The sequence below is a fragment of the Leucopleurus acutus genome (genome assembly GCF_964270905.1).
Source record: "Leucopleurus acutus genome assembly, chromosome: 9".
Classification (NCBI taxonomy): Eukaryota; Metazoa; Chordata; class Mammalia; order Artiodactyla; family Delphinidae; genus Leucopleurus; species Leucopleurus acutus.
Genome location: NC_139144.1, coordinates 3376809 through 3520987, shown reverse-complemented (window position 1 = coordinate 3520987; position 144179 = coordinate 3376809). Strand labels below are relative to the sequence as shown.

Below are 144179 nucleotides of genomic sequence, written 5' to 3'. Positions count from 1 at the left end.
AATAGAGTTCCAGATAACACTTCGTAATTAAATTTCAATCCATCTGTGGAGTTTTGTCTCATTCTTTTACCTATAGACTATGCCTACTTCAATTCTACAACGGTAGATTTCTAGAGTTGAGATAGAAACCATATGGCTTCAAAACCTAAAATATTTATTTTCTGGCCCTTTATGAAAAATGTTTGCTGAGCTATTATAAAGAAATACATAGAAAATCTAATCATTATTACTTTATTGTATTTTAGTTTCTTCACTCGGAATTTTCCAGTAGACCATAACTGTAACAACACACAAGCCTCTTCTGTTTTTCTCTATACGAAATATTATACCACATTTCATTTTCTTTCTTCAGAATCAAATGCTTAATTTCTTTGTTACAACCATTCCTCTGCTTTTCCTATCCAGTTATACACATCAGAAACCTGGGCTCCTTTTGGGTACATTCTCCTCCTACACACTGCAGCCAATCTATTATTTATAAATTTCTTAGACAAATAATGTTGAGTTACACTATGTCTTGGTAACTAAGAATAATACTGTGTAAAATTCTAATTCCCTACACCAGATATTTTTAAGTATGTAAAACAGTTATTATATTAAACAATCTGTAATTGGTACGCCAGTATATTCCTCACATAATCTGAGATTTGCATATTCTAGTTCCTTCCAATTCTTCACCTTTATCTTGTGTACTTTCTTGCCTCTTCAAGCGCAGTATATTTCTTCAAGCTTCTCTAGTGCAGAAACCTCTTTCAGACACTTAGACATCATTGAAAAATGTTTCTTCTCCCTGAAAAGCCCACTCTTCTCAACAACGCACTCAAACTTCGGTAAAAACATTAGTCCCTCTCAAAGGATTTTTTTTGTTAATTTTTATTTCATTTATTTTATGTTTTTTTACACTTTTATTGGAGTATAATTGCTTTACAATGTTGTGTTAGTTTCTGGTGTATAACAAAGTGAATCAGCTATATGTATACATATATCCCCATATCCCCTCCCTCTTGCACCTCCCTCCCAACCTCCCTATCCCAGCCCTCTATGTGGTTACAAAGCACCGAGCTGATCTCCCTGTGCTATGCAGCTGCTTCCCACTAGCTATCTAGTTTACATTTGGTAGTGTATATATGTCAAGGCCACTCTTTCACCTAATCCCAGCTTAACCTCCCCCCACCATGTCCTCAAGTCCATTCTCTATGTCTGCGTATTTATTCCTGTCCTGATCCTAGGTTCATCAGAGCCAGTTTTTTTTCTGATTCATATATATGTGTTAGCATATGGTACTTGTTTTTCTATTTTTGACTTACTTCACTCTGTATGACACACTCTAGTTGATCCATCTCACTACAAATAACTCAATTTCATTTCTTTTTAAGGCTGAGTAATATTCCATTGTATATATGTGCCACATCTTCTTTATCCATTCATCTGTCGATGGACACTTAGGTTGCTGCCATGTCCTGGCTTTTGTAAATGGTGCTGCAATGAACACTGTGGTACATCTCTTTTTCTAAATTATGGGTTTTCAGGGTATATGCCTAGTAGTGGGATTGCTGGGTCATATGATAGTTCTATTTTTAGTTTTTTAAAGAACCTCCATACTGTTCTCCATAGTGGCTGTATCAGTTCACATTCCCACCAACAGTGCAAAAGGGTTCCCTTTTCTCTACAGCCTCTCCAGGATTTGTTTGTAGATTTTTTGATGATGGCTATCGTGACGAGTGTGAGGTGATATCTCATTGTGGTTTTGATTTACATTTCTATGATGAGTAGTGATGTTGAGCATCCTTTCATGTGTTTGTTGGCAATCTGTATATCTTCTTTGGAGAAATGTCTATTTAGGTCTTCTACCCATTTTTGGATTGGGTTGTTTATTTTTCTGACATAGAGCTGCATGAGCTGATTGCACATTTTGGAGATTAATCCTTTGTCAGTTGCTTCATTTGCAAATATTTTCTCCCATTCTGAGGGTTGTCTTTCCATCTTGTTTATGGCATCCTTTGCTGTGCAAAAGCTCTTAAGTTTCATTTGGGTCCCATTTGTTTTTATTGCTATTTCTCTAGGAGGTGGGTCCAAAAGGATCTTGCTGTGATTTATGTCACACAGTATTCTGCCTATGTTTTCCTCTAAGAGTTTTACAGTGTCTGGAATTACATTTAGGTATTTAATCCACTTTGAGTTTATTTTTGTGTATGGTGTTAAGAAGTGTTCTAATTTCATTCTTTTACATGTAGCTGTCCAGTTTTCCCAGCACCACTTATTGAAGAGGCTGTCTTTCCTCCATTGTCTATTCTTGACTCCTTTATCAAAAATAAGATGACCATAAGTGAATGGGTTTACCTCTGGGCTTTCTATCCTGTTCCATTGATCTATATTTCTGTTTTTGTGCCAGTATCATAATGTCTTGATTACTATAGCTTTGTAGTATAGTCTGAAGTCAGGGAGCCTGATTCCTCCAGCTCTGTTTTTCTTTCTCAACATTACTTTTGCTATCCAGGGTTTTTGTGTTTCCATATAAATTGTAAAATTTTTGTTTCTACTTCTGTAAAAAATGCCATTGGTAGCTTCATAGGGATTGCATTGAATCTGTAGATTATTTTGGGTAGTATAGTCATTTTCACAATGTTGCTTCTTCCAATCCAAGAACACGGTATATCTCTCCATGTGTTTGTATCATCTTTAATTTCTTTCATTACTGTCTTACAGTTTTCTGCAAACAGGTCTTTTGTCTCCTTAGGTAGGCTTATTCCTAGGTATTTTTTTGTTGTTGTTGCAATGGTAAATGGGAGTGTTTCCTTAATTTCTCTTTCAGATTTTTCATCATTAGTGTATAGGAATGCAAGAGATTTCTTTGCATTAATTTTGTATCTGCTACTTTACCAAATTCATTGATTAGCTCTAGTAGTTTTCTGGTGGCATCTTTAGGATTCTCTATGTATAGTATCATGTCATCTGCAAACAGTGACAGCTTTACTTCTTCTTTTCCAATTTGGATTCCTTTTATTTCTTTTTCTTTTCTGATGGCTGTAGCTAAAACTTCCAAAACTATGTTGAATAACAGTGGTGAAAGTGGGCAACCTTGTCTTGTTCCTGATCTTAGAGGAAATAGTTTCAGTTTTTCACCATTGAGAATGATGTTGGCTGTGGGTTTGTCATATACGGTCTTTATTATGTTGAGGTAGGTTGCCTCTATGGTCACTCTCTGGAAAGTTTTTATCATAAATGGGTGTTGAATTTTGTCAAAAGCTTTTTCTGCATCTATTGAGATTATCATATGGCTTTTATGCTTCAATTTGTTAATATGATGCATCACATTGAGTGATTTGCATATATTGAAGAATCCTTTCATTCCTGGGATAAACCTCACTTGATCATGCTGCATGACCCTTTTAATGTGCTGTTGGGTTCTGTTTGCTAGAAGTTTGTTGAGTATTTTTGCATCTATGTTCATCAGTGATATTGGCATGTAGTTTTGTTTTTTTGTGACATCTTTTCTCGTTTTGGTAGCAGGCTGATGGTGGCCTCGTAGAACGAGTTTGGGAGTGTTCCTCCCTCTGCTCTATTTTGGAAATGTTTGAGAGGGATATGTGTTAGCTCTTCTCTAAATGTTTGATAGATTCACCTGTGAAGCCATCTGGTCCTGGGCTTTTGTTTGTTGGAGGATTTTTAATCACAGTTTCAATTTCAGAGCTTGTGATTGGTCTGTTCATATTTTCTATATCTTCCTGGTTCAGTCTTGGAAGGTTGTACTTTTCTAAGAATTTTGTCCATTTCTTCCAGGTTGTCCATTTTATTGGCATAGAGTTGCTTGTAGTAGTCTCTCATGATCCTTTGTATTTCTGCAGTGTCAGTTGTTATTTTTCTTTTTTCCTTTCTAATTCTGTAGAATTGAGTCTTCTCCCTTTTTTCCTGATGAGTCTGGCTAATAGTTTTTTTTTTAACAAAATTTTTTTTAAACAATTTTGTTTATCTTCTCAAAGAACCAGCTTCTAGTTTTATTGATCTTTGCTATTGTTTCCTTCATTTCCTTTTCATTTCTTTCTTATCTGACCTTTATGATTTATTTCCTTCTGCTAATTTTGCATGTTTTTTTTTCCTCTTTCTCTAATTGCTTTAGGTGTAAGGTTAGGTTGTTTGGATTTTTCTTGTTTCTTAAGGTAGGATTGTATTGTTATAAACTTCCCTCTTAGAATTGATTGTTGCATCCCATAGGTTTTCGGCCATCATGTTTTCATTGTCATTTGTCTCTAGGTATTTTTTTATTTCCTCTTTGATTTCTTCAGTGACTTCTTGGTTATTTAGTAGCATATAATTTAGCTTCCATGCACTTGTATTTTTACAGATTTTTTCCTGTAATTGATATCTAGTCTCATAGTGTTGTGATAAGGAAAGATACCTGATACAATTTCAATTTTCTTAAATTTACCAAGGCTTGATTTGTGACCCAAGATATGATCTATCCTGGAGAATGTTTCATGTGCACTTCAGAGGAAAGTGTATTCTGTTGTTTTTGGTTGGAATGTCTTATAAATATCAATTAAGTGTATCTGGTCTAATTTGTTATTTAAAGCTTGTGTTTCCTTATTTATTTTCATTTTGGATGATCTGTCCATTGGTGAAAGTGGGGTGTTAAAGTCCCCTACTATTCCTGTGTTACTGTTGATTTCCCATTTTATGGCTGTTACCATTTGCCTTATGTATTGAGGTGCTCCTATGTTAGGTGCATAAATATTTACAGTTGTTATATCATCTTCTTGGATTGATCCCTTGATAGTCTTTATTTTAAAGTCTATTTTATCTGATTTGAGAAATGTCACTTCAGCTTTGTTTTGATTTCTGTTTGCATGGTGTATCTTTTTCCATCCCCTCACTTTCAGTCTGTATGTGTCCCTAGGTCTGAAGTGGGTCTCTTATAGACAGCACATATATTGGTCTTGTTTTTGTATCCATTCAGACAGTCTGTGTCTTTTGGTTGGAGCATTTAATCCATTTACATTTAAGGTAATTATTGATATGTATGTTCCTATTACCATTTTCTTAATTGTTTTGGGTTTGTTACTGTAGGTCTTTTCCTTTTCTTGTGTTTCCTGCCTAGAGAAGTTCCTTTAGCATTTGTTGTAAAGCTGGTTTGGTAATGTTGAGTTTTCTTAACTTTTGCTTGTCTGTAAATCTTTTAATTTCTCTGTTGAATCTGAATGAGATCCTTGCTGGGTAGAGGAATTTTGGTTGTAGGTTTTTCCCTTACATCACTTTAGATATGTCCTGTCACTCCCTTCTGCCTTGCAGTGTTTCTGCTGGAAGATCAGCTATTAACCTTATGGGCATTCCCTTGTATGTTATTTCTTGTTTTTCCCTTGCTGATTTTAATATTTTTTCTTTGTATTTAATTTTTGATTAATATGTGTCTTGACATGTTTCTCCTTGAATTTATCCTGTATGGGACTCTTTGTGCTTCCTGGACTTGATTATTTCCTTTCACATGTCAGGGAAGTTTTCAACTGTAATCTCGTCATATATTTTCTCAGATGCTTTCTTTTTCTCTCCTTCTTCTGGGACCAATGTAATTTGAATGTTGGTGTGTTTAATGTTGTCCCAGAGGTCTCTAAGACTGTCCTCAATTATTTTCATTCTTTTCTCTTTATTCTCCTCTGTGGCAGTTATTTTCACCATTCTATGTTCCAGGTCACTTATCCATTCTTCTGCCTCAGTTATTCTGCTACTGATTCCTTGTAGAGAATTTTAAATTTCATTTCTTTTGTTGTTCATCATCGTTTGTTTGCTCTTTAGTTCTTCTAGGTCCTTGTTAAACGTTACTTGTATTTTCTCCATTCTATTTCAGAGATTTTGGGTCTTTACTATCATTACTCTGAATACTTTTTCAGGTAGACTATTTCCCTTTCATTTGTTTGGTCTGGTGGGTTTTTACCTTGCTCCTTCATCTGCTACATATTTCTCTGTCTTCTCGTTTTGTTTCAGTTACTCTGTTTGGGGTCTCCTTTGTGCAGGCTGCAGTTTCATCATTCCTGCTATTTTTGTGTTTATCTCCAGTGGGTGAGGGTGGTTCAGTGGCTGTGTAGGCTTCCTGGTGGAGGGGACTGGAGCCTGTGTTCTGGTGGATGGGGCTGGATCTTGTCCTTCTGGTGGGCAGAGTTCCATCTGGTGGTGTGTTTTGTGGTGTCAGTGAACTTAGTATGACTTTAGGCAGCCTCTCTCTTAATGAGTGGGGTTGTGTTCCTGTCTTGCTAGTTGTTTGGCATGGGGCATACAGCACTGGAGCTTGCTGGCCATTGGGTGGAGTTAGGTCTTAGTGTTGAGATGGAGATCTCTGGGAGAGCTCTTGCCAATTAATACTACATGGGGCTGGGAGGTCTCTAGTTGTCCAATGTCCTGGACTCGGCTGTCCCTCCTCAGAAGCCCAGGCGCAACACCTGGCTGTATCACCAAGACCCTGCCATCCACATGCCTTGAAAGAAAAGGAAGAAAAAAAACAGATAGAACCCCAAAACAAATGGTCAAAGCAAAACTAAACAGATAAAATCAAACAAAGAAACATACAGACACACACACTCATTAAAAGAAAAGACAAAAAAGCAAACAAAAAAAACAAAAATAACAGAAAAATGAACAGACAGAACCCTAGGTTAAATGGTAAAAGTAAACCTAGACAGACAAAATCACACAAAGAAACATACACACACACACACACACACACACACACACTCATTAAAAGAAAAAAAAGGAAGAGAGCAACCAAACTCATAAACAAATCCACCAATGATAACAAGCACTAAAAATTAAACTAAGTTAAGCATAAAACCAAAAACAAATCAGATGCAGAAAGCAAACCCCAAATCTACAGTTGCTCCGAAAGTCCACCACCTCAATTTTGGGAACATTCATTGTCTATTCAGGTATTCCACAGATGCAGGGTTTATCAGGTCGACTGCAGGGATTTAATCCACTGCTCCTGAGGATGCACGGAGAAATTTCCCTTTCTAACCACTGCTCGCACAGCTCCTGGGGTTCAGCTTTGGTTTTGGCCCTGCCTCTGTGTTTAGGCCACCCTCAGGTATCTGTTCCCCGCCCAGACAGGAAAGGATTAAAGCAGTGGCTTATTAGGGCTCTCTTGATCACTCAGGTCGGAGAGGAGGAAAGGTATGATAGTCATAATTGGAATGCAGGGTGAGCCTGCAGGGGGAGAATCTGGCGTGACATTGCAACAGCCTGAGGCGTGCCTTGTGTTCTCCTGGAGAAGTTGTCCCTGGATCATGGGACACTGGCAGTGGCAGGCTACACAGGCTCCTGGGGGAGTGTAGTAGTGTCCTGTGCTTGCACACAGGATTTTTGGTGGCAGTGGCGACAGCATTAGTGGTCCGTGCCTGACTCTGGGGTTGCACACAGGATTTTTGGTGGCAGTAGCAGCAGCATTAGTGGTCCGTGCCTGACTCTGGGGTCTGAGATGATAGCTGCAGCTCATGCCCATCTCTGGAGCTTGCTTAGGTTGTGCTCTGCTGTCTGTGGGCACACAGAGCAGGAAGCGCCTCTCCTCGCGCATCCCGAAACAATGGTTTCTGGCCTATTAGGCAGGTCCAGACTTTTTCCTGGACTCCCTCCCGGCTAGCTGTGGTGCACTAACCCCTTCACACTGTCTTCACTCCGCCAACCCCAGTCCTCTCCCTGGGATCTGACCCCCGATCCTCAGCTCCCAGTCCCCAGCCCCCCGGCGGGTGAGCAAAGCGTCTCAGGCTGGTGAGTGCTGGTCAGCACCGAGCCTCTTTGCAGGAATCTCTCCGCGTTGCCCTCTGCACCCATTGCTGCACTCTCCTCCGTAGCTCTGAAACTTCCCACACACACACCCTGCCCCCGTCTCCGCCAGTGAAGTGGCTTCCTAGTGTGTGGAAACTTTTCCTCCTTCACAGCTCCCTCCCAGAGGTGCAGGTTCCATTGCTATTCTTTTGTCTCTGGTTTTTCTTTGTTCTTTGCCCTCTCCAGGTACATGGGGATTTTCTTGCCTTTTGGGAAGTCTGAGGTCTTCTGCCAGCGTTCAGTAGGTGTTCTGTAGGAGTTGTTCCACATGTGGAAGTACTTTTGATGTATTTGTGGGGAGGAAGGTGATCTCCACGTGTTACTCCTCTGCAATCTTGAAGGTCTCTCTCAGATTTTTTCTTAATGGAAAACACGTTTGTTCTTTCACTCTTAGTCTCATAAAATACTATACATTTTTTGGATTGTATTCATCACAGAAAAATATGTTATTGTGAGATTTTATTTCGCATCTTTCTCCTCAGTACTTTGTAAGCTCCATGATAACAAGAATCAAATTTCCTAATGAATACCTAGTACTAAATTTGAAATACATAAGCATCTTGCTAAGATAGGAATTCAAAAATAATTCTATTGAATAATATTGATTTTGTATAAACATATTTATAGAGGCATTACTTACAAAAGCAAAGGACAATAAAAAATGTAGGTATAAAAACTGGGGAAAGATGGAGTAAATTAAAGTTTATACCTAGGATTGAATTCCAGGCATTCATTACACATAGTGTTTCAGAAGAAATATTTAACAGCATTAGTATTCTCAAGCATGAGAAAACATTATACTGTTTTGATTATCATTCTCCTCTGGGCACACAACCTTCCCTATTGACAAAACTAAAATGAAATAGAATATTCTTATCATGAGCTGTCCAGACACTGAAATAAATACCCAGTGTAATTTTTTGCTCTTCAAGGAAACCTGAAGTCACATGGCTCAGTACCTGAATAGTCCAGAAATGAAGTACAGACATATATAGACCATCCAGTTTTACAGGGGGTTATCATAAAAGAGGACAGAATGGAGTAAAAAGCACTTAGTTTTCTGTAAAACTAGGCCACAGAGATGCTTGACGTATGGAATTGCTGTGGATACCCCAGGAAAACTGTCCTATATAGAATCTCTTCACAAGCACCCTCTGGGTTTTCCAGAGGGAATAGATGGGGAATATGATTATATTATTTAGAATGCTTTTGGATTAATTAATAGGAATTCTATATAAACTTGCTAAAACAATGAGATCATCTATTGTCTCATAAAACTGGAAGCTGGAGCAGATTTCTAAGCTCACTGAATACATGACTTAATGAGGTCATCAGAGTCATTGGTTTTACCTGTCTTTTATCTCTTTTGTCCTCAGATTAGCTTTATGCTAAGACTGGTTGCCCTCAGGGTTACAAGGTGACTGCCAGTAGCAATCAGTTTTAGAGGCTTATTCCTGTTCTTAGGTTCTTGACTGAAGAGCAAAGAACTTTCCCAGAAGCCCTTAGCTGACTTCCCAATTCTTTTAATTCTCAGTAAATTCCATGTATATTTTCCAACCAATCACTGATAGGTGTAAAGATAAATATTGTGATTGGTTTAGACTAAACAGTGCCCACTCAGTGTCTACTAAGTTATATAAAGCTTCATAGAATGAACTGGATATTTGGGGAAAATGAATTCAGTTTCTAGTAGGGAAATGAAGGGGGAATATGGAATGTAAATGGATAAGCAACAATTAAAATCCAATATTACAAGCTCTTTGGCTATCCAAGAACTTATTCCACATACATATTTTCATTCCACACATTCTACAATACATTTAAAAAAAATTCGTGCCCACTTGAAATATGTCTTAATTCCTTCCCAAAGGGAGAAAATCCAAAGTCAATTACTGCATTTATTCTGAAGTACAAGATCTCTGGGTAGTATTCAGTCCTCTGACATGGCTCCCAATGGTCCAGTGATAAGGTGATTTATCTTCCTTAACTGTACACAAAGTGGTAAAAAGCATGATAATTACAATAAAAAACTCCCTTTTGTAAAGGTAGACAACGGGAAAATATGCAGTTGTCTATAATATACTTTACTTGTTGGACAGGGATACAAAAACTTCCTGTTCTGTCAGTGAAGTGATTTTCATAGCTTGTGAATCAGAGAGCTTTTATTCTCCTCTCTCAGAGTATAGCCATGTCTGTTGTCTCTGTGACCTTAGAGTGGACAGTGTAAAATTTCTTTTCTGGGTCTGCACCACTTTAGCAACGTACTTTCTGTAGGTGAAAATTCTTGGGACTAGTGTTTACTTTAGAAGGTTTAGCAATCATATACTCTAACCAGGCTTGGGGTCACTTTGGTATACATTTCTTTTAAAACTAGTTATACAGTCTACTTGTTTTCAATTAACTGCATGAATACTAATACACAATCAGCAATTATTTGGGCCTATGAATCTGGAAGTTTCTGGTTTATGATAACAAGCTCTGTGCTCTGTCTGTGCCATGAGACCTTAATGTAACACTTTCCTTTCCTCTTGGTCTCAGTTACCAGGTGATTTAACCAACTGCCTCTGGCACGAATATCGCTGCTTTAGACAGCTGTATCTTCACAAAAATCAGACTGTTCCCTTCATCAGTCACACAATGCTTTACAGGAGGTGCTTGGAAGAGGTTTGGGGGGGACAAGTGTTTTGTTCTAATCTTATTTTCTCTCAAATTCCCAAACGTTTAGAGTATCGTTCTTACAAGCCTTAGCTTTTCTAAATTATCCAGGTCCCTGATTACTAAACTTCCAAATGTTTTGATTATAATCCATAAGTGAAGATGACCTCTCTTAGCAGAGACATATTTTTCTCGCTCAGATTTCATATGAGTCACTTGCAGACAAAAGTTTTCTCATATTTAAGGTGTTATGTAATGCCAAAGAAAAGATTCAACCTAGTTCAATCTCATAAATATTTCCTACTAGGATTCAGGATGACTCAGCCATCATCAAAAGTTGATACATCTCAATATAAGATAGGCAATAGTTAAACAGAACTTTTCTGTACAATAACTAGTATTTTCAGATTCCTGTGACAGAAAAATATTATCCTTATTGCCTTGTATCAATTTTACTCAATTCCATATTTTAGAATGTTATTTTCAGATTTCCATTTCTAACACAAATATTTTATTCATTTAGGATGCTGACTCAAGGAACTCTGATTCAAACAGCTTAAATATGATTGCTATGATTAAGCTGATACAGAAGAAGTCTAGGAGAAAGACAATCTTCAGAATTTATCAATTTAGGAGCTCATTAGTATTATAAAGGCTCAAGTTTTACTATCTCTCAGCTCTCCTGGCCACAGTATTGATGCCACCCTAAAATTGGTTCTGTACATACTTGTAGAATTACTGCCAAGAATGATCATGATTACCTGCATTTTCCTTCACATCAGTGATAGAAGAAGAAATGTTTCTGGAAATCATTGCTAATTACAGAGAAATGATTTTTCCAAAAGCAAATTTCTTTATGATTCTCTGTGATCTGAATTTCACTGCATTTCTATTCCTGAAAAAAAAAAAGATCACTGACAAGTAGAATGACAGCTTAACCAGAATGTTTGATGAATGGCATGTTATTGGTTTCCAATGTGTCTTCCACAGCCTATGGATATCCAAGCTGCCTGTGGGAAGGTTGATATCTAATCAAAATCAGAGTTGTATGTAAAAGGAAGCAATGCTATGGCTTAAGCAAACAACCATATCTACTGTGAGGACACTAGGAAATTACTGGATTTCTTGATAAAAAAAATGTATTAAGGCTTAGGACATGAAGATTGATAGAACTGATGGAAATATAAAAGCAGCTACCCCATAGGTAAGTACAGTCATCATAAGGACTCCATATATAGTTTTTCATGATTACAAGACATTCGGGAAATTCAACTAACTTTAGATGTATTTTCTTTGGAGAACTATGTTGTATTTCTTCCTACATTGTTTTACTATATTATTAACAGATATTGTTCCCAAGAACACACATTAATAGCTCTACTACATACAAATCTCATATTCTTAGAGTCTGTTTCCAAGGGAATTCTATCTGCTACAGAATCTGATTGGGCCAATTAGATATTATCGAATTATCCAATACATGGTGTTTCTAGTAGGATGAGTTTCTGATGATGAATAAACTCCTGGTCTTCCTTATGCCTGTCTGTACATGGTGGATTTTACCAAGGTGCTAAAAAGAAAAAAAAATTGATATTAAGAATATAAACATACCTTTTACAAAATATATAAATAAGTATATTAGAGTAGGTCTTAAAAAGAATACCAGTCCACAGTATTACTAGAGAGAGGATAAAATAACATAAAAGTTAATAAATTGCTGAGATTGTAAGACGATAAGGCAGGCAATTAAGTTCTCCCACCAAAGAAATAAAACACAAAACAATAAAAATAACAAAAGATGGCTTGTAATCAGAGAAGTGATTTTAGTCAAAGAAATCTGAGACTGTCTTAGAGGCAAATTCAATATCAGTTTAGGAAAAACTGACTAAATCATAGACTTTTGCTAAGTTGGGGATGAATCTTACACCTGTATATTAAGTGCAGAGTCTCACTGGGGGCTAAAACAGGAGGGTACAAAAATGTGCCTATCACTAATGGAAGGCTGTAAGAAATCATATTTTTATGCTGTGGCTGGGGGTTAATAATAATATGCCCTGAATGTTTGCAATTACAGATCTCACTTGGGTCTGAAGTTCAAATTAGAAGTAGATCTCTAATCATAAAAATCATATATTGATAAATTGAAGCTAAGCTCAAGATAGTTTCCCAGGTTAATAGTGTTCCTTGGAACCCAGAAGAAGCACATTTAAACCTATTTTAGAGGAAATTATTCTCTACTTAAGCCCTCAGAATTTCAACAAACTAAATTGAAAAAAAAATGACCTCAATATCAAATATGAACTATAGATGAAATGAAGTCAAACATAAATAAAAGTCAGCTAAAAAAAAGAACTGATATACATACCATGTCTTTCAATAAATCCAGTGATTTTTGAAAATTCAGTTCTAAATGTAAAGAAATTATATAAAATATTTTATAAAATAAAGACAAAATCAAGAAAAAGTCTATATCTATTTGCAAAATATCCAATGCAGTTCTTAAGAAAGAAAAATGTTAAAATTAAAATCACAATAAATACATTAAACGTAAGATTTAATTTAGCTAAATAGACAATTATTATTATTTATTTATGACATACCCAATTTAACAGGACATAGAAAGTCTGCAGCATAAGTGACAGAAAGAATCTAAGGGGAGAATACTGATCAAAAAGAAATGGATTTAGTTATAATAATATCAGAAAAAGAAGTCAAAAATACTATCAGGGATTAAAAGATATTTACTATGATAAAATGTATGAATCATTAAGAAGACCTAGTAACTCCAGCTTCTCAAGCTTCTATAAATATAGCAACTCAGTCTACACAAGGGAAAATTGAAAATCCACAAACTGGGAAATGTTCTCACACTTCTTTCACTTAATGCTATGTCAAAAAATATTTATAGATATAGATAGGTAGATGACAGATAGATGAATGAATGGATGTGTGTGTGTGTGTGTGTGTGTGTGTGTGTGCACGTGCACATGCATATGTGTATCTTATAAGAGTCTTGAATCAGCAACTGAATTATTGAATCTGACACTGACCTGGAGTAACATTCAGACACTTCAAAAACATCTAGATAAGTGGTCTGAGGTATCAATAACATCTATTAAACAGAAATGATACCCTCTCAAGTTGTTGGCATGAGAGATATGGAGGTCAGGTGATAAACTGAGTTCTGACCCAAGCCCAACTCACAGTGTGCTCACTGGTTCATAATGAAATTTGTGGATATTTATCCCGTTCCTGATATATAAGTGGGGAAAACACAGTTAGTGATAGAACATCCCTTGTCTTGCTTTTCAAATTTGTGTAGGAAAGCCAAACGAAACTAAACTGAACTTGTCTCCCATTCCAACAAGCTTGAAATCAACAGCAATACTGCATTTCTGGAATTATTGAAGAGATGTGTATTACTGTCAAAGATATGAAAAATATAGTAGTTGTGATTCCTAGATATCCCCATTTAATTTTCTTACATGGCTTTAGCACAACAGTGATGGATCATGGCACATAAACATGGACTCCTGTATATTTAACAGGTGGTAGCCTGATTTTGAATTGAAACTGCTATGTCTACATGTGATACCCTGACTAGAAAAGCTTATCATAGACATTATCATTGGAGATTTAGGTGTGCATCTATTGGTTTGGAAAACAATAAATAAGTAAATTTTCAATCTCCATTAAGTGTGTGTGTGTCTATGTGTGTGTGTTTATATGGTAAGGACCAAGGATGATAGTTCCACCTTCATGGTTTTATATAAGTATTATGTCAACTCTCTTGCTTTCTATATAATACTGTATATAGGGCATTTATGATCTCAATAATCCATAGAAGATACCAGTAATTTGCTATATTGATTACATCAGAGCGCTCATTTAACCCCTTTGGGTCCCCACGGGAGTGGAGGAAGACTGGACAGAGAGGGAGAAGGGGCCATTGAAGGTACAGTATTTACTATGGGATTTAACTCCTCAAAGGCCTCCCAGTAGCTTCAGATCTTCTCAAGAATCCTTCATGTCCTGCTGGTTTGCAGCGAGTGGCTCACAGCTTCAAGGCCTCCTCTGCCAGCTGGAGAACTATTTCAAACATCCTGCCTCTATTTTGTACTGTAGCGATGCAGACAGCAAACCTGACCCCATTTTCAGGTTCTAAAGAGAAATTCTAAGTACCTGAAAGACTGAGGATCATGGTGGTTTTTATTTAAGATGTGGAGATAGAGAGCACATACATGGACTTGGGCCTGCAGCAGCACCAAATTGCACCAAGAGTTCCCTTTATTTTCTCTCGCATCTCTGTTTCTCATTTTCTCTCTGCTGGATTAGCCACGGGGACTCCAAGTTCTTCATTGTGTGGTCCTGGTACCAAGATTCTCCTGGGAATTATAAAGCTATTCACCTTCTACATCGAGCACTTCTTATTTTTTCCCCAGCAGCAGAAGTCATCCTTAAGAGGGGTCAGGGTGCTAGCTCTTAAATATATTTTAGGCATCCCTTTGTACATTAAATTCTCTTTCTTGGAGACTGCTCCTGACATGGGGTTCACCGTGCTCCCAGCTGGCCTCCTGAAGTTCTGCCCTGCCTTCCCCACCAGGTACAGTTCAGGAGCTGCCTACCTCAGGGTGATAGGTTCTCTTCTAGTTGCTTTATTCCTTTCCGTTTTACATTTAGAGAGTATAATTGGAATACATAAACTTCTCTGTGACCAGAGCTTTATTTGCAACCCACAGGTTTTGTTATGGCATATTTTCATTATCATTCAATTAATAAAATTCTAATTCCCATTGCGACTTTATCTTTGACCTACATAATGATCAGAAGTATGTTTTTAATATCTAACTATTTGGTAACATATTGGTTGTATAGTTTTAAATTTCTTGCTTATTCGGAGTCTTGTTTTATAATCAGAATGTAGTCAATTTTATAAATGTGCCATGCGCACCTAAAAATTTCTGCGTAATATATATATTCCATCATTGTTGGTTCAGTGTTTTATGTAAATTTAGGCCAAAGTTTTTAATGATGGTATTCAGATCTCCTATAATCTGCTGATTTGTTGCTGTGGTTCTATGTTACTGATCTAGGTAATTCAGATTTTTCTATTTCTACTTAGATTTTTGGAATTTCCCTTCATATATTGCATTGAAGTTTAGATTTATAATATATTCCTTGTAAAGTAACAGTGGGTTTTATTATCCTGCCTTATCGCCAGTGATACTTTTTGCTTTCAAATCTATGTTAACGTTAAAAAATCTTCTTCAATTTTGCTTACTGTTGTTATGACATAATTTTTGAATCCTTTCATTTTCAATCTGACTCTTGTCTCTTGTAGGTGGCATAGAATTAGGTTTTTTGTTTGTTTCAATAATCCTTGTCCTTTAATTTGAGTATTTACAGTTAATGTATTTTCTTATAGACCGTTTACTCCTTGTTTACTATTTGTCCCACCTTGTTATGTTCCTTTTGCTCTTCTTTCTTCCTTTGAGATTTCTTCAAATTCCATTTTCCCTTGTATTAGCTTGTTATTTTTGCGTAAGTAGCAGTTACACATGTACCATGACTTATTAGCTCTTTTACTGCTTCTCAAGCAATGCTGAGATCTTAAATTTCTTTTACTACTTTTTCCTCTTCCATTTGTTTTAATGCATTCTAATTTTTGATATATTTTATTATTACTCTTTTGTGCTGTTAGATTTTATTTAGGTTTATCCACTAATTTCCTTTCTGTTATACATAATTCTTTATAAAGTCCTTATTTTCATCTGTGATAATCTTCCTTCTGCCTGCAGGTCTCCCTTTATAATTTAATTCAGTCAGTTCTGATGAGAAAATATTTTCTAAATTTTGTTTGTCTGCAAATTTCTTTATTTCATCTTTCCTTCCAAACAACATTTTCTCTGCCTCTAGAATTCCCAATGGGAAGTTCTTTTCTTTAGCACTTAAAAATGTTATTCCATTATTTTCTAGTATCCATTCAGTTTCACTGAGAAGTAAGCTGTAATCTTAATCCTATTGTTCCTTTGAAAGTAATCTCTCTCTTTTTCGTCTGGCTGCTTCTAAGATGTCATGTTTTTCTTTGCCATTCATGAATTGTACTGTGGTGATCTTAGGTGTGGTTTTCTTTGTATTTGTTCTTGTTGCGTTTTTTTAGTGCTTATTGAATTTATGGCTCCATATATTCTTTTTAGTTTTAGAGAACTCTCAGCTGTTAACATTTCTGAAATATTGTTTTCACCCCAATCTCGGTCTCCTTTTTTCTTTGGACTCCAGTTTACACATATGATAAAAATGTTTACTGCGGTCCATATGTCTCAAATGCGCTTTTGTGTCCTTTTTATTCTTTTCATTTCCCGTGCTTTAGTCTTAATATTGTTACTACTCTATCTTCCAGTTCACTTACCTCTCTTTACCTGTGTCCAATCCACTACCGAGTTTTAAATTTCGTATAATTTTTAATTCTATCAGTTCAACTTCAATCAGTTTATAGTTTCTAGTTGTCAAGTTAAATTCTTCACCTTGTCATCTATTTTCTTGAACTTGATAATATTTACCAAAATATGTATGAAATTTAATGTTTAGGTCATCTATGATTCTGATTCTGTTTTGTTTTTTATTTTAATTCTCCTTTTCTTGGTAGTCTTGGTTGTTCTTCAGTGAATACCAGATTTGGGATATGACAAGTTGTAGAGAATCTGAATGACATTACAGTTGCCCTTTGAACAACCTGGGTTTGAACTGCACAGATCCACTTATACATGGATTTTTTTTTTCAATAAGTAATACAGTACTACATGATCTGTGGTTGGTTGAATCCTCAGATTCAGAACCACAGATAAGAAGGGCCGACCATAAAGTTATATGTGGATTTTTGATTGCACAGGGAGTCACCGTCTCTAACCCCTACATTGTTCCAGGGTCAACTGTATTTTCTTGAGGAGAGAATTTCCTATTCTTAGGTAGGGAGCAGAGGGGAAGATCACCTCAGTCACTGGACCAACTGCATACTCACTTTCCTAATTTTTAAGATGGACACACGAAAAAAAGTTCCACCTGTATATGCCACCTAACTCAAGCTTTTGGTAAGGATCATATGAAGTAATATGTGAGTGTCCTCTAAAAATTATAGGACTTTAAAACATTACTTTGTAAATCTATCTTACTTTTTTTAATATGAAACCTTTTAGGAATACCACAGTATGGCTGAAACATATTGGAGTTTAGGTTCTGAAATTTAGGATTCACATTTTATTGGACTTACCATGAGCCTTTCTTATAATTGATGCCAATAATGAAATAAATAAGGGAAACTACTGTAATCATGCAAAGTAATTTTAAGTTGCTAATAGAAACAAAATTATTGTGTTATTCTATGTCAGAAATGCTGATTATAATATAAGCAATTAAACAGTGTTGTATTAATAGAGGATAATTGCATTCAGTAAATAGAACCCTTCTCATATTAAAAGGTAGAGTATGATTGTTTTGGGGGGCATTGAACCGTGAGAATTTCCATCAAATTTATTTTAAATGGAGCAAAAACTTGCCTGAAAAAGTCCTTATATATGAGTGCATAAAAATAATATAGTTTCAATTTCAAAACACAATTTTTTTAATTTGGGTTATTTTATTTCTAAGAAACCCTTATTCAAGTTTCAGTCACTATATTTCTATATAAAAATCACAAGTGACATGTGTTGCTTCTGCCTAGATAATTTAACAGAGGGAGTGCCTTTAACTCTCTCTCTCTATCTCTCTGCTCCCCCACCCCCTGCATCTGCCAGCTGGATGTCATTTCCTAAAAAACAAAAAAATCAGCAGCTATATGTTGAGGATGATCCGGTATCTACCATCCCCACTGACTTGCTTTGGACTCTTATGTGACCCAGGAGAAAATCTATTTTGGGGTTAAGCCACTGAGAGGTGGGGGTGACTTATTAAAGCTATTGGTATACCCTAATCCTTAAACACCTTATCTTCATTTAATCAACAAATATTTACTGAGCATCCACTAGGTGACAGGTACCCAGGGGAAAGGAGAGGACAAAACAGACAAGATTCTGCATTTACAGGGCATAGCTTGTGTGGAAGATACAAACATATATTTATGTAATCGAAATAATTTTAGATTATGACTCAACCCATGAAATAAGTAAACCAGGTTATAGAGTAGCTTGGTATCCTTTGCCTGAGCAAATGCATTGTTTAGCTACAAGGGGACTTTGAACATAGCATATAAGTGATAGGTCTAGTAAAATAAGTATTTATTGAATTGAAATTATTTAATCTCTTCTGGATGAGCCACCATTCCATTTGTAGCAAATCACAGCTGTCAGACGTTTTCTATCCTTCTCTTTTCACCCTGTATCTCCATTCTAGAAGTGATCAGTGAGCATCTTTCTGAAGTCTTGCAGAGATGTAGAACGGAGCAGCAGGTGAAATATTAATTTCAGGATATGGGATATGGGAACTGGCTACAAAGATATCAAAGATTGGTCATTTTTCCCATACTTCCCTAGTTCCACAAATATACTTGTTTACTGTCCCAGAGCTTAGTTAAAAGGGAGAAAAGGAAAGCAGGAATATATACTTTAATTTTGTAGTTACAGACGGAGGAAAACTAAACATGGCTCTAATTGTGATGTGGGAAAATTTGCCTTTTTTTTAACCACAAATTTTTTGTTTATTTTTATTTATTTATCTTTTTACCACTTACACCCTGTTGTTTTGTGGACTTTCATATGAAATGTTTGAGACAAAAAATATTTTAATTGGAGATAGGAATAATTTTGTTTCCCTCGTTCTGGATGGATAGTGACATAAAAAATTATCTTGTATTTGGACAATTACTTTTATAAAGCCAGTGACTGTTATCATATGACTGGCATTTAGGTAGAGATTTCATTTTAAGTGCTCTCTTGTGGAAAGAAGAAACACATTATTGCACTGCAGGTTAGAGTTGGTGCTTCTTCATTTAGAAAGCTATTTTACTAGATTCTCCTTTGGACTAGTTAGCTGAGAACCAAGTCTTTGGCTTTGCTGACAGCAAATAATAGACTCTACAAGGATTGTTTTTAAATCATTTTTTATCTGACAGAAGTGTCATGTTAACATTGTCAACTGAAAAAAATGCGCAGCCTAAAAGTTGAGAATTATGTTTTATTTGGTGGACAAAATTGAGGACTTAAGCTGGGGACACAGCATCTCAGATAGCTCTGAGAGACCGCTCAGAAGAGGTAAGGGAGAAGCCAGGATATACAGGACTTTGCAACAAAGACCAGGCAGTTTGAATGTGAAAAGATTACTGTTAATTAAAGAAAACCAGGTATCTCAAGTTAAGGAATTTAGTGCTTTTCTGTGTATGGGAACATGCAAACGTCAGGGCTCATTGAGATTATTCCTTTGATATGCATCTCAGCTATCTGGGGCCAGTCCCGTGCTTTCTCATCCTGAGTGTCCTCAGGATGCACCTTCAGGGGGTGGCTGTAGCAGTTGACTGTTAGATGGCAGGCATCCTGTTTCTATCCCGAGTTCCCTCAGGGCTCACCCTCAGGCTGCTGTAATGTAATGGCTTGAGGTTGCAACATCCTTTGTTTACTGATATGGAAGGCAACATTTTTTTCATTGATAACATTAAGTTCAAGAAGTTGTTTTTGTTTAAATCAGTTTATATCCTTATAGTATTGAGATGAATATCGCAGTCCCCCAAATAAAGGATATCAACTCTCTTGGCAAATGTATTCTGTTTTTCTGGTAGTATATGGTTATTTATTCATGAATATTTGATAGTTTAAATATATTTTGAATGCTCATTAAATATTCATATATTATGCATTCATTGTGTGAAAAATTTAATACATGTTAAAATGAATACAACTTTCAATTGAAATAAACTACCTGCAGGTCTCATCCAGAAGCTTTGGTTTTATAGATTGCCCATGTAAGAGGAAAAATCTCAGATTGCTTGTGGATTCGTGAATGTCATAAATTTCACTGGGAAGAACTGTTCAAGTGCTTCTGCCTGTGGAGTTAATGGCTGGCCTACTCCTCAGCTCCTGCAGTGCCAACCCCTATAGCCCCGAGCCTACTGTGTTCACAGAGTGGGTCTTTACTGAATGTGTAAGTAGACCCTGAGCAGTCACTGTGGGCAGCCTTGTGATACAAAGCCTCTTTCTCAGATTCAACAAAAGATGCTGCTGTGAGGAAACGTGTTAAGAGGTAGGGGAACATGAAGTGTGATAGTATAGTAAAGTTCATTGAATGGTGGTCATGGGGATTTTCTTATTTTATTATTTGCCTATTCTTGTATAGTAACAGAACTCCTTATTTTCTTTTGGGAACCACTCTTCCATCTCTCAATCAGGTGGTTTCTGCATGCTTGACACCCACAGTCCCCACCCCCCATGGCTCACAGGTGGTCATGTGACTCAGACCTGGCCAATCAGAGTACCACACACTGTCCATAGTGCTTAATCCTCGGTGTTTAATACATGCAAAACCATTGAAAACCTAGAGAATTCGTTTTAATTTTTATTTCTTCTGGAATTATTAGGAAATATGTTGAATCTTTTTGCTGCAATCACTAGCTGTAAGAATCACTTGAATCTAAGAGTCATTGGGGAACACCTTTATTACCACAAGGATTTCGAGTATCTGAAAGGGTGAAGATAACAAAGAGGAAAACGGATTTAAGAAAGACAGAGATGGAGTTGTGAGACATAGTTGGAATCCATAGATTCAGAGTGCCTGACATTTCTCCTGTTCTCTATTATTTCCATTTAGTGTGTGAGCTCCTTTGAGTTTTCAGCATTACCTGCAACTGAAAGCCTCACTCACACAAGAATGTTTTGTTGCCTCATCTTGAAACAGGATTGGAAGTGGAGCAGTGTTTTCTGTTCAGTTTTAGATGGGTTTTTTTTCACTATTTTTTTACTATTTCAAAGTAGTTTCAAATTTACAAAATTTGCAATAATAAAAATAGTGTGAAGAAAAACCATTGTTTACACAGACTACCCAGCTTTACCTGTCTTAACACTCTAGCCAATTTGCTTTGCCATCTATTCTTTATCTCCCTCTCTCTCTCCTCCTGTTTTTCTCCATCTTTCTCTCTCTAACATATATATTATAACATGTTATAACATATATATGTCTTTGTGTATATATATATATACACACACACACATATACATGACATACACACACCACATACATACACACATATATGTATATATGTGTATCTATATAAACACACAGGGTATATATGTAAGTAATTATATATATACATATATACATATGCACATAATATTTTGAGCTATTTTAGGGTAAGTTACACATGTATAATAGTTTGACCCTTTATCCCTAAATATGTCAGTGTGTGTTTCCTAAGAATAGGGTTATCCTCTTACATTTTCACATCATAGTACAGTTATCAACTTTATAAATTTACATGAATATAATCCTTTAATCTACAGTGCATCTTTCAATTTTGTCAGTTTCTTAATAATGTCTTTATAGAATAACCCCGACCAACTACTCCAGGAGACAGTCAACTGGGTCTGTGACGAAGCTCCAGTTAAAACTCTAGAAACCAAAGCTTAGGTGAGCTTTCCTGAATGCAAATTCTTCATGTCTATTAGCACACGTCATTGATGAGAGGAATTAACACTGTCCATGACTTCACCAGGAAAGGACAGCTGGATGATCCATGTTTGGAGACCTTCTTAAAGTCTACCAATTGCATTTTTTCCTTTGTCTGATTTTAATTGGTATTCTTTCATTGTAATAGGCTATAGCCATGAGTATAATAGCTTTCAGTGATATTTGTCAGTTTTTCTAGAAAATTATCGAACTTGCGGGTGGTCTTGGGGATCTCTGAACTTGTAATTTGTGTCAAAAGTGAGGGTGATTAGGGAAATGCCCAGATTCTTTAGATGGTGTCAGAAGAAAGGGTGGTATTGTGGACAGTTCTCTAGCATCACAGTATTACATTGACCTGCCCCCGCCCCCTGCCCCAGCTATCAGAAGTGCCCTGTGGTACCTCAGACACCTGGAAAAGGTCACCAAACTTCAGTTTGCTTACACTGAAATTGCCTTTACTGGGTGGGTTCTGTAATTTAATCTCAAACAAAAGATTGCTCTCAAAACACAAGCCTATTTCTTTTGTTCTGAGGGTATTTTAATTGTTGTCTCCAAAAGATGTGAGGACATGTACCATATGACCTGCTCTACTAGATAGCCTAATGACAGTTTTGGGAGAAAGCTTTCTGGGTGCAGCTCTTATTACCTCATTGCTGACTTTATGAGTTAGTGGGAGGTAAGGAAGAGCAATTGGATAGGATAAGACATGCTGGGTTTAAACCAATTTCTACCCCCCAAAACACCTTTGGAGACTTTTCATACTATAATATAGCAGGTGCTTGAGAAATAGTTAATATTTTTCCATAGTGAATCTTGCTAGTGAGGGAGGGAAATACTACTAAAAGGAATAGCAGTCTAAAAATTGATTCAAACAAATGTGCCATTAGAAGCATGCAGTTAAAGTAGTGAGTAAAGATGTGATGCTTTATTTCTTACAATTCTTTCTATGAACATCCATACTTTAGGACCATAAAAAGGATCAATGGATGTTCTTTCTTTTTTATTAAATTTGTAAGTCATTGGAAAATATACAAGTCCACACTTCTTTGCTCATATCCCGTTCATCTGTGAGAGAGGGTGAAAATAATGGCTCAAAATGTTTCCCATCTTTGTCAGAGTCCTATATCCTATTGATTGCTTGTTTCCAACAAATGGTGTTGAGCCATAAACTCTAAAGCCCTCCATGCCCCATCTCCTTAACATTCTCCTCATAACAACCAGAATCAGGTCCATTCTATCTGCTTTTGTGATTTTAATCATTAGTTTGTAACTTTAATACCATCCATTTTGCTATCAACACGGTATGTAAGGGTTTTTTTGGATGAAGAAAAATGAACCTTTTGCATTTTAAAATTGCATTTAATAATTTAGAACCACCATGGGTTTCTGTTCTTAGAAACTACAACCAGATCTCATATCGGCAGATTTGATTATTGAAAGCACAGAGTAAAGTTGCATTATAATGTATAAAAATGTTGATGAAGAGCAATGGAGTGCTGTGTGGTACAGCTTTGATTTACAGATCAACTAGGGTGGCCAGTTATTGATCATTACCTGTGAATTATTGATACCCTGAGATCAGTGAAATGGTTTCTTTTCAGCTTGTCTCAGTTTACACTTCCTTCAAAGAATGCAGGTTTTGTTTGTAGGACTGTCTTTGTTTGACTTCCCTGAAACCTAATGGTTCACAGTACTTGTTAGAAGAGGATTCTATTTCATCTTGATATTTTAGGTAAATAAAAGTGTCTCCTTGGAAGGGAAGTCTTTCCGTTCAGTGTAGTAGTATTACCCCTTTGTATCAGATTCTTGTAGGGTCCTGGTTCTTTTAATATGAATTTGCCTTAATCATGTAACTACCTTTCCCACTTTTCTTGACCAAGTGACATTAGAGGTATTCTTTTCTTTTCTTCCTTCCTTCCTTCCTCCCTCCCTCCCTCCCTCTCTCCCTCCCTCCTTTCTTTCTTTCTTTCTCTTTCTTTCTTTCTTTCTTTCTTTCTTTCTTTCTTTCTTTCTTTCTTCCTCCCTCCCTTCCTTCCTCCTTCCCTCCCTCCCTTCCTCCCACCCTTCCTTCCTTTTCCTGTCTTTCTGTCTTTCTTTCTATCTTCTTTCTAATGTGAAAAAGTTGTCAAGTGACAATTAAAACCATCATTATTTCACCCCAAATCAGAACCTTGAAACCACTTTTGAGTATACACTCCCCTTTACTCTTCTTGTGCAATTAGTTATCAAGCTGTATTGATAGTTTTCCTTGATATCTCATCAGTCTTTTCCCCCTTATTCTAATTGTTGCTACCATAATTAAGCACTTGCAATAATCAGCTATTTTCACTATCTGGAGTCCTGGCTGATGTTCTCCACTTATAAATTTCAAAGGTTCAGCCCCTGAAGTTGAATGTAAAATACTACAATCAGATTTTGATCTGATTTTTAGAGGAAATCTATGATTAGAAAAAAGTTAAAGATTCCTTCTGTAAATCATCTTCTGGCACATTGCTTTAAATTTTTAACATTATTCTATACAAGTCTGTATGGATGTTCAGAGTGGACAGCTCATCTGTGCAATAGGATGTTTTATTCTAGATCAAAGAACAATTACCACTGTTAGTATGTGAGATATTTTAATGGTTATATTTAAACAGTTTCTTTTCTTTAAAGTTTTTGTTGTCTATTCAAAATCATCAGTGAACTCAAATGCCAATCAACAGGGGCTTGGTTGAATCAATAATGCTGTATCTGCAAAGTAGAATACTATGTAACTATTAAAAGAGATAAATCTACCTGGCTTAACATAGAAAAATCCCCAAGATGGATTGTCAAATAAGAAAGCAAGCTATGAGGGATTTTAGAGTAGATACACAATTTAGTTGAGAAAATAAGTATGTGTTTACATAGGTACATCTGTATGTACAGACAAAGTTTGGAAGGCTATACCCTATTTTATTAAAACAGCTACCTCTTAGAAATAAATAGATTTTTAAAAATTTATACATTTAATTACTGATTGCAATTTTCATTAGGAGCTTGTATCACTTTTATATGCAAAGTTGAAAGAAAAAAATGACATATACCATGAGCGTTTGTAACTATATAAGCAAGTCTAAAGTTAATATTCAAAGCTCCTCATAATTTAGCCTCTGCTGATATTTCCACCATTACTGTTCACTTTGTTAGGATCAGTTGCAGTTTGCTTCTGGTTTACTAACTCTGTTTTGGCCAAAGTGATCTCCCTTTTCCCGAATATGCCTCATGTGAATGTCTCTGAACACCTTCATTCACCGGGATGAATCCTGGCCTCCTTTACATGTTAGCATGTGTTCTTGCATCATGTTTTCACATACCTAACACTCCTGCCTACCGATACCAAGAGCAGAATTGTCTGAATGACAGGGATTGTGTACCACTGCCATTGTTTTCTCCAGATCCCTGCGCAACCTGTAATTTACATAATTTATTTAGATTGCCCCATATTTTCTTTTTTTTTCACATGTTTATTGGAGTATAAATGCTTTACAATGTTGTATTAGTTTCTGCTGTACAACAAAGTGAATCAGCTATATGTATACATATATCCCCATATCCCCTCCCTCTTGAGCCTCCCTCCCACCCTCCCTATCCCACCCCTCTAGGTCGTCACAAAGCACCAAGCTGACCTCCTTATGCTATGCAGCAGCTTCCTGCTAGCCATCCATTTTACGTTTGGTAGTGTATATATGTCAGTGCTACTCTTTCACTTCATCCCAGCATCGCCTGCCTCCTCCCCTGTGCCCTCAAATCCGTTTTCTATGTCTACATCTTTATTCCTGCCCTGCCACTAGGTTCATTAGTATGGCTTTTTAAAATTCCATATATATGTGTTAGCGTACGGTATTTGTTTTTCTCTTTCTGACTTGCTTCACTCTGCATGACAGATTCTAGGTCCATCCACCTCACTACAAATAACTCAATTTCATTCCTTTTTATGGTGGAGTAATATGCCATGTATATATATATGCGCCACATCTTCTTTATCCATTCATCTGTTGATGGACACTTAGGCTGCTTCCATATCCTCACTATTGTTAATAGAGTTGCAATGAACATTTTGGTACATGACTCTTTTTGAATTATGGTTTTCTCAGGGTATATACCCAGTAGTGGGATTGCTGGGTCATATGGTAGTTCTATTTTTAGGTTTTTAAGGAACCTCCATACTGTTCTCCGTAGTGGCTGTATCAATTTACATTCCCACCAACAGTACAAGAGGATTCCCTTTTCTGCACACCCTCTCCAGCATTTATTGTTTGTAGATTTTTTGACGATGGCCATTCTGACCAGTGTGATGTGATACCTCCTTGTGGTTTTGATTTGCATTTCTCTAATGATTAGTGATTTGCATTTCTCTAATGATTAGTGATGTTGAGCATCCTTTCATGTGTTTGTTGGCAATCTGTATATCTTCTTTGGAGAAATGTCTATTTAGGTCTTCTGCTTATTTTTGGATTGGGTTGCTTGTTTTTTTGATATTGAGTTGCTTGAGTTGTTTGTATGTTTTGGAGATTAATCCTTTGTCAGTTGCTTCATTTGCAAATATTTTCTCCCATTCTGAGGGTTGTCTTTTCGTCTTGTTTATGTTTTCCTTTGCTGTGCAAAAGCTTTGAAGTTTCATTAGGTCCCATTGGTTTATTTTTGTTTTTATTTCCATTTCTCTAGGAGGTGGGTCAAAAGGGATCTTGCTGTGATTTATGTCATAGACTGTTCTGCCTATGTTTTCCTCTAAGAGTTTGATGGTGTCTGGCCTTACATTTAGGTCTTTAATCCATTTTGAGTTTTTTTTTTTTTTTTTAACATCTTTATTGGGGTATAATTGCTTTACAATGGTGTGTTAGTTTCTGCTTTATAACAAAGTGAATCAGTCATACATAAACATATGTTCCCATATGTCTTCCCTGTTGCGTCTCCCTCCCTCCCACCCTCCCTATCCCACCCCTCCAGGCTGTCACAAAGCACCGAGTCAATATCCCTGTGCCATGCGGCTGCTTCCCACTAGCTATCTACCTTACTACGTTTGTTAGTGTGTATATGCCCATGACTCTCTCTCGCCCTGTCACAGCTCACCCTTCCCCCTCCCCATAACCTCAAGTCCGTTCTCTAGGAGGTCTGCGTCTTTATTCCTGCTTTACCCCTAGGTTCTTCATGACATTTTTTTTCTTAAATTCCATATATATGTGTTAGCATACGGTATTTGTCTTTTTCTTTCTGACTTACTTCACTCTGTATGACAGACTCTAGGTCTATCCACCTCATTACAAATAGCTCAATTTCGTTTCTTTTTATGGCTGAGTAATATTCCATTGTATATATGTGCCACATCTTCTTTATCCATTCATCCGATGACGGGCACTTAGGTTGTTTCCATCTCCGGGCTATTGTAAATAGAGCTGCAATGAACATTTTGGTACATGACTCTTTTTGAATTTTGGTTTTCTCAGGGTATATGCCCAGTAGTGGGATTGCTGGGTCATATGGTAGTTCTATTTGTAGTTTTTTAAGGAACCTCCATACTGTTCTCCATAGTGGCTGAACCAATTCACATTCCCACCAGCAGTGCAAGAGTGTTCCCTTTTCTCCACACCCTCTCCAGCATTTATTGTTTCTAGATTTTTTGATGATGGCCATTCTGACTGGTGTGAGATGATATCTCATTGTAGTTTTGATTTGCATTTCTCTAATGATTAATGATGTTGAGCATTCTTTCATGTGTTTGTTGGCAGTCTGTATATCTTCTTTGGAGAAATGTCTATTTAGGTCTTCTGCCCATTTTTGGATTGGGTGGTTTGTTTTCTTGTTATTGAGCTGCATGAGCTGCTTGTAAATTTTGGAGATTAATCCTTTGTCGGTTGCTTCATTTGCAAATATTTTCTCCCATTCTGAGGGTTGTCTTTTGGTCCTGTTTATGTTTTCCTTTGCTGTGCAAAAGCTTTTAAGTTTCATTAGGTCCCATTGGTTTATTTTTGTTTTTATTTCCATTTCTCTAGGAGGTGGGTCAAAAGGGATCTTGCTGTGATTTATGTCATAGACTGTTCTGCCTATGTTTTCCTCTAAGAGTTTGATGGTGTCTGGCCTTACATTTAGGTCTTTAATCCATTTTGAGTTTATTTTTGTATATGGTTTTAGGGAGTGTTCTAATTTCATTCATTTACATGTAGGTTGTTTATTTGAGATGTTTCTTCTTTCTTAAGGTAGGATTGTATTGATAGAAACTTCCCTCTTAGAACTGATTTTGCTGTATCCCATAGGTTTTTGTGTCATCATGTTTTCATTGTCATTTGTTTCTAGGTATTTTTTAATTTCCTCTTTGATTTCTTCAGTGATATCTTGGTTATTTAGTAGTGTACTGTTTAGCGTCCATGTGTCTGTATTTTTTGCACATTTTTTCCTGCAATTGATATTTAGTCTCATAGTGTTGTGGTTGGAAAAGATACTTGATACAATTTGAATGTTCTTAAATTTACCAAGGCTCGATTTGTGACCCAGGATGTGATCTATCCTGGAGAATGTTCCATGAGCACTTGAGAAGAATGTGTTTATTCTCGTTTTTGAATGGAATGTCCTATAAATATCAATTAAGTCCATCTTGTTTAATGTATCATTTAAAGCTTGTGGTTCTGTATTTATTTTCATTTTGGATGATCTGTCCATTGGTGAAAGTGGAGTGTTAAAGTCCCCTACTATGATTGTGTTACTGTCGATTTCCCCTTTTATGGCTGTTAGTATTTGCTTTATGTATTGAGGTGCTCCTTTGTTGGGTGCATAAATATTTACAATTGTTATATATTTTACTTGGGTTGATCCCTTGATCATTATGTAGTGTCCTTCTTTGTCTCTTGTCTTTGTTTTAAAGTCTCTTTTGTCTGATATGAGAATTGCTACTCCAGCTTTCTTTTGATTTCCATTTTCATGGAATATCTTTTTCCATTCCCTCACTTTCAGTCTGTATGTGTCCCTAGGTCTGAAGTGGGTCTCTTGTAGACAGCATAAATATGGGTCTTGTTTTTGTATTCATTCAGCCAGTCTGTGTCTTTTGGTTGGAGCATTTAATCCATTTACCTTTATGGTAATTATTGATATGTGTGTTCCTATTCCCATTTTCTTAATTGTTTTGGGTTTATTATTGTAGGTCTTTTCCTTCTCTTGTGTTTCCTGCCTAGAGAAGTTCCTTTATCATTTGTTGTAAAGCTGGTTTGGTGGTGCTAAATTCTCTTAGCTTTTGCTTGTCTGTAAAGGTTTTAATTTCTCTGTTAAATCTGAATGAGATCCTTGCTGGGTAGAGTAATCTCTGTTGTAGGTTTTTCTCCTTCATCACTTTAAATATGTCCTGCCACTCCCTTCTGGCTTACAGAGTTTCTTCTGAAAGATCATCTGTTAATCTTATGGGGATTCCCTTCTGTGTTATTTGTTGTTTTTCCCTTGCAGCTTTTAATATTTTTTCCTTGTATTTAATTTTTGATAGTTTGTTTAATATGTGTCTTGGCATGTTTCTCCTTGGATTTATCCTGTATGGAGCTTTCTGTGCTTCCTGGACTTGATTATTTCCTTTCCCATATTAGGGAAGTTTTCAACTATAATATCTTCAAATATTTTCTCTGTCCCTTTCTTTTTCTCTTCTTCTTCTGGGACTGCTATAATTCGAATGTTGGTGTTTTCATGTTGACCCAGAGGTCTCTGAGACTGTGCTCAGTTCTTTTCATTCGTTTTTTCTTTATTTTTCTCTCCAGTAGTTATTTCCACCATTTTATCTTCCAGGTCAATTATCTGTTCTTCTTCCTCAGTTATTCTGCTACTGATTCCTTCTAGAGTATTTTATTTTCATTTACTGTGTTGTTCATCATTGTTTGTTTTGCTCTTTAGTTCTTCTAGGTCCTTGTTAAATGTTTCTTGTATTTTCTCCATTCTATTTCCAAGATTTTGGCTCATCTTTACTATCATTACTCTGAATTCTTTTTCAGGTAGACTTCATTTGTTTCTTCATTTGTTAGGTCTGGTGGGTTTTTACCTTGCTGCATCATCTGCTGTGTTTTTACCTTGCTCCATCATCTGCATGATACTGTGTATAGTATCATGTCATCAGCAAACAGTGACAGTTTTACTTCCTCTTTCCAACTTGTATTACTTTTATTTCTTTCTCTTCTCTGATTGCTGTGCCTAGGACTTCCAATACTATGTTGAATAATAGTGGTGAGAGAGGACATCCTTGTCTTGTTCCTGATCTTAGAGGAAATGCTTTCAGTTTTTCACCACTGAGAAAGATGTTTGCTGTGGGTTTGTCATATATGGCTTTTGTTATGTTGAGGTAGGTTCCTTCTATGCTCACTTTCTGGAGAGCTTTTATCATGAATAGGTGTTGAATTTTGTCAGAAGATTTTTCTGCATCTTTTGAGATGATCATATGGTTTTTATTCTTTAATTTGTTGATATGGTGTATCACATTGATTCTTTTGCATATATTGAAGAATGCTTGCATCCCTGGGATAAGTCCCACTTGATCATGGTGTATGATCCTTTTAATGTGTTTTTGGATTCTGTTTGCTAGTATTTTGTTAAGGATTTTTGCATCTATTTTCATTGGTCATATTGATCTATAATTTTCTTTTTTGTGTGATATCTTTATCTGGTTTTGGTATCAGGGTAATGCTGGCCTTGTGGAATGAGTTTGATATTATTTCTCCGTCCACAATTTTTTGGAAGAGTTTTAAAAGATAGGTTTTAACTCTTCTCTAAATGTTTGTTAGAATTTGCCTGTGAAGCCGTCTGGTCCTGGACTTTCGTTTGTTGGAAGGTTTTTAATTATAGTTTCAATTTCATTACCTATGATTGGTCTGTTTATATTTTCTAATTTTTCCTGGTTCAATCTTGGAAGGTTGTAATTTTTCAAGAATTTGTTCATTTCTTCCAGGTTGTCCATTTTATAGGCATATAGTTGCTTGTAGTAGTCTCTTTTGATCTTTTGTATTTCTGCGGTGTTGGTTGTTATCTCTCCTTTTTCCTTTCTAGTTTTATTGATTTGAGTCCTCTCCCTTTTTTTCTTGATGAGTCTGGCTAAAGGATTATCAATTTTTTTAATCTCCTCAAAGAACCAACTTTTAATTTTATTGATCTTTGCTATTGTTTTTGTCATTTGTATTTCATTTATCTCTGCTCTCATCTTTATGATTTCTTTCCTTCTACTAACTTTGGGTTTTCTTTGTTCTTCTTTTTCTAATTGCTTTAGGTTTAAGGTTAGATTGTTTATTTGAGATTTTTCTTGTTTCTTGAGGTGAGCTTGAATTGCTATGAATATCCCTCTTAGAGCTGCTTTTTCTGTCCTATAGGTTTTGGTTCTGTCCTATAGGTTCTATCCTATAGGTTTTCTGTCCTATAGGTGTTTTCATTGTCATTTGTTTTAAGGTATTTTTTAAAATTGCTCTTTGATTTCTTTAGTGATCTGTTGGTTATTTAGCAGCGCACTGTTTAGCTTCCATATATTTGTGTTTTTTACTGTTGTTTTTTTTTTCCTGTAATTGATTTCTAATCTCATAGCGTTGTGATTGGAAAATATGCTTGATATGATTTCAGTTTTCCTGAATTTTCCAAGACTTGACTTGTGACCCAAGGTGTGATCTGTTCTGGAGAACAGTCCATGTGCAATCAAGAAGAAAGTATATTCTTCTACTTTCGGGTGGAATGTCCTAAAAATATCAGTTAAGTCTCTCTGGTCTCTTGTGTTATTTAAAAGCTTGTGTTTCCTTATTTATTTTCTGTCTGTATGATCTGTCTGTTGGTGTAAGTGGGGTGTTAAAGTCCCCCACTATTATTGTGTTACTGTATTTTCCCTGTTTTTTGGCTGTCAGCATTTGCCTTATGTATTGAGGTGCTCCTATGTTGGGTACATAAGTATTTATAATTGTTATGTTTTCTTCTTGGATTGATCCCGTCATCATTATATAGTGTCCTTCCTTATGTCTTGTAACAGTCTTTATTTCAAAGTCTATTTTTTTCTAATATGAGTATTGCTATTCCATCTTTCTTGTGATTTTCATTTGCATGGAATATCCTTTTCCATCCCCTCACTTTCAGTCTGTATGTGTCCCTACGTCCAATATGGGTTTCTTGTAGACAGCATATATAAGGATCTTGTTTTTGTATCCATTCAGCCAGTGTGTGTCTTTTGTTTGTGGCATTTAATCCATTTACATTCAAGGTGGTTATTGATATGTATGTTACTATTACGATTTTCTTAATTTGGGTTTGTTTTTGTGGGTGTTTTTCTTCTCTTGTGTCTCCCACTTAGAGAAGTTCCTTTAGCATTTGTTATAAAGCTGGTTTGCTGGTGCTGAATTCTTGTAGCTTTTGCTTGTCTGTAAAGATTTTGATTTCTTTGGGCTTCCCTGGTGGCACAGCGGTTGAGAGTCCGCCTGCCGATGCAGGGGACACGGGTTCGTGCCCCGGTCCGGGAAGAAGCCACATGCCGCAGAGCGGCTGGGCCTGTGAGCCATGGCCGCTGAGCCTGCGTGTCCGGAGCCTGTGCTCCGCGTTGGGAGAGGCCACAACAGTGAGAAGCCCGCATACTGCCAAAAAAAAAAAAAAAGCTATGAAAACAAAACCTATGGATGGAAACCTACATGAAAGATGGAAGAGTATAATAATGGCCAGAGTACATTATTCTGGCAGAAGCAACAGCCCTTAAGGAGGACAACTTTATAAATTACAAATTGGATTTAAATAGGGAATTGCAAGTGGGGACATTATATTCTGCAGAAGATGATGGACAGGAGAGAACAAAGAAAATAAAACTGAGATTGTTAACAAAATACAATGCTAAGCATATAAGTTAGGACTGATTCCTTAACTTTCATTTTTATTAATGACTGGGTGAGTATAGATTACTGACTACACAGAACCAAGCCTGGGAACACATTTTATATTTATGATCTTTGTGCCTAAAACTAGATTCTCCTGCAATTTAATATGACACTAGGACAATGACTGGCCAAGTTTTAGATTAATCACTCTTACACAAAGATTTTTCATTCATATAATCTCAAACAAATACTGCGTTATCAATTAAGTTCCAGATCCTATGCACTCTGGCTGAAGATATAAATATCTTGCAAGCCCAGCGTCACTTTCCTCTTTCTCTGGTAACAAATCACACTTTCTATTATGACAATGGCCCCAGTTATCGGCCCAGGAATAAACACTTGACTCAGGAAGAGCCAATTAAAGCCCTCCTTTAGAGTTGATCAAGAGCTTTAAGGTTAGAGTATTTCAATCTTATGAAATTTTTGTAAAACAAAATTATTTCAAAATCTACTAATTATTCTTTAAGTTCTAGAAACTGCATTCTGTGACCAAGAGGACAATTTATTTGCTGTCGTTTCTGCTCTGCCCACTTTATGTTTCTGTTATTGTGAGATAAAGGCAGTGGGGAATGGCAAACCAATTCTGATTCATTCAACACGTGAGTGCTTCTTAGGTACAAAACACCATTCTGAACATTGTCCGAGGTAAAAAGATAAATAATACCTAGCCCCTTATAATACCTAGCCCCTTACCCTCAAGGATCTTCCAGCTTAGCAAGGGAAATAAAACATGCACACAGATGACTGCAACAAAAAGAAGATAATGATTGCTGCCAGATGTTTGGCAAGAATGAGTAGAGCAAAGAGAGAACACAGAATAAGGCAACATTCAACAGTCAGCCAAGAACTATTTGTTGAGCAATTGCAAGCTGTGACCTGGAAATGGAAGAGGAGAACATAGATCTTCACATGGGCAGGTGAAAACTCAAGTGTTATTACTTGTAACACAGCTCTTCAAATATATTTTTTGGCACCAAGTGCCTACTAAATAGCCTTAAATTAAAAACTAAATAAGGATACAGTCTCTATCAAATATGGCCTGAGGTACTGATGCCTAAATACTAGGATCACAGTATTTGTGTTCCCAAGGATGCCTTTCTATTGCTTTGCTTCTTTCCCCCTTTCCAAATTAGCTAATGCTGCCTTAACAGGATATCTATTTCACTTGTTCCAGCCTTTTTGACCCAATGTATTGAATAGTAGAATAGGTGAGTTACAAGAGGATATTTTGACTTCAAACAACAGAAATAAAATACTTTATAATTGAAAAAAAAGAGGCAATCTTTCAGGCACATGTGGATCCAGGAGTTCACATGTTTTAACCAGGTCCCTTTCTCTCTTCCCCACCCCTTCTTCTCTCTGCCTTTTCTCCTCTCTGGTATCTCTCATTATGGGATTCAAATATTTCCCTGTTTATGTGGGAGCTTCTGGCACAGCTGCGGGCTTATGCGCTTGCAGCTCCAGGGCTGGCTGGAAGGGGCGGGCGCATCACAGCATAAGGTTGCACAAGGTGTGCTCTTATATAGCAGGGCATCACATCTATGAGTGATTGATGATCACATTGTATACAGGGGTGGCTTCGCGTAGTTTTTACATCACTTTTCTTGAAGATGGCAGTAAAATGGTATGTTTTTACAAAATCAAATAGTGTAACATTGTCCAAAAGATATACATAAAGCATTTAGAGGAAGGAGGCTCCTTTTTCTTTCAACTCCGGCACGGATTGTCTATTGGACAGTGGTAACCCTATGTCATCAACCTCGTTACTCCAGCAAAAGTCCAGGGATTAGCCCTGCATAACTCTTGTTAGCCTCTATTCCCTTCCTTGAACACTGTAGCCAGAAGGTTTTTTTCCTCCTCAAACCTTAAGTATTGAAACCTGGAGGAGGGGCATGTCTGAAAAGAAAATGATGGACTGGACTCTCCCTAGAAGGAAGATAAATGGGTGGTCAACAAGAAAAAAAAAAATCCTCTGTACCAGGAAATGTTTGAAGTGTTGTTTGGGTATCAAAAAACGGGTGCCCTACACATAAAGCAACAAAGGATATTGGTCTAAAAAGAACACCATGGCCAAAGGTGCATGGCCTATTTCAACAGAGGATTTGAAAGTTAAAAGTTAACCTGTAAAACATTCAATTCAATGTCATCATTTTACAGATGGGCAAAGTAAAACTCAGGCACAGGAACAGAAGTGCCAAGGTCAGACAGGTGGTTGGTGGAAGAGACAACCAACTTCCCAACTTCTGACTTTTTAGGTGTGTGTGTGTGTGTGTGTTGTTTTGTTTATGTGCAAGGACATTTTTCTTTAGTACACTAACATTACAACAGAAAGTATAGTCTTGTTTTGGTTTCCTCTGCGCCCTCAATTCTGTATAAGACAGTTTCGCTGCACTCCAACAGAAAGGCTCAGCAAGAGTAGAGACCACCATAAGCAGTACACGTGGGCACCAAGGGCAGATACATTGCCCTTCCTTGTGTAGGAACTAGGGCCACTTGTTGCTTTAATGGACCAAGTTTGGGCTGGACCTGCAGGAGGGGACACCTTTGGTAAACAGCTTCCTAACTGCACTACAACCTGCTCTGGCATCCTGATTCCACTCCCCAAACCCCCCAAATCTTCAGCCAGAAAAAAAAAAAAAAAAAAAGAATGGATCACTGGATCGATGAGGAGATTTCTGTCTGCTCCTCCTACTGTCACCTCTTTCTTGCTATTTCCTGCCCGAGGAAACCTGACATCAGCCCAAAAGCATCTCTGGAAATGGGTAGGAGGGAGCCTGTCAGCGCCAGAGAAGAAAGTGCGCTCTGCAGAGTTCTCAGTTGTTCCATCTCTCGCGATGAAAGGAAGAAAAGGAGCGAATCCGCCACAGATTTACTGGAGACCAGGGTTACTTCATCCGGCTCCGGCCACAGTAACCCCTGAAGACCAAAGATGCATTTCCATTCCCAGCATTTCTTGTTGGCGTCTTTCCCTACAGGCTAGCCCAGTGCCTGGCCCCGGAGAAGTCTCTGCGTAAAGGTTCTTTAGGTCATAAATCAGGCTCCTGTGTGTATGTGTGTTTTTCTTAGGAAAAACTGGCACAGACGAATTAGCAGTAGAGACTGGGGTCTCCCTACTACCCTTCACGCTTGGCGGCATCACCTTCGACTACCTCGCATTCTCCGGGCGCTGACAGCCCCGGCTCCGGACCGCAGGGTTGGAAGCAGTCAGCCCCAGCTAGAACCGCCCTGTCCGGGGCTGATGCCACCCTGTGCCTAGAATGTGCGTGTGGGTGCAGGCGGGCGAGAGAGCGGCTTCTACAGTGAGACCGAAGCAGGAGCTCAGCCTTCGCCTGCGACCTGCAATCCCGATTCCCTGGGGACCTCGAAACTCCCAATCGGAGGTACTCCCCCCCCGCCGCAGCCGCCCACCCATTCCCTCCCCCCTTACCTCAGCACGCAGCCCCTCCCTGCGTGATGATACAAAACCGTGGGGAGGGTGGGCGCTGGGAAGGGTGGGGAGAGCCTGAGAGCGAGCGAGGGTGGGAGGGAGTGGGCGGAGGAGGAGAGGGAGCCGAACGCGCATTTAATGCGATAGCCATCCTCGCTCTCTCCCCAGTGCTGTTGGAGAGCTCGAGCTGCTAGCCACCGAGCGCGAGCTCGAGCGCGGCGCGCTGGCCGGGGAACCCGAGAGCGCACGGCGCCCCAAGCTGGCAGGCGCCGCGGGAGCCCCCACCCTCGCCGGCTGCCCTTCCCCGGGCGCCCCTACCCTCCTCGCCCGCAGGAGACCCTGGGCTTCCCCGGAGGAGCTCACCCCAAGGGGCCAGGACTCCGGCGAGCCCGCCACCGTCCCCTCGAGTGCCGCCGCCACCACCGCAGCCGCGGGAGCAGCATGGTCCAGCTGGGGAAGCTGCTCCGCGCCCTGACTTTGATGAAGTTTCCCTGCTGCGTGCTGGAGGGGCTTCTGTGCGCGCTGGCGGTGGCGGCGCGCGGCGCGCGGCCAGGAGATGTACGCCCCGTACTCCATTCGGATCAAGGGGGACGTCACCCTCGGGGAGCTGTTCCCGGTGCAAGCGAAGGGTCCCAGCGGAGTGCCCTGCGGCGACATCAAGAGGGAGAACGGGATCCACAGGCTGGAAGCGATACTCTACGCCCTGGACCAGATCAACAGCGATCCCAACCTGCTGCCCAACGTGACGCTGGGAGCGCGGATCCTGGACACTTATTCCAGGGACACTTATGCGCTCGAGCAGTCGCTCACTTTCGTCCAGGCGCTCATCCAGAAGGACACCTCCGAAGTGCGCTGCACCAACGGCGAGCCTCCGGTTTTCGTCAAGCCCGAGAAAGTAGGTTGGAGTGATTGGGGCTTCGGGGAGTTCGGTCTCCATCATGGTAGCCAACATCCTGAGGCTTTTCCAGGTAGGGGGGCGCTCCCTCCGGAGCAGAGCGCGCCGTAGCTCCCCGCGCTCTTTATCCTGAAGGCTGGCTTGGACTCCAGGGGTGCGGGGTCTGGTCAGCCTTCGCTCATTTCCACCCTGGAGATCCTGCCGAATCCCTCCCACCTCACCCGAGGAGGTACTTTCCCTGCTTGATTCATTTCCCTTCCATCTCTCCCCTGTCCGCGCTCCACTCCATCCGGCTTGACATTCTGGATTTATGGCCCCATTGACAAGAAACAGTCTCCGAAAAACAAGACGATGATTTAAATGGGTTTGCATTAGAGTGAAATATGGTTCCAAAACAGGCTTGTAAAAGTGCCGGGCTCCTGTGAGAGCCACTTAGGCGCAAGGAATATGAAAGATGAGAAGACGCCTAGAAACTAGGCATTTCTCAACTCTCCAGCTTCCCTGCCCCAAGCCGCCCGACAAGCTGCAGCTCCCTTGGAAACTTTCGAGAAGAGCTTAGGGAGGCAGTTCTTAAACCGAAGGCTAGGTCTTCACCTACATTTGGACGTGAATTGCCCATTTCGCTTGGGTTGGATTTCCCGACCTGTAACCTGTCTCTGCGAGGGCATGGGGCGGAAGGCGTGGGGACTGTCCTCAAGCGGGGAGAAGCCACACGCAGACGTGCCCCCAGGTGATTTGCTCTGGGCAGTTGTTTGCACCGTCTAAACTGCCTTTGCGATCCGGCCACTGGCAGGAGCCGGGCGATCAGCTTTCTACTCCTGCCAGCTCAGAGCCCGGAGGTGAGCTCATGCTAACTGCGAAACACAGTCGCTTTTTCTGCACCCACCCGGTGCCCATCCTTTCCCACGACCTCCCTAACGCAGCCCCCAGCCCCAGTCCTGGGTTTTGAGGACGATTCTCAGAGCCAGACAAGAAGGCGCCTGGAGGGAGGCAGTAGGGTGCGCTGAGCAAGGCCGGGCGGTCCTCTAGCTCCGGGCGCAGGCGGGCAACGGCGGAAGATGCGAGGACGGCGGATCGGGCCCGCTGAACGGTGGGCGGTGCTGCAGTGCTCTCTCACCGCCTGCTCCCGCAGCCTCGGCCCCACGGCTCCTGTGCCGCCCTGGGTATAGATGGATGGCTTCTGGATGAAGAAACTGAGTTTCAGGGTCTGCGTGACTATGGGTTCTCTTGTTTCTCTGTCTTTCTTCCTGTGTGTCTCTCTCGTTGTGTCTCTCTCTCCCTGCTGTTTGTTTTTTTTTTTTTGGTCTCTCTGTTTTTATGTTCTCCCTTTCAATTTCTGCCTCTCTTTTCCTTCTCTACCCCTGTATCCAAGTTTTTTGTTCATCTCTGTCTTGAAGTGATCCTTTCCTAATGCACAGCTCTCTCCCTGCCTGGTAGGACCCAAGCTCAGTTAGTCCCTTCTCCAGATGTTCTGGCTGACCCTTATGCTCCCTGTAGCTAAAAAGTTGGCTCCCTCTCAAGTGCCTTTCCTGAAGCATGTTGGGTTTCTGGAGGGGACTCCTTGTGAGATTCAAGCTGTCACTACATCAGCACCCAGGGGTATGAAGTTTGTGTTTGTGCCAGAAGGAGGAGTGCCTGTCTAAGGCTGCAGCCTGGTATGGCCCCTCTGAGCCTCTGAGCATCCCTAGCACCTGTTGAGTATGCCACCTCTAGATGTTTGCAAGGCCAAAAGTGCTTCTGGGCAGCCTTCACTTTGAGGTAATGCTTTCAGGAAGAGCCTGGGTTGTTGTAAGCAAAACCCAGAAGCACTTCCTTTACCTCTGAGCTTAAACTAGAGAACCTGAGGAGGCAGCGCTGCAGGGAGGATGAGGCCAGAGGTCACCTGAGAACCACAGGGGCAACTCACAGTATTTTTACTGGAGCTCTGGGGGTTGAAGGCACATTTGCTGTTTGACATTTTAAAAATTATTTTGGTGCCTTCACTTGGAGCTTGGGCAGTACTGCAGATGGGCCTGCCTGTTGAAAAAAGAGTGAAATCTTAAAGTCAAGAGAGAGCTTGCAGACTAGGCTGAAGGATTGTGTTTGCTGAAAAAGATTCCAGGGGGAGCTGATTCCTTCTCTGGTGTGTGGATCTGAGGCACTTGCAAGAAAAGAGAACGCTTGCCTTATGCTTAGTTCCCCCGTTCCCTGGGCTGGGAAGGAAAGGAACTGAATGCCAGCATTAGCAGTGTGCGTTGGGACCAAAACCATTCAGAAAAAACACTGTCATTTTCCTCTAATTTGCAAATTGCAGCTATTCATGTTGGATTGAACAGCTGAGGGAAAAGAGCCCCCAGTTTTCACCTGCATTTATTGAGAAGAGGCTGGTAGTAGGAGGGATGCACCAACTTGTAGCTTGTGCTGCAAGCTGGATATAAGCTTGGTGTGAGCATCCTGGTTAACCACTGCCCATGTTCAAATATACAGAGATAGATTCCAACAATCTCTTCCAGTATCCTTATTTTTGCATGCGATCTTAGAAGCTCCTGGCATGTAAGTCCAGTCCCCAGTTTCCCAGCCTCTGTAAACCTGCAAAATGAATAGAGAGAATAGTGGAACACAGACCTATTGTTCAAAGACACAGTCACTTTAGGGAAAGAGGAAAAGAACGGGTAGGTGAATCTTCTCTGGGATTGCAGGGTTCAGCTCAATGAAGACTGTCCTGTATAAAAGAAACTCCTCTAAATGGTTGAATTCTTAGCTCTCCGGAGATTTGAGTTTTCTTTTCCCCAGTCCCTGTGGGTTGCTGTGGGGAATGTGCCAAACCTATCATTTGAGATAAAAATTTATGGTGAGGTAAGCTTCTAGGCTGGGGGAAGGAAGACTTAGTGACTGAAATGGGGGATGCTAAGCACTGGGGGGCAAGAAGGAACAAGGAGATAGTAATGGATGTAACAAATGCTGCAGCTGCCAGCAAAGCCTGGATTGAAGTTCCTTCCTGAAAATGAGGACCCGGGCAAGAATGACCACTCAGATGTAAACAGTGTCTCTGACGGGGAATTCTCACCTGCCTGCCGGTGGGCCAGAGCTGAGCAAGTCCTTTCTCTCCTCTGCATGCACACTGAGTTGGTTAGTAAGTGACATGTCAGAGGACAGGAATCCTATTCAGTGGATCTTTCAAATCCAGGAGTTTGAGGCTAATGAAATTAGTGTGTGGCCAGGGCTCTGCCAACTAGAATTAAGTCACTGCAGCCACCCTGCAATGCATTTTCAGCCTGAAGGGAGCATCAGGGAGGAATTTCGGGAGATTTTTTTCTGAGCCTGTACAAAATAATACTCTCCTAATGCTAAGAAAGATTAAATGTAAATTAATATTGACTACGAGTAACATATTTAAAAAATAATCGCCGAGTGGGGGATGGCTTAAAGTGGAGAGATTATATAATATGGTGTCCAAAGAATAAATCTCCTCTGACCACTGTTTCATGGGCTATAAGTAAGATATATTACAATGGAAAGTAATGGGAACGTTTTTATTCAAGGCTTCTCTGCTATTGACTTGAGAGCAAACACTCTGAGAGTAGAAATTACTCTTGCTATGTGCTGACTCTGAATGAACAATATTTCATGTGCAGTGACATGCTCTAAGCTATAGACTTGGAATTGAATGGCATCTGTTTCAATTGTTTCGTTCTCTCAAGAGCAACTAGATAGAAAAAAGTGGTCAATTTGACCCTTGTGGGAGCGTGTTGCAAATCTAAACCTGTGTCCCTCATACCATAAATTAAATACATTTGTAAATTTGTAAGTGTTTTCCTTCTGTTCATTGATGCTTGAGTATAATCTCAAACTTTGGGAGCAACATTTTATACATAAGTACTTGGTTTTCTTCCTTTTTTCTTTCTCTTTCTCCTCTCTCTCTCTCTCTGTTTCTATTTCTCTCTCTTTCTCCATCTTATGTAACTGGATAGAACTGGGCACCTAGGATGATGTGGTGTTACTATAGTGGGATTTTTTTTTTTTTTTTAAAAAAAACAACTCTAACTTACCCTTTTAAAAATTTAATAAATACAGGTGTCAGTGCCATTTGGAATAGTCTCTATAACAATTTCTGTCTCCACATTTACTGTGTTTCAGCAAATTTACCTAACAGATGGTGAGTGGGCAATTTTTAAAGGGGCATTTTTTAAAAGAGCGGAGAGGGAAGGAATAGAGACAGGCACATTCTACATTTGAAGTTACCTCCACGTGTATTTTATGTATGTATACCCATACAATTAAGAAGTCTTTGGATGTTTTATCTTCAAGAATAATTCAGATAATGGATTACTTGAATTATCATAAACATTTAGGGTTTAACAGATTTGTTACATATAGACGTTGTATCACGGATTTAAAAGACCATAGCCAGCGGGCAGCGGCGGGCGGAGCGACCGAGGGGCGGCGCGGGCTGGGCGGCGGGTGCGGGGGTCCGTGCTTCCTCGCGGTGGAGGGCTGGGGTTCGCCGGAGACGCCGGGTTGCTCCGCGTTGCCAGGTTACCGAGCGCGTGCCCCGCGCCCGCTCTTCCGCCCGGGCCGCCCTCGGCGCCGCCTGAGCCGCGGTGCGGGCTGCGCGGGGCGCCGGTTCCGCGTAAGCCTGGGTCGGGCGCTGCGTGCGGGACTCTCGTCGCGCGTGGACAGGGAGCGAGCGTGCGGGGGACGTAGGGCGCCGACCTGAGGCTCCCCGGCGCTCCGGCTCCGCTCAGGGCGCCCGCTCAGGGGCCTCCGGCGCGAGGGCCCCTTTGTGGTCAAGATGGCGGCGCCCAGGCGGGCCTTGCCGAGGTGAGCTGGAGCCGGGCCCGGAGAGGGGCGAGTCTGCCACGCCCAGGACTTGGACCCCGGGCTGGTCTCCCGTCTCCCGGGGAGCGGCGGGTGAGTGGGCGCGGCCGCGCGTAGGTCCCTCTCGTGGGGTGGTTAGCTCTCTGTGCGTCCGCGGACTTCTGTCGTCTGATAGATCTGGGGTGGCCCAGGCTGGAGGCGAGGGTGCTTGATTGTGGAAACCTGAGGGGTTTAAGGACTCTCTTGGGATCGTTTCAGACCCCAGCAAGAAGCTGAGCAAGTTTCCTCCTGACTCTCTTCCCGGCTAAGTTTTCTCCCTTCTCTGAAGGTGCCAGGTTTTCTGAATCACCTTGTTACCCGGGGGGATACAGTTGGTGGTTCTGACCGTGGAACGTAGGACCCGGCGCGGGGAAGCCTGAGCTGGTTCTAGTTACTTTGTTTGCAAAGCACTTGTCTTGTCTTTGGAATCTTTGTGTATGTAACCAACGTTGGGAAGAGCCAGCGTTTTCTTCTCCAAAACACTGCGAGGGGTAACTTTATACGTAAGAAACAAGTGGGCGTTCACATCCATCTCTTTTCCAGCCACTGAGTTTTGGTTGTGTTTCCTTTTTTTAAGTTTGTCTCGTTCTGAAGTGATAACAACAACAACAACAAAAGACCATAGCCAATTACACAAAGTATACTTTAGTCTCAGTCCTGCCATTAATTAGCTTAAGTCATTTAATTTTTCTAGGCCTCATTTTTCTCATGTGATGTTTTTTCATTGAAAAAGTATAGTTTCTAGAAGTCTCTAATCTCTGTGTCATAGTTCAGCTTGGAGAAAACCTGTTCTTATCCAAACTCCATGACATTGTATTTCCAGCTCCAACTTTGGACTTTGAGTGAGTTGGGGGCAACTTTGTAAGGATATTTTCACACAGCTTTTTTAGTTAATATCAGTCTAGCTGACTTGTCATACTCAGACTTTCTCCCATATTCTTTTACCAGTGTGTTCCTTAGTCATATATATAAAGACTGTTGTGGGAAAAATGACCTCCTGGGTCAGCTTACTGCTGATCCTATTCAGTGGAGTGAGAATTTCCATGGCACTGATTAAAACAAATCCTGAATTGCATGGACTTAAGATAGCAGAGAGGGGCTTCCCTGGTGGTGCAGTGGTTGAGAGTCCGCCTGCCGATGCAGGGGACACGGCTTCGTGACCCGATCCGGGAAGATCCCACATGCTGCGGAGTGGCTGGGCCTGTGAGCCATGGCTGCTGAGCCTGCGCGTCCGGTGCCTGTGCTCCGCAACGGGAGAGGCCGCAACAGTGAGAGGCCCGCGTACCGCAAAGAAAAAAAAAAAAAAAAAGATAGCAGAGAGGCTAAGAGGTTTGAAGTTAGACATCCCCAAGTGTGAATTCTACTGTGACCCTCTTCTAGCTCTAGAACCTTGAGGAAGTTGCTTAAACTTTCTGAGCTTCACTACTAGTTTCCTCATCTGTATCTTTTTCAGGACTATTTATCAAGCATCTTCCTGTTCTCTATGCTTGGACGTATCAATGAATAAATTAGACAAGAGCCTTTGCCTGCGTGCTCCTTCTTGCATGCTTTCTCCCTCCTTACATACTCGTGTGGATACGGATGTTATAAATAAATTCTATGCTTTGTCACAGGTTGATGGGCGCTACGGGATAAGGAAAAGGATGTGAAGCTCACTGAAGAGGCTTGGGTTGGGAGTGCTGGAGGAGTGTACAGGTAGGTTCTGATTTTAAATAGGGTAGTCAGGGTGGATTTTATAAGTTGACATTTGAGCAAAGACTTGAAGTGAGGGAGTTGTCAGAATGTATGAGGGGGAGACCACTCCCTGGGAGCAAGAATAACCAGTCCCAACACTCTAAGGCAGAAATATGCCGGGCAGCTTGGAGGAATATCAAGGAGGCCACCCTGGCTGACTTAGTCAGTGGGGAGGAAGAGACAGCAGGACGGCTGTAGGTCGGAGATGTGATGGGATGGATTGGGTAAGTCCTGGGAGGCCATCACATGCATTGTGTCTTTTACTCTAAATGTAGGCAGCCAGGGGCAGGATTTCAGCCGAGGTGTGGCATGAACTGTCTCTTGTTTGAAAAGCATAACTCTATCTGTGGTCTTGAGGATGTGGGGAGAGAGTGGAGTCAGGGAGAATCTCGGGAGGTGACTACAGGATCCTCGAGGTCTATGTTGGTGTCCTGCACCAGGCTGCTAGCGGCTGGTAATTCTCAGAAGTGGCACATTGGGAAGGTTGTGACAGCATTTCATGGTAGATTGAATGCAAGAATGGAAAGGAAGAGGGGGTCAAGGGTGAATTCGAGATTTAGGGCCTGGGGAACTGGAAAGGTGTGGTTACTGTCACCTAAGATGGAAAAAGTTTGGGGTAGAGCATGTTTGGGGGATGAAAGACCAGTTTTGGAGGTATAAGATTTGAGATGTTTTCGTGACGTCCAAGTAGAGATGCTGAGTACACAGTTGGATACACAAGTCTGCAGTTCTGAAGAAAGATCTAAACTAGAGATACACTTTAATACAATGGAGATATTAAGAATAATTACATGGAAGCGCTATTTTAAAGATAAAATGAAGTAATGCAATTAGCCCTCTGTCTTCTCAAAACATTTAATAACTGTTAGCTAAAATAATTACCTGAAACAAAAAAATACCTATAGTTTCTTTTGTTGTTTGCAGTAAAAGTGAATAAAACGTCACAATTATTTTAATAGTATTTGTGACACAGTAGTTTTAGTTAAGACACCATGACTAAAAACATTTACAATAAACCTTTCGATCTCCTACTTTTCACTCTGATAGGGTACTTGGAACCATATTTTGTAAGGTTTAAGTTAGTTGTTATAGGGTACCTCTTTAATTAGAAGTAATTCTGAACTGTCTAGTTCCATGCAGTTTTATATACATATATGTATAATTATTATTTTATGATTTATCAAACTCAGTTGAAAATTTGCATCACTGATATACATTAGAATTTAAGCATTTACCCAGGTATTCAAGGAAAAAAATGTACTTGTCTTGTAATTTCCATAGGGGTACTTACTTTCACATCTTCCCTTCACTTTGCAATTGAAAACATGGCAGGGGAAATATTATCTTACTGGTCTTTGAGTTCCCCTTAGCTATCTGCAAGTCCTTAAACAGCCTTTGTGGCTTAACCAAAATTCTCTTCCATCTTCATTCCACTAACAGATATTGGTCTAAGCATGTACTTATACTAAAAAATGCATGACCACGTTGTCTCTACACATCTATAATATTATGTTAACACTATCATTATGTAAGCTATACTTTAATTGTAATTATAACAGATTTTATGTCAACACACATCCATTTCTAGTGTTCATCTGATGTTCAAGGGGAGAGCAGCATATCGTAAATTTTATCAAAATATAACATCTGAAGAATAGAACAGAGGGTAATTGTGTAATTCTGTATTCACTCTAATTAAGTTCAGTGGAGTTGGCATAATAGAATTAAGATGAAAAAAAAAAGACATTGAGGGACCATGGCTCCCTCTCCTAACACACCCTTTTCGTATCCGAGAGCAGATACTCGGCACCTTTCTGTACAGAAATGGAGACAGGAAGAGGCCAGAGGATGAATGACAGGCACGAATGAGGTGGAACTTGAAGAGCAACATGGAAATGAAATACTTCTTTTGTATTTGGTAGGTGGGGAAAATGTACCAGTGTGTATGCCTACTGGGACCACGTTTTCCAGAACAGTTAAGCCCAGTGTCAACTATGCTGTCCCACCTTCCTCGTAAGTAAGTAGGAACATACTGTTACTTGAATCTTTGCTTCCTGTTTCTTGATACCTGGTTGAGAAGATTATCACAGGAACTGCATCTTGTTAGCAAATACACTGTTTTGAAATGATTGACACTCACTGAAGAGTGGCAACTCCAAGCTTGCTCTCTCTTGATCTTGGACTATTTAAGTCTGGAGTGTAGGAGTGGGTTATGGGGAAAGACCATTGGAATTCTTATGTCTTCAGCATAATGGTTATAGCATAGTGGTTAGGAGTGTAGGTGCTGGTTCAAATCTCTGCTTTCCACTTGCTAACCATATGAGCTTGGGCAATTTACCTGATTACCTGAACCTCAATACTCCTGCCTATAAAATGATGTTAATAATATTTCATCCTCATAGACTTGTTTTCAATGTTAAAATGAAGTCACTTACACCAAGCACTTAATACAATGCCTAGAGCATAGTAAAGTCTATTATTATTACTATTACTACTACTACTACTACTATTATTATTACTATCACGATGCCAGGTGCTATTTTTCCTACTCCTTATTCCATTATCTTCTGCCCTGTCCCCCCATTTCTGTCTTGTTTCTGTACAAGGGTAGGTTTGTCACAGAGCATTTTCTTTCCCTAGTGTCTGACTCTTAGTCATCAAGGTGACTGGTCCACAACCCGGCATTCATTGCTACTCATTGAAGCAACCCATTTTGAGAAGGGGAGTTGGATATTGATGCCAAGTTGGGTCAAGGAGAGAGAATTTTCTCTCTTCTGCACTCAGAGAGCTAAGTGAAATATTCAGGCCTCAGAAGGAGAATCAGGCAAAGGGCAACATGCTTAATTTCATACCTTAGTGATTAAGAACAAGTCAGACAGGCTGGATTTGAACTCATTTCCGTCATGTAGTGACAACGGGATCTTAGGTGCTTTTGTAACCCCTCTGAGGCTCAGTCAACATCTGAAAGAGACGAATAACATTATTAGGACCTAGCGTATAGCCTCGTTGTAATAAGTGAGTAAATCCTTTTAAAGCGTTCAGCACGTTGTTTGGCATATAAACACTTAATAAAATTTAGCTTCTTTGACTACTACCGCTGCTAATATTATTAAGTAGCTGAGCAAATCTGAGGCCCATTTTTTTCTTAGGTTGCACATAGTCGTTTGGACAACCAGCTCACATTGATCAACCGTTGCTTATATATAAACCCCCATGAACGCAAAGGTGCTTTAACTCTCTCCCAGTCAGAGCCTGTTCTGGGGGCAGAAGCAACACCGGCACTACCCCTGTCATCTTTGCCTTTATTGTCACTACACTCGCCTGCCGTACTGAGCACTTTCTGTGTGCCAGGCACCAAATTTAGCCCTGCGTATGCACTATATCATGTAGTTCTCACACTCAGGTGGGAGACATTATCATCATCCCCAATTTTCAGATAAAGACGCTGAGGTGTTGGAAAGGTAAGAAACTTGACCCACAGCAAGAGATGGAGCCGGAGTATTCAAACCCTTCTCTCTGACCTCAAGAACCCTTAAATATTAGCCTACTACTACATCCTGGTAAGAAAATCTGCTTCCAGCCACTCTGGTGAGAGTAGAAATGATTCTCAATCCCCACATTCGTCTATTGCCCATGCCATCCTAGCCTCAGGACCAGGGGGGAAAGGAAGTGATCTCTTCAAAGAGCAGCCAAAGGGAGCCTTCTCCCTTCTGCCTTTTCATAATCAACTAACCAATATTTTACTTCTGTCTTAAGAGTCCCCACATGTTCCTTTTGGTGCTTAGCTTGGCGTTTTAGAATTCTGACATTCTGTACATGACTCATCCACTGTATTTCATGTTAATTTATTGAGGTCAAGTATAGGGTCTTACTCATCCTGAAGTCCAGTTATCCCCTGTCGCATCTAACTCTGTTCTTGTCTTCTTGTAGGACATCTGCAGATATTTATTTGAATTTCGTTGAATTGTTCTCATCAATAGTACATTAAAAGTTATACAGAAAGGGCTTTCTTATAAGGAAAACCATCTAAATAGATTTCTAGCTGTTTACTTTTTATAGCACTATTATAGAGATTATAGATCTCCAGGTAATATTTTTTAGATTGAGTTCTTCATATCGTCTTATTTTTACATATAATGATAAATCTGAATTTTCTCTATCAAAGCTCCGAGACTTCACTGGCTTGTAACTTAGCTTGTTGATTATGTGTTGTTGACTTTTCCATTTACAATGATATTTGATCCTGGTAAGGATGGGGCCGGGTGGGAAGGTACATCTTAGGGCCATAAATTGGTTTTGTAGAGAACTAACATAAAGCTCTAAAGTCTCATCATATTTCTGCAGAACTCATGAATCATTTTATTATAATTCCATTCATTCAGGGAGTATAAAACCATTTTCAAATTGTTATTCCTAATTTGTTCATCTTCTCTTCCTTAGTCTTAGTGAGAAGAGAGCAGGCTGAGTGGAAGAAAGTCATTACGACCACTGGGGCCACTAGGGTAGGCATCAGTCCCAGAGTTTTGTTTTCATCTCTCCGCTATTAATATTGGCTAATGTCTTGAGTGCTTACTTGGTGCAAATTACTTAGCCGACCATGGCAAATGGATTGTGTCATTTCATCCCCTGATAGTCATACAATTAATGTATGTATTATTATGATATCCCATAATGCATACATGGAACAGAGCCTCAGAAGTAGTTATTTGCTCATGAAAATATGGTAGATGTGGAATTTGGACTCAGGTCTGATAGACTCCTAAATCACTCCTAGTGATTTCTACCACTAAATTAAAGTTGTATACCTCTGGAGAGTAGATAGTTTCTAAAATTTCCTCAGCTGTAACGTTTTATAATTAAATTTTTGTCTGATTGCAAGCTTAACAATTAAGATGGGTAGGAAGGCATGCCAGCCTGTTGAATGGAATTTCCCTGAAATAAGCCTGTTTTATGACACCAGTTCACTCATTCATTCACTCAGCATGTATTGAATGTTTGCTCTGTGCAAAGGCATTTTAGGCATCACAGTGGAGTGAGCGCCCCTTCCATAGACTCTCCTGCAGCACTCAGAGAAGTCTTGGACTGGTTTTCCTGTTATGGAATGGGGCTTGGTGATAGAAGCCTGGTTTGTCCTCCACTGATAAAACTAAGACATACTCATATGAGTTTATAGGCATCTTGAAGCCGTGGGATAGTAACACACATGAATCTTACCATTTTTGCCTGGGATTAATGATATAAAGGCTTTGGATTTGGGTATGGAAAATGGGTGCAATTATGGGCGTGTTGGTTCTACATATATATGGACATCACGTGTCATCAGCCTGCAGCTACCTGCCATTCCTCACTACTCCTTTTCACAAACCAAACAAGTACCTTCTTACCTCTCCTGTGGATAAGCTCTTGACAGTGGCACTAGGGCCTCCCTCAATAAGTACATCATTGGCTAAACCAGTGGTTTCTCAGATATGCTCATTGAACAACCCTTAAGGTGGATTGACATTCCACTGCCTAGAATAGAATATGGTGTTCTTTAGAAATCGGGGGGAAAAAATAGGCCACCAGATGTACTTTCTTTAATTTAAATTGTTTATATATATATATATATATATATATATATATGAACAATTGTTATATATGTGTATGTGTATTTGTTCATATATATGAATGATTTAAAATTGAATATATATGTACATATATTTGTATATAAATATATATAAATATACACACATATATGTATATAAATATACACACACATATATATATGTATATTTAAATTTTGGCTTCTGTTAGCAAGTAGTAAATTAAATTATTAGCAGATCCATACTGCAGGGAAATAACCAATCAGATTTCATTCAATAGCTTGCTTTTTTGTAGATTTATGGTTGTGATTTTATATCTGCAGGTATGTTTGCTGAAGAAAATATTTCTACCACTTTTCACAAAATTAAATTCATTTAATACCAATGCAGCATGTCTCAAATGTCTTAATACAGTTTTAATCTTGAATTGCATCAGAAGTATGAAATTAGAAACATACCCCAAAATCATTTGAAGATATAATTACTTTCATTTCCCTTATACTTTTGAGACTTTTGAAAAATAAGTATTTAGTTGTACTTATCTGTTTCTGTCTCTCTAAGGATAGCAAACACTGAAACACAATTCTTTTTAAAAGTCAATATTAAAAATATATTGTCCAAGATGATCAAAACTAAGGAAGTGGCAAAGAAATTCAAAAATTTAAACTTTCAAAGGGTGCTTTTTTTGTGAATGTGTAGTACTTGTTCTTCTGAAGGAATTAATCTTTTTTAAAATTTAATTAACTTATTTTTTATTGACGTATACTTGGTTTACAGCATTGTGTTAATTACTGCTGTACAGCACAGTGACTCTGTTATACATAGGTATATACATTCTTTTTCATATTCTTTTCCATTATGGTTTATCACAGGATATTGAATATAGTTCCCTGTGCTATATAGTAGGACCTTGTTGTTTAGCCAATCTATATATACCAGTTTGCATCTGCTAATCCCAAACTCCCAGTTCATCCCTCTCCCACCTGCTTTCCCCTTGGCAGCCACCAGTCTATTCTCTATGTCTCTGATTCTGTTTCTGTTTCATAGATAGGTTCATTTGTGTCATATTTTAGATTCCACATATAAATGGTATCATGGTATTTGTCTTTCTCTTTCTGACTTACTTTGCTTAGTATGATAATCTCTAGCTGCATCCATGTTGCTGCTGCAAATGGCATTATTTCATTCTTTTTTTTATGGCTGAGTAGTATTTCATTGTATATATGTACCACATCGTCTTTATCCATTCATCTGTTGATGGACATTTAGGTTGTTTCCATGTCTTGGCTATTGTGAATATTGCTGCTGTGAAGATCAGGGTGAATGTGTCTTTTTGAATTATAGTTTGGTCTGGATATACGCCCAGGAGTGGGATTGCTGGATCATATGGTAGGTCTATTTTTAGTTTTCTGAGGAACCTCCATACTGTTTTCCACAGTGGCTGCACCAACTTACATTCCCACCAACAGTGTTGTAGGAGGGTTCCCTTTTCTCCATACCCTCTCCAGCATATGTTATTTGTAGACTTTTTAATGATGGCCATTCTGACTGGTGTGAGGTGGTACCTCATGGTAGTTTTGATTTGCATTTCTTTAATAATTGGCAGTGTTGAGCATCTTTTCATGTGCCTATTGGCCATCTGTATTTCTTCTTTGGAGAAATGTTTCTTTAAGTCTTCTGCCTATTTTTTGATTGGGTTGTTTGCTTTTATTGTCTTCAAGTCGTATGAGCTGTTTGTATATTTTGGAAATTAAGCCCTTGCTGGTCACATCATTTGCAAATATTTTCTCCCATTCTGTAGGTTGTCTTTTCATTTTCATTTGTTTCCTTTGCTGTGTAAAAGCTTGTAAGTTTGATTCGGTCCCCTTTGTTTATTTTCATTTTTATTTCTATTGTCTTGGGAGACTGACCTAAGAAAACATTGGTATGATTTATGTCAGAGAATATTTTGCCTGTGTTCTCTTCTAGAAGTTTTATGGTGTCATGTCTTATGTTTAAGTCTTTAAGACATTTTGAGTTTATTTTCGTGTATGGTGAAAGGATGTGTTCTAACTTCACTGGTTTATATAAGGCTGTCCAACGTTACCAACACCACTTGCAGAAGAGACTGTCTCGTTCCCATTATATATTCTTGCCTCCTTTGTCAAAGATTAATTGTCAAAGATTAACTGAGGTGTGTGGGTTTATTTCTGGGCTCTGTATTCTGTTCCATTGATCCATATGTCTGTTTTTGTGCCAATACCACGCTGTTTTGATTACTGTGACTTTGGAGTACTGTCTGAGTCTGGGGTGGCCATGCCTCCAACGTTGTTCTTTTTCTTCAGGATTGCTTTGGCAATTCTGGGTCTTTTATGGTTCTGTATGAATTTTAGGATTATTTGTTCTAATTGTGTGAAAAATGTCATGGGTAATTTGATAGGGATCACATTAAATCTGTAGATTGCTTTGGGTAGTATGAGCATTTTAACAATATTAATTCCTCCAACCCAAGAACATGAGATGTCTTTCCATTTCTTTGAATCATCTTCACTTTCCTTTATTAATGTTTTACAGTTCTCAGCATATAAGTCTTTTGCCTTCTTGGTGAGGTTTATTCCTAAGTATTTTATTTTTGGGGTTGTGATTTTAAAAGGCATTGTTTTTTTACATTCCCTTTCCGATATTTCATTGTTGGTATAAAGAAATGCAGCCAATTTCTGTATGTTAATCTTGTATTCTGCTACCTTGCTGAATTCGTTTATCAGTTGTAGTAGTTTTCATGTAGAGTCTTTAGGGTTTTCTATATGTAGTATCATATCATCTGCATATAATGACAATTTTACCTCTTCCTGAAGGAATTAATCTTGAAGTTCTACTAAGACGTTTGGGATACCTGTTTTAATGAGCCACTACTTCCTGCCTGAGATTGCACTATGCACCAGAGATTCTAGAATTAGCATAATAAAACTAATAATGCAAACAACAACAACAAATCTTCACAAACCTTCCTTGCAAGGAAGTAAAGTCCACTGGAAAAGCAGACAAGTGAAACACACATTCAAAATGGCAGTGATTCTCAAACATTTATGTGCTGAAAAATCATGACAAGCATGATAACCAGGGCAATTACTAGACCCCTTCTCCAGCTGGTCAGGTGTAAGGTCCTGTAACTCTATTTTTGGTGAATGCCTCCAGGAGAGTCTGAGACAGATGTTCTCAGTTGTCGTCGACCTTTAGTGTGCATCAGATTTACCTGAGAATATCGTTAAAACACAGATTGCTGGGCTCCAGTGCCAGAGTTCTAACCAGTTCCCAGGTGTGGCTGATATTGCTGGCCCAGGGACCACATTTTGAGAACCACCTTTCAAAACTCTGCAGTATGCGATTGTGTGTGTTGTGAATGAGACGGGCCCAGAGAACCAAAGGAGGGCAAAGAGACTCTGCCCTAAATTAGCCAGAGGTAACAATAGCAGCTAGAATTGATTGACCCAAGAAAAAATTATAAGAACTTTACCTGCATTTGCTCATTTAATCCTTTCAGTAAGGTACATAGGTGCTACTTAAGTGTTCCTCTTTTACAGGGGTGTCCAGAGAAGGTAACTACTTTGCCCATGTCCTAAACTGGTAAGTAACAGATTAAGAATTCAAGTCTAGGAAGTCTGATTCCAGAGCCCACACCTCTACCCTTTCTGCATGTAGAGAGGAGTAAAGGGTTGTCAGTGAAGCCTTCCTGGGGCCCCTGGCCTCTGAGTGTAGATAAAAGGATGAGTGGGGCTTCCCTGGTGGCGCAGTGGTTGAGAGTCCACCTGCCGATGCAGGGGACACGGGTTCGTGCCCCGGTCCGGGAAGATCCCACATGCCGCGGAGCGGCTGCGCCCGTGAGCCATGGCCGCTGAGCCTGCACGTCTGGAGCCCGTGCTCCACAACGGGAGAGGCCGCAACAGTGAGAGGCCTGCGTGCCGCAGCAGTGAGAGGCCCGCATACCACAAAAAAAAACAAAAACAAAAGGATGAGTGGACATAAAGATCATTATTTGTGTGTGGTGGGGGTAGGGGAGGAAGTATCAGGGCTTCCAGAAGAGCCCACCCTCCCCATACATCTGCTATAAGCAAGTCTGATGATCAGGAGTCCGGAACATGAGTATGACTATGGGATACGGAGAAGGGTTCTAGAACCCTGAGGTTAGAGTTCTGGATCAGTTAGTAGGTGACAGAAAGTGAATGAGTGATTTACCTTACTTTCCACGGGTAGCAGGAAGTTTGGAGTTAGTCCCTCTAGCGTTAGTCCAGCAGCTGAAGGGCATCACCAGGGGACTGCGTTGCTTAGCTCTTCCAGCTTCCACATCTCTAGCACGTCCACATAGCTTCAAAGTGACCCCAGAATCTCCAATAGTGTTCCAGCAATTTGGGCAGGAAGAAAGAAAAGGGAAAAAAAAAAAGAAATTAAGTAAGAAAAAAAAGGCAGTGTGTAAATCAGAGAGCAAATTTTTTACCACAGATGGTCAGCAGACTTGCACTTAGATCTCATCAGCTCGGATTTTAAACTGGCCACCTTAGCCTTAAGGACAATGGGGTCTCCTAAACCAGGGCTCTGATAGTAAGGAATAAGGAGAGAGTGGTACTGATTAGCAGTGCCTGCTGTCCCAAACAAATATTATCCCCAAACTATTTTTTTATCCTATATTTTACTTTAAAGAATGAAGGGGAAACATTATGTATCTGTAAATAGCCTTTTAGAAAGGGTACAATTATATAGTTATACAACCCCCTGGAGGGCTCCTTTCTTCTAAAATCTCTTTAAAAACTGTTCAAGGTTAAGGACATTTTTATCTTAATTTAGTAACTTGCAGTGGATTATCTTGGAATGACATCTCTCTCTGCAGATGTTCTGTCAGGCTTTAGAAAATTCTAGAAGTGGACAGAGAAGTGTTATGGTACATGTATTTGCAATATGCACGTCTTTGAAATGAAATCCATTTAGGGACCAAAAGGCATTTCATGTCTTTGCTATACATTTTCACATATTTGCCTTTCCAGAATTCCTTTGAGCAAATCTGTTAGATGTAACCCATCCGTTTCTCCCATCTGAATTCTTTATTACTAAACATTCTTCAGTATGCTCTCACTCCCCTCTGTCAAAGGCGTTTCTCTGGGTCCTCACCCTTCTCATCTCATATGTGAATGTGTATCTTAAACTGGAGCAACAGTCTGCTATGACTTCTCCATAACTTGAAGAACCCGTCTTTGTGGGAAAAAAAGTAGACTTACTAACTTAAAATGCGCACAGTGTTTCTGAGAATTAAAAACTAAGATAAAAACATAAGCAATGGAAAAAACTTACAGTTGATCCTTTTCAAATACTTTATTTTACAGAGAAGGCAACTGAGGTTTAAAGAAAAAAATGCATTAGTTAAACACTAAATAATAAACCTTAAACCTCAGTGGAGCAACACATGGACGGTTCATTTCTCACTCACTCAAGACTGTAGTATGGACTTTGGTGGTCTGAGGGTCAGTTTTCTGCTCAGTTATTCAGGGACCCACCACCTTCATCCAGTGGCTCTACGTTTGTCCTAAAAAGGAAAGGAGAGAGGAAGCTGCAAGCTACAATTATCAACTCGTTATCCTTCAGACATAAACTCTTCAGGTCACCTCTGGTCACATTCTTTGGAATAGAACCATACCCAGATGCAAGCGGAGATGGAGAATGTTGTTCCTATCTTGGTCCTAGTGAGGCCTCTACAGGCTGGAGGAGCTAATTAAAGTGTAGTCAACAGCTCGTTGTTTCTGCCACAATGAGTGATTAGCCTAAGACTGTGGATTAATTATGTGTGTGTGTCACATATACATATAATACACACAAACATATATATGTGTGTGTATATATACATTTTTTAGCAAGAGTTGACACATGGGGCTTCTGCCGTATCAAAAGAGTACAAAATGCCTCTTGTTGCTTTTTCTTAATTGAAGTTGACTACTACTATCTATTTCCCTTCATTTTGCTACCTCCCCCCCCGCCTTTCAGTATTATATGAAAATTCTGAAAGAAATAATTTCAAAGTTTCCAGTGCTTTTTTTTTTTTCCAGTGCTTTTAAAGGTAATAGAATACTCAGACCTTAACAATTTTCCTGTGTGAAACTTTTGCCAGACTAAAATAGTTAACTTATGAAAAGAGAAAATAAGCTGATTTTTTTTTTTTTACACAAATACCCTGAGCCAGGGTGGAAAATAAATGGAAAATTGGAGGAATTTAGATCCTTTTGTTGTAAATTTAAATATTTTTAATTGTAAAAATAATACAGGCTCATTGCAGAAACTCCAAAATTGAAAGGATTTAAAGAAAAAAGGAAAAATAACTCAAAATCCCATTTCTGATAAATCATCTCTGTAACATTTTTGAGGGTATCTTTTGAAACTTTTTTGTGACGGGGTGCATATAAATACAATGCAAGTATAAAATACCTTTAATTATTATACCAAACTACAATACAGTTCTATAAGGTTTTTATTTAGTAATATAAGTATGATTACTCATCACCTAATAAAAATCTGCAGCATCATTTTTAATGGTTAACAGCATTCTATTATTTATTTAACCAGTCCCTACTGTTCAACATTTAGATTATTCCTGTTTTGCTTTGCTAAACAATGAGACAAGCATCCTTGTTCATATGTCTTTGAGCATTTGTTTATTTCCTTAGAGTGGACTTCTAGAACTTGAATGGCTGGTTGTCAGTTCTGGTACATACTGACATGTTGTCTTCCAGAAAGGTTACCGTGCTTTTTATTTCTACCAAGAATTTAATATCCAGTGTGGTTTCTTACACACACTCATCAGTACCAGTATTATCAATATCAATACCAGTAGTATCAAGTTTTTTAAAACTTTGTCATTCTAGTCAGTAAAATATGACACCTGAATTATTTTATTTGTATTTCTTTGATTAATAATAGCAAGGTTGAACATATTTTCATATCTTTATTGGCTGTTAATACTTTTTAGTTTGTGATTTTATGACATCCATTTTTCATCGATGTATAAACAACCTTTTATATATCAATGTGTTTATTTTGTTTGTTGTAAATGCAATTTTTTCTCTTCATTTATTAATTTTTATTTTGTGTGTGTTGAACTTTTTTAATACTGTCAAGTCTATTCAAAAACCCTTTAATGAACACAACAAATGTGGAAAATCAGTCATTCTCCTGCATTTTGTAATCAATTTATTTCCTTTTGGGAAGTATGGAAATGTAAGTTCTTATTTCATCTTATGGTTGGAAAGAATCTATTCCCTTGGAAAGGGATTATAGTCTCCACGATGCAGTAATGGGAGATTTTATAGGGTAGGCAGGGTCTACAGAAGAAAAAACCCTAAATCACACTCCATTGGTGGTTGCCTTATTTATAAAAACGGCATTTGAGGTTGTGTGACTGCCATCAGGTAAGCAAAATTAATTTTTAGCATGAAATACTCCTATCAGCAAGAACAGCCTAGGATAGGCTAGCAGTAAGAAGTGAGGGGTTATGGGATTGGGGCATAGCCTCTGTTTCCTCCAATGCAGCTGGAAATTTAAACTCTGGGGCTCCTGCTTGATCCAATCAGACCAGCTAGTATGTGTTGCCAGGTAGGGTGAATAGACTCAGAAGTACAAGAGCTCATCCTTGGTCCCCTCTGGAAATGAGCAGAGAATACTGTGTGAAGCAGAGGTGATCAGTCCATGGTCTGGAGACTTGGATCTCCTCACATAGCCCTTAAAGTCAGGGTGAGACAAAATGCCAATACAAATTATATTGATGACAGTATCAATGAGGTGACATTGAGTCCTTTGACCCAACGTGTGTCTGCAGTGTGCCATCCATTAGTAAATGGGCAAAGCCATTTGACAGATCTATCTGATACAATGAATGAATGTGACACTCATATTTTGAAAAACTGAAACTGTATCCATTTGTCAAGAACAGTGGCTACTTGTTCTGCTTTATTCCCCCTGGTAGAACTAGATAACATTGCAGACAGTAAGACGTTCCGGCATTTCACCCTGGAGTAGCCCCAAAACTGAAGAAGCTGTCTTATCAGTAGTTAGCTCCTTGTCACCAAGAATATTAAAGTAGATTTGTATGATTAGCAAATTAAAGAGACTATAGTGCCTACCACTACTGTAGTCACTAAGGCACCCAAGTTATTCTAAAGAAATCCTAATAATACATTAGGACCGTTTTGAATATTTTTATTTGATTAGCCATAATCTTCTAGTTATAACATCCATCACCATCTTGACCACTGAAACTTGGCCTTCTTTTCTTACAGCCTAGCCCTGTGGTCTTGGGCTAATCACTGACCTGCTTAGATACAATTTTCTTCTCTATGAAATAGAAACAATATTATATGCTTTGAAGGACTGCAGGAAGATGAGCTGTAATGTTTATCAAGTGCCTAGTCAGTAGCCTGGCCCATAATAAATACTTGGCTAATTGTAGATTTTTAGTTTTATTTCCAAACATTGCTCTTTACTTTTGGAACTCTAAAATTTGTTTTGAGAGTGGAGGACTTGTTGTTTGGATTCTTCTAACACTCTCTGTATATTCTGTACTTCTATCCCTAGATCATTTATATTAATGGAATAAATGATCTTTGGTCTGGTGATTCCAAGGTGACGAGGAGCTAAGTGGAGGTTCAGTATACACCTGGAAGTATGGATTTTCATGCCCAGTGCAAATGTGGGAAAGGCATTATTCCCACATTATAAAGGGGGTAAAGACCTCCAACTTGAGGAGACTCTGGGTTGAGAGATGAGAGATTTATAGGTACTGTGTTTATCCTACAGGGTACCACAGGGGCTTTTATGTTGTGTAGCAAGAATTTGCACCTTATACCCTTGTAGTTAGAAGTAAAGCATACCACATAACTAATATCTAGTAAGCATTAGAGTTAGAATAAATACCATTTATTTAACGTTTCCTTTGTGTTAAGCATTTTACAGTTACAACATATGGATGGATACTATATTGTAATGGTTAAGAGTGTAGTTTTTTGAGCTAGATAATCCTGGATTGGAATCTCGTCTTTATTACCTCTTTTTTTTGTTTTATTGAGGTATAATTGACAAAATTGTAAGATAGTCAAAGAGTATATCATGATGATTTGATATACATATGCGTTGCAAAGGGATCCTTCCCATCACGTTAATTAATACATCTAACAGTTCATGACACCTTTTTCCTTTTTTTCTTTTTGTGGTGAGAACACTTAAGTTCTGTTCTCTCAGAAAATGTTAGTTATACAATACAGTATTATTGACTGTAGTAACTATGTTATACAGTAGATCCTCAGACCTTATTCATCCTGCAGCTGAAAGTTTGTACCCTTTTACCAATCTTCCCCTCTTTTCCCCACCCACACCCCAGCCCCTGGCAACCAGTTTTCTACTCTCTCTTTCTATGAGTGTGGCTTTTTTTCTTTTTAGATTCCATATATAAATGATATCATTCATATTTATCTTGTCTGGCTTATTTCATCAGCATAATGCACTCCTGTTTCATCTATATTGTCACAAATGAAAGGATCTCCTTCATTTTTTAAGGCTGAATAATATTCCATTACCTCTTAAATGAGTGACTTTTGGTACATTGTTTATACTTTCTAAGCCTCAGGGTTTCTTTTCTTCTGTAAAAAAAAAAATATATATATATATATATACTAACAGGTTATTTTCTGATATGTGGAATGTTTGTTGAATCAACAAATAATTAGTTGAGATCATAAATGTGACACTTAGCACTGTATTAACATTTATTAATACTCTCCCTGTTAATTTCTACAATAAATTGTATAATAAGTAACAATAATAATAGTACTACTAGTAGTTTTAGAAAATGCATAGGATGTGCCAGGCATCATATACTGTACTACCCTCCTTCATGTGTACCACAAGTTACATGTGGATATCATCTTCCACGTTGTTTCCTTTAAAGAAAATTGAAGCTCAGCAAGATTGAGTAGCTTGCTCCAGGTATGAACTCAGGTCTGAATCACTCCACATATAGGTTCTTAATTACTCCATGTCTTTAATTCCACATCTGTATTTGTTTGTTGTTGTTGTTTTTAACTTTTCAAGCATCTGATCTGAAATTCCTTTCTCTTTGGGGAATTTTCCACTTTGTGGGTCTTGATGAGAAACAGAGCCTTCCTCTCGTTATACAAGCTGAACATGTCAGATACACTGTTTACTCACATGCTCAGTCTCCCTTACAGATGGAAAACAGTCGGGCGATCTCGGGTTGGCCAACTGCACTCCTCTCTTGGATTTTGAATTACAAATAAATGATGTAAAGAAGCAAGGCCAGCAGTGCTGGGTCAACCTCCTGTTTCCTGTTCCTGCTTGGTAGCAAGGCCAGCTAGGACTTATAACATCACTTTGGCCTGATCCTATAATTGCAATAGCATAGCCTTGGCTTTCGGTTGTTTAGTCTGCTTCTAGTTACTGAGACCTAACCATAAACTACCAAAAGTTTCCTTTTCTGCTCAAATTAGCCGTATATGGTTCCTGATGATTACAAATAAGACCTTACCTGATATACAATGGTGACCTACTTATCCAGGCAGATGTAACATCGTCCTGGCAGGGACAGAGGGCAGGCAAGTTCCTTGAACAGCTGAACAAGAAGGAAAAGACCTAAGAAGGAAGAATTGAAGCCAGTTCTGCTTGTGTTATAATTCTACCCGCAGCTGCCTCTGTTTCACAGACCACATGCTAAGGACCATGTCCCTTCCCCTGTAACAGACGAGCAAAGTAGACCCAGGCCTTCCAACCCAGAGACCAGCTGAGCTGTACCGTGGACAATCTAGGATGTGAAAGACTTCACTCAATGTCTTTGTCACTTGACACGTTGTTCCTCTCTTTGGGAAGTAGCTTCTTTGTGTGACAAGAATATGCTAAACCAACACTTAAGTGGACAGAGGTGAAAGATGCCAAAATTAGCTACAGAAAAAAAGGCTAAAGACTTGTATTTTCTGTTATTTGAAGGTGTTAAGACCCCACATAGAATATGAGTCCTTTAAAGGAAAGTTGTGAATGGCCCAGGGAATGTTGAATTTCCATGTGGCAATATGTTCTTGATCGGTCATGATGATGATGATGGTAGCATCAGTAGCATTTATCAGTGTTTCCTGGGTGAGAGGCACTTTATCCTAATGACCTTTTATCCCCATGACGACCCTGTGAAGTAGGAAATACTGTTTCAGCATCTTCAGGGTTTTTCTTTCTTTCTTTTTTTTAATCAGGAATTTATCCTAGATCACAGTTGGGTGGTAGAACGACCAGAACTGGACACTAGCCTTTCCTGAATTCTCAGAGTGTGATCTTAGCAGTTGTATTGCCTGATGCAGAGCCATGTAAATGTTGCCAAAGCAATGAAACGTGTACCTATTTCTAACAGATTCTAACTCAAGCTCTGGGGTTAAGTGCAGAGCAGTTGAGTGTGATTGTCTTTACAGACAGTAGATAACTTAAGAGAAGTTGTTTAAAAGTATATTTGCATATTGCACTACACTGTCATATCTGTGATTGGTTAGCTATTGAGTAACTAACACAAATCCCAATCCCATCTCTAATCTCATTCGTCTCTTGTATGATATTTGACCTAATTGAGGCAGTTTTTTTTTGTTCTTTCCCACAAACACACATCGAACATCCAAAACGTGCTTACCATTTGTGAGCATATTCTCTTAGTTATTTAGGAGTTGAGTAAGAGTGAGAGGGAAGGGCTTCCCTGGTGGCGCAGTGGTTGAGTGTTCTGCCTGCCGATGCAGGGGACGCGGGTTCGTGCCCCGGTCCGGGAGGATCCCACATGCCGCGGAGCGGCTGGGCCTGTGAGCCATGGCTGCTGAGCTTGCGCGTCCGGAGCCTGTGCTCCGCAACGGGAGAGGCCACAACAGTGAGAGGCCCGCGTACCGCAAAAAAAGAAAAAAAATAAAGAGTGAGAGAGAAAAAGACACATAAATATGAAATACGGTCATCATTTTTTTAATATCCTTTATGTTGTTAATCCCTCTTAGCATTTACTGCCGTTCACTCATTTGTATTATTTGGGGTATAGCAGTTTATTCACACAGCATTTTTACATATGGCTTATCATTTGTATTCTATTTTAATAACACTAATAATTATAGACTATTGACAAACTCATCAGACCCTACATATTCATTTCAAAATCATGAAAATAAGGTGGAAAATGAGGTGTAAAGTGGAAAATCTATGTGTATGTTTTCATTGGTGGAATGAGCAGCTACCTGAATATCACTCCTTTAGCTTTTCCTTCAAATGGTGCACTTTTTCCTCCATGCATAGGAGTCACTTCCATTAGGTAAACAGTAGTCTTGAGGGCAAACCTCAGAAGTAGAAACAGGAGAACTTTTCAATTATGGTAAAATCAAACATATTTTTCTTCAGTAGTGAAAAAAAAATTCTTCATGAGAAGTTCAACCACCGTGAGTTCCATGGTGAAAAACTTTCCACTTATAGATGCAACTTCCCCCAGAATTCTGAGAAATGTCGGTAGTAGAGAGGGGTGTTGCATACACCTGTTTCATTTCCCTCTGACTTTTCCTTCTCCTTTCTCTATTGACATTAAAATCTATAGTGAAAGCACATAGTAAGCAGTCTAGGACGATTGATATGACATTTGATCTAAATCTCCAAAGTCTATTTTAGATGGGGATGCTATGAGAGTCATAGGAGGGGAAAAAAATCTAGAATTATTCTTATGTGAGCAAATGTACTAAAATAACAAAAGCAAATCTTATTTCTAGCTAATGAAATAGCATTCCTTATATGATGTCATATTATGGCAGAAAAGAAATATATGCGTCTATTTTCTTCTATATTAAAACTGCTAAGGAGTGGGGACCGATGAACTAAATCAATTGTTTTGGGTTCAAGTTGTAGTTTTTAGTAGCCATGCTTAGCAAGTTTTCAGAAGCAAATGTAGTTCGTTTACTATCACCACTAAATGTGCAATTGTGTAGATTTGTGGAAAAAATCATTTAAAATGATTTGTGTAAATTTATCTATTCATATTATTATTCTCCCCAATCAAAATCTACTATATACTATGTTTTTCTTCTATAGCTTAAAAGGGGAATGTATGTTGAAACTTATTCAAATATTTATTAGGTGTCTACTAAGTGCCAGGCACTCTACTAGGCAGTAGACATGTTGTATTAGAGGTGGAAAATGTTCTTGACCTCCAGAACTGATACTCTTGTAAGAGAAATACTGGGTCAAACTAAGTCAACAGTTTCTTTGGCTACAGAGCTTTTTACGAGTCTTGTGAATTGTGAGTCTCTGATAAGGAGATGTAGTGGACAACAGATCCCAAATTTACTTGAAATCTTTTCCTTCATGGACTGTCTCATAGGATTTATGATCCACTGAACACACCTTGAGAGACACTAGTATTCTGCAGTGGTTAGTTGTTTTCTATTAAACAAATATATACTGAATCCATGATATTATTATCTGGATTTTTGGAGGATACAATGATGTACATGGCCACTGTGATGATAAGGGGGTCCAGTTTAGTTAAGAAGAGAAACCACAGGAGTTATAACTTAATGTAACAAAGAAATACACACACATATACATATATTTATATGTAAATTACTATTTATATAGTATACAATGTCTTCTGAAGAAGATAGAGTTGTTTGTAACTTGGGATCTCACAGGAGGTTTCACAGAGAAGGTAGACCCTGAGCTGGGCAGAATTTCAGTAAGTTAATTTGGTTCTGACCGTACGATAAAATCAGGTATTTGCACTGGTCAATCTGACCTTGATGGAACAGCATTCCATTTGCAGGGAATAGTGTGATCAAACATGCAGTGGTGGAGACTGCCATCAGATTGTAATATTCCAGTACCTGGAAAGTGTTGAAACATCTGCTTTCTCCACGGTCTAGAAAAGTGAATCTCAAGTGAAATGCAAGTATAATGGAGGCCAGTGCTCTTTGCTTTGTACACTGCTTTGATTCTACAACATGCAACAATGTAGTGATCTGTTTCAGATTGTCATTATTCGAGAGGGTTCTTAGTAACAGGAGTGGAAAAGGAAGACCTCTCTTCCTGTGTTTCTGCCCTATGCTCTTAAGCCAGAAAAGGTACCAACATCACTGACCTGACCTTGTCTCAGGTATCTATCAGGATCTACTAGAATCATTCTAGTGAAAGGTAACTAGACGTCCAAAGGACTTAAAAGGGACACTATAACCTTTGTATACTTTATATACCTGGTGAAACAAAAATGTCACCTGGGTGGTCCCCTTCCCTAGAAATACCAGTATGTTTTTCCAGTGCATGGCAGAACTTTGCAGGTAAAACTGGGATAAAGGTGAAGAACAGTCTTAAAATTCTAGTCCTTGAACAGCACCTAACACACAACAGGTTTTCAATAATCTTAGCAACAGTATTCACAAATAATGACCATCAGCGTAACTGCTCTTTCGTGCCAAAATACATTACCATATTACTTTTTTTCCTTCAGCTTTACAACTTGGGTTCTATTATTGTTTCCATTTTACAGATTAGGAAAGTGAGGCTCAGAGATGCTAAGTCACTTGGGCAAGGTCACAGAGCTTGTAGGAGATAAACCTGCACCCTTACTGTTGGATCCTACAAACCAGACCATAATTTAAGTCCTTCAAACTATACCTCAGAACATTTGAGTAAATTAATGAATAAATCCTCCTAGTCAGACTGACCAGATCATTATATTAGGTTCAGCTGTAAGTGGAGGAAAGTCATAATCATAGTTGGACAGTTAATACAGTAATTTACTTGCTTTGAATTTTCTAAATGATGTTTAGCTGGTAGTTTCATGATGATAACCATCGAATAAAAACAGGCATATTTTTGGTGTGTGGAATAAGATCTCATATTGAGTGAAATACATATTGATTCCTAGACCTATATGATGTGAGTAACAGATGACATTGAGATGCCATCTAGAAGTACTCCTGTGCAGTTCATCATGTCAACCCAGCTAATAATTTTAGAATGTTCAGAGTGAATAATATATGCAGCCATAAAGCATATTTCTAATCAATGCAAATAATGTTTTTCCTATGCTAAACCCAGAGTTAAGTTATAACACGCATCATAAGATTAATGGGCCATTTTTTCTTCATCACTTTGCTAAATTACTTAGTCTGGAAACCATTCAGAAGGTTGCGAATTGGGGCTGAGCAGTAGTAGTGAGACTGTGCCTCTGATGATGAAACTATTTCCACCCCGACCCCTACCGCTCCCTTCTTGGGAAAGAAGGCAACATTTCTCCTAGAAAAAGTTACAGGTTCATAAGCTGGCTTGTATAATACGTTTGGAGGAATAGTGTGTCTTTTAAGCAGAGCCTATCTCGGCATATAAAATAATTTTTACCTACCATTTAATGAAATTAACACTCACTTTGAGGCTAGGTCTTTTGCCATTTGACTCCTGGATCACGTCTATGGATATATTTTTTCTTGAGACGAAGTGTGAACCCAATATAGTATCCATCATTCAGTCTATCTAGCTGATGTACATCATCTGAAGCACAAGCTCCCTGAGGCCAGGCACTTTATCTGCTCTATCAGTGTAGCCCTGATGCCTAGTGTCTAGCTTTTGGAGATTCTTAATAAACATTTGTACTGAATAAGGTATGTATATGGTGAGCAAAAGTTGGCTTCCCATTTTACCGTCAAGAGTACCCCACTCATGTTCTGTGAACACTGGATAGCAGAATCTTACTATGTTATTTTTCTGTTCCCTTTGCAAGTTTCCTGAAAGGGCATTCCTGTCCTTAGAATGTCCATCTCCTCCCATCTTCCTGGAGAATAACTCTTCTTTCTTAAATACTTAGCCCCATTATTGACTCTTTAAGATTGAATGTATTACCTCCTTACAAACAGAAAAATGCAGTGTTTTTTTTTTTTTTTTGGACATTTATCACCAGAAAATTATTCTAACACCTGAAATTCTGGACCTAAAATGCCTGGACTAGTGGTTCTCAAAGTCTGGTACCCAGACCAGCACATCAGCTGCACGTAGGAATTTTTAGAAATGAAAGTCTTGGGCCCTTCTCCAGACCTACAGACTCGGACACTCTGGGGGTGGGGCCCACTACCTGTTTCAGCAAGCTCTCTTGGTGATGCTGATGCATACTCAAGTTGGAGACCCACTGCTTAGACCTAGAACTTAAGGTTTAGGCTTTGGACAGATCTGAGTCCTAAACACTACTGAGACACTGGAGTGACCACGAGCAAGTTACTTCTGGGAACCTCTTAGCATCTGTGTGCCTTGCTTAGCTAATAGTGATTTTAATTAATTAGAATAATGCACACGGTGTACTCAAGAGAGTAACCAAAGCATACTTTATGTTCCATAAATTCTAGCTGTTTACCATTATCATCAATCAGAGCTTACTGACACGTCCTGAAGACATTCTTCTAATAAGTGTAATAATGTGGTTTGTAAAATTAACAGCTTAGAAGAGCATATTACGAAGTTCATCAGACAGGGTCTCAGCAGGAAATCAGGGGTACATCAATAAGGATAAATTGAGCCCAATGTAGAGAATCAAGAGATAGTGTAGTGCCCTGGGTTCAGTAAAAGTGTGGCTACTTTATAGGAGATGAAAGAGAAAGGAAGACTTGCTGGAGAGAGAGTCCTCCCCAAAGATGCTGTGACGCCCCACAGAGAAACACTATACGTTAGTTGGGGGATGCAGCCAACTCCCAGCAATTTGGCAAGAATTAATACCCTAACTTCACTCCCCTCCTTCATTCCCTACAGTCTTCTATTGGTACTCTTCATTGGTGAGCCAAACAGAAGCTAGAGCGAGGACACTTACTAAGCTAGGCCATGCAAGCCATCCATATAGAGTTGGGTGGAGAAAGGATGTGGAAGGGCAAATAGGACATATTTCCCGCAGGTGGTGAGCGAGCTGTAAAATCACTCACCCTTCTAACATCATTGCCATTGCAGGAGCACGGAGGAGCAAGTGGTTAGTTCTGACTTGGCAGATCCAGGAGACTGCAGGACAGAACTGGTATATGAGTTGGGCTTTAAAGGTAGATTTGAATTTTAATGGAGAGTATGGAGTAAGAAATGGTGAAGAACCAAGGGAAAGGGAGATTCATTGCAAATGGAGAAAAGAAAAGTGGCATAAAGACAAGGAAAGTCAAGACTTATGGAAGAAATAGCAAATACTCTGCGTGTGACTGGAGCAGAGAATGGGTAGACGAAGGCTGGAAGTTAAGATGAAGTCATCCTTGAATAACATTAAAGTTTCCTCCTTTAACCTCAATTTCCACCTTCTACTCGCTTCATTAACATTGGAAAATTAAAAGTGAATTTGAGTGGGCTGGTGACAATGGCAGTATGAAGCAAAAAGAAGAGAATAAGAGTAAAAAATTTAGTAGTACCTTGGTGAAGCTGGGTAAATGATGGGTGGTGGTGTCACATCAAAGCATGGGCAAGTGATTGTGACAAATACAGGCTTATTTCTTGACTATATGACTTCAGTTAAGGTACTTAAGCCCTCTAGGCTGCAGTCTCCCAACCTGTAAAATGGGGATAAAACCTCGCTTCCTCCAAGGTTTCTGTGAGGATCTAATGAGCAATGGAAGTAAGAGTTGAGTCCAGTAATCAGTTTTTAATACATATAAACTAATGTGAGGATAAGGGTAGGAATACTTGCTATCATTTATTGAATACTTATTATGTGTCCAATATTGTGCTAGTCTATTTACATATCTTTTCTCACTTAGCTTTCTTTTCTCTTATCTGCCTTTCTATAGGCAAGAGATAACTGATGGCTCGGTTATGAGGAAACCCAGTTGTGAGGAAAATGTCAGAGGGAAAATGTACCAGAAAGTTAATTCCTAATGGATCTGTCAGCCTTAAACAGAGCATGTCTGTGCTAAAATGTGTAAAATATCTGTGCTAAAACTACTTAATTGGACAAGTTTTGATAAAGTATTAACTTAATGAATAGGCATAAACAGCTTGGAGCTTTTTGGAGGGTATGTGGTAATATTAGTATTGGTGTGATGACTTTTGAAAGTTCTATGGCGTATAGAAGTCAAAAAGAAGACCCAGAAAGGGGGAAAACTCTCTCTGAAAGTTATTGGGGAAGTCTGGCTAGTAAGACTCCAAAAGGGAGAATCAGTAAGAGGCCAGGTTATTCATAGGCCTTCTAAGAATGTGTCCATGAGAAATATTTACAATGATTGGATGCCGGAATAAAGGAGAACACTGGCTCCATAAATGGTAACTTATTTTATACAAACAGGCTAATGATAAAAATAATGAAAGTCTGATGGATTTTTGAGAGTTTCACTGACCAAACTGAGACAAAAGTGCATAAGAGCTAGATGCTCATAGTTTTAATCAGTTCACTTTGGAGTCAAGTAAAGATAGCACCTGAAATGGTAAGGGACGTTTATGCAAGGTCACAAAGATTTTTGGTGGTGCATTTGGGATATAAACCCATTTCCATAAGAATTCTTTCAGAAGTCAAATGTTTGCTTGTCCAAAATAGCAGGAACTTACTTCCAGGAAAAGTTCCTAAGAAAAAATGATTTGAGTAATGAAGCACACTGATGTAACAGTTAATTTAAGAACCCAGAAATAGAGGTAAAGAGTAAAGCAGTTATGGGTTAAGAGTCTGCATAAATTCCCCTGGAAGGGGGATATGGTCAGAGATGGCAATTTGAAAACAGTGAGTCACCAAAAGTAAAAGTTTAAATTACAAGCTGCTTTGGGGGTCTTCAAGAGAGATTTTATAGATTGAACAACAGCAGCAGCAACGATAAGATATAACGCTGTCATGTAGACTGCAGCCTGAAAAGAAAGCATTGCAGAGAAGCCACATCATCCTGAATTTATATTTCCGTGCATTTGAACAGATTGGAGAGCAGTAAAGCTGTTTCAAGAGCGAGTGATTTAAGTCAGCCAGCTTGTGAATAATACGAGATATTTTTGCATTTACATTAACTTATGTCCATAAATAACGAACTTTAACAATGAACAAAATCCATAATCCTGATAATGCTAAGAAAACTGGAAAGATACCTTTACCTTGAAAAGACAGGATAAAGAAGACAGCATAGAAATTTAGGGAGATTGCAGTTTTGGAAAAATCATATTAACATTTATTAGCTGCTACAGCTTTGAAATGTGATGACTTAAAGAAAGTAGACTGTTGATTTCTAAAAGGTAATGTGTTGGCTGAAAGAGAAGAGAATCTTGTTGAGACCTAAAGTGTTCTTTTAAGGATATATTTCAATGTCATTTCAAAAAATAAACACATTTCCCATAACAAAACAGTGAGGTTAATGGAGTAATGCACGTGAAAGCTTTTTGGCCCAAAGGAGTTCCATCCTTTGGAACAAAGTTTTATTGTTAAACACACCATGACCCAGGCCTGTGAGTGCCAGCACAGTGGCTGTTTTTACAAGATCTGGTACAATATTCACAGTAGTTCTGACCTTAGCACTAGGCAAGGATCATTCTTTTTGTATCTTCCTGATTGCTTCCTCTACAGAAATGGGATAATCCCTCCTCTTCTAAACTGGAAAGTAGTTTCTTCCCTCAATAAAACTAGTTTCTTCTCCAGGTTGAGCTTTTCCAACTCTCAGAGGTCTAAAATGAATGATATGAAACATACTATATTTGCATCTATTTTTATTTAAGAGTTATCTAAGGAGATTTATCTAATTAAATAGGAATTTCCTAACAGATGCCAAAATAAACAATCAACAAGTTTTCTTTAAAGATCATATATATTATATAACAAATCCACCTAAGAGTTAAAATATAAGTAGGTATACAATTTAACTATTTGAAGATAATTTTTCTTCTTACCACTGAAGCAATAAGCAGGTAGTAGTACAATTTGGGGAAAACAATATTTCTGGCTTTTGTTTGTTTTATTTTAATTTGTGATAATCATGAGATCTTTTGTGAAGCCTTTGGGTATATAGTAAAATTAATGGGTTTTTAACTTTGTATTGACTCGTATTTTTGTAGGTTTTAAATTTTTCTTCTGGCTTCAATTTATACTATCTCCTTTTACTTCTTCATTTAGAAATGACGTATTTTTCTCAGGATTGCAATCTCAGTGCAGTCCTCTACTTTTCTATTTGTTGGACGTTCTCTTAGACATCTACATTTTTGTCTAGTTAGTACATTTCTAGTTTTTTATACAATTGATAAGAACTCTTTAATCTTATGAATTCTTTATATTTTCTCTTTGGAGACAAGATTTATAGGGATTTCCTTGGGCTTAAACTAGAAAGAAAAAAGAATTTGCATATGAAATGTTGAGGGCTTTGTTACAAAGTGGGTTAACATTATATGTATGTTTGAAATAAACTACTTCAACCAGAGTACCTAGCTGTTAACCTCCAGATTAATATCTATCATAAAATATGTGCATGCTTCCAACACATGGCATTGCCTCCTATTACTGCATGTCCAGGAGAAATTGTTTTGTCTTGTAGCAAAAGGCATTAGCTCTTTGCACATTTTTTTTTTTTTAATGACAGCTATCCAAAAATCAAGCTGAACCCTTGTATGTGAGGGCAGAAAAGGACAATTTTTAGACGGGTCTAATATCCAGTTGTACCTTTCAGTCACTTAGAGAGAAGGCTTAGACCCCTGAAGCCCAAAGTCACAGGTTTTTTAGGATTATGGTGGTATATACCTCCAGTTTATAGAAAAAAAATGTGTTGTAGAAAATCCAAGTTAAATTAGGACTAAAATCCAAGTTAAATCTAGAACTAAAGTTTTACTGCCCCAAATACTTGTAAACTCTAGGTTACTGCTCTGTTGTCCATTTCATCAGTTGCAGAATATTCAAGTTAGTCTTTCAGTGCTAACAAGAACATAAAAATGCATTATGTCTAAAAGCAGAACATGATTGCCAAGCCAGATCTGCGCATTACCTGAGAGTTTGGGGGGCCACCTAAGCGGCATCTACTTGTCTGCTACTGACCTTCAGTTAGACTTGCTCAAGAATTGTTACAATGTAATAACATACACCATTATGTACTCTTGAATTTATTGAAAACACACAGCAAATGTGCACACACACATACATACACACCAGCACACCAGCACGCACCTACTCTAGAGCCTAGCATTTTAAGAGTCAGAACTTTTTATTTGCTTCTGGATTAAGATGGACCCTGTATTTCCTCAGCATGCTAATTAGAAACTCTATAAACAATTCAAAACCAGCTTCTTAAAATTCTGTTTTACAAAAATTGATGTTAAATATTGTCCTCAGAGAGTTCTACTCTGACTTTTCAAATTGTTTTTTTCTCCCTTCATGGGATAAACAGTTAGGGTTTCTTTTTGTTTGTTTTTTAATCTCTCATTGTAAAAAATTCTATCTTAAAAGCTGATTTATTATTTCTTCCTTTGCATGGATGACATGGGAACAAAGATGATATTTCATCAGTCTTGTTTTTATTTAAGTTGAAAGGTTATATATTTCTACTATCTACTGCAATAATGCTAAATATTTTTATAGTGCTTGTAAATCTTATGACATTATTTTTTTAGTTTGTATTTAAGGCATTTACTCAAAAGGGACCATATGCCTCAGTTCATGTCACTCTATCATCAGTGTGTATGGTCACTCTATTTTCTAATACTTTTAAGATTGGTTTTGGCCCCGATGTTCCTCTGCCAGATTTATTTCCTTTATTTTCCCCTATATAGCACCATTTGGGCCATTTAATATGTAATTTCCCAACTCACCTTTCATAGTTATTTTAAACATATGTATATATTTGAAATACCGAATTGTTTTGTATTTTCTAACTTTTGCAAAAGTAGTATCGACTAAAAATCATATCCTATTCTTTTATTTTTTTCTACACAAAATTATTGTTTTAAAATTTGTCTATGTTGCTTCATAGAAATTATTGCTTCTGGCCACTGTCTAATATTCCACCATATGTTAATACCATGTTTTGCTTATCCATTACCCTGGTGATACATACTTAGGCTATTTTCAACACTTTATGTCCACCATAAAGCATTAATACACTCTTTCCACATGTCCCCTTGAGTAACAGTGCAGAGTAACAGTGCAGCCGTGGAATGGCTGAGGTAGAAGTCATATATATGCCTTATTTCACAGATTCCTCCCCAGAATAGCTGTACCATTTTCCCCTCACCAGCAATACTTGGAATTTTTCTCTTGCCATATCCTTTGTCACCACATGCTGTTAATCTGCATTTTTAAAAAGTAATCAATTTATTTATTTTTGGCTGCATTGGGTCTTCGTTGCTACACTCAGGCTCTCTCTAGTTGCAGCGAGAGGGGTCTACTCTTCGTTGCGGTGCGCAGGCTTCTCATTGCAGTGGCTTCTCGTTGCGGAGCACAGGCTCTAGGCGCGCAGGCTCAGTAGTTGTGGCTCCCAGGCTCTAGAGAGCAGGCTCAGTAGTTGTGGTGCGCAGGCGTAGTTGCTCCACAGCATAATTTGCATTTTAACTTCTGGAAATTTGGCATGTGTGGATTCATATGAAGTAAGGTGTTTTAATTCTGCATTGCTCTGATTCTAGAAAAGTTAGGTCTTCATATACTTTCTTGCTATTCATGTTTTCCATTCTATGAATTGCCTATCATGACCTTTGCTCATTTTTCTATTGAGTATTCAGTGTCTTTAGAGATGTAGAAGTTTTTGTATTCAGATTTTGAGTCCTTTATTGGGTTTTAGATAATGTATATGTCTTCTACCCATCAACTGTTTTTCAGTCTGACTTTGGTATCCTTTATTGTACATAAAGTTCTAATTTTTTATTAAAGTACAATTGATTTACAATATTATGTTAATTTCAGGTGTACAACAATGGTGTTTCAATATTTTTATAGATTATGCTCCATTGAAAGTTGTTATAAAATATTGGCTGTATTCCCCATGCCCTACAATATATCCTTGTATCTCATTTATTTTATACATAGTTGTCTGCACTTCCTAATTCCCAGTCTGTATCTTGCCCCTCTCGCTTCCCTCTCCCCACTGGTAACCACTAGATTGTTTTCTATATCTGTGAATCTGTTTCTGTTTTGTTGTATTCATTCATTTGTCTTATTTTTTAGATTCTACTTATAAGTGATATCATTACAGTATTTGTCTGACTTATTTCACTAAGCATAATACCCTCCAGGTCCATCTATGTTGTTGCAAATGGCACAATTTAATCATTTTTTATGGCTGAGCAGTGTTCCATTGTGTATATATGGCACGTATTCTTTATTCATTCATCTGTTGATGGACACTTAGGTTGCTTCCATATCTTGGCTATTGTAAACAATGCTGTTATAAACACTGGATGTGGGTGCATGCATCTTTTCAAATCAGTGTTTCTGTTTTCTTCAGATATATACCCAGGAGTGGAATTACTGGATTATATGGTTGTTCTGTTTTGTTTTTGTTTTTATTAACATCTTTATTGGAGTATAGTTGCTTTACAATGGTGTGTTAGTTTCTGCTTTATAACAAAGTGAGTGAGCTATACATATACATATGTCCCCATATCTTCTTCCTCTTGTGTCTCCCTCCCACCCTCCCTATCCCACCCCTCTAGTGGCTACATCAGTTAACATTCCCACCAACAGCGTACCAGGGTTCCCTTTTCTCCACATCCTCGCCAAGGCTTGTTCGTTTTGTTCTTTTTTATGATAGCCATTCTGACATGTGTGAGGTGATCTCTCATTGTGGTTTTGATTTGCATTTCCCTGATGGCTAGTGATGTTGAGCATCTTTTCATGTGCCTGTTGGCCATCTGTATGTTTTCTTTGGAAAAATGTCTATTCAGCTCTTCTGCCCATTTTTTTAAATCCGATTTTTTATATTAATAAATTTATAATTTTAATATAGTTAAATTCATCACTTTTGCTTCATACAATGTATGCTTCTTTATTTTTCAAAGATCTATTTCATCTCTTACCCTGAAATCACAAATATATTACCTTGCAATTTCTTTTATTCTCTCTAGATTTTATTTTTCACATTTAGATATTAAAACTGTTGTATTTTAGTTTTGTACATTAGGTGGAATTATATAACATAATGGTTAATAGAATGATTTCTGTGGGGTTTAAGTTCCAGCTCCACCATGTACTTCTTAGGCTAGTCATTTTATCTCTCATACCTCAGTTTTTCCACCTGTGAAGAGAGGATAATAGTTTATGCCTTGTGGATTTTTTTGTGAAGATTAGGTGAGCTATATAGGACTGGGTACAACATAAGTGATATCACTAGGTTAAGATCCAGCCTCATATCTCTTTTTAAAATGAGACTGTTTCCCCAAAAGCTGTAATTCAGCTTCCTCCATTGGACTATGATTCCATCTCTTTCATGTGCCAACTTCCTATCTGTATATAGCTCTATTTCTAGGCCACCTGTTTGATTTGTTTTCTTGTTTGCCGTTTCTTCCAAGGGCATCACACAGTTCTTATCTATCATGACTTCCCAATATATCTTAATGTATAGGGCACATTCTCCATTTTGAGCTTATTTTTCAAAACTACCTTAGCTGTATGGAGAACTTTATTCTTCCAGATACTTTTTATTTTATTTTATTTTAATTTTTTTATAGGAGATAGAGCAATCTCTTTTTTTTTCTTTTTTTTTTTCTTTTTTTGGGCTGCATTAGGTCTTCATTGCTGCGTGCGAGCTTTGTCTAGTTGCAGCGAGGGGTGGGGCAGGAGGCTACTTTTTGTTGTGGTGCACAGGCTTCTCATTGCAGTGGCTTCCCTTATTGCGGAGCACAGGCTCCAGGCTCGTGGGCTTCAGTAGTTGTGGTTCGTGGGCTCTAGAGTGCAGGCTTAGCAGTTGTGGTGCACCAGCTTAGTTGCTCCGTGGCATGTGGGATCTTCCTGGACCAGGGATTGAACCCATGTTCCCTCCATTGGCAGGCGGATTCTCAACCACTACACCACCAGGGAAGTCCCCCAGATACATTTTAGAATCACTTTTTTATGCTGTCCCTCAAAAAAAAAAAAAAAAAAAAGCTTGGCCTTTTATTACAGTTGCATTTAATTTTATGGATTAATATAAGGACATTTATATTTTTATAGCAAGTCATCTCATCCGTACCTGTGATATATATGTCTTTTACTCATGTGTCCTCTAATAAAGTTTTCATTATGAAGGTTTTCTGCATAATTTATTAGGTGAAACCCCATACTTTCTATAGGTTTTGTTACTATGGTAAATTCATCTTGTATTGTATCTAGATATTGATGCTATGGAGGAACACAATTGATTTTGGTGTATTAATTTTTTTCCAGCCCCTATGTTGAGCTCTTTTCTTAGATTTAATAGCTTATTGATTTTCCTGTGTTTCCAATGAAATACATAATCAAAACAATCTATAAATATGACATTTTTATCTATATTCTTCTAAACCTTCTCTCTCTATTTCTCTCAATACACAGCTCCAAAAAGGTTAGTTCCAATAGACCAGTAATGTTAGAAATCTTTATCTCAATTCTCTCCTTAAAGGAAATGCTAATTTTTTAAAAAAATTAGTAGTATAATAATTTTTGTTAGTGTATACATGTGCCATGTATTTTTGGTATATAGCCTTTATCAAGGAAAGATAGTTATTATTTGGATCTAGTTTTATAAAATTTACCCTACCCAATAGATTTTGAACCTCATGGGATGCTTTTTATCTCCTCTATCTAAAAAGAATGATGATATGATTTTCTCCTTTTTTTTAACTAATACAGTGAATCACATGAATTGATTGGCTGATACTGAACCAACCTTGCATTCTCAAGGATAAACCCTCTTGACCAAATCGTATTAGAGTATAGATTAGCTTTTGCTGTATTACAAACCACCTCACAACTTAGTGGCTTAGGGAGATCAGCACGGTGCTTTGTGACCACCTAGAGGGGTGGGATAGGGAGGGTGGGAGGGAGGGAGACACAAGAGGGAAGAGATATGGGAACATATGTATATGTATAACTGATTCACTTTGTTATAAAGCAGAAACTAACACACCATTGTAAAGAAATTATACTCCAATAAAGATATAAAAAACAAAACAACAACAACAAAAAACTTACTGGCTTAAAATAGCAATTACTTGGCCATTTGGGACTGGATTCATCTGGGTAGTGTTTACTTTTGGTTTTATCTGGACTCCTTCGTGCAGTTTTAGTCAACTGATGGATCAGCTGAGTGAGAGCTGGTCTGAGACAGCCTCACTCACAGGTTCGGTGGTTGGCATGGACAGTGGGAGCACCTGGTCCACTTGTCTTCAGAACCTAGTGGGCTAGTCCTCAGCAACTGAGCCATCAAGCTCTTTTGCTATTGTCTCATCATGTGGGTTGAGTATGCCAAAGCCCAGTCCCGCTGAAGTGGTGACTTAGGAATGAGGGTGTCAGAAGGGGATTGTGCCATAATTTTTGAAACATCCTATCACAATGTTTTTAATATACCTTAAAATTCCGTGGAATAATAGTGTATTTAGGTTTTTGACTTATATTTTTAAAATTTGATTGTAATTTTTTTTATATTGCCCCTGTTTGGTATAATATTCTTCTTGCACCTCTAGCCCCATTATTCTAGCTTGGGGTACTTAAAATGTATTGAAGGGGATAGAACTGAGTATTGCATCTTAAATAAAATAGTCTTGGACAGGTGGTTCCCACTTATCACTGAGGTTGTTCAAAAGGCTGCATTCTCACAGTGGACCATTGAACCCTTATGCACACCAAGCATTACATCTCACTTACACCTTACTAGCATTCTTGTGCTGGTTCCTTGATTTTAATTTAAAAAGTAATAAGTACTTGAAAAAATACAAAGTAAGAAGCAAAAACCCTCCATCACCCTAGTCTCTTTCCCTCACACGGGAAGCAACTATAAAGTTAAGATGTCAATTTAAAAATATTTACAAGATGAAAATGATTCTTAAAAGTCCTTGGGGGCATTTAATCATTGAAGGGTATGCTGAAGAAGGTAAGTAACAGTTTGACCTCCAATCCAGAGACTATTGGCAATAAGCGTAAACAGTGCTCTAACAACATGGCCTAATAGAACTATAGAACTAAAGAAAAAGCTAGGATTAGGATTATTGGGTCCAAATTCACATTGTTCATAATGAAGAACCTTAAAAATCATGAAATATTGACTGATCTCTAATTCTAAGTCATTCCAGAATGCTATTTTCTATGTCAAAGAGTGGAGTTTGAGAGAGAAATAAGAAGGAATAAAGTCCAATTTGGTTTTAAAGAATCATGGAGAAATGAAGATTATTTCTTTCATAATTTCCCTGTAGATAGAGCTCTTCTATGAGTGACTGTTTCACTAAAGCAGGGAAATACACGGTGTTATCCAGAAAATCATATCAGTTTACTTCAAGTCAGTCCTCTTCTGGGCAAACACATCTTTAACTTCATTTGTATTATATAGTATTTTAAATTATGAATTGTTCTGTCTTCTCAGGTCAGTTTCTTCTAGCCACGTGGGTTTGTTCTCTATTTATTCCTTCCTTCTTCCCTCTCTTCCTTCTTCTCTCCTGTACTCCCTTTTTTATTAGTGAATTGGAAAGACGATTTCCTTATATATGCTAAACTATGCAATAGCAAAACCCCAAAATATAACTAATATTTTATGAAGAAGACAATAACGAAAAAAATTATAGTGGAAAAATCTTAGGAAACTGGAAGGAATTTGGGGGTCTTTCTGTCTCGAAGTAGATTTGGAATGTGCATTTCAGGTTCTTTTTTATAATGCAGGGTTGCTAGTTGAGCCTTTATTTTGTTTCCAGAAAAACAATCAGCTTACATATTTTTTTTAAACAAGGTTTTCTTCACCTTTGGAAATTAGTAATGATTAAAAAGAATATTATACAGTTAAGTGATGTCTAATTTTTTTCCTCATGAGTTCACCGTACTTCAGGTTATAGCCCTGATCTGTTTAATCCTCCAACAATCCTGAGAGGGAGCAAAGGGGCAGATGTTCTTTCCTCATTTCACAGATGAGAAAACTGAGGTTCAAAGATTCAAAGTGAGGTTAAGTGCTTCTGCCAAGGTCATTCTCTGAGGTGAAGCTGGAGCCAGGAATAGCACCTCATCCTCTTGTTTTCTCTCATGTGATTCTCCATCCGCTGACCCACTCTGACTATAAAAACGCACTGTACCAGGCCTCACACAGTCCCTGAAACGTCCTTTTAGTAGGACACTATGGTAGTGACAAGATTGAACAGATATAAAGAATGCTTTAAAAAAGGACCTGTCTTTTTTGTTGACTCCATCCCATAAAATTCCACAGCCACACTGCATGAGAAACATGAGACATCCATTAAGATCATGTTCCCATTAGTTCCCAAAATCTAGCTAGAACTAGATTTGGCAGAAATTGAAGACACATCTTGTGGCCTGACTGCTGAAAATGAGTGTCTCGGGAGTCAGAGAGGCATTGCTGCTCAACGAAGTCAAGAATGCCCTTTGCTAATTGTTTCTCCTCCATTTCTGAGGGAATTTAAATTCATGATCGGCACCATATATTATACTTCAATACTATTCATCATCCATCTTGTACGTATTTGCAGGAAAGAATGTTGCCCAAGTCATTATATCCCGCCATGATTCACAGTCGTATGACCTTAGGTGGCAGCTCAGCAGGAGCTTACCGGTGCCTTAAGTCATCCCTGTTGTGGACATACAAGAGCATGACCTCTGACTTCCCAAGCTGTCTCTTCATGAAATGAAAATGGAACTGAGAGTTTAGGGGAAAGTTTTGAAAGTGTCTGGCTCTTGTAGTCATCTAATGAGGTCCTCATTTCTAGCTGCTAAGCATGCCCTTTAATTGGTGGTCACTCGAAAATCAATGATAATATAACTGTCCAACTCTTTGGAGCTATTTTTCTCTCTGCTTTCTATCCTGCAAGTACACGATAAAAAGCAACCACCCATTCAGCCATTATCTTGTGTCACTTACTATTCAGAGATCAGTCTTCCTTTATGTGCTCCTTCAGGAAAGACCTGGGTTGTACTTTTCACTTGCCTTTCAGGCAGAGAGTAGAGTCCTTGGCACAGATTAAGTCCTCAAAAATGTTAGATGGGTGGATGGGTGGGCAGTGGATTGCAGCACATGAGCAACTACAGTAGCATTGTGATACATGACAAGGAAATGACCTCAGTTGGGGAAATAAATGCCTAGCACATATGCCACGACTTTCCCCTTCCATCTTCATTACAGTCCTTACTAATCTATTACGACATTTTTCCCCATTGGATCTAGACATGACCTCAGGATCCTTGTAGAATATAAACAGTCCTGTGCAATGTAAACCTTGTATAATGTAAACAATGCTTTACTGTTTGATTTGAGTTGGGACACAAGAAGAATCCTATTTTCCGTCCATAACATAGACGTTGGGAATAATAACTAATGCTCATGTAAACATATAGATTCATAGGATAGAAAAAATAATTTTTAAGAAATGACCTAGTACAGACTCAGGGGGAAAATATATGTTAACTTGATTATAGAAATTTGGTTCAGCCACTCAGCTTCAACCTTCAAAAATCATGTCACTTTTTATTTTAAATCAACATATGAATCCAAGGTATAGCAAAATAAACCATTAACCTTGCAGAACAGGGCCCTTCTAGATACGATCTCATTAGGACCTGATCCTCCATGGTTGTATCTACACAGAGGGGTAATGCCAGTCCCCTACTGGGAAGTTGAATTGGAGGAAGAGATAGACATAGAGGTACTATGGATAATTCTAGACTGACATGGTCATCAAGAAGTCCTATGAAAAATAATTTCTGGTGAGTATAGAGTAAATCAGCAATGAGAAATGGAGAGGATTGGAATTAAGTAGACTCATCACTAGTCCGTGGTTATTACCAGTGTACCAGTTTAGCAATGAATTACTCAAGGTAATTGATGCTAGGTAGTATAACAAACACTCCTGAAAGCCAAGTGTCTTAACTTAATATGTTTATTTCTCTTGTCAGAGACCCGTGTGAATTAGGTGGTTCATTCTTAGCAGATTGCTTTCAAGTAGTGAATCAGGAACCCATGCCCCCTCCACCTTGAGGTGGTGTCTTAAATGCATGACTACCTAAACTACAGCAGAAGGGAACATGGGCAATCATGCATAATATCTCCTGACCAGGCCTGAAAGTGGTAGACCCATACCCTTTCAACAAGAATGCAAAAACTTGACCTCTGCCTGGCTCCAAGGGAGGTTAGAAAAGGTCATTGTTCTGTGTGTCCAGGAAGAGGAGAATGAAATGCATCTCACTGTCTCATCCATAGCTGAAGGCAGGTAATCTGTGACAGAGAGCAATGTTTGCCGATGGTGATACATGAAGATTGAGGAAGATTGATTTCTCAGTCATTGAGGAGTACTGTTCCATCTAACTGAGTTCGGAATGGTAATAAAGTCATCCACTGAAAACTTACCAATCTAGTTTGTGTGCAAGGTATTATGAATTATAGTCTTACCATTAATTTAGCAGACCCACAAATATTTACATCTACCAAGCACCGTGCTGGCAACTGCAGCTTACCAGTACTTCTTTCCTGGGCCCTGGATAATTTCCAGTAGTTGGTATCAGGATCTAAGCTATCCACTTGATGTGGACACTAGTCCCCTTGTAGCCCTCTCACAGGAGCCTTTAACCATTCGTGGCCAAAAACAAAGGAAATGGGCAAGAGTTACTGCTCTGCTTATCAGAAAGTGTCTCCTAAAGTCTTGTCTCCTAAATCATTTTTCTGGCCCCTTTATAGTAATTCTTTCTTTATTCACATTTCTTGGCCTACTGAACACTATAATCAAATCCTCCCTCAATTTTCTTTTTCCTGAAGTATATAAAACTACATTTTCTTCAGCCTTTTTTTAAAAAAATGATAATTGTTTATTTGTATTTGGAAAATCTAATGAGATCACATATTTAAAAATCACATACTATCAAAAGATAGATAGTAGTAGTAATTCCTTCTGGAATATTTTTCCCCCTCATCCAACCAATGTTAGGTCCCTTACCCCCTTTCTTAGCAACTTTTATTAATTTCTTATGTGTCTATCAGAAGTTTTTTGTGGCAAAGGTACATGTGTATGTTTCAGAGGTTACTGTTGTCATGAATTCACAGAAGCCAGAGCCTGGAAAGCATTAAGTGGTCCTGAGCACCCCATTTCCAATGAGAGAGCGTAGCAGTGCTCAAACGGCTGGGTGTCCTATAATTCAACTGAGTTCTGGCACTATCTACCTGTAGATAGCATCAGATCTCACATGTTAAGGGCTCAGTCCAGCAGGAATGCACACACACACTTCAGGTGCCAGTCACCAAGTATATGTTGTTACCTGTGCCTCTGACCCTTGTACCACAGATCAGAGGTTCCAACGACCCCCTTCTTAGCTTTAATTAATTTGCCCAAGTGACTCATAGAACTCACAGAAATATTCTATTAACTAGATTAACTGGTGTATTATAAAATGATAAAACTCAGCAACAGCCAGATAGGAAACATGTATAGGACGAGGTATGGGGAGAAAGCATGGAGCCCACTCTCCCCAAATCTCCATGTGCTCACCAACTGGGAAGCTCCCTGAACCCTGTCCTTGGGGGTTTATGGAGGCTTCAGTACACAGGCGTGACTGAATAACTCATTGGCCATGGGCAATTGAGCTCAGTCTTGAGTGGCTCTTCCCTGCCCTGAGGGCAAGGGGGTAGGACTGAAAGGTCCAACCTCTAATCACAAGGTTGACTCCACAGGCTGCCCCGTCCCATCCTTAGGTGCTTTCTAAAGATCACCTTGTTAACATAACAAAAGACACCATTATCATCTCATCACTTAGGAAATACCAAGGGTTTTAGAAACTCTGTGGCAGAAACTGGGACAGAGACCAAAAATATAATTCTTATTACTCCTAAAGCACAGTTATCTAGGTAAATGTTTGTATCACCCCAAACAGGCAGTAGTCACCAGGGAAAATAAGTTAATTGCCAGTCTTTTCTATTCATTTTTAAAAATCAGATTTAAGAAGAGAATTTTTTTAATGGCCAGTGAAAATGTCTCTTACTTCAGCTCTTGCCCTTTTCTACTTATTATTTATTTTTTCAATTTTTAGTTTAGTTTTGAAAAGTGTCTTTAAGTTATTTTAAGGTTAGAACCGAACCTTCCAGGGTTAAAAAAATATTGCGTCTCTTGAAAGAGATTATTTTAGACTTAGTGAAATGGATTTGATGCTAGAAAACATGTGACATCATACATTTGACCTTTTTGAAATGATTTACATTATATCAGCTACACAAAGTCCAGCAACTGTAACCAAAAAAAAGAAAAAAAAAACCCTACTAATTAAGGCAACTTTGCAGATTGATGGCGTTAGATTATCAATTAAGATCTCAGTTTTAAACCAGATTTTTCCTCTAAATAGTGATCCAAAGAACACTAGTTTTAGGGTCAGTCTGATTAGTCAAGACAGCTTCCTAATTGTTTAGCGCCTTCACTTGAAGTTTGTTAAATATTTTGAATATCACCTATGCTCCCATGGGACATTAGTGAATGTGAAGTCTACAAAAAAGAAAAAAAAATGTAAGAAAAAGGATTTTGTAGTAAAATAAACTTGAGAAATCCTGGGTTCAGTAAATTTAAACATGTTTCGTGACTGCAGGACTTTTGAGATGTGGAATGAGCTATAATGTGCTCTGTGAATTTCACTGTTAAGTAGAGTTTGGTCTGAAGTGTTTTTAAACTTTATTTGGCTCTACAACCCTTTGTCAGTGGAACATTTTAAAGGCCTCTTTGTTTCTAGCAACTTTGGAAAATGCTGTTCTGGTCTCAGTTAAGCCCTTGAAATCTTAGCATTTGGAAGGAGATCCACACACAAGCTCATCCAATTTCTGGTACAGAAATCTACCATGTATCCATGCTATAGGCTCACTCAGCTGTGGATGAGTATTTTGATAACAAAATGCTCACTACCCATAAATCAGCTGATTCTATAGTCGGAATGCTGGTCTGTTAGGAGGTTTTAACCTTTTAAGTGCCTTTTACTATTAGAAAATTTTAAGTTTTAAAATTTTGTCTATTGGACCTAGATCTGATCTCTGGATTAAGATAAGTCCTACTCAAGTAAAAGAATCCTTATTTTTCAAGGATGATTTGTACATGAAAAAAAAATCCATATACTTAAAATCATCTGTAGTGACTGAAGAGTAATTGAAAATACATTTGAAAATAATTTTCATTTGAAATTTATGTCAAAATATGTTATTATATAAACGAATCCAGTATATTTTCTCTTATAGCCAGTAAAATTTAGGTTAAATTTTAATTAAGCACAAGTGCCACAATTTAAAAAAAAAGAATTACATTTTGTTTTGAGTGATTATTTCAGCAAAACTGGTTTATGGGACAGTAAACTGTCCTTCACTGCATGTTCAATGTTAGCAGCTCAAACAGGCTAATTCTGGTAAAAATTCAACAGTTTTCCAAGGCCTTCTCTTAATTATTTGATACTCAATTGTTTTTTCTTTTACTTCTATTGTATCTCTTTTTTAAATTAACTACACATCCTCATTTATCAATGGCTTTGTATGTTTAACCCAGCAGATCTCTGGTATTATTTACAATGGCTTCATGATATTATATCTTTAAAATTCAGAATTTCACTTTAAAGTTGAATTTTATTTCTATTATACGGTATTATGTTTATGTTATGAATCCATCAGTGAGTAATTTGCTGAAACAGGATGATCAGTTTGCTGACTTAGAAGGGCTGGAATCTATAGACACCTTAAAATTAGGATGTAGATAACAAATAGTTGGATGACAAGAAACCCTGTTATATGAAAACAGGGATAATGAGTGTTCCAAATCTTATCTTTTCTGTTCTTACTTTTCTCCAAAGGTTAGCTCTAGAGTCCTTAATTCTCCATTCAGTATTAAATTATTGACTATTTTGCCACAACTACTGAGTCTGCGCTCTAGAGCCTGCGAGTCACAGCTACTGAAGCCTGTGTGCCACAACTACTGAACTCCATGCACCTAGAGCCCGTGCTCTGCAACAAGAGAAGCCACCAAAATGAGAAGCCTGCACACCGCATAGAAGAGTAGCCCCCGCTCACCGCAACTACAGAAAGCCCGCGTGTAGCAATGAAGACCCAACACAGCCAAAAATAAAATAAATATTTATTTTTTTAAAAGTGGATGTATTTAAAAAAACCCCAAAAGGTCCTACTGTATAGCACAGGGAACTATATTCAATATCCTGTAATAAACTGTAATGGAAAAGAATATGAAAAAGAATGTATATAAATGTATAAATGAGTCACTTTTCTGTGCAGCAGTAATTAACACAACACTGTAATTCTATACGTCAATAAAAAATAAAATTTAAAAAAACTGCCATAAAAAATCACAACAGAAGGGGGACTTCCCTAGTGGTCCGGTGGTTAAGACTTCGCCTTCCAATGGAAGGGGTGAGGGTTCGATCCCTGGTTGGGGAGCTAAGATCCCATGTGCCTTGTGACCAAAAAACCAAAACATAAAACAGAAGCAATACTGTAACAAATTCCATAAAGACTTTAAAAATAGTCGACATCAAAAAAAATCTTTAAAAAAATCACATAAATCAGAAACAAATGAAACATAATAAAGTCCATACATTAAAAAAAAAGAGCATGGGTTCTGGTCACATCCCAGCTTCCCACTTACTTACAGCTGTGTAATTCTGGGCAACTCACATAATGTCTCCTCAGACTCCTCATCTATAAATGGGGATGGTAATAGTTCCCTACCTCATACTGTTGCTGTAATCCATAAACACGGTTAAGTGCCTTGGTAAATTGTTTGATGCTCTCTGGTTATTGTGAATTAAAATATGTCAATGGCTTCTGGCCATACGATTTATAATAGTTTGACAGTTAACCAAATGGTAAAACTATTCGATTTATTATTCCCATCTCTTTTTACCCCTTACCCTGTTTTGTTGTTTATGTTTTCTCCCACCACAGAGTGTTAGTTCCAGGAGAGCAAAAGCTTTATTTTGTTCACTGCTGAAAGCAATAGCACCCAGAAAAGTACTGTACATATGAAGCCCTCAGTAAACACTAGCTGAATGAATGGTGCAAACTGTCACAAGGAAAAATACACCAAAACTTTCATTATAATAAAAAAGTATAGATAAATCTTTCTCTAATGGCTTCCAGTCAAGTATTTTTAAACACCATATGCTATAATAAAAACATAAATAATTTATTAAAATTTGAAGGCAAAAACATAATTTTAAAAGATTTTAAAAGATTTAGACCTATGTTAGGCGTGATGGAATATGGATGCTTTCTGGAAATTCACAATCAGATCCAAGAGTATCACTTTCAGAATGTTCTAGTAGACTGAGTTTACTTTTAGTTGTCTTTGAAGAAACAGTCACTATTGTACTCTCTTTCTTAACAGAAATGTGTTTTTTCGAAGACTCACTTCTAATTGGTTCATTAAGCAAAGAATTATTTTGCCCAATTCCTTTGCTTTTCTGCTTTACAGGTGAGTCAGAGCAGGAATGCAGGTCCTTCCCAGGTTGTTTCTTAGCAGAGTAGTTTTTGGTATATTATGCTCTGGTCATTTTCTCTGAAGAAGACCTGCTATTTCTAGGTAATTCCTCTTCTTTTCTTTGACTTCCAGTTCCAGAAATGACGTCTGCTGAAGGAGAACATGTTCTAGCAATGAAATCTTCAAAAGACTCCTGCCACTGCTCTGTGACTGCGACCCCCAGCTTGTCTTTGGAAGTTTCTAAGGCCTCCTGAGTAGAGACTGGAACATGGAAGGAGTCGACAGGCAAAGGAATCCCAGCATCACCTGTCATTTTCTGAAACTGGAGGGAAAGACAAAAGACAAGGCAAAAATTCAGTGATGAACAAAGCCAACCATTAAAAAGTAGAGTTCAAAACTTCAGTGTTACTCTGTGATCTTATTATTAACACAGTCAATTGATTATTCAGAAGATTTCAGAGCCAGTTTTTCTCTAATTATATCCTGCCAAGTGATTCTCAGCTTAACCTAGCTATATCCAAGGCTATGTCCGCTACATTTTCAGACTTTGGTGACTGGGGTAGTTATTACCCATTTCCTTCCCCTCACTAAAAATAAAACCCTACTCTGTAAGAAAATTAATTTCTTTGCTATCCTCCAGGCACATGTGAACAGTATATAATATAGTTTGTGACCAGACTGTCAGTTCCCAAGACCAGTCAGTTCCCAAGACCAGTCTGAGATTGGCTGAGCTGGGCGAAGGGGGCTCCAAGTGAGGCTGGAGGAAAAGCTGACAGGTTTCCCCTCCCATTCCCATGACCAGGTGAGTCACTGTAATATCTTACGTATCAGCTATGTCAAGATTACTTATTTTAAAAATTATATCAGTACGTGTACCTCCATTAGTGTTCCTTCATTGTTAAGCTGACTGCATACAAATAGAAACCTAGATAAAATATGAATAGAACAGACATTTATACAACTTAAAATTTGGAATATTTTCTGTAATGTTTTCTTTCTTCATTAAGGAGAGTTTGCTTTAACTCATACACTTTCTAAAGAACTTCCAGTTTTCTTATGTACAACAATACAGTATCATGAAACGGGCCCACATTTACTAATCTCAGATTTGGAGAGGACTCCAGAGTCTTCTAGCTCCCGAGCATGTGAACTATTAGAGACTGACCATTATTATTTTCTCTCTGACTTGGTCATTTCCTTTTTGCTAATCACTCTTAGAATCCTTAAGTGCTGTCCTCTCCACTTACTTGGAGATTTTGCGTTGGTCCTGGGGCACTCTGCTTTGATTCTGATTTTTCTTCTTCAAGTGCCTTCTTTTCTTCTTTAGGTGGACTACTAACAGTAGAGTTCATCTGGGGACGACCTAGTAAATGAAAATCTGACTGATCTATACCAGCCATTGTGGCCAGCTGCCCAAGCCTGGACCAGAGGAGGAGAGGAGAAAAGATAAAGGTTATTATAATCACAGAAGAGCAGTTTAGATTTCCCCAGACCTACAATCATGAAATACTTCTAAAATCTTAAAAGCCAACATCCTACTCCATACTACAAGCCTCTCTCTCCCCCAAATTCTCAGCCCTTTCCAAATTCATCCTCTAGGAGACATCCCACTGTCTCACTAGCAGCTTCAACATGTACTGTGCACCCCGTCCACTGCCAGTCACACCTCCATTCCCACACTTCTTTACCACCTTTCCTCCAGTTTCCAAGAATGTGTTTGTTCCTTCCTTCCCAACACCAACTCATTCACTGACAAAACACCACTCCATCAACTATCAATCTCCACTTCCCTCTTTCAGCAAAATTGCTCACGGTTGAGAACCACTGACCTATATCTTCCCTGCAGATTAATAATAATTTTTATGTCTAAGACAAAAATAACTTTAATTCAAACTTATCAAACAAGCAAAGTAAATGAAAGATAGGAAAATTCTTATCCATTCCCGAATATTTTCAATGAAAACTGCTTTCAATTTAGTCTTTACAAAAAACTGTACCTACTAATTACTCTCTACAGGTTACTCTTTTATAATGGGCTCCCCACTCTACCAAAGCAGGCTCCCCTATTTGCATTTCTTAAAAAATTTAATTCCTACTTTTAAAACGTCAACTATATTACCTATAATTACACTAAATTTGGCTAAATATGGCCACATAAGTGATGAAAATTGCTCCAGTTCCTCAGCAAACTACCATTATAGTCGCAAAGAGAAGAACGCCATGAAGAGAAATGAACTAACCCAGCATCTTTAAGGAGATCCAAGAAAGCATGGAACTTCTGAAAAGAATTCTCAATGCTGCCCAAAACACCTTCATCATCCAGGATCATGCTTGTGGACATGAAGGGCTTCAGACAAAGAGAAGGTTACATTTCTTAACTGGGCATTTTCATGTTCTAGCTATAAAAGAAGACAGAAAATGTCTGACATGATTTTTTTCTCATTGTCATCAAAAGTAGTCTTGCCTAGTTTCAAGGAACAAAACTAAAACACTCAAAATGTAATTAATCTGTAATTAACCTAACTCTCCACCAGTAAAGACAGAGACCATTATCACATAATAACCAAAACCCCCAGGCACCCAACAAAGTTTCCTATATAACGCTTAGGTGGTATATAAGTAAACCAAAGTTATCGTTTTATTAATGATCTTTCACGAAAGATCACATTTCTAACTGGTTCAATTCATAATGGAGCCTCATTCCACATCAGAAAATTACCTGCTTTAAGTTTCCCTTAAATTAGAAAGTGAATTATAGAATCTGATCTGAACAAAACATATTACAACTCTGCTGAATGTTAAGAATTAACTTTAGTGAACAAAATATCTAATGCTTACGTTTAAAAGTCCTAAATCATACCCAACCCAATTTATTAAATGTACGATCACCAATGTTTTCTTTGGCTCCTTCAAAATATTCACTCCCGTGCACTCTTCCCCTTCCGCTCATCACCTATGCACTTAAAACCCCCTATAAGGTCAACTCCAGTATTTCTCAGAAAGGCTGTTATGTTCATAATGCCCCTTTTGCCTTATATAAGCAGGTGCTCACCATTTATTGAATGAGTGTCCGCCAATCCAGTGGATATGCACTTTGAAAAATTCCTCCTTACGCTCAACCTCTGATAAAGTATATTTAGAACTTTTTAGATTATGCCCTGCTTTCATGCACATTACCTAATGTAATTCTTATAGTATATATTTTTATCTTTCATTGCATTCTTAGAAGTTTTCCAATATCTTAAATTTATTTAAATGATTCACTTTCCTAATTCATTGCCAGGAGAGTCTCATCATGTCTTTTATGCTACTGTATATATAGTATATGCACAAGAAGTGCTTTCTTGAATCAAAGAATCATGAACAGATCATAAGCTAATGTCATAAAGCGCATGTGGGCGCGCACACATACACACACACACACACACACACACACACAACGAGATTTTCATATTTTTAAAAACATGCTTTCTGGAATATAGATCATATGATCACTAAATACCAGTAAATGCAAAAGTCCATATGATACAACCAATTTGCAACATATTACAGTTTTAAAGTTTACAAACTATGTGTATATGGATTAAAATCAAATCGAAATAAAACCAAAACACTCCTAAAAGTATAAGAAATTGTTTACTTCATTGACTCATTTATCAGCCTTAAGTCTTATTACTCTTTCCTCCTTTAACTGCTTTAGGCACTCCTCCAGTTTTTCCTAAACAAACAGAGTAAATGTTATAACTAATTCGTAGTATAATATCCAAAAGCCTTTCCAGCTATAGGACTCATCAGGATTTAGGGGCAGAGCCAGAAGTGAACTCAGATTTTAGTCTGCTACTGGTAATATCGTACCATGCTAGTGAAATGAGTTATCAAAATCTATCAAATTAGCATAGTAAAGATTTATTTAAATTCCACTTTTTCCAACATAAATTTGTGGCAGCCCACCATAAAAGGCATATACGTATAACATAGCAAGTCAGAAATAGTTAAGAAGAAGAAAGAAAAGTTCTATTTTTATTTGTGGGTCTCTTTATAGTAGGAACTCCTATTAATGAACATGCTTAACACACCTGAATTGCATAATTGCAGATTCAAAAGCATTTTTTTTTAAAGTAACCACTTTATTTTATTTTATTTTTTTTATTGCGGTACACGGGCCTCTCACTGTTGTGGCCTCTCCCATTGCGGAGCACAGGCTCCGGACGCGCAGGCTCAGCAGCCATGGCTGACGGGCCCAGCCACTCCGCGGCAAGTGGGATCTTCCCCGGATCGGGCATGAACCCGTGTCCCCTGCATCGGCAGGCAGGTGGACTCTCAACCACTGCACCACCAGGGAAGCTCCAAAAGTAATCACTTTTAAAGCAATTTACAGTCAAGCACTGTTCCTGGAGTTCCCTGGGCATTAAATCTAATCATCAAAACCCTAAGAGGGGGCTTCCCTGATGGCGCAGTGGTTAAGAATCTGCCTGCCAGTGCAGGGGACACGGGTTCGAGTCCTGGTCCAGAGAGATCCCACGTGCCTCGGAGCAACTAAGCTCGTGCGCCACGACTACTGAACCTACGCTCTAGAGCCCCCGAGTCAAAACTACTGAGCCCGCGTGCCACAACTACTGAAGCCTGCGCGCCTAGAGCCCGTGCTCTGCAACAAGAGAAACCACCGCAATGAGAAGCCCGCACACCACTACGAAGAGTAGCCCCCGCTCGACGCAAGTAGAGAAAGTCCGAGAGCAGTATCAAACACCCAGCGCAGCCAAAAACAGATAAATAATAAATTTATTTAAAAAACAAACCGTACGAGGAAAGAACAATCACTAACTCCATGTTATTTTACAGATGAGGGAAACAGAGGCAGAGAAGTAGAGTAAGTAGAGCAGCACAGCCAAGGTCACACCACTAAGTAGCAGAGCCACACTGTGGACTCAGGAAGCTGGGTGCCATTCCTGCTCACGGAGGTGGTAGTCTTCCCATTCACCAAGGTCACTGAAATAAAATGAACACTGATAAACTCCCTTAGGAGTTTCAGGAAATAAGACACTTCGGTCCGTGAAGTGGGGACACTGCTTGCAATAGGCAGAATTTTAACAGAGCCCCTAAGACTCCTACTTACTGAAGTACACAAACCTTCCACTTATCCAATCAAACTCTAAATCTAGGTGCTGCAGTGAAGGGATTTTGCAGACGGAATTAAGGTTCAAAATCAGTTGTTTTTTTAAGATGGGGAGATTATTCTAGGTGGATGTGACCTACTCAGGCACCCCATGAAAAGGACCTGAACTCTTCCTGAATTGAAGTACAAAAGGGACAAGAGGGAGACTCTCCATTGCTGGCTCTGAAGAAGTCCAATGGTGTGGCAGGGAAGGCAAGTGAGAGGCCTCTAGGAGCTGAGACTGTCCCCCGAATGACAGCCAGCAAGGAAATGGGGACCTCTGTCCTGCAACTGCAGAATCTGAATTATGCCAACAAGCCGAAGAATCTTGGAGCCATTCTTTCCCAGAGCCTCTGGATGCTAACACAGCCTGACTGACACCTTGATTTCAGCTCTGTGACCCACACAAACTATGGTGAACATCCAACGTTTGGGGCTCAATATCTTACACTTAAATTTCACGTGCTTTAACACTCTCGGGAGGGAACGCCCATGTTCCCGTGTGGATCTGAGCAGGAAACCCAGTCATGCTGTGCCTGGACTTCTGACCTGCAGAACTGTGAGCTAGTCAAATAGGTATTGTTTTCAGTCAGTAAGAGTGTAGTAAAAGAATCAATATCCTACTCAACCTCCAGGTTCGTGAACAAAATAAATGACTGTCATTGTTTTAGGCCACTGTTTCGGGGTGGTTTCTTATGCAGCAATAAACAATCAGAATTCCTATACTTATGAAAACAGTACGGTATATTTATACCTTTTAACTGCTTTGAACAATCACTTAAAGAATGAGGAACTCTATTATATGCCATCATTGGGAGAGGAACTGGTATCACTTTCTGAAGAGTAACTCTTGGTACCTAACAATAATCCTACATCAGGGGTTTACCCTAAGGAAATCAAAGATGTGGGCAAAGATTTATCTACCAGCATGATGTCATAAGATTGTTTATAACCAAACCCTAGAAGAAAGCTAAGAGCCTCCAAATTGGGACTGGTTTAAAGAAAAACAGCTCACCGTCTGAAGGAATGCGCTATGAAGCCACTAAGAAAAGAATGACAAGAGGTCTCAACCAGAGTTAATGAATGGGCTTCAGGAGTTCTACATTCATAATATATCTGTGCGTTTTTCCTGGGAGATGATGCAAAAGCTTAATCAAATTCTCTGATGTAGAAGAGTATTTAGTGACATGGCAAAATATTTTTGATACTTTTTTAAGACAAAAGAGCAGATTAGGTGTGTGTACATGCAGAGGTGGCTTCTATTTCCTTCAAGAAGCTGTTCATTGTTTACAAACATTTGCTCAATGAACATATATTTTTATATTCAGAACATGTTTAAAAAACTGAGAGTCTAAGAACTTCAAATTCTTTAATGTTTCATTACTAAAGCCAGTCAAGTTTTCAATGGGGAAAAAGGAAAAAAAAATGCAAACTTCCTCTACTTTTAATATGATGGTTTAATCAATCTTCTAATTGTGTTAGAAGTGTTAAATTTTTGTGAAAAAGTGTATCCTTCTCCTACAAAGTATTCATAATTCATGTCCCTTACATGGAAATATGGAACCAAAAAAGTTAGAAAGTAAAATTGCTTGATATTCTATTACTTAAGTAAGACTAATGATAAGGCTTTGGAATAATTTTCCTTCCTGTCATCTGCTCTCCTTCCTCCCTTCTGTACACTGGCTAGGGTGATTTTTCTGGGACAAAGCTTCCATCATATTGGATATCAAATTTTATGTTCAACTTTTCTCCATTTAACATTGAAATCAATCATTTCTCATATAATCAGGGGATTCATAACCGTGATTTTTTTTTTGTGGGCTACAAAATATTCCACTGAGTGGGTTTACTGGTTAACCATTTTACACATTTAAATTCTTACCAACTTTTCAATATTATCAGACAATAACCGTTTTTATGCATGAAAGCTTTTTTCCATATTGAGAATAACGTTCTTACAATAAATCCATAAAAATGAGTTTGAGATCAAAGCAAATGAACATTTTTAAGGCTCTGAGGTACCTGTCTCCAAACTTCTTTCCAAAAGATTTCTGAGATTTTACACTGCCATCAGCGATGTATCACTTGGTATATAACCTCTACTATAACTGTTGGCTTACTTCCTCACTTAGAGTGCAAGTTATTTGAAGATAGGGGGTGTATTTTATTAAGTGTTTACCCCCAGCACCTGTGCCTAGCACAGCATAGACGGTCAATAAATAATTGCTTAATAAGGAAAATCCCTGCCAATACAAGATGTATGTGTGTGAAAGACAGACAGTGTGTTTTTCTCTAACTGGATAGATGAAAACATGTCATCTTCTTTAATGTGCAATTTTTTTGCTTATAATTAGTAATTAAATTTCTCTTTTAGATTATATTGTAAAAATTCAGATTCTCTGAGGCAAATGGGCCTGGCACTACCCATTAGCTATATAACCTTGGACAAGTTCTATAACTCTAGGCCTCAACTTCCTCATCTATAAAATGGAGATAAGCTCCCATATCACAGAGCTCTTGTGAGGATTACATGAGTTAAAACACATATAAAATTAGAAGAGTGCTTGGTACACAGAATATGTTCAATTAATGCTGAATGAATGAACATGCGAATGCAAACAGTAGTGAAGGGCTTAAAATGAAATGGTCTCATCCCACTCCCACATCCAGCACTCAAGAAGCGACCGATTCTTTACGCAGGTTTTTAATTGTAAAATACGATATGTGTACTGAGAAGTGCACAGAACAAAACTGTCAATGTGACAAATAAAAAGAGAATACTTACATAAACACTACTCGAATCTGAAAGTATTGATACTTGTCAGCATCTCAACCCCCCCCCCCCCCATATCCTTTTCTCATCACAAGCTCCTTCCCTCTTCCAGGTTAAACACCATCCTCACTTCTTGACAATCATTTCCTTAACCTGCATGCATCCCTAACAAAAGAGTTTAGTTTTGTCAACATCTAACTTTATGTAGAGGATCATAGTATATGAAGTCTTTTCTATCTTATTTCTTTCTCTCAACGTTGGTTTAAAAAATTCATCCACATTGCTGCCTGGAGCTCTAGTTCATTCAATTTTATTGCTGGATAGTTTTCCCACTGTACGAATACACAAAATTTATTTAATTTTTGACTCTTAATGGACATTTGGTTTGTTTTCAGTTTGTGCTAATGCAAATCATGGACAGGAATCCTGCTGTACCGGTTATTCTGGTGCATTTACACAGGGCGGGGGTGAGGGCTGCTGGCTCACAGGCTATTTATATACCTTCAGTTGATGGAGAGTGCTAAATGCTTTCCAAAGTAGTTGTGTCGATTTATACTCCAGTATAAACAGGGTAGAAGATTCTCATAGTACTTCAGGTCTACAGTACCTGATACTACCAGACTTTATTTATGTATTTGTCAATCTGATTGGCATGTAGTTTCCTTGGTTTTGACTCACTTTTCTCTTATTACTTAATGAAGTCATACACTTTTCTGTGTTTACTGGCTGTTTGGATTTCCTTTTTCATGAGGTTTACATCAATAGTTATTTTTTATTTATTTTTTTATTACTATTTATTTATTTTTGGCTGTGTTGGGTCTTCGTTGCTGCGTGCAGTCTTTCTCTAGTTGCGGCGAGCGGGGGCTACTCTTCATTGCGGTGGCTTCTCTTGTTATGGAGCACAGGATCTAGGCACGCGGGCTTCAGTAGTTGTGACACGTGGGCTCAGTAGTTGTGGTTCGCAGGCTCTAGAGCGTGGACTCCGTAGTTGTGGCGCACGGGCTTCGCTGCTCCGCAGCATGTGGGATCTTCCCGGACCAGGGCTCGAACCCGTGTCCCCTGCCTTGGCAGGCAGATTCTTAACCACTGCGCCACCAGGGAGGTCCAACTATTGTTAGTTTGAATTCTTCTCCATTTCCAAGTAATACTCTTACATGACTATTTTCTCACTAAATTGGAGGCATTATCTGTTCACTTTCTAACTTACTACTAAGTAAGGGTTTAGTTCCTTTACACTCTTTCCTATGTCCACACTGCTCTGTAAAGTTATGTCATCATGAGTTATTCCACTGCTCATGATCTCTTTGACTTGTAGTGATATACTTAAAAACCTACATTGTTGATCAACTATAAACTCTCTCAATGTCACGCTTTGTAAAATGAGGACATTCATACCATCTTCCCTTTTTTCTACCTCCTGTCTACCTTCCAAACCTAGCTTTTACGTTGTCAAAGTTGAAATTTATATTCTGTTCTATGTGCAGTTAAGTCTTCTGTTATTCGAGAGTCAGTAAGGAGTAAGGTTTAAGAGAACAGGCAGAGAGCCTCAACTCAAAGCCTCAATCCAACCTTAAAATAGGTACAGCCTGGGCAAGTTCCTTCCCTGTCTTAGTTACCTGTTCTCAAAAGTGGGAATGGGGCATCCCTGGTGGCACAGTGGTTCGGAGTCCGTCTGCCGATGCAGGGGACACGGGTTCGTGCCCCGGTCTGGGAGGATCCCACATGCCGCGGAGCAGCTGAGCCCGTGAGCCATGGCCGCTGGGCCGGCGCATCCAGAGCCTGTGCTCCGCAACGGGAGAAGCCATAACAGTGAGAGGCCCGTGTACCGCAAAAAAAAAAAAAAAAAAAAAAAAAGTGGGAATGATATTAGCACCAACCTCATAAGGCTATTCAGAGGATTAAATGAGTTAATATATGCAAAAACACTTAGAGCCTAATATATACTAAGTACATACTAGTACACAATACATTTCAGTACATACCAACTTAATACTAATACATACTAAGTATAGTTTACTTTAGTTATTAGTGATTACATGCAAGTTGACGATAAAAGCTGCAAACCAAGACAGTATTGCCATTATTACAATTAAATTAATATTGCCCACTGCAGATGTACTGTGTCTCTGTGTACAGATAACACCTTGTTCCATACTGTGCCAGTGTCACTGCCCTTGTGCAGGGTGACCACATACCCCAAGCCGCCTTGGGCTGTTCCAGTTTATACCTGTTGTCCTGATGTTACAGCATTAGAGCGCCTCCTTACACTATTGAAGTATAAGGAGTTTGGACAAGTTCTGGTTTGGACAACAAATTAGACAGGTGGTCATTACCCCTGTGTTTCACTGAAAAGGGGGACATCTATAGTGTCAAGTTTAAGTGGATTCTTCTCTTCCTCACCAATAGTACGTTAAAAATCAATGATAGTTTAGTTTGCTTCATGTTTATGTCCATATAGCCTTTTGTCCTCTGGAGTTCAAGTTCCTTCTCTTCTTCCTCTCCCTCCTCCCTTCCAACAGTGCCTAATACCAAGTAAGTACAATATGCCTCAAGGTGTTTCTCAGCTCTCAATCACACAATCAATAGAAGCCTCTCCACTCTAGACTAGCTGCAATCTGCACCGAATCCCCTATTACCTTCCTTCTTGGTTTATTGCCTCATTTTGCTGGATTATTTCTATAAATAGCTTAAGGTGTAGCACAGGAGGTCAATTTTTCAAATTTCTTTGTGTACAAAATATCTTCTTCAGCCTCCACTTATGACTGATAGTTTGGCTGGATACAAACCCCTAGGGTGAAAATTATGTGCCTGAAAAACTTTGGAGGTATCTTTCTAATGCCTTCCAGGATCCATGGTGCTGACAAGTATGATAAGGTCAGATTTTAACTCTTTTTTTTAGGTGGCCAGTATTTTTCTCTCTGGAATGGATGTATCCTCTCAGTATTTTATTCTATTTTATTTTTTCAGTATTTTAAAGTTTCACAATGAAGGGTGCCTAGGTATGAGTCTATTCTTGCTCATCTTGCGTAACTGTTTTCAATCTGAGGCCTGATGTCTACTTTCAGCTGTGGGGAATTTTGTTGCCCTTTGACAGCTTCCTTCCATTTTTTTTCTGGGTCTGGAGTTTCTAATAGTAACATGTTGGATCTCCCAGATGCAGCCTCTCTAACATATTTCTATCATCACTTTTTCCATTGTGTCTTTCTTTTTTATATACTGAGAAATTTGTTAAATTCCTACTGAATTTATTTCAGCAACCATATTTTCATTTCCAAGAGACCTCTCTTGCTTTCTGACCATTCTCTTTTTAACTAACACCCTAATCTTATTTTATAGCTTTTTTACAGCTCTTTTTAAACCTCTCTCAGGATACTAATTAGGGTTTTTTCTTAAATTATTTTGTTCCCTAAATTGTCCCTTGTCCTACTAGGATACGTTTTCACTCTTTTTCCCCCTCTCACGTTGGAAGCTTTACTCAACTATCACGCAAATGACAGTTATTTTCTATTTAAGAATGAGTGCAGAAAGCTCCCTGAAGTCAACGATTGATTGGTTTCTTATGCAGGAAAAAGCGGGGAGTAACTGTAATAGGATCTCCCCCAAACACAATTTTCTAGGGTGTAAAAACTCACACTAGCTGCCCTAGTTCTTGCCAGTTTCACTGGTTTCAAAATGAAATCATCTCATTTCAGGAGTGTGAGGGCGGGGCTGGGAGTCCACTCCTCCAAACACAACCCTTCAATGAGCTCCCCTATTTCAGTCACACTTTTAACTAACTCCACCCTCTCTCCTACATGCGCATCTGAGCATGGGCCTACTTCTGCAGGTGGGGTCAGAATCCTCCTCAGTTGCAGGTGGTCGCTGTGCATATTCTAGGTGATGCTTTTCCTCTGTTCTACTGCTTCAGTTTCACACTCTTCCACTTGTCTTCCGTCTTTCAAAACTATGTTGAAACCTCTTGATTCTCGTGGGCTTATATACTTAAACCCTTTGATACCATCATTGTAGTGTCTTGTGAAAACGGAGAAGAGCTAAAAGGGTTCTCAGTGCCTTCTGAATCTGCTATTCTGTGGTCCAGTGTTTAAACTTCTTGGTCTTCCCCAGTGTCTATCATTGCTTTTAGAAATACAATCTCCTGGTCTATTCGTGAAGGAAATGAATACATCACATCTAAAATGACAAGGAAGGCAGGTTAGATGCTCTAGGGCCTTGTTGTACTCTGCCATTTACTAATAAACCACTACGTGCTACAAATTGTAGGTGCTCATTTATAAAACGAAAGGGGGTAACCCTACACGAACTATAGATTTCTCCTACTCTAACATTTCATAATTTTCTAAGTTCTTTTCTTAAAATTTCTCTATATTATCATTAATTTTAATTAAAAAAATAAAAATCTAGCTTTCTCTTTTGAAAATCAAAGAGTAATTCCCATAGTCCTACAATAATGGAATAATTAGTTCTGAAACCTGTCAAGTTTCATGTTTCATATGAAAAGAAAATCACATTAAATAATTTTTAAAAATTAAACATGAACTTTGTAGCACAAACACAAGGTTCCCCCCAAATGGTGTTCCTTTATTTACTAGAAATGTTCAGCTCTGCATTAAAGTTGAAAAAAAAGAAATATATTATTTTTGAGGTACAAAAATTTCTTATGAAAATCAATTTTTCTTTTCTGTCCATACAAACAAAAGTATGGAATGACATTAGAGGTCAGGTTTAGTTGGTAATAGAATGTAGCTTCTTGATATTTTTTATTTTAGGAAAGGAGAATATCAACATCAAAACTTTTTTTTTACTTTTATTTAAAATGAGGCCATATTTTCCTCTTATAAAAACAGAGTTCAGCTAGACCTGTCAATTTTCTCATCTGTAAAACAAGAACACTGAATCAGCTGACTATATTCATTCAGAACTCAATTTCTTTATTGTATGATCACTAAGGTTCTCCCTAAATCTAATATACTAAGGTTCTAAGGAAAGGAAAATATATTACTAACGACATGTTTTGATTTTTATTTCTTAGAGTTCAAATGTCCACCATTCACCTTGGTCTAAGCTTAAGGAACCATTCAAGGGGATACAATGCAGATGGGAGGGGAAAACAGAACCCTCACACAAGCTGTGCCGTGTTGCAATCAGGCTTCCATTTGAAAAATAACCTTGTCTATAGCTTTAAAGTGATAACTTTGTACCTGCAGTGCTTCTTGTTTCAAACGGATTTTCTCTGGCTCTTCCTGAACACTTTCTGAGGAATCATTGACCTCTTCGATTTCTGAGGAGGAAGGACTCTCTACTGTCACAGTCACAGGAAATTCTGATGGACCTGAGTGTCTGAAGAAGAAGATAGGAAATCACAGAGTTGTTACACTAAAGTGCAAAGAAAGAAGACAAGATTGTAAAAAAAGATAACACAAGTCAGATCCAAATATCCAAATATTAGAGGACATTTAACAAAAGTGATCTGAGGTATCATTATTTATAAATGTCTCTCACTGCTCCTTAGTCTAAAACAGGCAATGACTAAGTAAAATTACAGGAACTTATTTTTGCTATGTTACTGTACAGACCTCTGTTGTACATGGTTAGGATTAGTAATGGGAATTGCCCATATTATTTTATTAAGTGTCTTTCACAGAAGCCAAGTGAAGAGCCAAGGTAAACATTTTTTCTCAGATCAACTTTATACTGCAAATGAAAAATTTATTCTTCACCATCAGACACAAACAGTCTGGAAGAAAATGTAGTTTTTCAGAGGAAAATACATCAGTAAAGGGACCGATGAATAATCAGAAAGTCAACATATCTAAGCTGGGAATAACAGACATTAGAATTTTAAAAAAGAAATCACATACACAACTAAAACTAACCCATCAAAAATTTCATCTTCTCACCACACTTAAGCCAAAACTAGGGTAACAGTAATACAATTCTCCCATCAAGATTCACTGCCACTGCAATGTTGTTCAATAGGACAGTTCCAAACATTTAAAACCTGACCTGGCCACAACCCCATAAAAGTCTACAGATCATAAAGAAGTGTGCTGGGATTATATAACCATGCAGAGGACAAGTCACTAGGACATCATTTTGACAACAAGCAGCAAACCCTGCAGCACAGGAAAACCGTAACAGGAGAACGAGGTGCACACCTCTCTCTCTGGGCATGCAAGGGCAGGACTGACACCTAAGATGCTCTTCTCTCAACCTCAGCAGTGGTGCCTTTCACAGAGCAACTATGCAGTCTCCCAGAACCACTGGGAAGGAGAATCTGATACTGACAGTATTAGCTTGCCATGAGGCCATAAGCGAGGGAATGTGTGTGGCCTTGGTGAGAGAGCAGAGGTTTGGGAGATGTTGCTTTATATTGGTTTTCAGATCAGGAATTTGTACATATAGCCCGCAAACAACGTTTCTTGAAAACATGTGAACATTCTTCAGTATGAGAGCTCCATGTGAGGGGTCAGAAATGGCACTCAAGTTCGTTTCACTGGGTAACAGCTGATTTGCGGACTGGAAAACAGGCTTCCTTGTTTACAGGCATAACCACAAGGCTGCCAGTTGTGTGCCAAATCCACAAAACTACACAGTTGCATTGGGAGAGCGACCAAACATGTTTTACATGGATTTATTTCAGAGAGGGAAATGCTTCTTGTAAGGCTCTGTCAGTTTAAAAAGCAAGGAGAATGACCATCCACCTTTCCCAATTCAAGTCCTATATATCATAAATATGATAGCTAAACACCAGCAACTGATTACATACATCACGAGCTTTGATGAATGGAAAGCCCCTAAAAAGATATCAACAAAACGAAGTTAGATCTTCATGTAAATACATCACCAGTTAAACCCAGTTAATACAACTATTTAGTATTATGTACAGTATCCACACAGAATTGTGTATAAAAATAAATAAGCTCAAAACAAGGACCTGGAGGGCTCTGCTATGGAGAAAACTGAACAGAATTCAGGTGACTGGCTCGGTAATAACTCTCTGAACTGCTGAGAGGCCCCTTCAGTTCCTATGTTCAGGATGCTTGAGATTTCAGTCTCACTTCTTTAAATGGTGATATTAATCATTCTCTAATTTACCACCCTGTGTGAGGAGGATGGACCTGAGATTAAGTGTCTCAGGAAGAAGATAGGAAACCACAAAGTTGCTAAACTCAAGTGCAAAGACTGGGGATTCAACACTATAGTTTATGCAACAGCAATTCACATTACCATTTGCAAAAAAGTAGTCGGTTGTCCAATGGGGATTACAAACATCCATTTAACATGAGCAACTGAACAGATATTTTACACAGTAACTACTTCAAGTACTATTTAAAATCAATTCTCTTTGTTTTCTTAAGCAATTGTTAATCCCCAATTTCGTGAATACTACCAAGTCAGTCACTTGAAAATCATCTAGAGCAATCTATTTCACTTAGCAAGCCTAAAGCTATAGTTCAGCCATTTTATTTACTGTTCTGTGACAAAAATTACTATGAACAGCTATCCCCTGGATAAGAAATCAGGCAAAGCTAGTTTGACTCACTAAATCTGATTTACTGAGTTAATAAGCCAGTTGTTTTAGAATAGGTCTAATGCATAATTTTCATCCATTCTGTATTAAACTATTTCCCATGTCTAAAATGTCTTTTTGCCCATTCGTACATATCCAAATTCCTACTTCTGTGCTGTAGGGCTTCACGCAACTACACCTGCCTTTAATGAAACTTTTCTCACATGCACAATTGGTGATAATTTTAGTCTCCTCAAGACTCCCACGGGGTTAGCTCTGTTGTGACACTTGAGAAACAACTTGAAACTCCCAATTACCTTTTGTTTTTCTTCCTTAGAGGGCTCATTGGGCAGAAGCCATGTGTGAGTTATCTTTTTTCCTCTATAGAAAGCACCAGAGACCGCTCACATAACAGAAGTTCCAAAATAAAGGACTCTGAATGATTGAAAAAGACAGGGAATGCAAACACGTTACCTGTTGCTTTTTGCACGTTCTGCAGTACGCCACGGCCGGAAACCAGACACACCAGGTGGTAGAGGTTCAGGACCATAACATTCTTTACCAGCAGAGTGTTTCCTTCCATTACTTACAGGTTGCTTTGTGGCCAAGCCTATGTTTGACAAAGCATGAAAAGAAGGAATCAAGATGCACCAAAGGTCTACAGAGCAACTGTCACATGTGTACACTTTGAAAGGAATCAAACAGGCACTTGACAATGATGCCAAGGCCATTAAAAAGAGGATCGTTTTGTACAAAGGTTTTACATAAGCCAGCATTTTTAAAAAATGTAAGTTCTCTAGAGTAACAAGTTATTTTAACTAAAACAAAAGTATTGAGATGTGCAGAAATGCAAAAATAAATTTTTAAAATAATCCCGAAGTATGATACATTTTATGTATTATGCAGAAACACTCAAGTTTACCGAATCTTAGAACACCTTTGGCATTTCTGAATCTCAAGGACACAGAAACACAGATACACCCATGACTTCTGCCAAACAGAATCTTCAGAATTAGACCAAAATTTCAATTTAAGATGAATTTTTCTATGTAAAAACAATAAAAGTTATAAGGCTGCAAGTTGCTGGGTGGTAGGTGAGTCAATGTTACTCTCCTATAAGCCTGTCAACCTTCACTGCTCCTTTGATTTCATACAGAAATCACACAAAAAAACAAATGAAACCCACTGGATAAAAGAGTGAAATGTGGAGACTCATCCTATATTTCAGTAGTAAAGAGGCAAGTATCTTTATATGAAATATTTGGTTGCAAAAACTAGACCTACATGTTAATATTTTATTTAGAACAAGCCACATATTAAAATTCACATTTAAATATTTAATTTGAATTTACTGAAGACAAACAGCATAGGTTAAAATGGTTATATTTATCCTTCAAAGCTACTATATTTTGTGTTATTTATTTATTTTAATAGATCTTTATTGGAGTATAATTGCTTCACAATTCTGTGTTAGTTTCTGTTACACAACAAAGCAAATCAGCCATATGCATACACATGTCCACATATCCCCTCCCTCTTGAGCCTCCCTCCCACCCTCCCTATCCCACCCCTCTAGGTCATCGCAAAGCACCGAGCTGATCTCCCTGTGCTATGCTGTTGCTTTCTACTATAGTTTAGCAACATTAGGATGCAGGGTAAAATGGAGTGTATGTGGTAATATAGGACAAATATTTCATAGAGTGTAGCTTATTGATAATCACCACATGATCCTGTGTGATTTATATGCCTCTTAAAAATATATAGGAGCTCAGTTCATTTTGTGCTATTTTATTGTGTTTTTTAACTTAATTACGGTCAAAAAAATGTTTGTATGCATGTGGTTTGTATGTGTTAGCTTCCTTTACTTTCAGAAACGAATGCAAATACATTTGTATTAAAAGTTTTTTAAATTACACTTTTCTTGTTAGGAGATAAAAAAAATTTCTAATAAAAGTTCCCATCTGTTTTTAGGCATACATAATGACAATATAAATGTGACACAATTCACACCATTATTTCACCCTGTACTCACCAGGATCTAGGTATATACCCAGATACTGATTGGCTTACCTCTATGTCTCCAAATAACTGAGGCAAATAGAAAAAAAAAGCCCAAGAAATAAAATTACTCTTAAAATAGCTCAATGAGTTTGTATATTTCAGTTATATTTCCACTTTGTTTCATCATGCTAAATAAAAAAAAAACGTTTAACTGTTTTCTTCTCATTCCATGATGCCCTATTATATACCACCAGGTACTAATTTTACAGAATTCCTAATATACATGCTTTATTAATATATATATTTCCATTTCTAATATCATAGCAAAAGTCAACTTAGCTATTTTAAGAATACTGTACACATGATATAAATTTTTAATAATAATATCTAATTAGTGTGATACCACAAATCTTAACTTCTTTGTATGTACTATTTGATTATTAAAATATCACTCTCTTGAAATAACAATTGGCAGACAATCATAAGCTTTTTTTTGACTTCATAAACACTCTTAACAACTTATTTAATACACTATTGTCCAAGCAAGTTGATTAACAGAGAATCAAAAACATACATCTTTAAGTAGAAAAAAAAAGCTGTATATGAAGATGTTTACAATAGTTTATTTTAGGTTATTTCCAATTGTTCACCAATTTTTTTTTTTTTTTTTTTTTTTTTTTTTTTTTGCAATACGCGGGCCTCTCACTGCTGTGGCCTCTCCCGTCGCGGAGCACAGGCTCCGGACGCGCAGGCTCAGCGGTCATGGCTCACGGCCCAGCCGCTCCGCGGCATGTGGGATCTTCCCGGACCAGGGCACGAACCCGTGTCCCCTGCATCGGCAGGTGGACTCTCAACCACTGTGCCACCAGGGAAGCCCTTGTTCACCAATTTAAAAAATTGACCAACTCAATGAAACCTTGTGAATACAATGTTAAAAAGTATAACTATGAATCACAGAATTTAAATTTAGTATGAAAAGAATGGCAAATTATATTGAAGTTATGTGGAATTATGTTTATAGACAGCAGGAAGAGAAAATAAAAATGTAAATATTGCTAGACAGGATAATGCAATTAGAGGTGGTCTTTTAAATTTTTCATTTTTATGCTAATACAATACCTTTATAAAACCCAAAAATCTTCAAACAACACATTTTAAAAAAATTGTGGTAAACTACACAAAACAGAAAAGTTATCATTTTAACCATTTTAAAGTGAACCGTTCAGTGATAGTAAGTCAACAAATTTTTAAAACTTTCAGAGGGAACCTGAATAAAAGATGTGTTGTCCATTGGTGATTTTAATGTATCTGGTATATAACTAAAGTCACCAGAAAACTCTTTCTGGGAAATTGGCAGATCATAAACATAAAATATTTATTTTGCTTTATATCAAACCTTATTGTTTTGCTGTTTCAAAATTCAAATTTACTCACAAGAAAGAGTCAGTTTCATATTAGATTTGGTTTCACAAATGCTGCTCCTGCTATTCATTCTTATCACCAAAAAAAAAAAAAGACTATTTGTGACTAACGATAATATGTTCCAGAAAATAAAAAGTTAAAAGGTTTTCAATCTGCATTTCTGGGAACCTAAATTAAAGCATCACACAACATTTTCAAAAACAGAAAAGCCATTTGATTTGACTAAAAACTTAGTTTTAAGATGGCAGAAAGTACCTTGATAATTTTCTTTTAAGAAAGAAAGAGAAACAAGCCATTAAAGAGAAATTCTTCCGAGCGAACTGAAACATGTTATGTATGTCTGACTTGGCACTCCTTCCATCTGGAGAACTTTTTTGATAATTGCTTTCATCACAGAATGATCTAAAGTAAAATGAATTGAAGTTAGAGTAATTATTTCCCAGTGAGTGGCTATTTCCATTTAAAACCAAAAGCCAACTAATTATTGCTTTTCCCATAAATTTAAATATGAAATCTACATTATGTAATTATACACTTAATACCCCTTTGTGTATTCTAATTTCTTCCTCAGAAACCTAAGATGCCATCTTGCAGACTGCCCACAATGGCTACTATTTTGGCAGCAACAAAGGTCAACTTTAAACATTTTGCATCTAAAGTGGCTTTGGATACCTTTGGATAGAAAGTACAGTCTGAGCACTGTCCAGACACTTAGATACCTAAAGGGCATCTAAGATAACAAATCAAAGTCCTGATATTCCCTCAAAAGCTGCTCCTCCCATCAGCCCCCTTTTTCTAAGTGATACCACCCAGTTGCACACATAATCATCAACGACTTGTCTCCTTGTTACTATTCCCTTCATACCTCACAACTAATCTATCTGCAGGTCTTGTTAGCTACACCCTGAAAACACAACCTGAATTCAACCACTTTTCACTTGCTGCAAACTTCCAACCTAACCTAGGCCATAAACATCTCTTATTTGGACCCCTGTGATAGTCTCCTAACTGGTCTCCCTGTTTCTCTTCTTTATCCTCCCAAGTCCATTCTCTATACCAGGTCACCTTATTCAGATACTATTTGGATCATGCCTTTTTCCAGTTCAAAACCCTCTACTCATTTAGAATAATCCACATCTTTACTCTGGCCTTCAAGACTTTACAAGAGCAGACCCCTGGCTAGCTCCTTGACCTCATGTCACACCACATTCTTCTTCACTCAGTACTCTGCCCAGATTGGCCTTCTTGCTTTTCCTTAAATACTCCACCCACCTACATGCCTGCATACTCATTGCCCCCTTGTCCTGGAATGTGCTTACCCCAGATCTTCCATGGCTTGCTCCTCTCTTCATTCAGGTCTCCGTTCAAATGCCACTTCTCCAGTGAAGCTGGCCCCTAACTAACCTGTCCAATGGAGTCCTACCTGCCCCCCTCACTCTTCTTACATTAAGATATTTTTGCACTTCCTACTCTCTAAAATTATATTACTTATCTCTTTACTAATTTCTATCTCAACTCCTTCACTAGAATGTAAGCTCCATGAGGGCAAGACTTTTGTCTGTCTGGTTCACTGCTTTATCAGTAGTGCCTAAACCTGTATCTGGCACACAGAAGGTATTACAAAAATTACTTGTGAAACTGACAAATGAATAAAGTACTCCTTGCAAGAATTCAGAGGTTGCACAAGAAGCAAATAATGCTCTTGGTGGAAGCAGGCTTAGTATCTAGGTTCACCTCTATTCAGAGTAGAGATAAGAACAATTTACAAGTATAAATCCCTTTAATCAGTAAATTATCTGCTCAAACCATAAGGGAAGTACAACATTAGAAAAGTACTGTTTTCTAGGATACAAACAATTAACAAATTCAAACAATGTGTGTATAGAGAATACACACTAAAAACCTATCATGAAAGTATGATGGTCAAGAACTCTTGCGGTAAAAGGTCAGACAAAAACCAGAACAAATGATCATGAATTCTAGTAGTTCTGGGGCTGAACAACCTACTCATTTAATCAAAAGGGATCATCGCAAAAGCACAGGTATTAAAAAATATTACATGAAAGGAAAGTATCATGAGTCATTTAAGTGTTGAGTGGACCATCACATTAAAATAACTAGAGTCTTTCAACGCCCCATGACATACAGAAATAGCAAGTCAGACATATGGATCTAACAGCATATGATACAACCCTTACAAACTGTCACTACAGAAGAAGGGACACCCGGTGTAATTAACCAACTAGCCAAATGAATACAAACAGCCAGTAAACCTCACCAGTAAATCAAATGAATACAAAATAAAACAAAATGTGGTTATTCTCCTATCAGATTAAGCCAAGATTCTGTAAGAGAAGTCTTTAAAATGTCTATACCCTTTTGATCCAAAATAGTCAGAGATATAGGTAAGGATATATATCAGAGTACTTTTTGTAACTGAAAAACTGGACATACCTTTTATACAAGATCGGATAAGCTATGTGCACTGTGGCATATTCATATAATGGAACACTGAAGGGTCACAAAAAAAATGATGCAGTAAGGCTTCCCTGGTGGCGCACTGGTTGAGAGTCCGCCTGCCGATGCAGGGGACACAGGTTCGTGCCCCAGTCCGGGAAGATACCACATGCCGCGGAGTGGCTGGGCCCGTGAGCCATTCCCGCTGAGCCTGCGCGTCCGGAGCCTGTGCTCCGCAACGGGAGAGGCCACAACAGTGAGAGGCCCGCGTACCGCAAAAAAAAAAAAAAAAAAAAAAAAAAAAAGATGCAAATTTACTGACATGCTAAGATGGTCATACTGAATTAACTGAAAAAAGTTATAAAATTTGGAGTAATCCCACTTGCATAAAAAAGGGAGAGGTACTCATTTTTGTAGTCTTACAGTTTTTAAAAAGTGCTACCAGCCAGTGTTTGTGAGAGGCAGGCTTCATTCACATCCACTCTTGGGGTGGACTACAAATTGGCATAGCCTTTCTGGGTGGTAATTTGGCAATGTGTATGAAAAGTCTTAAAAATATGTCACACTTAGTCATTCCACTTGTAGTACCTTATTCTACAGAAGTAAGCCCGATGGACACAGAGATGTATATATAACGTATCCACATTGTTTCTGACAGGGAAAAGCAAACTGTCTCAATCTAATTGCAAAGAATTGATTAAACTATGGGACATCAATATGATGGAACACTACATGATACCTCATTAAGTGAAAAAAGCAGGAATATGAAATAGCAAGTATACTACAATTCTATTTTTGTAATCTCTAAGTGTACAAATATATTTATAGAAAACAATAAAAAGACTGAGAATATATACACCAAAATGAACAGTGATTATGTCTGGGTGTTAAATTTATAGGTAATTGTTCTCTTGTTACTCTGTATTTTCTGTAAAGAATATATGTAACTCTTAGAGAAAGTTTAAAAGCAACATAAAAGCTATCAGAAAAATGAGGCCTTAAAAAAAGTCCTATCACAACAGTATCATGCCAAAAGCTAAGCATATATTACATTAAAAATTCAGTATTTTCAATTTAAGAATTTACCTCCAAGCCATAAATCCTCACTAAGAGATTCTGCAAAAGCACGAGCACCCAGGTCACCAATGAGCTTGTTGCAGTTCAGAGCGATGCGCCTCAAACCAGGCATACAGTCAAGATCAGGTCTCCTGGAACGAAGACTCTCAGCCCAGGTTTCTTCATGCCTTCTGATAGTCTGATACTTCAAAGATTTAATGGGACGAAATTAAGATGTTTCAATAAGGAAACAGGATGTGCCTACTGAGTATGGCTTATTATGTCAGAGATTTACACACACACATATCACGCATATATGCCAGGAGAATCAAGCTGAGAAATTAAACAGTCAGTTCTGCTTTACGAGTCCAGTGACCCACATTCTAGTCGGTCAGTGATTAGATTCCAGCCACTGGATGACCTGTTTTTGAACAGTTATGTAAAGTTGGATAACTCAATTACAGTCTAAGAATTATTTTCCTTATCTTCTAAGTCAGGGAATTGATTCTAAATTCTATCATTGCTGAGGCTCTAAATTTCATCATTCTGTCCTCCAATGGTCTCCAAACACCTGACTGGGCAACCCATAAGAAAACTTTTTAATATGCATCTTATTTTTTAACAAATTATATACACAAAGTTCTATACATATAATTTAGGTACATTATAAACTACACAGATATTTTTTAAATGATACAAAGCTAAATAGGTTCTAATATTTTCTTTTCCTAACTCCTAAGGCATTACTGAATTTTATTTATTTTTAAAAAGTATTTATTTATTTATTTGTTTCTTTGTTTGGCTGTGCCAGGTCTTTAGTTGCGGCCTGCCGGATCTTTTACTTATTGCATGTGGGATCTAGTTCCTTGAGCAGGGATCGAACACACGCCCCCTGCATTGGGAGCGCAGAGTGTTAACTGCTGGACCGCCAGGGAAGTCCCAGGCATTATTTTTAAAACTATATTTACAAAATGGATCTTACATGCTACCTAGGGTGTGGACACAAACTTCAGAGGCCTGGACCATGCACAGCCAGTTTGATGTGCCTTGGGAAGATAATGGTTTGACATTTAACCACAAGTCTTGTCTTAAAGACATTCAATTCTTTATATTCATAAAATCAATTTTGGTAACAGGGAACACTGACTTTAAATCAAAAAAGTCTTGTTACATTCTTGAAAACATAAAAGACTCAAAGTGCCTTTGACACTCTAAAAGCAAAATCATTAGTGTCATTTTCCTATTAACAATGGCTTATAAAAGCTCCAAGCAGAAATAACAGCAATCACTTACACAGTGCTTAGTATGTGCCAAGCACTATTTATACAAATGAGTTCATTTAAACCTCACAACAAGGCACAGACGTTAAGTGATTTGTCCATGGTCACTAGCTATAAAAGGGAGAAAGGGAATTTGAACCTAGACCATTTGGCTTCGGCACCCAAGTTCTTGACTGTTCTCTACCCGAGGGGTCAATGGACTTGCCCTGTATAGGCTCAAAGAATTTTTCAATTTCTAAAATCTAAATTTAAACATTTCCAGCTTTGTGGGCTATACAGTTTCTGTTGCAACTACTCAACCCCACTGGCGTAGGCTGAAAGTAGCCATAGCTACCATGTAAACAATGGGTTCCACTATGTTCCAAAAAACTTTCTTTAAAAAATCAGGCGACGGGCTGGATCTGGCCCACCAGCCATAGTTTACCTATCCCTGATCTGCACCATCAAACTATTAAAAAGACTTCATGTCAAATTATTAAATAATTTAGGCCTAAATACAGTAATTATAACCACTGTAAAGTTGTTAAGGCATTAAAAACTGTATTTACAAGTTGCCGATGTAGTGATGTTTATTAGTTTATAAACTACAGCAGCTAATAGACACTTGATTCATTTAAATCTTGAAGACTATAAAGGCATAGTTTCTTCACAGCATCACAATCAATGTTTTCAGTAACTAAAAATACATAGAAGTATTATTATGTATTATATATTAAATCTCCTATTTCTAAAATTAAGTGGACTATCTTTACTAAATGGTAGAATCCCAAACTGAAAACTGGTCTTATTCTTTCAACAAAATGAAAGATGCACTCACAGGTATCAAAAGACAAAAATTAACTGCCATCTGTGTCAATGTATTAATGTGCTTCAATCACATATGTTTTCATGAACGTTTAAACATAAAATCACCTTTAAGATCTTGGCCATGTAATCTGCTCCCTGCCATGTCAGATTATACCCCGTGAAGTTTACTGTCTTAAGAGTGATAGAGTTCTTTACACCTTGCCAAATAACTAAAAGGAAAAAAAAAAAACCCACACACACAGTAAGATGAAGAGCCTATACATTTGTCAATCTTGACTTATTTGCTTTTCTTGAGTCAATTGGAGGTTTACAGCCACATTCTTAAAATCATTAACTACAATCTTCCCAAACAGGTAATTGATGAACTGATGCATTCTAAAGCTTGTCAGTAACAAAGTTATTCCAGTTTACAGCAACAGTTTAATTCTATTTAGATACTAAAACTGAATACACTGGATACTGCAAACTTTCTTCCCAACCACTCAGTAAAGTACTACATACTTTTGAGACAAAGGAAAAAAAAGAAAAACCTAAAGAGCATAAGACTCTTCCGATTTTCAGTTCCAATGATACATGCCAACCTTGATGATCAATCAGCGATTTAAATGTCAACTATAAACCCAGTATTTTATTAGCTGCTATGCAGTATACTAGAGCAATAGAAGAGGGAGGACCTCAAACCCTCTGTTTCCTCAAATTGAAAGGCAGGCTTCCTTACCCCTTCAGACCACTAATGGACACAGGGAACGTACACTAATGTTTCAGGACCCCAATCAAGAATCACCTGCTTTGTGATTAGGTCCATCATACACCCTCACCAACACCACTGAGTTTGCTGCTCCTACGGGACGTTACATATATTTCCTATTTGAACACATACCACAGTGCATTATAATTATGATTGCAGATGGATGTTCTAACAATTTAAAGAGAATGATGACTTTTTTGCTCTTTACATCTTGCTATTTCCCTTCCCATAATATTTCTTGAAGAGAAACCATAAAAATATAAAGAAACACAAAAAACAGGAAATATACAAAACGTGTGGTTTGTGGCTTAACACAAACTTAAGTAAGATTAATTCTGACAGTATCCAGCATGACAAACTTCCATGGTACAAATGAAAATGGACCAAGGTTTGAGCAGGTACAGGAGACAATCCACGCATGCACAACACCAAGAAAAGGTAGACAGGAAAAGGTAGACAGACATGGTGTGTAGGAAATCACGAGACCAGTCCGATGGGAAGAGACTTAAACAAGACTGAAACTCACTTTCGAAACCTCCGTCTCCAACTGGACAATTCGCAAGACACAGGTTCACCAAAGTGGCCAAATATTCAATCCCTTTAATGGGGAGGAACAGTTTTAAATTTTATTGCTTTAGTTTGCCCCAAAAGCAACTATCAAAGGTTGGCAGGACACAATGAAGGCTTACTTTTGTTAACATAGTTAAGTCTCTCTCTCTCAGAACTAGCCCACTTAGCTCCAGGTTCCTTAGCGCACCCGATGCACTTACACAGCCTTCATGAGCTTTACACAACTGGAAGGTCACATCTTTATTTCTTATCGCAGGAACACGACTTCTGTAAACTTCATTTCTGTCACAACCTAAAGCAAAAATATTGTAAAATGAGTGGTTTAAACCATACATTTTATCATCATTAAAAAGCACCTAAATAAAAAGAAAAAAAGCATCTGCTCTGTGCTAAGGATTAGAAACGACTCCTGCCCTTAAAGCCTTCATTAAGGAGGAAGATGTATAAACTCAAAATTTCAATCACATGAGATAAATAAACATAACCTTTATGCACAGAGGTGCCTATGGAGGCAAAAAGTTATATCTAAATGACAGCTTCATGAGAACCCTGAAGTAGAATCTTGAAAGATGAGGCTATGCAGAGTTGGAGTAGGAGGTGCATTAACTGCAGAGGGAACATCTGTGAAAAGACACTCAAGCCTGACTCCTGCTGGGCACTGTAAATACTTCAGGTGGGGACGACTAAAGGCCAGGGGTCCAAGTGTGAGAAGAGACACAAAGGAAAATAGAGATGCTGGCAGAAGCAAGCCTGGGAGAGAGCATGGCTTTTATCCCACAGGTGACGAGGCCTGGGACTACCACTGGCTGAGTAAGGGTGCCTCCGCTGATTAGAAAAAGGCGCCCCGCTGCTGAAGGACCAATTAGACAAAGGGAGTAATCCCAGAAGTTCCCCTTCCTCAGGGCCAAAGAACGCCATGACGGGGCTTCCCTGGTGGCGCAGTGGTTGAGAGTCCGCCTGCCGATGCAGGGGACACGGGTTCGTGCCCCAGTCCGGGAAGATTCCACATGCCACGGAGCGGCTAGGTCCGTGAGCCATGGCCGCTGAGCCTGCGCGTGCAGAGCCTATGCTCCACAACGGGAGAGGCCACAACTGTGAGAGGCCCGTGTACCGCAAAAAAAAAAAAAAAAAAAAGAGCCCCATGAGGCTTGGCCCAGCACAGTGCAGACTACACGCCTCCGTGTAGAGCACACGCTGGGCGGCTAGTATGAACTAACTCTGTGTGGGCAAGCCATTAGCAGCATTATTTTAAGCATAGCTTTTTATGTTACAAGATCACTCAACCCGAGTAGGCAGATGAACTTAGAGGAGCTGAGCCCAGGAGCTGCGAAAGCACCCAGGAGTTTCTGCCATAGTCTGGGCAAAATGTAATATGGATGAAGAAGCAAATTTAAGAGGAGGCCAAAATCTACAAGCTAGCCCCACTGGATGCAAGACATAAAGGAAGTTCAGTGAAGGAACTCTGAAGAGAAAGGGCTCAACAATAAATTTTTGTTACATTCAATGTAAAATATGTGGCAAAATTAAGTACAGTGGCCTTTAAGGTCCCTTCCAGCTCTAATTTCTTTTGATTTCTAACTTATTACTCTGCTTAAGTAAAGTCCCTTCAGAGGTACAGAACAGTTCTTACACCTGAATGGGATGCAAAGAATAATCTGACTTCTGTTCACCAGGGGATGAATTGAACTGTCCTTGCAGGAGAGAGAACAGATGGTGTGAACCCCAGATCCTAGTAAAGGGCCAGGCACACGATAAGTATTCAGCTTTTCGAAAACAAACGAACATTTCCTTTCCTAGATCTTCACACCCTTCCTCTGCTGGCTACTTTCTCTCAGCTTATAAACATCCTCAAATATACCCACTTAAAAAACTCTCAGACCTATGACTCCTTGGATATTCTTGTGGATAACCTAAGTCTCTCCCATGCCTTCAAACACCTGTCCTTCCAGAAAGCCCAGATCTGTATCTTGGGCCCAGACCTGGCCCCTCTACCAGGCCCCTCTAAAGCACTGAAGATCAAGTAAGATCCTCTCCCCACCTCCAATCCCTCTCTACTGTGCTCTGTATATCACAAAAAGATGTAGCTGTAAACTGTCACCCACACTTGCTGCCCTCCCTTTTCTAACTGGTCACCAGGCCTCACCCATTCTCTCTCAGATCTGCAAAATCCAGTCCTACCTTTTATAACTTAAGTGGGACCCTTTGATTACAATTCACGCTGCACCCAATCAACTGCCTTCCACATGGAGGTCCCAGTGAGCCTCTAAACCAGAATTCCATTTCACTGTTCTTTGGTGTTTCCCACAGCCTTCAGGATAAACATCCAAACTTCTGACATGACAAACAAGGCCCCTTTCTGTGGGGCCCCACTAGGTTTCCAGTATCAACTCTCATTGCTTTCCCAAACCCAGAGTTCCAGTCCTGTACCTGAGTTTTGCCATATTTTTTTATATTTCTCAAACTTTGACACACACTGCTCCCTCCTGCCACCCCAGGAGCTTCTACATATCCTTAGAAAGGATGGCACCTCCTCCAAGAGCCTACCCTGAACTTTCCCTTCCAAGATTCTATGCTCTGCAAAGGGGAAAGATGGCGGGGAGGGATATATTAGGAGTTTGGGAATAACATATACACACGACTATATATAAAATAGATAATCAACAAGGACCTACTGCATAGCACAGGGAACTCTACTCTGTATCCTGTAACAAACTGTACGGGAAAAGAATCTGAAAAGGAATGGATATATGTATAACTGAATCACTTTGCTGTACACCTGAAACTAACACAATATTGTAAATCAACGATACTCCAATATAAAATAAAAATTAAATTAAAGAAAAAAGAGATTCTATGCTTTGTAGCACCAGAACTCACTTCTTCCAGAACACTGACTACTGTGCTTGTGTTTACTTGCCACCCAGTAGAAGGGGAGCTTACCTAGGGCAGAAGCGTCGTCTCCAGCAGCCCTTGGTTCTGACAACTCATTCAAGTACCAGGATACTTTACACACATAACCTGCTTAATTAATTCTAAGAACCCACAGAAAGAGTGGTTTTTAATGTCATTTTACAAGTGTGGGGATTGTAGCGCAAAAGAAACCTGCCCAGGCCACAGAGAGCATAAGCCCTGGAATTCAAACTCTAAGCTGCCTTCACACTGGTGCTCTTTCCACTATAGGATACTATTGAAAAAAAATTTCTTTTTCCTGAGCCCTGTTTGAATGGAAAGGAAATGAAGCTGGGATATATCAATTTCCTAATCGCTTTGGTCTGTACCAGGCAAAGTCATTCAACACACCAGGTAACATCTGTGCAACCATTAACGACGCTCCAAACTGTGCTAAGTGTTCTACATTGTAGAGTCTACAAGCATTAACAGAGTGAGACCTTGTAACCTCCACAGAGAGTGGGTCCTGTTAAGCCCATGCAACAGATGAGAACACTGAGACCTAGAAGCCTTAAAGCACTCGGCCGGGGTCACCGAGCTGGCAGGGGTCCTAAGCCGCACGCCCCGTCTAGTGCACGCACACCCGGGCACTGGGCACCGGTTCTAGTGCCCACCCTCCACCTTGCACCATCTAAAACCCCGCTTCTCAGCGCCCACATGAGGGCCCCTGGAAGCGGGAACTACAAACCTGTCTCGCCAAGCCGTGGCGGGAAGAAACTCTGGATACAGATCACGGGCAGAGGGTGCTCAAGAGCGGCGTCCAGTCAACCCCACGGAGGCGGTCGGCGTTGAAGTCCAGCAGCCCTCCCGCAGGGAAGCGCGAACGGCGGGCAGAGGCAGCGAGTCCTGCAGCGCACACAGCTCCTCACAGCGCCAGAAGTCGGCCACGCTGTCGCGGCGCAAGTTCACCGAGTGATCATGGCCGGAGCGTGGCCTCGGGGACGCTGGCTGCGGACACGATGCCCACAGCCGCCTGGCGGTCCCTGCTCGCCTCCCGGCCCCTCGGGCGCCCACCGCCCGGCGGCTGCGGCGCCGCAGCGTGGGCAGGACCCACGTAGCAGGCGGAAGACGCAGGGCCACGGGCCCCAGCTACGCCGGCCCCCTCCATGTCACGACCCCGTGACCCCGCATCGCCGGCTGTTGGCGCCGGCCTCAACGCCCCGCGAGACGCGGCGCGGCGGTTTAAACTTCCGGGCGGGACCTTGGGGGCGGGGCTCGAGGACGTCAGCGCACGCCCTGTGCGCCAGCACGTAGCCCCGCCTCCCAAGGGGACCCGGCTTGAGGAGCAGTGGTGAAAACTTCGAGACTAGGACGGCGCGAAAGGTAGGAGGTGTGGAGAATTTGGGGTTTGGAAAACGCGTTTGCTGACTGATCCAAACAAAAGTGAGACATGATTGTATCAGCGCATTTTAAAAGTAAACTCCCACTAAGTGTCTGTGCTCGCGCCGCCCAGGAGAGAGTGTGCACTTCGTGAGGGACACAGGAAAGGCTGAGTGAACGTTTGCCTGGGTTCCGTTACCTGGTGCGCGGGTGTGTGAATTTCTGCGGAGAGCCCTTAATTTCTGTAGTTTCTGCTGACTTGACACGGTGGTTGGCAAACGGTGACGTGTTCCGTGCATTCAGGACATGATCGTGGTTACTAATAATCACTTTGTTTATTTATTTGTACCGACAACTCCGAGAATTTACTACTGAATATCCACTTTACAGAGGAGAAACTGAGGCGTAGGAAGTGAAGTGACTGAGTGAGAGGAAGGACTCAGACGATTGGTGTCAGTAAATTAACCCTGCAAGGAGGCCGTTAGACCGCAGTGGCTCTAGCGATGCGGCTGCTTACGTAAACCAACCAAAATCTAAGCCTGTCAACGCCTCAGGGTGACGAAAACCGCTGAGGACAACCAGTCACAAACCACCAACTAGGCGTTAAAGCCATAGCAAATCAGTCATTTCCTTGCTTTGCTTCTGCCCTTTTAAAATAAACATCTCTGCAACTCCTGTGGCTGGAGTGCTCCTCACCTCTTCCGCTTTGTGGTGCCTGAATTGAATCTATTTTTGCTCACATAAAGTGTTAAAACTTTAAATATGCCTCAGTTTGTCTTCCAAGATTGGCCGTAGAAGTTGGATTTGTGTCCAGTTTCTAGAACAGTGGTCGTCCTCTGGTCAGGCCTTAGGCGTTACGTGTACAACGTTCCTCTTCTACCACCACCTTCTGGATGCCTCCACCCACTACCAGCTCCCACGCATCAGATCCCCTAGATGTGGTCAGCAGTGGCTTTTACATGCAACGTGCTCACATTATAACATCGCAGACACTCCCGTGTCCTCCAGCCACTGTGTGAAGTGAAACATTACCATTCCTGTTGAAGAGTCTCTGGTGTGACCACTTTCCCAAACACAGCCACTCCCCAGCTGACCCTGGACTGTTTTTTTCATTGGGGTCTGTTTTTCTTCAGATGATTTTCTAGTAATTTACACAAATATGTGGATCTGGATAAACTAATATATTTTACTCTCAATTTCAGGTTGCATCCTTTGCTCTCCAGCAATCATTGGAGTGCTGTTTTCAATATGTCCACGCAGGGATTCAAAATAACAAAAATGCTTTGGAAAAATAATGTCGTAGGTTGACAGAGTGGTTTATAAATTATAGCATATGCTTATGCACTTAATTCTTCCTCACAACCCTGCTTATCATGGCTGGAATTGCTGCTACCCCTGTGGGGTCAGCTGTGGGCTGGCTGTAGCCGGGCCGGGGGACTGACGGGGCCACATGCCTCTTATGCCCCAGCTAGTAACTGGGGCTTGTGCTCATGGAGGTAGCAGTGCTCCGAGAGGGAGAGTAGAAGCACCGTGGGACCTAGTTCTGAGCTGGCACACCATCGTTTCTGCTGCCTTCTATTGGCCATGTCAAGTCACCTAACTTTAAGGGTGGGGAAATCAAGTCTGCCTCTTGATGGGAGAAGTTGGAATGTTACATTACAAAGAGTGAGGACACAAGGAGTCAACCTGGAGCTATTTTTGCAATTTGGGATGGCGCTTGTTGCCTTCCTCGAGGAGGACGTCCAAAACCATTTTTCAAACATCTCAGGTTCCTGTAAATCTCCACCTCTGCTTTGGCGACCCATAAAAATTCCCAGTCGGTTTTGGTGAGGGGACACTTGGTGACAGTGTTGTCTTTCGAAATGAGTAGTTCCGTTACCGACGATACTTTGCTCCCCATACATTATTTATAAGGTTTCCCTGTTTGTATGTGCAAACTATTTGTGTGTATATTTGGAGAAATACATTGTGCAGGCCTCTTTTTTATTTCTTCCACACACCCTAGAGATGTCATAGAGGCGGTAAATGTGTCCAACTTTTTGAGAAATTGGAACAATCAAGACTTACCTGTATGGAATGCTGTTAACGATGTCAATTCCCGGGACAGTACCTTTCATCTGACACACTTAGGGACTGTTAACAGATTAAAAGTAGTAAAAGACGCAGATAGAGAGAATTTTCATTATCTTGTGCTCTGAAATCTTGGATTTTCGTTGGTTTGAATGGGCCTGAAAATGTACTTTTTTAGTAGGGACATAGAAGCCTCTAGCGGTATTCTTAATAAAGCAAGGTGAGTTATAAGCAATCATCTGATGGAGGGTAAATGTACCACACTCCAGTTTAAGAAAAGTACAATATAAAAGTCTTACCATGAAAGAAAATCTTTATATGATCTTTTGTAAAAAAAAAAAAAAAGCTTCAAGAAACATAAAGACATGACACCATATTCAGTTTAAAGTCAGTGACTTGTAAGCAAGGCAAAGCAAAGACAGTCTGATTAAGGCCGTTGCATTGTTCTGGCATTTTTTAGGTCTCACCCATTTCTGTGGCCTTTTTAGAACCTAAGCTTCTAGGGCACAGAGAACTTCATCTTGACGTAGGGCTGAGCAAATGCACGGAGCATTTCTCAATAAGTAGGCATTAAATTCTTAGTCCTGAAGGGGCCTTGAGATGCCCTCTCTTTACTCCTTGGTAGAACTGTTTTAACCATCCCCCGGAAACAGATTTTTTTCTTTAAATCTCAAAATTCAGAGATTCCACAATCAGAACTTCCTTCTCATATTGCCATGTGGTCTGCTGTGGGCATCTGTCGAATGGTGTGAACTCTGCGTGGGGAGTCTGGCCTACCCTCGAGGCCCACGGTTTGGGCTGCGGTGGTGCCATGCTGTGCTCAGGGGCCTTCTTTTTTGGAAGTCTGGGCTCCAGTGAGCCTTGGTCATGCTCTTTTATGGAACCTTGGGTGCTAGACCACTCTGACCCTCAGTCTCATTTGCAGGTTCTGGGGAGGATTAAATGAGCTCATGGGATATCCAGGTGACTGAGGCAGAGTCGGCTCGGGATGAATCTTTGCTTCGTTTTCATTAGCTGCGGAGAAGACGATGACAGCTTGGTGCCTCTCCAACTTTAATATGGGTATGCCTCTCTTGTGGATCTTGTTAAATGCAGGCTGGTATTCAGTAGTTCTGGGTGGGGCCTGGATTCTGTGCTTCTAACAAGCTCCTAGGTGACGGTGACGCTGAGGGCAAGGGTTTGGCACCTGCGTTTCTCCCTTTCCGGAAGAGCAGGATGTCTGCCGCACCCCCACCCGAGAGGAGAAAACATCCGCAACGTGACTACTAGGAACCAGCTTCCCTCCCAGGCAAGGGACCTGAACCACTGCTCCCAACCATTCTGTCTGAGGCGCAGCAAGCCAAAACACTGAAATGCTGAGGTTTGCAGCAAAGAGGAGGTTTATTCACAGGGCAGCCAAGCGAGGACGTGACGTGACAATAGGTCTCAAATCCGCCTCCCCAAAGGCAAGGGGCTTTGGGTATCTGTGGGATAAAGAGTAAAGAAGCAGGGCAGTATGAGGCATGGGGAGCGTGAGGAAAAGTGATTGGAAAAAGGTGTGCTCATCATTGTTCTGAGCTGGCGTAACTAGACTACAGGCTTCGGCACATTCTCAGGCTGGAGTTGGGGAAAACAGGAGCAGAATGGAAGATGACAGCGTGTGAAGGAGGTGTGGTGTCCATAGGTTCGGGGTCTGACGTGCTTCCTGCTGAAGCACCGATACCCGCCAAAGCCGTAAATGGGGTGCTGGGGAAAACAGGAGCAGAATGGAAGATGACAGCATGTGAAGGAGGTGTGGTGTCCATAGGTTCGGGGTCTGACGTGCTTCCTGCTGAAGCACCGATGCCCGCCAAAGCAGTGAATGGGGTGCTGGGGAAAACAGGAGCAGAATGGAAGATGACAGCATGTGAAGGAGGTGTGGTGTCCATAGGTTCGGGGTCTGACGTGCTTCCTGTTGAAGCACCGATGCCCGCCAAAGCAGTGAATGGGGTGCTGGGGAAAACTGGAGCAGAATGGAAGATGACAGCGTGTGAAGGAGGTGTGGTGTCCATACGTTCGGAGTCTGACGTGCTTCCTGCTGAAGCACCGATGCCTGCCAAAGCAGTGAATGGGGTGCTGGGGAAAACAGGAGCAGAATGGAAGAGGACAGCGTGTGAAGGAGGTGTGGTGTCTATTGCTTCCATATTAGAGGTACTGCCTGCCTGATCTGAGAGCAGAGAGTGAAAGTGGGAGAGGCTCTTCCTAGATTCTAACTCCTCTAAATTTATAGCACTGGCTCTGCCTGGCTTTATGACATATCCATTGTACGTGTCACAGAGAAAGAGCAGGCGGGGCAGGGGGTGAGGCAGGGGTCACATGCAAGCCCAGCTGGTGGCTTAACCCCAGCCCAAAGGCAAAGGGCGGGGCCCCTTCTGGACTTTCCAGTGGCTGGGACATCTGGCTGTGGGTGGCAGGTGTTTGGCACCAGCTGGGCCACCATGCGGAGACTGTTGGGGACTGTGGAAGCCTCCTCCAGAGCTCACCCTGCCTGGGGACTGGCTCTGCAGGCCCCTCAGCCCTGCGTATGTATCGGCCAGGCCTTCCCCACCACGGGGCCCAGAGGCCAGAGCCTGCTCAGACCTGAGGGCAGGAGGCATCCAGAGCTTACCAGGGTGTGGGCCACCTCGTCTGCAGACCTCCCCAGCTCCTCTGCGAGACCTGGAGACAGGATCGCCTTCTCCAGGGCTGCTCAGCTGCCCTCATCAGCATGAGCCAGGTGGCCAAGGTTTCTGAGCAGGAGATGCAGAGCCCTGATCCAACTGGATGCTGCACCCCACGATGTCCCTACCTGGCAGATAGGTTCTTTCTTCACTTCTTTTTTGCAATTTGGTAAAAGAACATTTAAACCTTGGCCTGTCCTTCAGGGTATAGAGATGGTAGTGGCTTAGCCGGGATTCGATCCAAGCCTGTGTGGTTCCAGAGCTTGTGCTCTGGACTGTGGTGCCTCCTTATCGTATATGCTTCATGTGTTACTTGTTTTTTTTTTTTCTTGTAGTCCTTATGGTACTTAGCCCTAAGTGCCATACCTGTAACAAACAGCTACACTGCCCTGTAGGAGGTCTTCTTTTGTTCAACGCCTGAATTGGTCATCCACCACACTGTGTTCTAATCTCAGAAGATACAGGTCAGGGACCACCAGTTGTCAGCATGGCACCATTCCATATTTCTAATTGAGGCTTGAAGCCCGTATTTTCCCTTTGTCTAGTTTGAAGGATGCAGATATGTAAAGATGATATTCTAGATAAATCATGGGCTATCCTGAAAGAAATTCACCAGTGAATTGTTCCGTATGGATTAGAAGCCAGCTTCTCTGGCCTTCCTGGAGTATATCCAGTAAGGCGTCTCATTCATGTCTAGAAAGCAAATATATCATTTATTGCAACTTCAGCGTGAAGCGATGTATTGGTATAAAGTACGATCAACACAATTTGGTCATTGTGAGTATGACAGCTGGGTCCACTCTTTACTACACATATGTAACTCTAGGGATTCTTATGCCCAAGGGAGGAGACGTACTCTTGGCTGTCTAGGACAAGGGAAGCATGTGTTGTTATTCAGGAGCTGGAAGCTTCAGCATGACAGGTAGGAATTGAACAATCCTGGTCCACACATCACTTGACCTTGCTTAAAACTTGTTTCTTTGGCTTGCTTCATTGGAGTGTTTTCTCCCTCCTGGGGCTGACATTGTCTGTTATGTATCACGCATGAGACATGTAGAAGTTTCAGAACCCAAAATCATATAGATCAGTAAAAATGTATATATATATATATATATATATATATATATATATATATATATATATATAAACCTATTGAAACTCACACTGGGCATAATTCATATATTCCAAAATCAGTTTGACCCTCTGCTCATGAGATTCTTTTTATGGTATGTCCCAGCAAATCTGGGCTTCCATCCCCAATAAATTTTGGGGTTGGAGGACACAAAAGCTTTTGCTCAGACCTAAATTCTGTCTGAAAAAAAGGGAAATATTATAAGCCCTTTGTAACCTCTCCAAGAGCAGAAATGATTTACAGCTGTGGCATTGAACCATAATTCCTCGATCTCATTTGAGAAGAGTTCAGTTAGAAACAGTGTCTTGATTTTTGTTTCTTTTGTTTCTTCCCTGTTTTCTTGTCTTGCTTACCAACAATCCATTGTAATTCATGAGTTAGTATGGCAGCAGGCTGAGTGTTCCCTGGAGCTCATTAAATGAAGTGTTTTTCCTAAAATGACGTTTGTCTCCTTGTTTTCAGCCCCTCTTCTTTCCTCTGCCCTTGACTATAACCAGAGCTCAGCAAAAGCTGAGTGACTTTGTGCAGACCGTACTTAGGCTCAGCCTTTTTTTCTTCATTATTTTATTCATGGCTCCTCCATTTCATTGTTTGCCTTCTCGAAATGTGTTGAAATCTTTCTGTGGTTGATGACTTCCAAAATATCTTGGCTTTTATTGGTTGATTAATTTTGGTATTTCTACAGTTTTATTTAGATATGGTTTCAGGAGGAACAGAAAGTAAATATATTTCCTAGTCTGCCATCTTGAGCTGAAAATCCCTGTGGATTTTAGCATCCAGTGTTCCCATGGGAAAACACCCAACCATGGCATTAATAGATGCAACACTCAAGATTTCAGCTTTTCTTGAGCAATCACTAAGGATTTCATATGTGGTCACTTCTAATGGGGAAATAATAACTATCTCATGACGTTGATTTGAGGATTAAATTAGATAATGAACATGAAAATGCTTTGTAAGATTTAAAAATCAGTAAAAATGTTTTTTGTTATTATTTGATTTGTTGCTATTTCACCTTCACTTGACAGTTGTTTATGACCTTGCCTATGTGAGAAAATGCCCTCTGGGTTATTTCTTTGAAAGCCAGAATGTATTTTTCCACAGCTCAATGGAACTGGCATCATTTGTGAAGGTTAAGGGTGAAGGGGTAAATGTTTCTTGACACCTATCACTTTACAGTGTTTTCAGGAACTAACTGACTCATGTATTCCTCTTCCAAATTTGGCTGAGGACCTCCTACCAGCCACATGCTTTACGTCAGGTGTTGGAAAGCATTTTCTGGATTTTAAATATCTTAGGCTTTGTGGGCCATATACAGTTTCTGTAGCTTCTCCTCCTCTTTCCTCTTCAACAAGCTTTCTAAACGTGAGGACCATTATTAGCTCACAGTCCCACAGATCCAGGCTGAGAGCCTGATTTGATTCGTGGCCATTATTTGCCAATTCCTGCTCTGCGTCTTCACTGAGGAGGGGGACCATGTTTGAGTAATCATTTCTTTGAATCAACTGTTGGTCTTCTGGGGCTTGTCCTTGCTCTCCTACAGTCTCTAATCAGCGTGGCATCCAGAGAGATCTTGTTAAAACATAAGTCAGATCATGTCACGCAAATTTCTTCAGTGGCTTCTTCACAAAAATGCAAAGTCCTCAGAGTGCCTCCACAGACCTAGAAATCTGGGCCTCTGTTTCCTCTCTGACTGTTTCCTTCTCCTCTCCAATTTGCTTGCTCTGTTTTCCACACGCTAACATCCTTTCTGCTCCTTGGATACTCCAAGCCTACTCTTGCCTCATTGACTTTTTGCCGCAGGCCAGCCGCAGAAAGAGGATTTCACCGCCCAGGGTCAGAAGGGAAGGGGTAAGGAACTGAAGTAGCACCGACGAATGGGGTCAGAAGCCCATGGGGTCAGAAGGCTGCAATGAGAAGCCCACTCACCACAACAGAGGATAGACCCCCGCTCGCCGAAACTAGAGAAAGCTCGCATGCAGCAATGAAGACCCAATGCAGCCAAAAATAAATAAATAAAACATAAAGTATAGAATCTTAAAAAAATCTATAAAGAATATGACAAGAATAGAATCACAAGCCAGTTTCTCCTTTGAACATGCATGCAAAATGTGTAAAGAGAAGCACAAACTATATCCATGGTATGTAAAACAATCATATATCAGAATCAAAGTAGCTTTATTCTGGCAATGCAAGGTTGCTTTAATGTCCAAATGTGAAACTGATCGCAGGAATGAATTAGAGTGGGAGAAAAGTCATTTAAAACTGAAATCGTGCGACATCCCTGGTGGTCCAGTGTTTAGAACATGGCGCTTTCACTGCTGGGGCCCTGGGGTCCAATCCCAGGTCAGGGAACTAAGATCCTGCAAGACATGAGGCAGGGCCCCGAAAAAAAAAAAGAGGAAAGAAAGAAGTCTTAACCAGGAGAAGCACAAGATCGAATAAACATAACAGGTAACACCTTATGAAAAGTAGGTGAAGATTATGGAATATTCTAAAATTTAAAACAAAAAGAAACTTTTAAAGATTCAAAAGGATGTGACAAATATTGTACATAGGCAAAAATAAAATGAAATAAAATATACAAGTGATGGGAGCCCAAAATTCCAGATGCCCAAGTCCTGTCTCTGAAGATTCTCATTCAATGGGTTCAGGATTTCCTCCTTATTTAAAAACCTACAGGTGACTCTGGTACGATTCACAGACACAATGTAAAGCTTCTCTTTTACAGGAAAGAATACCAGATTATTTTGTTATAGTTATACTAACAGGTTGTACTATTGACGGATAAGTGTGCTGTGAAAATGCACCCCCACTAGGGATAAAAAAGGAACTAGTAGTCTCTACTGCTACTTGGTGGCAGCACGCATGTATTGCAAGGGCAATTATTGTAGCAATCCAAATTAGTGGAACATTTTAGAATTGGAAGACGACATACAGATCATCTAGTCAAGCTTCCAACTATTATAGTTGTGAAAACTAAGGCCCATATAAATGAAATGATTTATCTCCAAAGAGCATTAGTGAAAGTATGAAATAAAAAATATCTCTGAACTTTTAATTTAGTGCTGTTTTTATTAATCTCAAGTATTAGCTTAAACTTCAGTGTGACAGATTTGGGATTGAATTCCTGCTCACGTTTACTGATTGCGTGTCTTTTAGTAAGTTACTGAAACACTTTTTTTTTAAATAGACGTATTTAATTATTTATCTTTGGCTGCCTAGGCTCTTCGTTGCTGTGCACGGGCTTTCCCTAGTTGCGGTGAGCGGGGGCTACTCTTTGTTGCAGTACGCGGGCTTCTCATTGTGGTGGCTTCTCGTTGTTGCTGAGCACGGGGTCTAGGTGCGTGGGCTTCAGTAGTTGTGGTTCACGGGCTCTAGTACGCAGGCTCAGTAGTTGTGGCACATGGTCTTAGTTGCTCCGCGGCATGTGGGATCTTCCCGGACCAGGGCTCAAACGTGTGTCCCGTGCACTGGCAGGTGGATCCTTAACCACTGCGCCAACAGGGAAGCCCTACTAATACACTTGTAACTTTGCTTTTCACGTATGTAAAATGGTGAGCCTTGACTGATACAGAATATGAGATAACCTAGCACTGTTCTTAACACATATATGTAGTTAAAACTTTTTGGCTCTCATCCCTCTTAAACAGCCTCTATCCTCTTAATAATGAATGTGTCTTTCAGCTAGCAGAGCACCCCAGAGCTGACCACATTCTGGCAAGAGATATAGGATTCTTTTTCTTACTGGGGGTTCTTTATACCTGATATTTGAAGTGCACTTAAACATGAACAACTCTTGTTTATACTGTATTAATGGATTTGATGGATGAATTTTAGAAAGTAATATGCAGGGATTGAGCTGCCTTACCCTCAAGAAATATAATTCGATAGTGGTGGCTAGAACGATAAACAGTGTTTGGACAGGGAGTCCATATTGGATGTGAACTTCCTGTACTCCCATTCGTCTATTAAGAATAAAGAGAATCCTTTCAAAATGTGTTTTAAAGGGCAGTTATTTCTTTCTGCCTCATTTAAGTTACCTGCAAGAAAAAGACAATCTCCTGCATCCTTGTTTAATAGGCTTTTAATATAAAGCAGATAATTTTTTGCAACATTGCCCAAACTCTTCATTATCCAATTGGCTGAGGCTTCTCAACGATTATCATTTCACGACAATATCTCCATCTTCAGCTTCTTTCAATGAATTGGCCTAATCGATGTGCCATTAAAACAGAGCTTCACTCTCAACGTATTTTTAATTTTGTATTCAAAGGGTATGAAGGATTCAGCCATAACAGTGAGTGGATTTCTGATACATGCTACATGATGGATGCAACTCAGTGAAAGGAGTCAGGCATGAAAGGCTACATATTGTATGGTTCCATTTATATGAAATGTCCAGCAGTGGCAAATCCATACACACAGAAAAGATTCTACATCAGTGGTTGCCAGGGGTTTGGAAGAGAGGGAAATAGGGAATGACTCCTTAAAATGGGTGTAGGTTTCCTCTTGGTTGATGAAGATGTTTTGCAGCTCGGCAGTGGTGATAGTTGCACAACATTGTGACAGTAGTAAATTCCACTGAATGGTACAGTGAATTGTAAAATGATCCAAATGGTGCATTTTGTGTTATGTTCATTTTACTACAATAAAAAGGAGAAAGAATTCGGGAAAGACTTAGAGTTTGGGAAACTAAGGTGAACTGGTCAAGAAAAAGACAGCTCTATTGTTCAGTTTTCTCTCAGCTCTCCCAGTGCATTAATCCTCAGCAAAAAGTAGGCTGAACTTGTAGATGATAGTCATTCAACACAGTCCAGGGAAAAGTAAATAAAGTAAAACCCAACTCTTCTTCTTTAGCACATGTAGGAAAGGTTAACTTGCTGCTCAGCCACGTGGACATTCATGAAGACGTTTCACTTTAGGTGTCCTCTACTTCAGTACTTTACTCACAGCTCATTCACACATGTAGGCAACAGCATTCCTTAATTCGATGGAATCTGCAGCACTGGTTGTGATCAGTCTCATGAAAAGAAAAGGAAAGGTGGCGCGGAAGCCAAGGGAAGAGATTTTCAAGACAGAGACGTTGTTTAAGATCTAACTCGGCTTGGCGGTCACAAAGATAAGGATTGAGAAGTAGTCCCCTGGACTTGTCAACGGAGAAATCATTGGGGGCTTCAAGGAGATCAGTTTCACGAGAGTAGTGGGGCAGAAACCAGATCGCAGTGTAGATGGGAGGGGAGAAATGGGGGGCAAGTCAAGAAATTGATGGCAAAGGGAAAGAAGGGAGGGGTGGATAGGAGGACAGGAGAATGGAATGGAGGAGAACATTTCCTTGTGGCTCTTTAATATGGCTGGGAGGGGCCAAAAGAGAAGGAGAGCGTGAAGATGTAGGAAGAGGGGGTGGCATCCCGAGCCCAAGGAGGACTGGCCCCTGTCTTCAGCTCCCACCAGCTGGATGTTCCCTCCCTCTAGCTTTCCACGTAGGCTGTGGAAGTTGCCCCTTGCCTCCTTGGATCAGCTGCCCTTGATTCGTTCGTCCTTTTCTAATTTCTCAGCACATCTGGGTCATACGTTATGTGAAGACAAACAAATCACCACTGATGCTTAATTTTCTTGAAAAATGCCCCAGGCAGGTACCATTTTGGAGAACTACCTATTGTGCCTCAGCAAGCCAAAGTAGCCCATTTTTCCTCTCTCATTGGGAGAGATTGCTGTTTCTTGGAGAACCTGATGAAGAGGGTGACTCGCGCTTAGGAATAAGGTTGCTTGAAAAGTGCAAAAGGTGAGGTAGTTTGGCTCTGAGGGGCCTCTGAGGCCTGAGACTTCCTGAGAGATGGCAGACCCACAGCTCCCATTTCCCTCTGACCGTGGGCTATGAGCTCATCAAATGAGATGGTAAATAAAGTCACTGACATGGTTTAAAGGATAATTTAGTTCTCTCTTGTTCACTCAGAGCAAATTGAATGGAATTTGCATACAACATATGGATGAACTATCCATACGATGGGGCTTGACCATATCCTCATGGTTCCCCTTCCCTTTTCTACCTCTGGGCCCTTTAGCTCTGCAGACTTAACCCCACACCATCAGTCCACCCAGTCGGTCCACTGGACGTCTCTTCCTCTTTCGCATCTGGTCGTTGTCGTCACCTTGTTCTCCACTACCGCCTCCTGCGGTAGCTGTTAGGTCCAGGGAGGTTGGTTCACTGTGAGCAAGTAACTGTCAACTCCATGGACAGGTGGGAGTGACTTGGCAGCCGGGATGCGCCCATCCTGAGTTCATTATACCCATGAGGGTCAAGGAGGATGGGGATGCAGCTGGTCTGCAGAGCCCCGGCAGTTCTGAGACACATGCTCCTGGATCCACACGTTGCTCCATATCCAGCCTTGCCTTGCTTTGTTCTCTCTCTTGACTCCATCCAGGTTTCTGCTCTCCTTGTCCCTTGGGGAGGGAGGCCAGTACCAGTCCAGGTGTAGTCCCCCAAAGCATCCTACTTCCAAGCGTTACGTAGGCTTGTATATCCACTTGCTTGGGTTGCCCTGGCATTCGTGCCAACAAGTTGAGTGGTTTAAGCCCTAGGCTCTCTTTTCTGGCAAGAATGTGCCTAAAAATCTCCACCTCTGGTTTGGTGGCCCCTAAAAATTCCCAGTCAGTTTTGGTGAGGGGACACTTGGTGACAGTGTTGTCTTTCGAAATGAGTAGTTCCGTTACCGACGATACTTTGCTCCCCATACATTATTTATAAGGTTTCCCTGTTTGTATGTGCAAACTATTTGTGTGTATATTTTGAGAAATACATTGTACAGGCCTCTTTTTTATTTCTTCCACACACCCTAGAGATGTCATAGAGGCGGTAAATGTGTCCAACTTTTTGAGAAATTGGAACAATCAAGACTTACCTGTATGGAATGCTGTTAACGATGTCAATTCCCGGGACAGTACCTTTCATCTGACACACTTAGGGACTGTTAACAGATTAAAAGTAGTAAAAGACGCAGATAGAGAGAATTTTCATTATCTTGTGCTCTGAAATCTTGGATTTTCGTTGGTTTGAATGGGCCTGAAAATGTACTTTTTTAGTAGGGACATAGAAGCCTCTAGCGGTATTCTTAATAAAGCAAGGTGAGTTATAAGCAATCATCTGATGGAGGGTAAATGTACCACACTCCAGTTTAAGAAAAGTACAATATAAAAGTCTTACCATGAAAGAAAATCTTTATATGATCTTTTGTAAAAAAAAAAAAAAGCTTCAAGAAACATAAAGACATGACACCATATTCAGTTTAAAGTCAGTGACTTGTAAGCAAGGCAAAGCGAAGACAGTCTGATTAAGGCCGTTGCATTGTTCTGGCATTTTTTTAGGTCTCACCCATTTCTGTGGCCTTTTTAGAACCTAAGCTTCTAGGGCACAGAGAACTTCATCTTGACGTAGGGCTGAGCAAATGCACGGAGCATTTCTCAATAAGTAGGCATTAAATTCTTAGTCCAGAAGGGGCCTTGAGATGCCCTCTCTTTACTCCTTGGTAGAACTGTTTTAACCATCCCCCGGAAACAGATTTTTTTCTTTAAATCTCAAAATTCAGAGATTCCACAATCAGAACTTCCTTCTCATATTGCCATGTGGTCTGCTGTGGGCATCTGTCGAATGGTGTGAACTCTGCGTGGGGAGTCTGGCCTACCCTCGAGGCCCACGGTTTGGGCTGCGGTGGTGCCATGCTGTGCTCAGGGGCCTTCTTTTTTGGAAGTCTGGGCTCCAGTGAGCCTTGGTCATGCTCTTTTATGGAACCTTGGGTGCTAGACCACTCTGACCCTCAGTCTCATTTGCAGGTTCTGGGGAGGATTAAATGAGCTCATGGGATATCCAGGTGACTGAGGCAGAGTCGGCTCGGGATGAATCTTTGCTTCGTTTTCATTAGCTGCGGAGAAGACGATGACAGCTTGGTGCCTCTCCAACTTTAATATGGGTATGCCTCTCTTGTGGATCTTGTTAAATGCAGGCTGGTATTCAGTAGTTCTGGGTGGGGCCTGGATTCTGTGCTTCTAACAAGCTCCTATGTGACGGTGACGCTGAGGGCAAGGGTTTGGCACCTGCGTTTCTCCCTTTCCGGAAGAGCAGGATGTCTGCCGCACCCCCACCCGAGAGGAGAAAACATCCGCAACGTGACTACTAGGAACCAGCTTCCCTCCCAGGCAAGGGACCTGTACCACTGCTCCCAACCTTTCTGTCTGAGACGCAGCAAGCCAAAACACTGAAATGCTGAGGTTTGCAGCAAAGAGGTTTATTCACAGGGCAGCCAAGCGAGGACGTGACGTGACAATAGGTCTCAAATCCGCCTCCCCAAAGGCAAGGGGCTTTGGGTATCTGTGGGATAAAGAGTAAAGAAGCAGGGCAGTATGAGGCATGGGGAGCGTGAGGAAAGTTGATTGGAAAAAGGTGTACTCATCATTGTTCTGAGCTGGCGTAACTAGGCTACAGGCCTCGGCACATTCTCAGGCTGGAGTTGGGGAAAACAGGAGCAGAATGGAAGATGACAGCGTGTGAAGGAGGTGTGGTGTCCATAGGTTCGGGGTCTGACGTGCTTCCTGCTGAAGCACCGATACCCGCCAAAGCTGTAAATGGGGTGCTGGGGAAAACAGGAGCAAAATGGAAGATGACAGCGTGTGAAGGAGGTGTGGTGTCCATAGGTTCGGGGTCTGACGTGCTTCCTGCTGAAGCACCAATGCCCGCCAAAGCAGTGAATGGGGTGCTGGGGAAAACAGGAGCAGAATGGAAGATGACAGCGTGTGAAGGAGGTGTGGTGTCCATAGGTTCGGGGTCTGACGTGCTTCCTGCTGAAGCACCGATGCCCGCCAAAGCCGTGAATGGGGTGCTGGGGAAAACAGGAGCAGAATGGAAGAGGACAGCGTGTGAAGGAGGTGTAGTGTCCATAGGTTCGGGGTCTGACGTGCTTCCTGCTGAAGCACCGATGCCTGCCAAAGCCGTGAATGGGGTGCTGGGGAAAACAGGAGCAGAATGGAAGAGGACAGCGTGTGAAGGAGGTGTGGTGTCCATAGCTTCCATATTAGAGGTACTGCCTGCCTGATCTGAGAGCAGAGAGTGAAAGTGGGAGAGGCTCTTCCTAGATTCTAACTCCTCTGAATTTATAGCACTGGCTCTGCCTGGCTTTATGACATATCCATTGTAAGTGTCACAGAGAAAGAGCGGGCGGGGCAGGGGGTGAGGCAGGGGTCACATGCAAGCCCAGCTGGTGGCTTAACCCCAGCCCAAAGGCAAAGGGCGGGGCCCCTTCTGGACTTTCTCGTGGCTGGGACGTCTGGCTGTGGGTGGCAGGTGTTTGGCACCAGCTGGGCCACCATGCGGAGACTGTTGGGGACTGTGGAAGCCTCCTCCAGAGCTCACCCTGCCTGGGGACTGGCTCTGCAGGCCCCTCAGCCCTGCGTATGTATCGGCCAGGCCTTCCCCACCACGGGGCCCAGAGGCCAGAGCCTGCTCAGACCTGAGGGCAGGAGGCAGCCAGAGCTTACCAGGGTGTGGGCCACCTCGTCCGGAGACCTCCCCAGCTCCTCTGCGAGACCTGGAGACAGGATCGCCTTCTCCAGGGCTGCTCAGCTGCCAGCATCACCATGAGCCAGGTGGCCAAGGTTTCTGAGCAGGAGATGCAGAGCCCTGATCCGACTGGATGCTGCACCGCACGATGTCCCTTCCTGGCAGATAGGTTCTTTCTTCACTTCTTTTTTGCAATTTGGTAAAAGAACATTTAAACCTTGGCCTGTCCTTCAGGGTATAGAGATGGTAGTGGCTTAGCCGGGATTCGATCCAAGCCTGTGCGGTTCCAGAGCTTGTGCTCTGGACTGTGGTGCCTCCGTATCGTATATGCTTCATGTGTTACTTTTTTTTTTTCTTGTAGTCCTTATGGTACTTAGCCCTAAGTGCCATACCTGTAACAAACAGCTACACTGCCCTGCAGGAGGTCTTCTTTTGTTCAACGCCTGAATTGGTCATCCACCACACTGTGTTCTAATCTCAGAAGATACAGGTCAGGGACCACCAGTTGTCAGCATGGCACCATTCCATATTTCTAATTGAGGCTTGAAGCCCGTATTTTCCCTTTGTCTAGTTTGAAGGATGCAGATATGTAAAGATGATATTCTAGATAAATCATGGGCTATCCTGAAAGAAATTCACCAGTGAATTGTTCCGTATGGATTAGAAGCCAGCTTCTCTGGCCTTCCTGGAGTATATCCAGTAAGGCGTCTCATTCATGTCTAGAAAGCAAATATATCATTTATTGCAACTTCAGCGTGGAGCGATGTATTGGTATAAAGTACGATCAACACAATTTGGTCATTGTGAGTATGACAGCTGGGTCCACTCTTTACTACACATATGTAACTCTAGGGATTCTTATGCCCAAGGGAGGAGACGTACTCTTGGCTGTCTAGGACAAGGGAAGCATGTGTTGTTATTCAGGAGCTGGAAGCTTCAGCATGACAGGTAGGAATTGAACAATCCTGGTCCACACATCACTTGACCTTGCTTAAAACTTGTTTCTTTGGCTTGCTTCATTGGAGTGTTTTCTCCCTCCTGGGGCTGACATTGTCTGTTATGTATCACGCATGAGACATGTAGAAGTTTCAGAACCCAAAATCATATAGATCAGTAAAAATGTATATATATATATATATATATATATATATATATATATATAAACCTATTGAAACTCACACTGGGCATAATTCATATATTCCAAAATCAGTTTGACCCTCTGCTCATGAGATTCTTTTTATGGTATGTCCCAGCAAATCTGGGCTTCCATCCCCAATAAATTTTGGGGTTGGAGGACACAAAAGCTTTTGCTCAGACCTAAATTCTGTCTGAAAAAAAGGGAAATATTATAAGCCCTTTGTAACCTCTCCAAGAGCAGAAATGATTTACAGCTGTGGCATTGAACCATAATTCCTCGATCTCATTTGAGAAGAGTTCAGTTAGAAACAGTGTCTTGATTTTTGTTTCTTTTGTTTCTTCCCTGTTTTCTTGTCTTGCTTACCAACAATCCATTGTAATTCATGAGTTAGTATGGCAGCAGGCTGAGTGTTCCCTGGAGCTCATTAAATGAAGTGTTTTTCCTAAAATGACGTTTGTCTCCTTGTTTTCAGCCCCTCTTCTTTCCTCTGCCCTTGACTATAACCAGAGCTCAGCAAAAGCTGAGTGACTTTGTGCAGACCGTACTTAGGCTCAGCCTTTTTTTCTTCATTATTTTATTCATGGCTCCTCCATTTCATTGTTTGCCTTCTCGAAATGTGTTGAAATCTTTCTGTGGTTGATGACTTCCAAAATATCTTGGCTTTTATTGGTTGATTAATTTTGGTATTTCTACAGTTTTATTTAGATATGGTTTCAGGAGGAACAGAAAGTAAATATATTTCCTAGTCTGCCATCTTGAGCTGAAAATCCCTGTGGATTTTAGCATCCAGTGTTCCCATGGGAAAACACCCAACCATGGCATTAATAGATGTAACACTCAAGATTTCAGCTTTTCTTGAGCAATCACTAAGGATTTCATATGTGGTCACTTCTAATGGGGAAATAATAACTATCTCATGACGTTGATTTGAGGATTAAATTAGATAATGAACATGAAAATGCTTTGTAAGATTTAAAAATCAGTAAAAATGTTTTTTGTTATTATTTGATTTGTTGCTATTTCACCTTCACTTGACAGTTGTTTATGACCTTGCCTATGTGAGAAAATGCCCTCTGGGTTATTTCTTTGAAAGCCAGAATGTATTTTTCCACAGCTCAATGGAACTGGCATCATTTGTGAAGGTTAAGGGTGAAGGGGTAAATGTTTCTTGACACCTATCACTTTACAGTGTTTTCAGGAACTAACTGACTCATGTATTCCTCTTCCAAATTTGGCTGAGGACCTCCTACCAGCCACATGCTTTACGTCAGGTGTTGGAAAGCATTTTCTGGATTTTAAATATCTTAGGCTTTGTGGGCCATATACAGTTTCTGTAGCTTCTCCTCCTCTTTCCTCTTCAACAAGCTTTCTAAACGTGAGGACCATTATTAGCTCACAGTCCCACAGATCCAGGCTGAGAGCCTGATTTGATTCGTGGCCATTATTTGCCAATTCCTGCTCTGCGTCTTCACTGAGGAGGGGGACCATGTTTGAGTAATCATTTCTTTGAATCAACTGTTGGTCTTCTGGGGCTTGTCCTTGCTCTCCTACAGTCTCTAATCAGCGTGGCATCCAGAGAGATCTTGTTAAAACATAAGTCAGATCATGTCACGCAAATTTCTTCAGTGGCTTCTTCACAGAAAATGCAAAGTCCTCAGAGTGCCTCCACAGACCTAGAAATCTGGGTGTCTGTTTCCTCTCTGTTTCGTTCTCCTCTCCAATTTGCTCGCTCTGTTTTCAACACGCTGACATCATTTCTGCTCCTTGGATACTCCAAACCTACTCTTGCCTCATTGACTTTCTGCCACAAGCCAGCCGCAGAAAGAGGATTTCACCGCCCAGGGTCAGAAGGGAAGGGGTGAGGACCTGAAGTAGCACTTACGAATAGGGTCAGAAGGCTGCAATGAGAAGCCTACTCACCACAACAAAGAATAGACCCCCGCTTGCCGAAACTAGAAAAAGCTCGCATGCAGCAATGAAGACCCAATGCAGCCAAAAATAAATAAATAAAACATAAAGTATAGAATCTTAAAAAAGCAACCAAAATATCGATAAAGAATATTACGAGAATAGAATCACAGGCCAGTTTCTCCTTTGAACATGCATGCAAAATGTGTAAAGAGAAGCACAAACTGTATCCATGGTATGTAAAACAATCATATATCAGAATCAAAGTAGCTTTATTCTGGCAATGCAAGGTTGCTTTAATGTCCAAACATGAAACTGATCCCAGGAATGAATTAGAGTGGGGAAAGAAGTCATTTAAAACTGAAATCTTGGGACTTCCCGGGTGGTCCAGTATTTAGAACATGACGCTTTCAATGCTGGGGCCCTGGGGTCCAATCCCAGGTCAGGGAACTAAGATCCTGCAAGACATGAGGCAGGGCCCCGAAAAAAACAAAAAAAGGAAAGAAAGAAATCTTAACCAGGAGAAGCACAAGATCGAATAAACATAACAGATAACACCTTACGAAAAGTAGGTGAAGATTATGGAATATTCTAAAATTTAAAACAAAAAGAAAGTTTTAGAATTTCAAAAGAATGTGACAAATATTGTACATAGGCAAAAATAAAATGAAATAAAATATACAAATGATGGGAGCCCAAAATTCCAGATGCCCAAGTCCTGTCTCTGAAGATTCTCATTCAATGGGTTCAGGATTTCCTCTATATTTAAAAACATACAGGTGATTCTGGTATGATTCACAGACACAATGTAAAGCTTCTCTTTTACAGGAAAGAATACCAGATTATTTTGTTATGTTATAGTTATACTAACAGGTTGTACTATTGACGGATAAGTCTGCTGTCAAAATGCACCCCCACTAAGAATAAAAAAGGAACTAGTAGTCTCTAGTGCTACTTGGTGGCAGCATGCATGTATTGCAAGGGCAATTATTGTAGCAATCCAAATTAGTGGAATATTTTAGAATTGGAAGACTACATACAGATCATCTAGTCAAGCATCCAAGTATTATAGTTGTCAAAACTAAGGCCCATATAAATGAAATGATTTATCTCCAAAGAGCATTAGTGAAAGTATGAAATAAAAAATATCTCTGGGGCTTCCCTGGTGGCACGGTGGTTGAGGGTCCGCCTGCTGATGCGGGGGACGCGGGTTCATGCCCCGGTCCGGGGGGATCCCGCGTGCCGCGGAGCGGCTGGGCCCATGAGCCGTGGCCGCTGGGCCTGCACGTCCGGAGCCTGTGCTCTGCAGCGGGAGGGGCCGCAGCGGTGAGAGGCCCGCGTACCGCAAAAAAAAAAAAAAAAAAAAATATATCTCTGAACTTTTAATTTAGTGCTGTTTTTATTAATCTCGAGTATTAGCTTAAACTTCAGTGTGACAGATTTGGGATTGAATTCTTTCTCACGTTTACTGATTGCGTGTCTTTTAGTAAGTTACTGAAACACTTTTTTTTTAAATAGACGTATTTAATTATTTATCTTTGGCTGCCTAGACTCTTCGTTGCTGTGCATGGGCTTTCCCTAGTTGCGGTGAGCGGGGGCTACTCTTTGTTGCAGTACGCGGGCTTCTCATTGTGGTGGCTTCTTGTTGCTGAGCATGGGTTCTAGGTGCATGGGCTTCAGTAGTTGTTGTTCATGGGCTCTAGCATGCAGGCTCAGTAGTTGTGGCACATGGTCTTAGTTGCTCCGTGGCATGTGGGATCTTCTTGGACCAGGGCTCAAACATGTGTCCCGTGCACTGGCAGGTGGATCCTTAACCACTGCGCCAACAGGGAAGCCCTACTAATACACTTTTAACTTTGCTTTTCACGTATGTAAAATGGTGAGCCTTGACTGATATAGAATATGAGATAACCTAGCACTGTTCTTAACACATATATGTAGTTAAAACTTTTTGGCTCTCATCCCTCTTAAACAGCCTCTATCCTCTTAATAATGAATGTGTCTTTCAGCTAGCAGAGCACCCCAGAGCTGACCACATTCTGGCAAGAGATATAGGATTCTTTTTCTTACTGGGGGTTCTTTATGCTTGATATTTGAAGTGAACTTAAACATGAACAACTCTTGTTTATATTGTATGAACGGATTTGATGGATGAAGTTTCGAAAGTAATATGCAGGAATTGAGCTGCCTTACGCTCAAGAAATATAATTCGATAGTGGTGGCTAGAACGATAAACAGTGTTTGGACAGGGAGTCCATATTGGATGTGAACTTCCTGTACTCCCATTCGTCTATTAAGAATAAATAGAATCCTTTCAAAATGTGTTTTAAAGGGCAGTTATTTCTTTCTGCCTCATTTAAGTTACCTGCAAGAAAAAGACAATCTCCTGCATCCTTGTTTAATAGGCTTTTAATATAAAGCAGATAATTTTTTGCAACATTTCCCAAACTTTTCATTATCCAATTGGCTGAGGCTTCTCAACGATTATCATTTCACAACAATATCTCCATCTTCAGCTTCTTTCAATGAATTGGCCTAATCGATGTGCCATTAAAACAGAGCTTCACTCTCAACGTATTTTTAATTTTGTATTCAAAGAGTATGAATGATTCAGCCATAACAGTGAGTGGATTTCTGATACATGCTACATGATGGATGCAACTAAGTGAAAGGAGTCAGGCATGAAAGGCTACATACTGTATGGTTCCATTTATATGAAATGTCCAGCAGTGGCAAATCCATACACACAGAAAAGATTCTACATTAGTGGTTGCCAGGGGTTTGGAAGAGAGGGAAATAGGGAATGACTCCTTATAATGGGTGTAGGTTTCCTCTTGGTTGATGAAAATGTTTTGCAGCTAGGGAGTGTTGATAGTTGCACAACATTGTGACAGTAGTAAATTCCACTGAATGGTACAGTGAATTGTAAAATGATCCAAATGGTGCATTTTGTGTTATGTTCATTTTACTACAATAAAAAGGAGAAAGAATTCGGGAAAGACTTAGAGTTTGGGAAACTAAGGTGAACTGATGAAGAAAAAGACAGCTCTATTGTTAAGTTTTCCTCAGGTTTCCCAGTGCATTAATCCTCAGCAAAATGTAGCTTGAACTTGTAGATGATAGTCATTCAGCACAGCCCAGGGAAAAGTAAATAAAGTAAAACCCAACTCTTCTTCTTTAGCACATGTAGGAAAGGTTAACTTGCCGCTCAGCCACGTGGACATTCATGAAGACGTTTCACTTTAGGTGTCCTCTACTTCAGTACTTTACTCACAGCTCATTCACACATGTGGGCAAAAGCATTCCTTAATTCAATGGAATCTACAGTACTAGTTGTGATCAGACTCATGAAAAGAAAAGGAAAGGTGGTGCAGAATCAGGAAAGTGATTTTCAAGACAGAGACGTTGTTTAAGATCTAATTCGGCTTAGTGGTCACATAGCTAAGATTTGAGAAGTAGTCCCCTGGACTTGTCAATGGAGAAATCATTGGGGGCTTCAAGGAGATCAGTTTCACTTGAGTAGTGGGGCAGAAACCAGGTTGCAGTGTAGATAGGAGGGGAGCAATGGGGGGGTAAGTTAAGAAATTGATGGCAAAGTGAAAGAAGGTCTGGGTGGATAGAAGGACAGGAGAGTAGAATGGAGGATGGCATTTCCTTTTGGCTCTTTAATCTGGCTTGGAGGGGCCAACAGAGAAGGAGAGCGTGAATGAGAGGGTGGCATCCTGAGCCCAAGGAGTACTGAGCCCTGTCTTCAACTCCCACCAGCTGGATGTTCCCTTCCTCTAGCTTTCCACGTAGGCTGTGGAAGTTGCCCCTTGCCTCCTTGGATCAGCTGCCCTGGATTCGTTCGTCCTTTTCTTATTTCTCAGCACATCTGGGTCATACATTATGTGAAGACAAACAAATCACCACTGATGCTTAATTTTCTTGAAAAATCCCCCAGGCAGGTACCATTTTGGAGAACTACATATTTTGCCTCAGAAAGCCAATGTAGCCCATTTTTCCTCTCTCATTGGGAGAGATTGCTGTTTCTTGGAGAACCTGATGAAGAGGGTGACTCGCACTTAGGAATAACGTTGCTTGAAAAGTGCAAAAGGTGAGGTAGTTTGGCTCTGAGGGGCCTCTGAGGCCTGAGACTTCCTGAGAGATGGCAGACTAACAGCTCCCATTTCCCTCTGACCCTGGGCTATGAGCTCATCAAATGAGATGGTAAATAAAGTCACTGACATGGTTTAAAGGATAATTTTGTTCTCTCTTGTTCACTCAGAGCAAACTGAATGGAATTTGCATACAACATATGGATGAAATATCCATACGATGGGGCTTGACCATATCCTCATGGTTCCCCTTCCCTTTTCTACATCTGGCCCCTTTAGCTCTGCAGACTTAACCCCACACCATCAGTCCACCCAGTCGGTCCGCTGAACGTCTCTTGCTCCTTCGCATCTGGTCGTTGTCGTCACCTTGTTCTCCACTACCGCCTCCTGCGGTAGCTGTTAGGTCCAGGGAGGTTGTTTCACTGTGAGCAAGTAACCGTCAATTCTATGGACAGTTTGAAGAGACTTGGCAGCCACGATTCGCCCACCCTTGTTTTGTTATACCCATGAGGGTCAAAGAGAATGGTGATGCAGCTGGTGTGCAGAGCCCAGGCAGTTCTGAAACACATGCTCCTGGATCCACATGTTGCTCCATATCCTGTCTTGCCTTTGTTTTTTCTCTCTCTTGACTCCATCCAGATTTCTGCTCTCCTTGTCTCTTTGGGGAGGGAGTCAGTACCATGCCCAGGTGTAGTCCCCAAATGCTTCCCACTTCCAGGTCCTATGTAGGCTTGTATATCCACTTGCTTGGGTTGCCCTGCCATTCGTGATAACATGTTGAGTGTTTTCTGCCATAGGCTGTTTTTTCTGGTATCCTTCCTTCCTGAAATGTCAGAGGAAACCATTGAGATGGCATAACCGCCAGTTGACGCGAGAGCTGGACCCGGGCAATCATAGACTCCTCACCCCTTCCCCTGACTTTGGAATATACATTCTGCCTGCCATTCCATTCCCACAGTGGGAACCATTTTTAAGAACTCAGCATTGAGAGAGTAATGTGTTCTTGAGACCATGTAGAGAGTACACGTGAGTGAACCCTGTTAAGGTCTCTGTGTAAACTCAAGATCCTGGTGTATGGGTGCTGAGATCTATTCATCTTTCAGCTGACAACAGCAAGCCTTGCAAGCAGGTTCCCTTGCTTGTTAAAACTGCCACTGACTAGTCTGGAGCGGGCTGCCTCTTTCTTCTGTCTCTCGTTGCCCTCTGTGTATAGGGGCCAGTTTTCACACCAGCAGATAATCTTAATGCTTTGTTTTCTTCGAAGTATGTACAAGTCAAATAATGCTTTTGTGAGGAAAATTATACAGCATTATACAGAGAACGAAACATACACTTTCCATTACATATTTGATGTACTAGTTGGTGTTAAATTGCCATGTTTCTTCACCCGTGTTCTTTGGTCTGTTTTTTTCATTCGTATCTGTTTTTCTTCAGATGATTTTCTAGTAATTTATACAAATATGTGAATCTGGATAAACTAATATATTTTACTCTCAATTTCAGGTTGCATCCTTTCCTCTCCAACAATCCTTGGAGTGCTGTTTTCAATATGCCCACGCAGGAATTCAAAATAACAAAAATGTTTTTGAAAAATAATGTCGTAGGTTGACAGAGTGATTTATAAATTATAGCATACACTTATGCTCTTAATTTTTCATCACAACCCTGCTTATCATGGCTGGAATTGCTGCTACACCTGTGGGGTCAGCTGGGGACTGGTTGTAGTCAGGCTGGGGGCCTGACTGGGCCACATGTCTCATGCCCCAGGTAGTAACTGGGGCTTGTGCTCATGGGGGTAATAGGGCTCTGAGAGGGAGAGTAGTAGCATCGTGGGGCCTAGCTCTGAGCTGGCACACCATCGTTTCTGCTGCCTTCTATTGGCTGTGGCAAGTCACCTAACTTCAAGGGAGGGGAAATCAACTCTGCTTCTTGATGAGAGAAGTTGGAATGTCACATTGCAACGAGTGAGGACACAAGGAGTCAACCTGGAGCCATTATTGCAATTTGGGATGGCGCTTGGTGCGTTCCTCGAGGAGATCGTCGAAAACCATTTTTCAAACATCCCAGGTTCCTATAAATCTCCACCTCTGCTTTGGCAGCCCCTAAAAATTCCCACTCAGTTTTGCTGAGAGGACACTAGGTGACAGTGTTGTCTTTCCAAATGAGTAGTTCCGTTACCGACATTACATTGCTCCCTGTACATTATTTATAAGGTTTCTCTGTTTTTATGTGCAAAATAATTCTATTTTGAGAAATACATTGTGCAGGCCTCTTTTTTTTCTTTCACACACCCGAGACATGTCATAGAGGCAGTAAATTGTCCAAATTTTTGAGAAATTGGAACAATCAAGACTTACCTGTATGGAATACTGTTAATGATGTCAATTCCCGCTACAGTACTTTTCATCTGAGACACTTAGTGTCTGTTAACAGATTAAAGGTAGTAAAAGATGTGGATCGAGAAAATTTTCATTACCTTGTGCTCTGAAAACTTGGATTTTCATTGGTTTGAATGGGCCTGAAAATGTATTTTTTTAAGTAGTGGCATAGGAGTAGGGGAATATCTCTACCTAGAGATAGAAGAGTATACACTTAGAGATAGAAAAGTATACTCCTATAGACAGAAGCATATACACCTATAGATAGAAGAGTATACACCTAGAGATAGAAAAGTATACATCTAGAGCTAGAAGAGTATACACATAGAGATAGAAGAGTATACACCTAGAGTTAGAAGAGTATACTCTTAGAGAAGAGTATACACCTAGAGATAGAAGACTATACACCTAGTGAAAGAAGAGTATACTCCTAGATATAGAAGAGTATACTTCTAGAGATAGAAGAGTATAATCCTAGAGATAGAAGAGTATACACTTAGTGATAGAAGAGTATACACTTAGAGATAGAAGAGTATACACACAGCGATAGAAGAGTATGCTCTTATAAATAGAAGAGTATACACCTAGAGATAGAAGAGCATACACCTAGAGATAGAATAGTATACATCTAGGGATAGAAGAATATACTCCTAGAGATAGAAGAGTATACACCTAGGGATAGAAGAGTATACTCCTAGAGATAGAAGAGTATACACCTAGAGATAGAAGAGTATACTACTAGAGATAGAAGAATATACACTTAGAGATAGAAGAGTATACACCTAGAGAGAGAAGAGTATACACCAATAGATAGAAGAGTATACTCCTAGAGATACAAGAGTATACACCTAGAGATAGAAGAGTGCACACCTAGAGATAGAAGACTATACACCTAGAGATAGAAGACTATACACCTAGAGATAGAAGACTATACACCTAGTGAAAGAAGAGTATACTCCTAGATATAGAAGAGTATACTTCTAGAGATAGAAGAGTATACTCCTAGATATAGAAGAATATACACCTAGAGACAGAAGAGAATACTCCTAGAGATAGAAGAGTATACACCTAGAGATAGAAAAGTGTGCACTTAGAGATAGAAGAGTATACACCTAGAGATAGAAGAGTATACACCTAGAGAGAAAAAAGTATACACCTAGAGATAGAATAGTATACACCTTGAGATAGAAGAGTATGAACCTAGAGATAGAGCAGTATACACCTAGAGATAGAAGAGTATACTCCTAGAGATAGAAGGGTATACACCCAAAGATAGAAGAGTATACACTTCGAGTATGGACACTCTCCCTTACTAAGGCCATGAAACTACTCCTAACTCATGAAGTGGCAATCTATCTAAATCAGGTCTTGACATACTCTTAAGTGAGGCACCGACACTGTCCCTAACTACAACCCTGACACTACCTCTCATTCAGGCACTGAAACTGTCCTTAAAAAAGGTCAACGCATTACTCCTAACTCTGGCCATAACTACTCTTTTTTTTTCTTTGCATTTCGTGGGCCCTCAGTGTTGTGGCCTCTGCTGTTGTGGAGCACAGGCTCCGGACACACAGGCTCAGTGGCCATGGCTCACGGCCCAAAACGCTCCGCGGCATGTGGGATCCTCCTGGACCAGGGCACAAACCCGTGTGCTCTGCTTTGGCAGGTGGACTCCCAACCACTGCGCCACCAGGGAAACCCCATAATTCTACTCTTAAATCATGTGCTGACACTGTGTGTAACTAAGGCCCTGAATATACTCCTATCTCAGGCACTGACTCTGTCACTAACTAAGACCAGGACACTACTCCCAACTCGGGAACGGACACTGTCCCTAAGTAAAGCTGTGACACTAATCCTAAATCAGGCACTGGCACTCTGCCTAAATAAGGCCTTGACAATACTCTTAACTGAGGCACTGACACTGATCCTAAGACCTTCACACTATTGCTAATTCAGGCCATAACACTACTCCTAACTCAGGAACCCATTATCTCTCTAACAAATGCCCTGATACTACTCCTAACTCAGGCACTGACACTCTACCTAATTAAGACCTTGAAATACTCTTAACTAAGGCACTGACACTGTCCCTAACTTAGGCCATCACAATAATCCTAACTCATGCACTGGCACTGTCCCTCAAAAAGGTCCTTACTCTACTCCTAACTCAGGCCATGACACTATTCCTAACTCAGGCAAGGACACTCTCCCTTACTAACGCCATGAAACTACTCCTAACTCAGGAACTGACACTATACCTAACTGAGGCCTTGACATACTCTTAATCCTGGCAGTGACACTGTCCCTAACTAAGTCCCTGACACGACACCGAACTCAGCCCGTGACAATACTCCAAAATCAGGCAATGACAGTTTCCCTAAGACCATGACACTACTCTTAACTCATGGAATGACACTCTACCTAACTAAGGCGCTGTTACTACTCCTAAATAAGGCACTGACACTCTCCCTAACTAAGTGTCTGAAACTACTCGCAACTCAGGCACTGAAATTGTCCCTACCTGTAGCCGTGACACTTATCCTAACTCAAGAATTGACACTGTCCCTAAGTAAGGACCTGATACTACTCCCAACATAGGCCATGACATGGTCGGTAACTTAGGCCCTGTTTCTACTCCTAAATCAGAGGCTGACACAATACCTAATGAAGGCACTGATGCTATTCATAACTCCGGCCTTGACACTGTCCCTAACTAAGGCCGTCACACTACTCCTAACACAGGCCCAACACTACTGGTAACTCAGGCACTGACTCTGTCCCAAACTAAGACTCTGACCTTACTCCCAACTCAGGCACTGACACTGTCCCTAACTAAGGCCCTGACTCTACTCCTAAATAAGACACTGACACTTTCCCTAACTAAGGCCCCGACACTACTCCTAGTTCACACACTGAATCTGTCCCTAAAAATGGCCCTCATATTACTGCTAACTCTGGCCCTATCTCTACTCCTAACACACGTACTGACACTGTGCCTAACAAAGGTCCTGACACTACTCCTAACTGAGGCACCGACACTGTCCCTAACTAAGACCAGGATGCTACTCCCAACTCAGGAACGGACACTGTCCCTAACTGAAGCTGTGACACTAACCCAAACTCGGGCACTCACACTCTGCCTAACTAAGGCCTTGACAATACTCTAAACTGAGGCACTGACACTGTCCCTAAGGCCCTCACACTACACATAACTCAGGCCATAACAGTACTCCTAACTCAGGAAGTGACTTTCTCCCTAACAACGGCCCTGACACTACTGCTAATTCAGGCACTGACACTCAACCTAACTAAGGCCTTCACATACTCTTAACTGAGGCACTGACACTGTCCCTAAGGCCCTCACATTACTCTTAACTCAGGCCATAACACTACTCCTAACTCAGGCATTAACATTGTCCCTAACTAAAGCCATGGACTTACTCCAAACTCAGGGACTGACACTATCCCTAAATAAGGCTCTGACACTACTACTAACTCAGGCCGTGACAGTACTCCTAATTCAGGCTCTGACACTCTCCCTGAAAATGGCATAGAGTATACTCTTACCCTAGGCACTGACTATGTCCATAACTAAAGCTCTAACACTACTACTAACTCAGGCAGTGACAACGTCCCCAATTGAGACCCTGGCAAAACTACACTCTCAGGGACTGGCACTGTCCCTAACTAAGGCCCTTATGCTGCTCCCAACTCAGCCAGTGACACTACTCCTAACTTAGGCAAGGACAGTTTCCCTTACAAAGGCCATGAAACTACTCCCAACTCAGGAACTGACACTTAGTACCTAAGGCGTTGACATACTCTTAACTGAGGCACTGACACTGTAACTAACTAAGGCCCTGGCACTACTCCTAACTCAGCACGTGACACTACTTCTAACTCAGGCAATGACAGTGTCCTTAGCTAAGGCCATGACAGTACTCCTAACTCAAGCCATAACACTACTCCTAACTCAGGAACTGACTTTCTTCCTAACAAAGGCCCTGATATTACTCCTAACTCAGGCACTGACAGTCTACCTAACTAAGGCCTTGAAAATACTCTTAACTGAGGCACTGACACTGTCCCTAACTAAGGACTTCAAACTACTCCTAACTCAGGCCATAACACTACTCCTAACTCAGGAACTG

The 144179-nt window shown here is 39.8% G+C and overlaps 1 long non-coding RNA gene and 1 pseudogene across 2 annotated transcripts; one reads left to right on the top strand and one right to left on the bottom strand.

Annotated features, from left to right (window-relative positions):
* The first annotated feature begins 42071 nt into the window (after positions 1 to 42071).
* On the top strand, positions 42072 to 83636 carry LOC309966413. Its single transcript, XR_014326448.1, has 4 exons — positions 42072 to 42193; positions 43753 to 43834; positions 45796 to 45886; positions 83390 to 83636. It is a non-coding gene; the product is annotated as an uncharacterized lncRNA (long non-coding RNA).
* A 1154-nt stretch (positions 83637 to 84790) lies between these two features.
* Positions 84791 to 114862, bottom strand: LOC309966288 (centrosomal protein of 78 kDa-like; annotated as a pseudogene). The gene is made up of 14 exons: positions 114746 to 114862; positions 114443 to 114702; positions 110925 to 111097; positions 110762 to 110833; positions 109593 to 109696; positions 107431 to 107605; positions 100939 to 101149; positions 99703 to 99748; positions 98153 to 98283; positions 88670 to 88747; positions 87270 to 87428; positions 86277 to 86448; positions 85906 to 85954; positions 84791 to 85351 (listed from the first exon to the last, which is right to left on the bottom strand). The product of its transcript is annotated as a centrosomal protein of 78 kDa-like (transcript).
* Positions 114863 to 144179: the final 29317 nt, after the last annotated feature.